General features: G+C 38.8%; 1 protein-coding gene and 3 pseudogenes across 2 annotated transcripts; 1 reads left to right on the plus strand and 3 right to left on the minus strand.

Moving 5' to 3' along the window:
- Positions 1–1,687: 1,687 nt before the first annotated feature.
- LOC739525 (inhibitor of growth protein 2-like) lies at positions 1,688–2,515 on the minus strand (annotated as a pseudogene).
- Positions 2,516–18,029: 15,514 nt separating this feature from the next.
- On the minus strand, positions 18,030–102,960 carry DDX4 (DEAD-box helicase 4). Of its 2 annotated transcripts, XM_009449099.5 has the most exons (22): positions 102,451–102,960; positions 101,518–101,600; positions 94,318–94,375; positions 80,260–80,337; positions 77,276–77,353; positions 76,466–76,516; positions 72,575–72,634; positions 60,449–60,550; positions 59,369–59,449; positions 58,541–58,588; positions 55,214–55,261; positions 55,064–55,111; positions 54,674–54,816; positions 53,874–54,026; positions 52,550–52,704; positions 49,903–50,032; positions 48,022–48,188; positions 42,277–42,422; positions 21,414–21,513; positions 20,003–20,273; positions 19,751–19,861; positions 18,030–18,715 (listed from the first exon to the last, which is right to left on the minus strand). In XM_009449099.5, the coding sequence occupies exons 2-22, from the start codon at positions 101,584–101,586 to the stop codon at positions 18,638–18,640; spliced, it is 2,175 nt and encodes a 724-aa protein (XP_009447374.2). In that variant the 5' UTR covers positions 101,587–101,600; positions 102,451–102,960; the 3' UTR covers positions 18,030–18,637.
- On the minus strand, positions 62,932–63,050 carry LOC112209259 (5S ribosomal RNA; annotated as a pseudogene).
- LOC107974541 (S-phase kinase-associated protein 1-like) lies at positions 82,010–90,437 on the plus strand (annotated as a pseudogene).
- Positions 102,961–127,860: the final 24,900 nt, after the last annotated feature.

The raw sequence follows: 127,860 nt of genomic DNA on the forward strand, positions 1-127,860 counted from the left end.
GTCTAACATGACTCTATAATTTTTATTGGGAATGTAATAGGCTTTTTTGGTTTTGATTTTAAATAAAGAAATCTTTATTTTCGGTGAGTTACATTCAACCTTCTGTCTCTTACTTGTTAATCTTTTATAGACAAGATGCGCAAGCTGCACAATTGGGTCACTCGGAGCCTTACAATGAGAAGGTCCCTGAATTTGGTTTAATGCCTTGCTATTGCTGTCTTGAAATTCTTAAGTTTCTTAGCCCAAGCCCCATATTTTCATTTTGCACTAAGCTCCACAACGTATATACGTATATAGCCAGTCCTGTCCACAGGTCTGGGTTTTTGTTTTGTTTTGTTTTTTTGAGATGGAGTCTCACTGTCGCCCAGGCTGGAGTGCAGAAGCGCGATCTGGGCTCACTGCAAGCTCCGCCTCCTGGGTTCACGCCATTCTCCTGCCTCAGTCTCCCTACAGGCACCTGCCACCACGCCTGGCTAATTTTTTTGTATTTTTAGTAGAGATGGGGTTTCACCGTGTTAGCCAGCATGAGTCTCGATCTCCTGACCTCGTGATCTGCCCGCCTCAGCCTCCCAAAGTGCTGGGATTACAGGCATGAGCCACCGTGCCCGGCCAGGTCTGGTTCTTAATGAGGGGTGCTAATCAGAATCATCTAATTCCTTTCCCAAATACACATGGCAACCATAACTAAAATTCATCATTGCAGTTTGCATTACTTTGTCTCTACTGTCACATACATTTTCTGTGATTCCTAGGCTTTCGTCTCTGGTCACATCCTATCTCTCCCATGGCTTTCTTTCCTGGCACAAAGGATGGAAGCTGAGCCCACAGCAGTGAGTGGAATGTAGCATAAGTACCAAGGGGATCCTGGCACAACCAGCCAGCTACCACTTATTGGGCACCCACATATTAACATGCTAGTGCCACACAGTCCCTTCTCATGAAAGGCTCACAGTCTCAGCAGAATGTGAAACATACTTACCACCAAATCAAAGTGAGCCAGTAGGGAAGCCTTCCTAGAGTGATGGGTCTCAAACAGAACTTCAGAAGAGGAAAAACATGTGGCTCCACAGAGTGAGAGCATTCTGAGTAAAGGACTGACAGGTGCTACATCCCAGAGCACAGTGGAGAAGGAGTGTTTGAGGAGCAGAGGAGTGTTTTTGCCAAGCCAGAGCAGTAAGCTTATTGCGAGCTATGTTGGAAAGACCCTCCCATAGCTCATGTGCTGGATAACTGGGTCTCATAAATTAGATGAAAATTAAGAACCATTGTGAACCTCAAAAAAAGGAACAACAGCATCAAAATGCTATTTGGGAAGGATAATTCACTGGGAATAGCCATTTTCCAAATGGTACCCTAGAAGAAGAACTCACCATTCTCTTTCTCTTTCTTCAAATAGTTCTTGAAATTCATCTTCTTGTGACACTCCCTCACTTAATGAACATGGAATGAATCATGCTTACAATGATACTGATGTGGTGCAGGTAGGCTCCTCAGTGGGCACTGAGCTAAGTATTTGAAAAGGCTTGGTGACTGTGATGAGAGTTCTGCCAGTAGGGCTGCCTCAGTGTAGCGTCAGGCTTTGTCACATGGCTTAGTCCATTCTTTTTTTTTTTTTTCAAATTACAACTTTTAATACATCATTAATACTAATGATTAAAAATTATTGCATAGTCTTATGCATTAAAACATTTTCTGAAAGTAAACAAATTATATAAAAGACAAATAACCCTTTAAAATGTGGATGGCCTTTACTACCTCGATCTTCTATCCTTTTTTGTCTTTTCAGTACTTTTGTCGATGGTTTTCTCATTATCTTCCCTGCACTTTGGGCAATACCATGTCCCCTTTGGTTTATAGGTAAGTGAAACACATGAAAAGTGAAACCATTCGATTGGACACTGTTCATTGTCATCCTATCATCTCCCCATAAGACACTTGGTTGCATAAGCAGTATGTAGGTTCATTAGGATCTATTGCAAACTCAACAGGTGAAGCTTCCCTTTCCTGCTTGGCTTTGGAGCGTTTATTTTTCTTTGCTGACTTGGATTTCTTTTCTTTAGGTGGCTGATCATCACAGTCTTCAATCCCATTTGCCATGTGACATAAATCACGGCTTTCACTGGTCTGCTGTCTGCGGAGTCTTCTTGAAGATCTTTCTGGTTGGCTGGAATCCATCTTTGCTTTATCTGAGGCTCGTTCACTTTCAGCAGGATCTTGGAAACACTGTGAATGTAACTCCATTCGTCTTGCCCGATTTTCCACCATTCGAGCAACAATCTGTATTTTTTCATCTCCCAATTTTTGACTATTAATTAGTGCTCTCTGGAGAAGCTGCTGTAGACGTTTCTTCTGGTTTAAATCATCTTCTTTCATATATTTTTCACAGACATCATCAATTTCCTTTAACGTTTGCGGAGCCAGGATCCGCGACCGTCCAAGCTACTGATCGCCGTCCTGATCCATTGGTTGGGAAAGAGATTGGAAACATCACCACAAAACATGCTGCAAACCCCGACTCGGACTCCGCTGGGGCCGAACCAATGCCCCCGCACAGCCCCGACTCCCTCCCCAGCAGCCGGCTCGCCGCCGCCCCTCTCGCGACCAGCCATTTTCCAGGCCTGTGTTAGTCCATTCTTGCATTACGATAAAGAAATGCCCGAGGCTGGGTAAAGAAAAGAGGTTTGATTGGCTCATAGTTCTGCAGGCTGTACAGGAAGTATAGCAGCATCTGCTTCTGGGTGGGCCTCAGGAGGCTTCCAATCATGGCAGAAGACAAAGGGAAAGCAGGCACATCACATGGCGAAAGAGGAGCAAGAGAGAGGGACAGTGAGGGGGAGGTGCCACACAAGCAACCAGGTCTCATGAGAACTCACTATTAGGAAGACAGCACAAAGCCATGATGGATCCACCCCCATGACCCAAACACCTCCCACCAGGCCCCACCTCTGCCTCCAACACTGGGGATTAAATTTCAAAACGAGATTTGGGCAGGGACAAATATCCAAACTATATCACCACATGAGAATCAAACCATCTGTTTCCCTGAACAACACAGAGCACAGAAGCCACCTACCTACCTTCTCAGGAGAGGATGACAGAATCAAAGCCAAGGTTTATAAAAATCAAAACCCCTACCAGAAAGGGGTTTTGTCCCTGAGACTAACCACTGCCTCTGACACAGATCTGCCCCAAAGCTGGGACAAGGGATACATACATCACTGTGTTAGTCTGTTTTCACATTGCTATAGATACAACCTGAGAGTGGGTAATTTATAAAGAAAATAATTTAATTGACTCACAGTTCCACATGGCTGGGGAGGCCTCAGGAAACTTATAATCATGGTGGAAGGCGAAGGGGAAGCAAAGGCACATGTTACATGGCGGCAGAAGCGAGCGCGCTAGAGGGAGGTGGGGAAGTGCCTCACTTTAAAACCATCAGCTGTCATGAGAACTCACTCACTATCACAAGAACAGCAGAGGAGAAATCTTCCCCCGTGATCCAATCATCTCCCACCAGGCCCCTCCTCCGACATGTGGGGATTACAATTCGAGATGAGATTTGGGTGGGGACACAGAGCCAAACCATATCAATCCCACACTGGTAACTGCAATCTTTTCCTTCATTCCTTGGAAGTCTGCAGGATATGTAAGGTGAAAGGGAAGAGTGAGTTAATCTGTTACAAAGTAAAGCCTGTCATAAGGTGGAATATGAGAGCTGATTTAAAACTTACATGTACTCTGTATTTATCCTAAGGGTCCAAAGAAGCAGATAAAAATAAATCAAGGTCTAGGTCTACGTGGTATGGAACCACCAGATCCAAACACAGCCTGCACTATTATTGGGGTGCTTATTATAATGCATGAATGGAAATCAGTCTTGGCCAAGTAGAGCTAAAGCCAGAGAGCACAGGACTTACATTGCAATTTGTCAAAGAATTTTGAAAAAATCAAAAGACAGTTGACACAGATGGCCATTACATCTTGCTATATGGATAAACTAAAAAACCAAAAGATATGTATGCACACAGAAGGTATCCTGAAGACACTAAGAATATAAACATCCCATTAACCAAGTTGGGATGAAGCTTTCTTTCTTGAAAGATTATGTGTACTCTTCATTTTGTTATCATTGTGTGTGTGTGTGTGTATTGTTGTTGTTGTTGCTGCTGTTGTTTTGTGAGAAACAATTCTGTAAGATTCTACATTAACTACAACAAGGACGTTTTGTGTTCTGCTTTTGTAATATAGCTTTTATGTTGAAGATTACTTATAGTTATATTTGTGGAAAATGTCTTGCTTATTCTAGGTCATAGAATGCTGAGTTCAGACTTTGGCTTAGAATGTAGAAAACTGCAAGAGAATGTATGTCACTTCTACACTAACAACAAAAGCCAGATTACATACACATATAGTTTGGTGGCCTGTGTTCCTCTTAGTAGTCATGCTCCAAAGAGGGTGACTACAGGGTACATTGAGGGTGGCCAGGTCTTGGGAACAGGAGCTCTCAGCCTTGACAAAGACTCCCTGCCCCAGGATGGCACAGCAGCAGCAAGGCTACTGGCCCCGAAAGCACTGCCTATGGAGCTGAGAGCACCACAACTAACTTGGAAGTAAGCAGTGTGGACAGGCAATTGATAACTGAAGAGTTTCCCGAGGGCTTTAGTGGTGCTCATGACCCTGGAACCTCAGCACAAGCATGAGTGTGTGTGACAAGGTGAGGGGTTCCCTGCTAATGACTGAGATAAAACTTCCAGCTATTCCAGTAGGATGGGGACTGTCAGATTCAAGTTGAATTTTTAACGCTGTGACATTATTACATTCAAGACATGTGGAATAAGATTCAAACCCATACCCTTGTTCTAAATGGTATATCATTCATGCAATAATTTGCATTCTGTGGTAGACAGCTTCTAAAATGTCTCCCAATTCGCACTCTTATATAATGTTCTCTTGAGTGTATGTTGAAACTAGTGAGTGAGTCATTTCTAACAGAGTACAGTAAAAGTAACGGAATGTCACTTCTGAGATCAGGTTAGGAGACTGGAACTTCTTTCTTTCTCACCCTCCCTCCAGCCCTCTCACTCACCTGCTCTGATGAAGTCAGCTACCTTGCTGTAAACTGCACTAGGGAGAGGCACTTATCGTAAGGAACTCAGGGCAGCCCTTGGTCAACAGCTCATAAGAAACTGAGACCTTTAGTCCAACAACCCAAAGGAACTGAACCTTGCTAACAACCCCAAGTGAGCTTGGAAGCAGATCATTTCCCAGTTAATCCCTGAGATGGGTGCATCCTAGCCAACACCTTGATTGTATCCTGTGAGAGACCTAGAACCAGAGTACCCAGGTAAGCCATGCCCAGGCTCCTAATGCGCAGAAAGAGTGAGATAATACATGTAGTTTTTCTGCCACTTAGCTTTGGGGTAACTTATTATGCAGCGATGGGTAACTAAAACAAATTTCAAGAAGGCAGAAAATGAACAGAAGGTGTTACTATACATCTACCTAAACATGCTGTCTATATCTAAAGTCTAGCCAGTGGTTCTTGAGCGGGGTGCACATCAGAATAACCCAAGGCTAAGGGGAATGTTAGAAGGGAGAATATATGGAAAAGGTAAAGCAGGGTCACACAAAAGAAGGAAGGCAGAGTCCATTTCAGGGAGTCCAGTGCCTGAGCCTCTTGTTCAGTCATTGGCAGAGAGGGCTGTCAGGACCACTATCCCAAAATTTGGTCTCCAAATCTTTTTTCTATAAAAGGGCTTTTGCTTGCCACATTTTTTATGTGGTCTCTGAGGATCCTTTGGTTTCCTCCTCCTATCTACCATTTGAATTTAGTTCCCAAATTGCATTAAAGACAAATAACAGTGCAGATGTTCACCACTGGAATGTCATCAGAATCTTATCCCCAGTCCTTAATCCTAAACAGGTTTAACAGTTGGATTTGGGGAAAATGGTTCCAATTGGGTGCTGAAGCCCACAGAACATTCCACAGTTTAATTCATTTGTTCTGCCCTGGCAGAGCTTATGATAGTTCACAGCAGTCCCAACAGAGTCAAGTGAGAGGATCCATTGCATGTGTGAAGGGTCTTCCCAACTCCTTCCACTTTAGACCCATCAGCTAGCCAAATGAGTGAAATTTCATTTTTAGTCATGTCACTTATTTCTCAAAATTCTTCAAGCTATTCCCAGAAAGGCTTGGCATGATTTAAGATTCCAAAAATCCCTGGAAAAGGTAAACATCAGTAAGGGAAAAAAAAGGATATATGATCTGATAGGGTTTTTTTTAGACTATGTTGACCTTTACAGAACAAGAGACTTTGGTCAAAGAAAAAACAGAAAAGAAACTGTATTCTTCTCAGCTGGCAGACAAAGAATTTACATAGTCTTGGGAAGCTCACTGGAACATGTTAGGAAGGCCTAAAATGGAGAGGCCAAAGACAAAACCTGCCAAACTCTAGATGTGATGTAGACACTGTTTATGATGTAAAAGAATACTGTATCTCATCAAACCTAAGACTTTTTGATGCCAGTGTTTTCTTGACTTTACACAAGTGTCAAAAGAAGCTTTTCATAGAACTAGATCGTAAACTGTTACCTGACACTACAATTGTAGGACATCAATTGTAAAATGCATCCTGCTTTCAGAGATGTTAAAGTGTGAGAAAATGTGCCTTCTAGAATAGATGAGAGTAGTTTTGGGCCTTGACAATAGAAGTGATTTCCTACTTGAGGAGCCTGGTTCCTGGCAAAAAAAAAAAACCTGAGTGATTTTTCAGGCCTGATCATAGGCAATTACAAACACTTTCTCTGACAGGCCTCATGGGTGAAAGCTGCTCTCTCCACATCAGACTTAGTGGCACTGCCAATGCACTGCAGTCTCTGGAAGTCATTACAGTCCCCTGGCCCACCATGACCTTACACGTAGCTGCATTCCTGGCTCAGCTGCCTCCATTTAGAGGTATCCTTATCGGGAAAACTCGAAGACGATTTGCTCCACCCTGACTCAGTGCTTTTGCACTCCTAGCCCTTCCCTCTGCCTCCTGCTAGGCCCTGGGCCCATAAAACTGCCCAAGCCTTTTGTTTGGAGCTCTCAGACAGTGAGGACAACTCCTCTCTCTGTGCTGGTCTACTTGACTTTCAACTAGTGGGCCATTCCTTGGGGGCTGCGAGAGGAATGGAATGGAGCAGGTGCTTTCTCTGGTTTAGACTCTTGTTTATACTATTGCAATAAGTGATGAAAAGCTTGACTGTCACTTTCATTTTGATTGTCCTTTAATCCAGTATTCCAACAACACCCGGCAGTTCAGCACTCTCTCTCCAGTTGAGCCGAGCTCCTGACACTACTCAAGACAAGAGAATGCAGTAAAGCAATCTGAGCACAAAGCATGGAACAGTCAGAGGTTCTTATGTTTATTACCCAGGATTTCTATGGTGTTCTTGTTTTCTGTGTACTCAAGCAAATGTTAAGCAACTGCCACTTATCAATCACTGAGTTGGATGTGCTAGATGTGATGACACTCAATAATCAAATGGGAAACAATTCACAGCATTGTAGATACATAGTATTTGGTTGACAAAATATTTGGTTGTTACCATGAGTGAGAAAGAAATTCAGGGAAGGGAGGGATCAATGTGAACTACAGTAATCAAGGAAAGCTTTGTGAAAGAAGGTCGACTCGAGTAAAGCATTGAACTAGTAAAATTTGGGTAGTACAAAAGATGTCTGGGCACTAGGGTAGAAGAGTCACATTCTCAAAGAATAGAGTGCTTTTTTCACACAGGATATTTGGCAGGTTAGATTTTCAAAATTAGATGTGCATGCCCCTATAACAATAAAATTGTTTCCTCTGCAGAGTGACATGGAATATGGAATGGGACATAATTATTTTCAGAATTTCAACCCTAATTGTTTTGACTACATTCATGTTTACTTTATAATGCCCAAATGCAAACCAATGGATTACAGAAATGACAGCTTAAAATTTTCCTCCACAATTGGTTAGCTAACCGTTATGTGGCAATTAACATGCAATTTGACCAGAATTGCCAGCCATTGGGCTAGAAAGAGGCATTCTCCAAAAAAAGGTATAGCCATTCTGATCTAAGTATCTGCACTTCGCATGTTTACCAGGAATAAGTTTTTGAAATAAAGGTTTAGCTTTGGAAGTCTGGCTTCCCTCCAGCTATTCAATTAAATTAGCTTATTTATTAAGCACTACTTTCAATTCTATTTTAGACATTTTAAAACTACATTAATATTTTCAATCCACAAACATTTTTTGAGCTTACAGTCTAAACTCAATCTAGACTCTAGAGTTGTAGTGTCAATGTGGTAGCCACTAGCCACATGTGGCTATTGAGCACTTGAAACATGGCTAGTGCAATAAGAAATTGAATTTTAATTTTATTTAATGTTTCTTAATCTAAATTTCAATTTAAAAATTGAGACTTGATTCAGCTGTTGGAAAACTTTCAAGTATGTTTGGACAACTTGGGTGTGTGAATCTATAACTACACATTTCATACACTCTAAATACAGATCAAGTATTTCCAATGATAACTTAGCGTCCAAATTGAGATGTAAGCGTAGGCAAAATACGTACTGGGTTTCAAAGATTTAGCACATAAATGTAAAATACCTCAATAATCATTACATTTGACTACATGTTGAAATGACAGTATTTGGGATATATCGACTACATATATGGCTCACATTATATTTTTACAGGACAGTTCTAGAGTAATGATTTGTCCAAGAAAAGCTTAGACAACACAAGGCCACTTTATTACAAGACATAGGAATTGGAGAAGCTCTACTGCACCTCAACTCATGATCATTTTCTGTTCCCCTTTTACCTTCTTCTTCCTCTCCTTCCTCTAACAATGATGTGTACTGAACTCTTAAGAGCTAGAAAGATTGCTGACCCAAGGTTTAAATGATTTACAGTAATTTCTCTCTCATTGATAGAGGATTTTAAGACAAAAGAACAGTATAATGACTTGGCAACTCAAATATAGGAGTATATTAGTAGCCCAATGGAAAAAAAGGTGTGAAAGAAACAGCTTTGCTTTTCCCCACGGACTGTCTTAGAAGTCATTTTCTAATAAGTCACTAAAACTACTTAATCACTTTTTTAAAGTTTTAAAATCCTGAGTTCTGGATTATTTATGAAAGATGAAATATGATTACTTTATTCCAAATTGCATTTATTTTATAAATATTAGATACTAGATTTTAAAAATCATCATGAATGGAGAAGAGCTTTCAGCCAAGCATTCTGTACCATCACAGAATGGATTTCAGTTATCATTATCTATATTTCCATGGTCACTCTCCTTCATGCTGCAGAAAGCAGAGAATGGGAAGGTGCCTTATTTAAGAACTCTTAGCAGCTTACACAGATTCCTTGATACGTGAAGATCAAGAAGTCTTGTCCTGACTCAATTTACTACAGAAATCCATTGACCATCCTGGAGAACAACCCATTTCATCAGTATCGGCAAAAACTGCTAGCTGATTCCCAGCTTTCTGAGCACACAGATAAGGCCACATTTCCCAGTCTCTCTTACAGTTACATGTGACTAAGTTTGTAACAGTGGAATCTGAGATGTATATGCCTATTTCTTTGCCTGACCCATAAAAATGTTCCACAAGTCCACTTTGTTTCTCTCTCCTCCCCAACTCTTTCCCTTTCTCTGGCTTGATGAAGAGAAGCATAAAGATCTTGGAAGCTGTACCAGACTGCAGAGCCACAGGATGGAAGGAACCTGGATTCTTAAGTAACTACTGGGAAGGACACCTACCTACCAGGAATACCCTTTTTGGACAGTCAGGTGAGCAAAAAACATACTTCTATTTTGTTAAGCCACTGAAGTTTTGGGGTTGTAACAGCAGCAAATGTCACCCTAAAGATATAATGAGCAATCCAAAGGACTGTAATTTAGCCTAAGGATAAACTATTTTCACAACTCTTGGTATCACCACTGAATAGCAAGACAGCACCTCATCCTTTGATCCCAGTGATATAGGAGTTTAAAAAAATTATTTAGGCAGACAGTGAGGGTAAGGAAGTCCTTGATCAGGTTTCCCTTTTAATAAAAAGCAGCCTTCAAATCATTTCTTTTCTAACAAAAAGCAGCCTGTAAAATTGAGCCGCAGACATAGAGAAGCAAGCTAGAAGCTTGCACGGGTGAAAGCTGGCAGCTGTGACAATAGGAAAAGGCTACCTAGGGGCTAGGCATGTTCAACATGGTGGCTCCAACTTCCCTTTTCTTTGTCAGCCATATGTACAGTAGGGAGCAGACAACATGGCACCAGCCAGGTAGAAAATCTGTTTGCATAATAAAAGATTAGATTGGGGTGGCCAGCTTCTTCGACTGTTATATAAACATCACACCTGGTTCAACCAATCTTTGGGCCCTATGTAAATCAGACACTGCCTCCTCAAGCCAGACTATAAAACCCTGTGCACTTCACCATGGGACCAGAAGACCCACTCTGGCATCCCTCTCTCTCTGCAGGAGAGAGAGTTATTCTCTTTTCTCTTTTGCCTATTAAACTTTCTGCTCCTAAATCCACTCCTTGTATGGCCGCATCTTCGATTTCCTTGGCATGAGACAATGAATCTCAGGCATTACCCCAGACAAACAACACCGCTTCACCACCTTTTCTCCACCCCCTTTTATGTGACTGGACAGACACGTAAACAGGTGAAGAAAGAAGGAAACTGCCAATGAGCATATGAAAAGGTGCCCAATATCACTAATCATCAGGGAAATATAAATTAAAACCACAGTAAATGGCTAGAATTAAAAACAACAGTAACACATACTGATGGTGAGGATGTGGAGCAAACAGAACATTCTTATAATGCTGGTGGCTATAGTAAATGGTACAACCATTCTGGAAAACTCTTTGGCTGTTTCTAATAAAAAGTTATACCCTATGTTCCAGCAATTCCACTTCTGAGTATATGCCCAGAAAAATGAGTCCTTGTGTTGACTAAAAGACTTGTAGTAAAATATTTGTAGGAGCTTTGTTCAAAATCTGAAAACAATCCAAATGCCTGTCAATAGGAGACTACAAAAATAATTTGTAGTTATTCATATGATACAATAAAAAGAAACTATTACACAAAACAACATGGATGAATCTCACGGCTATTATGTTGAACAAAAGAAGCCATATACAAAAGAGAGATACTCTATGATTCCATTTATATGACGTTCAAGAACAGGCAAACCCAATTTATAGTGATAAAAATCAGAATAGTGCTCTGGGCCAGGGAGTTGACTGTAAAGGGGCAAGAGGAAACTGTCTAGGGTGATAGAAATGTTTCACATCTTGATTTAGATGATGGTTACAAGGAGCACACATAGGTAAACATTTAAGCTGTAAACTTAAGATTTGTGCATTTTATTGTAGGTAAGTTTTATTTCAAATTAAAAAAATTAACTTCCCCAAGATCACACAATTAGTAATAGGATTCAAACTTTTGTTAATCTGAGTCATTTCACCAGAGTAGGGTTCATTTTCCTAGTGAATTACATACACAGATGAGAAAACTACAGGTTTGTTACTATTTAAATAAGTGATTGGCATTACTCTCAGTACATATTTTATAGTATTCACACTACAATAAACTGAACTTATTTTGGCACGTATACATTCTAAATTCTACTCCAAATGATAGTGTTTTCTTTGTGGCATCATAGCAGCAGTAATTCTGTTTATAAAACTGAAGTAAATTATTGGAACCAAACTTTCCACCTATCCAGATGACTGCTAGCCCAATAAAATACCTCAGCTGAAGAACAAACATGTTAAGATAAAATTGCCAGAACTTGTATTGCAACATTTAACTGGCATGAACACACTGGGAAGTATGCTTAGCTGATTGGCATCAGTGGATTATCATGAATAAATCTCCAGTAATGGAACAATCTAAGATTAATGAAACAATTGCTAGAGGAGGTATATAATAAGATGCCAAGATGGTCAATTAACAGGCATCACTCTTGCTGTATGATATCCCAAGGGCAAACTGTATCACAACAGAGATTCAACCACTAGAGTTGGCAAAGTGATCACTGACTTCTTAAGAATCAACTCTCTAAAATCGACAAAGCAGTTAATGCAATACCAGAATAAGACCTGAGCATTAAAATCCAAGTGCACCAGCATTCAGCTATGATACTGAGCCTTCTTACACAGGGCTGCCTCTTAAAAATACTTTATGTAACTGTATGGACTGTGTGACTTCATCAGATGGAGATGTGGGGGAAAAAATCTAGTTATTATCTTCCTTTTACACATAAGCAAATCAAAGCCTAAAGCAGGTCATTGATAACGCTAGGTACTACACAAGTCGGCAAATACAGCCAATGTTAAGGCTACTCCAACTAGTATCAGGCTTACTTTGTTATACAGAAGCAGCTTCTCCTGCTATCCATAATTTTTAAAACTATTTTAAAGTGCTTTGATTTCTGTTGAGAATTCTTCAATCTCCCACACGGTAAGCCTCATTCCAAAACTAAAACCAAGTTAAAATATCCAAGATGGTGGGATAATAAGTTCCTATGTTCAGAAGGAGAGGGAAAAGATCTTTGATTCTGAAAAAGAATCCCACAGAAATATGAGACTCTAAATCCAGAAAACTCTGATGGAGACAAAAAAAACTTTCAAGAAATCTCCCACAGAAAAGTATCTTCCAGATGACCTACTTTGATGATTTGATAAACATCCTAAAAATTACAGCAAAACAATGAATCACTTAGGTAAAGATCAAAGAACTGGGACAAATCTCATTTGCTCAGTGTCCAGCATCAGTGTCCCCACACGCCAACCCCTGGTCCCCTGTCCCCTCCTGGTATGGAATCACTCATGGCACCATCTGTCTCTAGAGCAGGGGTCAATGTGCAGTTCTTGGCTCCCTTGGGTGGGTCTGTTAATGGATTTCAAGGAGGTTAAAGGTTAAAGCCCCTGCAATTTTATGTAAAACTTGGTTCTATAATTTATGTGATCCAAAGAGATCAGAATTGCTATTCTAAAGTGAGAGCCCGAGGAAAACCCGCGGGTCCAGCCTAGCTGCGCCGCGCCCCACAGTGCCACTCACCTGGGTGTGGCCAGCCCGGGCTCCCGGGGCAGGAACCGCGGTGACTCTCGGCTCAGTCCCCCGATCCTACCGGGCCAACCTCTCGCTCCGCCCCTGGGAAGCCTCCCGCCGCTGGCTGGGAGAGCGTCAGGACCACCGGGTCAGGGCCGCCCGTGGAAGCCCGCCTCCGCGAGCTCGGGACACGCGGGCGGAAGCAGCTTCGCCGCGGCTCCCCGCACAGAGCCACCCACCAGCCCGCCCCGCGAGGCGTTCTCCCGGCCAGGGCCCCGGGACATCGGCGACTCCTTTCTGGACTGTTTCACGCTGGAGGTACTAGGATCGCGCTTCGGTGTGGACCGGGGAATCTAAATCCAACAGTGAGCATAAGCACATACTGGCAAGTCGAAGTTTTTAGAAAATGCTTTAGAAAACAAAATACCACCCTATTTCCAATACGCTAAAAAAAAATCGATGAAGGCCACACCAAACAAAATGAAAAAATGACTGCTCCCAAGTTAGGGCACTAATGAGAGAGAACTACGCAAACCAGCACAAGTGTGAAGCTATGGGGAAGGTGCGAGGGGAAAACTGACCACTGCTGTCGTCCTATATAATAAAAATGTTATCAAGGCCAGGCACCGTGGCATGTACCTGTAATCCAGCACTTTGGGAGGCCAGGAGTTCGAGATCAGCCTGGCCAACACAGCAGGACCCTGTCTCTAGTAAATAAATAGGGGAAAATGTTGTAAGTGCAAACAATGAAATCAGAAAAGACATATCTACTCCACCCCCAAGATCCCAGGGACTGGTGGAACAGGTAGGTTATCCATCCTGTGTGATATCAGGTACCCCCTGATGTTCCTTCCCCACTACATCACCATTATTCCCCAACTCTCACATATGTAGCTGGTGTTTGCGATTCCACATTTTGAGCTTCCTTTTAGCTAAGGCCACAGTCTTTCACTCCTATTAAAATGCAAAGAATTCAAGGAAGAAAAGTTAAGCCTTATCAGTCACATCTCAACCTCTGCCTTGAGAGCAGACCTTGAAATAATTAGAAAAAGGACACTCAATTCTAAGGGCTGAGGGGAAAAGTACAAAAATGGAAGAGCTTGCAGAATCTGATGAAAGCTGATCTTGAGTTGCATTAAATATACCAAACGGACCCTTACAGTGGTTAAACTTACATGACTTTTTGACTTTATGATGGTGTAAAAGCGATATGCATTCAGCAGAAATCGTACTGTGAATTTTGCTCTTTTCCCAGGCTAGCAGTATGTGGTGGATGGAGACTGCGATGATGGGCAGCAGCAGCCAGACACAGCTTTTAGCCAGCCATGAGACCACGAGTGTAAACCACCCAAACGCTACAGCGTTCTGTGTGGATGCCCAAGTGCTTATTCTCGAGCCTCACCAGAAGAGAAATTGATTGCCCTGTCACCGTGGCATCCCTGTCATCCAGCAATTCTAGATGTTTCAAACATTCTTCGGCCCAGTGTGCTTTCAGCTGTGTACGTTAATAGTGAGTGCCCATATACAACCAGTTTTTCACTTTCAGTATTCAATAAATGAGATGAGATATTCAACACATTATGAAATCGGCTTTTTATAGATGAATTTGCCCAACTTTAGGCTAATGTAAGTGTTGTCAGCACGTTTAAGGCAGGTTAGGCTAAGCTATGATGTTTAGCAGGTTTAGGTGTATTTAATGGATTTTTGGCTTACTGCTATCTTCAACTTACAGTGGGTTTATCGGGATGTAATTCCATTGTAAATTGAGAAGCATGTGTACCTACAACTTATAAAATGATCAAGGGTTAAGATATCTGACACCAAGCAGCAGAAAAACAAATGATCAATATAAGACATGATTTCTTAGGTTAAATTCCAGGAATTTAAAAAGCACTAGTAAAGCAGAAAATTCACTATTATTAAGCAACATTTAAACATATATAGAGTGAGCAAGCGAGCTCTGGAGAATTAAAAACAATTGCTAATAAAACGGTTGAAAGTAAAAAATATATACTAGAATATAAAAGATGAAAAAAACAGGAAAGATACAATAGAGAATTCAGTTCTGGAATCTAATAGAAGCTCCAAAAATAGAGAACAGAGAAAACTTGGGGAAAAAATTATCAAATACAAAAAACACTCCTAGGGACCAAGAAAAAAAAAAAACAATTTTCAAAGCACCCTGAGTATCACACAAAAGTCGCATTCATCATAAAAGTGAAGACAACCAATATCTTTTGGGATCTTTTAAGAAAATTAACATCAAACCTAGGAAGGTAATATGAAAAATGCATGATTTGTCTCCTGCAAAACAAAAAAACACTACAAACAGGGTAAACAAATTGCTCAAAAATTGTGTGATCCAAATTCAAAGCAAGCTGGTATGTGGAATGGCTTTGAGCAGTTTTCATTTGACCCTGACACTTCCCATTCTCCCTGCAGACACAAAAGTCATAAAATTAGGAAGATAGTAAAGGTGAGGCAATCAAGACTGTATGAATTGGCCCATCCAGTGAACAATATTTATATAAACACATGCTTTTGATTTTCAATTCTGGAACCTGTGTATATAAGGGAGACTTTATGGTTATAGAAAATGCAAATGTTAACTTGGGAAATGTAAATGTGCAGTTTACAGATGTTATGACATACAAATAGAGGAAAGGAAAAGGTGCCTTTAAAATCATCTCACAGGTATACTTCTAAGGCGAGTCAGAGATGTGAGTTAAATCTTTATATATCAAAGTCAACAGACGTCTGGTTGGTGAGATAAAAAATACAGGTTGAGCATCCCTAATCCAAAAATTCAAAATCCCAAATGCTCCTAAACCTGAAACCTTGAGCACCAATGTGATGCCTCAGATTGTCCACATGGGTGACTGAGATAGTGACACCTTAGTTTTCAGACGGCTCAAGGTACACAAACTTTGCTTCATGCACAAAATTACTTAAAATATCAAAACTTATCTTCAAGTTGTATATGAGGTATAATGAAACAAATGAATTTCATGTTTAGGCTTGGGTCCCATCTCCAAGATCTCTCATTATATATTATGCAAATATTCCAAAATCCAAAAAATAAATCTGATATCTGAAACATTTCTGGTCCCGAGCATTTCAGATAAGGGATACTCAACCTGTATATGATGGCAGTGAACAGAAATTGTTAATAATAGCTGATTGTTGGATGTGGAATGGCAATTTGGAAGGGGAGGGGCAGAAAAATATTGCTTTCTATTATAAATGCTTCTATGGCATTTTCTTTTCTAATTTATGCATGTTACTTTGATAATTTTTAAAGAGATGATTCAAACCTATACCTAGAAATGAGGAGAGTAATTAAACATAGGGACATTTACAGTTCATCTGTAATGGTGGTAGATGTATGATACATTTCCTTTCCTTTTTTATATTTGATTCAGTAATGCTACTATGGTACTCTGACAAATCAAGCAAAAGCTTAAAAGGAATCAGTTCAGAGGGAGCAATCTCTTAAAAAAAAAAAAAGCAATGAAAAAAATGAGACAAGACTGGCCTATACTCTTCCTAAACGAAACTAGAAAATTAAGACATACAGACATTACAAATAACAATCCAAACACCTTCATTCATTTAGCCTTTCCCAGAAGTGAGATAACAGAATAAAAGTGAAATATGTCCCATATTTTTATTAACTGAACTTCCCTTTTTGAGTTTTTTTTCTTGTTGTCAACATTTTTTCTTTTTATTATTATACTCGAAGTTCTAGAGTACATGTGCACAACATGCAGGTTTGTTACATATGTATACATGTGCCATGCTGGTGCCCTTTTTGAGTTTCTATGTTCTTTGTATTCTTCTATTAGTATATCCACATATAAAGAACACTGATAACCACTGTGGTCATAGTAATATTTTTCCTTGTCTACTTTTCACTATTTTTTATGTAGGCAACTAATCCTTCCTTGAGTGATCAAATCTGTTGTTTCCTTTTTGATTTCTGTTCCTTAGCTTCAAGTCAACCCTTCAAAGGGTTAATATTTAACTATTAGCTTTAATATTTTATAATTCACATGAAGTTAATTTTAAATATGGCATGAGGTAGGCATCTACCCAGTTATTCTAACACTATCTGTTGATATGCCTTCCTTTTTCATATGTGATGCCTCATTTATTAACTAAATTCCTATAACAAGATATACATCAGGGACATGTCACTTTGGATTGTTTAGGTGAACAGTAACACTTAATACCAATCATTTTTGTCTCCCCAGTATTTACACCTCACTGGGTCTTAAATATTTGGGTTCGTTCATTTAACAATTAATAACTTCGGGCTGGGCGCGGTGGCTCACGCGTGTAATCCCAGCACTTTGAGAGGTGGAGGCGGGCGGATCACGAGGTCAGGAGTTCGAGACCAGGCTGGCCAACATAGTGAAACCCGTCTCTACTAAAAATTAGCTGGGCATTGTGGCGCGTGTCTGTAATCCCAGCTACTCGGGAAAGGCTGAGGCAGGAGAACTGCTTGAACCCGGGAGGCAGAGGTTGCAGTGAGCCAAGATCACGCCATTACACTCCAGCCTTAGCAACAAGAGCAAGACTCCATCTCAAAAAAAAACAGAACTTCATTATTCTAGGCATAGTAAGTTCAAGATATATAATGGAAAATGAAGAAAGACAGGGTTCTTTTATCAATCTTAAAATATGAATCAAAAACTTATGGAAAGAGTAAGCAGCATTGTTTTTTGTTGATAAACGGGTTTGAGTCCTAAGATTGATTTTCATTGCCACATCTGTGCAGTAATGTATATTATACATTAATATTTAATTTATGTAAGACTTTGTTCACTGCACTGGTTACGCAAGACACAAAAAAACAGTTTCAAAAATATAGGAGTTTGGGCTAGGATACGCAACAAAGAAAAATTTAAAGTGCTGATGGAAAACTTAAGGGAAAAGTGTTTCATCCTTTATTTCAAGGAAAGATTGTACATTATAAAAATAAACATTGTTATGCCATTGAGTACAGAGCTCCCATCACAAATATTTAACCATTTTCATCATACATCTGATGATCTAAAAATAAAAATCACTTTGAAAGGCTTAAGTATTCTACTTTTTCTTAAAGATTATCACATTATAGTGACACACTACTGTTTTAAAGACTCAAGTAAAAATGAGACCCAGTAATTTTTAACCAAAAGTGAATCATATCCTATTTGCTTGTTTTATAAGATCAATAAACACTATAGTAAGACTTGGCATTTAAACATTAAACATGTCTAAGCCCCCTAAAGAATATACCAGAAATAAGAAAGACATTTAGAATGCTTTAATATTCCCAGTTAACACCATTTGTATCAGTAACTGCAATGTTGTAAGTTTTAGCATCTCACGTAACTAGTCAGTAAGGATTTTTTTTTTTAAGTGTAGGAGTGAGAATACAAGGACAGGAGCTATGAGAATGTTAAGTTTTATACTTCTGTTAAAAACTCAAAAATCAAAACTATTTTCTTCTCTGCATCAAAACCACAGACTTGAAGGATGTTTTGGCTTTAATCCCATGACTCATCATCTACTGGATTGGGAGCTTGTGAAGAAGAAAACCCAGCTGTGTTCAAAGTGCTCTTGCCCTGGTAATTATTTAAAAAAAAAAAAAAAGAAAGAAACAAACATTTAATTTTATGACAGCTTTAAAGTTACATCACTCAGACTGAGAGCAAGGACTCAAAGTATCTACCATGTCTTCCCCAAATAATCAAAGAACTTTATTCTCACTAAATCTGATTCACCTGAAAAAAGGCTCCTGTCAAATGAGGAAATCTAAATTGCACAAAATGTTTCAAGAAAAATTTTTTAAGTCAATAGTTTTGACAAGTGGGGAAAACTTAATGCACTACACTCAATGAATCAGCATAAATATTTAATTAACATGCTCATTGTTTCTGTATAAAGGCGGTGTTCAGCCTATAAAAACCTGACATACCAGAAAAGACTTGTAGCCTCGTGGCTGGGCGCAGTGGCTCATGCCTGTAATCTAAGCACTTTGGGAGGTTGAAGCAGGTGGATCACTTGAGGCCAGGAGTGAGACCAGCCTGGCCAACATGGTGAAACCCTGTCTCTATTAAAAATACAAAAAAAAAAAAAACAAAACAAAACAACAGCTGAGATGGTGGCACATGCCTGTAATCCCAGATACACTGGAGGCTGAGGCATGAGAATTGTTTGAACCTGGGAGGCGGAGGTTGCAGTGAGCCAAGATCATGCCGCTGCACTCCAGCCTGGACAACAGAGCCAGACACTATCTCAAAAAAAAAAAGAAAAAGAAAAAGAAAAGACTTGTAACCCCAACAGGTCCTGTATTTTATATTAATTAATGTCAGAATTCAAAAATTAAATAATTCCATCAGAAGTTTAAAAGATTCCAAATTAAAATTTAAAATCTGGGAAAGGAGACTGTTTAGGCATAAATCTCAAAGTTAATTCCTGACCTTTAAAACCAAAAATATGTATATACATAAAATGTTAATGAAATAATAAAGTAGCTACCTTCCAGGCACGAAAACAATGGCTTGATTATTAAATATTATAGTTACTTCACAATATTAAGCACAACATTTACAAAGAGTAACAAGAAGACAAGTTCTCAAGTTTTCCTTTCTACTAACCTTTCTGGTATCAACTGATGCAAACACGTTTCCTCTTGTACTACCACTGAAGCCAGGAATGTATGTACTAAAGGCAATTTCTTCCAACCATGCAGGAACATCCTGTTGAGCCTTTAAAAAAAATTGACTTCATATGCAACATAAAGTATTAAATATTGGAAAAGTTTACTTGTTATATACATATGCATAAAATGTCTACTTTCAACAACAAAGTAAGAAAACTACCCATTCCATCATAAAAGTTTAACTTACATCTGTCAATACTTTTACTAGAGGCTGTGCTAAATGGTTATCCGATTCAAGATCAAAAAAGGAAATTGCTCTGCCAGTATTCCCACAACGACCAGTACGCCCAATTCGATGAACATATTCATCAATGGTAGAAGGAAGATCAAAATTGATAACATGTTGCACATTTTCAATATCCAGCCCTCTGGCAGCTACTGAAGTAGCAACAAGAACTGGGCACTTTCCAAAGCGAAAATCTCCAAGAGCTTGCTCCCGCTCTCTCTGTTCCCGATCACTTGAAAGAAAAGAAAGCATGTTATTAGAACCACTCTTAAAATCATTGAAGTGAATCATTAAAGTTCAACATACAAATTTCTTTTTAATAATAGTAAGAATAGCAGCATTTGGCTGGGCGCAGTGGCTCACACCTGTAACCCCAGCACTTTGGGAGGCTGAAGCAGGTGGATCACAAGGTGAGGAGATCGAGACCAGTCTGGCCAACATGATGAAACACCATCTCTATTAAAGATACAAAAAATTAGCTGGGCGTGGTGGCATGCACCTGTAATTCCAGCTACTAGGGAGGCTGAAGTAGGAGAATCACTTGAACCGGGGAAGCAGAGGTGAGCTGAGATCGTGCCATTGCACTCCAGCCTGGATGACTGGGCAAGACTTCGTCTCAAAAAAAAAAAAAAAAAAAAAAGAATAGCAACATTTAACATTAATGTTCACTTCTTACATACCAGGTACTATACTAATTCCTTCCAAGCTACCATTTTATTTAATCCTCACTATAATACTTTGAGTTGCAAAAATTATCCCCATTTGCAAATAAGGTAAAGTAACAGCTAATATGTAGAGACAGACTACAATCTCAAGTCTGACAAAAATCAAATCCTATTATAATCTCTATGCTTTATAGTCTTGACATAAAATATACAACTACTTGATTAGAATGCTTGCTTAAAAACATATTTTTAAAGTATAATTTCACAACACTATATACTACATGATATTTTAGGATCTACTAATAAAGTGCCCATAAAACTGTATTAATATGACATTTTAAAGCACTCCAATTTTAAAAAGCTCTAAGAAAGATTAGATTTAGCAAAGGAAAATTTGGTAAGGGGCCAGAGATCCTTAAGTGAGATCTCTTGAGAAGTTTCCACTCCTTATTTTGAGAGTAAGGCAGACCTTTATCTTACCCACCACAACCACTTAGTTCTAAAAACTAAGAATGAGGATGAAAAATAATAGTTTAGTACTCCTGGGTATTATCCCTTTCCTCATATAAAGGAGAATAACAGTTTAGATCTGAGAGAATTCTGAATCCCAATCCTAGGATTATATCATATTAGTTATATAAACTGATGTTTCTTAAATACCAAATAGAAGTCATTCCCCTAATAGGTAATTATATTCATCTACTCACCCATGAATACTTGTAGTTGATATTTTTTCTTGACAAAGAAAAGTTGCAATAAAATCTGCTTTTTTCTTAGTTTCAACAAAGACCATAGTTCTTTCATCCCCTACAAGACAATGAAATTATTAATATTCAAACTTCAAAATCAGGAAATGAAAAATAAAGCAGGGATAGGAGGCAGTGCTTGAATATGAAACTTTGTCCACCACTGTATTTACTACCAGCACCACAGCCAAGCCTGGTACACAAGAGGGACTCTAATTCCAGAATGGATGTCAAAGACACAGGACTGTTTTCCTAGTTTAGGGATTTAAAAAATTAGCTTGTCTTTCCTCCTCCCAGGCCAACACAAGAAGTAGAACCTTAGGGAAAGGTAAATCGTATCTGCCTGCCAACTCTTAGTAATATAAAATTGTCTCAGTCCTTTCCTCCCCTCCATTTCCCTCGCTCTATAAATGTTTTTTGCTGTCTACCTCTCAAGATAATCCAATCTTTCATTCTCCCATGATTGCCCGAGGTGTTTACAATAGTGGCATCTGACCTGGGGCTGCTTATAATCAGTGTTCCAAACATTATCTCTAATTCAAATCCCTTCATTCCCAAAATATCTTACATATTAAAAAATTAAATGACAACCTTATCCCAGGGTCTTAACTTGTTAAGGAATATTTACTCCTTAAAATATTTAACTGGTAGAAATTCAAGCATGGGCCGGAGATTTTCCCACACAGGGAATTTCCCTATAAAATGTTGGAAAAGAAAGATAATTTATAGCTTTAAAGCATATAAAAATGTATTACTGTTCATAAGCTCTCTCCCCATTTCTCTGTAAGCTCACTTCATTCATTTATTCAGCAAACATTTAGTGCCTACTAGATGCCTGTCATGTTTCTGTTGGAAATGCGGAAATAAAAGCCCCTGCTTTCACTATGGGGAGGCAAATAAATATTATGCATTTAGTACTAAAAAGGAAAAAATCAGCAAGATAAAGGGTCCAGAGATGATTACTTTAGATACTTTAAGACAGGCTTATTAGACAGGCCTACTTTAGATACCCCAATTAGATGGTATCTTAGTAAAGATACAAAGATAGTGAACTGTGCAGGTATCTAGGAAAAGAGCTTAAGGAAGAGTGAAAGACAAGTCTAAGCCTCTGAGAAATGCATTTTTTTTTTTTTTTGAGACGGAGTCTCGCTCTGTTGCCCAGGCTGGAGTGCAGTGGCACAATCTCGGCTCACTGCAACCTCCGCCTCCCGGGTTCACGCCATTCTCCTGCCTCAGCCTCCCGAGTAGCTGGGACTACAGGCGCCTGCCACCATGCTCAGCTAATTTTTTTTTGTATTTTTAGTAGAGACGGGGTTTCACCGTCTTAGCCAGGATGGTCTCAATCTCCTAACCTTGTGATCCGCCCGCCTCGGCCTCCCAAAGTGCTGGGATTACAGGCGTGAGCCACTGCGCCCGGCCCCTACAGAAGTATTAACACATTAAATTACAAAGTCTCTTAAAGGAATTCTATTCAAATTTGTTTATAAAGATGAATAAAAGAGAAATGTTATCAAGGTAAATATTCCTAAAATCTCAGAAAGAAATTGAACTTGTACTTTTGAAAAATATACTTTAAACTAAACTTTTGAAAAAACATATTACAAGATCAGAATCATTTTAAGAATCCAAGTTTACATAATTAAGTGAAATCTTTGGTAAATGAGACTAATATCTTTAGTTAAAAAAAAAAAAAAAAACATCTTTTCCCTATTATCAGTGTAAAGCTTAACACACTTACTCTACTTGGGTTTGTTTTTCCTAATGTATAGAGGTTTACTAGCCAAATAAGCTAGTATTATTCCTCCATGATGTTTAAGAGTATGAAAACGGAAATCTGTGTTCAACTAAATTTAGTCATTTATTCAACAGTATTTATGTTTTGAAAAATATCATCTTGAAGATAATTTCCAAAATCTTCAGGTAACTGAAAACAGTAGACAATGCTTGTGTATGACATCTCCCAGTTTCCCATCTCCCTGCTCCCAATTTCCTTTATGAAATAGAAGTTACTATGATTAAAAGATATAATTAACATAAGTGGTTGCAACTACACTAGGAATAACAGTGACAGAAATAAAAACTGTAATTGTTTTTGTTTCAAGGAAAAAAAGTAGTTTACTGGCTTTCAAACATTTTGGTCAGTGTTACCTTTAAACTCATAAAACACTGACAATCCTGGAGTTTTTCTTGTGTGTTTTGATATTTACCATATTAAAAATTAACACCAAGATAATCTTTATTTGAACAATATTTGCATATTAAAATAAATAATTCTTAGTATAATTATGAAAACTATTTTTACCTTGCAGACCCCATTAGGGGATCTTAGAGAACCTGGGGGAGACACATTTTGTCCTAAAATGTCAGTTTGTTCCAGAAAACTGAAAAAGCACAATGAAAGATAAAACTTGGAAACTGAATTTTATCTGCTTTGATTTAAAACACTTGGGTCAAAATAAGCTATAAAAGGTGTTAATATTCTAGCAAAGGTCACTCAGTTTGGATGGAATTACTTTCTTAATTTACTGTTTAATGCTTTCACTTATGAGAGTTTTTTTTCCTCAGAGCCATTACACTGGATAAAAAGTTATTCTTTACCTTCCTTGTAATCAGCCTAGACAGCAGAGATTCTGTTGACTTTATTAGGTCTGTTTAAAAAAAAAAAAGACTAAAGAAGGGAAAAAAAGAAGAAAAAAAGACTAAAGAGAAAAGGTTCCCTATTTATGAAAGAGCTGTGGTTATTTACAACCATGTCACTTTCTATGTTTACTTATAAATGTTTTGTCACTTCAATTAAATTGATAACCAAATAGTTTCTCTGATACCCACGAATCCTACACTAATCAAATATTCAACTCTCCTCTGACAACTCCTTTTGTCTTTTTAAGATCAAATTAAAAATTTAGAAGAAATTCACCTAGAAAACTTTTGAGATTTCTCAGAGAGAGCCCCAGGAAAAGCACAAAGGTTTATTATTTCACCTTATAAAGGAAGGGATTCTAGAAATTTTTTTTTAGATGTATTACTATTTAAGAGTTGTATGGTAAGAGTTGTCAAACCAGAAAAGACTACACTTTTCCAAGATTAAAGAGAATAGATAAAATGTTAATACAGCTTGAGCATTCCTAATTTGAAAATCCAAAATCCCAAACTCTTTGAGTACTGACATGATGCTCAAAGGAAATGCTCACTGGAGCATTTCAGAGTTTTGGATTAGGGATGATCAAGTGATAAACGTACTGCAAATATTCCAAAAGTTAATTTAAAAAAATCTGAAACATGGCCGGGCATGGTGGCTCATACCTGTAATTCCAGCACTTTGGGAGGCCAAGGCGGGCGGATCACCTGAGGTCAGGAGTTCTAGACCAGCCTGGCCAATGTGGTGAAACCCCATCTCTACTAAAAATACAAAAATTAGCCAGGCGTGGTGGCAGGCGCCTGAAATCCCAGCTACTGGGGAGGCTGAGGGAGGAGAATCGCTTGAACCCAGGAGATAGAGGCTGCAGTGAGCCAAGATCACGCAGTCACACTCTAGCCTGGGCGACAAGAGCGAAACTCCGTCTCCAAAAAAAGAAAAAAAAATATGAAGCACATCTGGTCTCAAGTATTTTGGATAAGTGATACTCGGCCTCTATTTTTTTTGTGTGTGTGTATGCTTTACGGGAGTCCCTCATGATTTGTAAGTTCTCTCACCATCCAAAGTATATTTTTACCCTCAGGAGAAACACTGCTCAAAATTCTATAAAGTAATTCTATAGAGTTTCCCTATATTTATCAAAGTCCTGAAGGTATGCTGCCTGATCCAACAGTACAGTGTTGCCAATCATAATTTCACTTTTTAAAACGTCTCTAAACTTACCTCTTTCCTAACTTGAATCTAACATCTTCTTCAGTGGTTCTTCACTAGGGATGTACATCAGACTTACACATGGCATTCTGTAAAAATATAAATGTCTGGACCCTATTCTACATCTACAGGTGAACTCAGTTCCCATTTTGTCTTTCATTGTGCTTTTTCAATGTTCTGAAACAAACTGACACTTTATGACAAAGTAAGTCTTTCCCAGAGTCTCCAAGATCCTCTAAAGAGGTCTGAGAGGTAAAAACAATGATGTCATAATTATACTGCTAAATCTATTTACTTTATATTCTTGATATGAAAAATTATATCTGCCCATTTTCATAAATCAGGTTTCTTCTTTGAAAATAAGCTTAATGAGGGGTGGAGCCAAGATGGCCAAATAGGAACAGCTCCAGTCTACAGCTCCCAGCATAAGTGACGCAGAAGACGGGTGATTTCTGCATTTCCAACTGAGGTGCCGGGTTCATCTCACTGGGGAGTGTCAGAAACTGGGTGCAGGACAGTTGGTGCAGCACACTGAGCGTGAGCTGAAGCACGGCCAGGCATCGCCTCACCTGGGAAGCGCAAGGGGTCAGGGAATTCCCTTTCCTAGTCAAAGAAAGGGGTGACAGACAGCACCTGGAAAATCGGGTCACTCTCAACCTAATACTGCACTTTTCCAACGGTCTTAGCAAAGGGCACACCAGGAGATTATATCCCACGCATGCCTCAGAGGGTCCTACGCATGCCTCAGAGGGTCCTACGCATGCCTCAGAGGGTCCTACGCCCATGGAGCCTCGCTCATTGCTAGCACAGCAGTCTGAGATCAAACTGCAAGGCAGCAGCAAGGCTAGGGGAGGGGCACCTGCCATTGCCTAGGCTTGAGTAGGTAAACAAAGCGGCCAGGAAGCTTGAACTGGGTGGAGCCCACCGCATCTCAGGGAGGCCTGCCTACCTCTGTAGACTCCACCTCTGGGGGCAGGGCACAGACAAACAAAAGGCAGCAGAATCCTCTGCAGACTTAAATGTCCCTGTCTGACGGCCTTGAAGAGAGTAGTGGTTCTCCCAGCACGCAGCCGGACATCTGAGAACAGACAGACTGCCTCCTCAAGTGGGTCCCTGACCCCTGAGGAGCCTAACTGGGAGGCACCCCCAGTAGGGGCAGACTGACACCTCACACGGCCAGGTACTCCTCTGAGACAAAACTTCCAGAGGAACGATCAGGTAGCAATATCTGCTGTTCACCAATATCCGCTGTTCTGCAGCCTCCGCTGCTGATACCCAGGAAAACAAGGTCTGGAGTGGACCTCCAGCAAACTCCAACAGACGTGCAGCTGAGGGTCCTGACTGTTAGAAGGAAAACTAACAAACATAAAGGACATCCACACCAAAACCCCATCTGTATGTCACCATCATCAAAGACCAAAGGTAGATAAAACCACAAAGATGGGGAAAAAACAGAGCAGAAATACTGGAAACTCTAAAAATTAGAGTGCCACTCCTCGTCCAAAGGAACGCAGCTCCTTACCAGCAATGGAACAAAGCTGAACGGAGAATAACTTTGATGAGCTGAGAGAAGAAGGCATCAGATGATCAAACTACTCTGAGCTAAAGGAGGAAGTTCAAAGCCATGGCAAAAAAGTTAAAAACCTTGAAAAAAAATTAGACGAATGGCTAACTAGAATAACCAATGCAGAGAAGTCCTTAAAGGACCTGATGGAGCTGAAAACCAAGGCTCAAGAACTACGGGATGAATGCACAAGCCTCAGTAGCCGATTCAATCAACTGGAAGAAAGGGTATCAGTGATGGAAGATGAAATGAATGAAATGAAGTGTGAAGAGAAATTTAGAGAAAAAAGAATAAAAAGAAACGAACAAAGCCTCCAAGAAATATGGGACTATGTGAAAAGACCATATCTACATCTGACTGGTGTACCTGAAAGTGACAGGGAGACTGGAAGAAAGTTGGAAAACACTCTGCAGTATATTATCCAGGAGAACTTCAATCTAGCAAGGCAGGCCAACATTCAGATTCGGAAAATAGAGAACGCCACAAAGATACTCCTTGAGAAGAGCAACTCCAAGACACATAATTGTCAGATTCACCAAGTTGAAATGAAGGAAAAAATGTTAAGGGCAGCCAGAGAGAAAGGTTGGGTTACCCACAAAGGGAAGCCCATCAGACTAACAGCTGATCTCTCGGCAGAAACTCTACAAGCCAGAAGAGAGTGGGGGCCAATATTCAACATTCTTAAAGAAAAGAATCTGCAACCCAGAATTTCATATCCAGCCAAACTAAGCTTCACAAGTGAAGGAGAAATAAAATACTTTACAGACAAGCAAATGCTGAGACACTTTGTCACCACCAGGCCTGCCCTAAAAGAGCTCCTGAAGGAAGCAATAAACATGGAAAGGAATAATTGGTACCAGCCACTGCAAAAACATGCCAAATAGTAAAGACCATCAAGGCTAGGAAGAAACTGCATCAACTAATGAGCAAAATAACCAGCCAACATCATAACGACAGGATCAAATTCACACATAACAATATTAACCTTAAATGTAAATGGGCTAAATGCTCCAATTAAAAGACAAAGACTGGCAAACTGGATAAAGAGTCAAGACCCATCAGTGTGCTGTATTCAGGAGACCCAGCTCATGTGCAGAGACACACATAGGCTCAAAATAAAGGGATGGAGGAAGATCTACCAAGCAAATGGAAAACAAAAAAAGGCAGGGGTTGCAATCCTAGTCTCTGATAAAACAGACTTTAAACCAAAAAAGAACAAAAGAGACAAAGAAGGCCATTACATAATGGTAAAGGGATCAATACAACAAGAAGAGCTAACTATCCTAAATATATATGCACCCAATACAGGAGCACCCAGATTCATAAAGCAAGTCCTTAGAGACCTACAAAGAGACTTAGACTCTCACACAATAATAATGGGACACTTTAACATCCCACTGTCAACATTAGACAGATGGAGACAGAAAGTTAACAAGGATATCCAGGAATTGAACTCAGCCCTGCACCAAGTGGACCTAATAGACATCTATAGAACTCTCCGACCCAAATCAACAGAATATACAGTCTTCTCAGCACCACACCACACTTATTTCAAAATTGATCACATAGTTGAAAGTAAAGCACTCCTCAGCAAATGTAAAAGAACAGAAATTATAACAAACTGTCTCTCAGACCACAGTGCAATCAAACTAGAACTCAGGATTAAGAAACTCACTCAAAACCACTCAACTACATGGAAACTGAACAACCTGCTCCTGAATGACTACTGGGTACATAACAAAATGAAGGCAGAAATAAAGATGTTCTTTGAAACCAATGAGAACAAAGACACAACATACCAGAATTTCTGGGACACATTCAGAGCAGTGTGTAGAGGGAAATTTATAGCACTAAATGACCACAAGAGAAAGCAAGAAAGATCTAAAACTGACACCCTAACATCACAATTAAAAGAACTAGAGAAGCAAGAGCAAACACATTCAAAAGCTAGCAGACGGCAAGAAATAACTAAGATCAGAGCAGAACTGAAGGAAATAAGAGACAAAAAAAACCCTTCAAAAAATCAATGAATGCAAGAGCTGGTTTTTTGAAAAGATCAACAAAATTGATAGACTGCTAGCAAGACTAATAAAGAAGAAAAGAGAGAAGAATCAAATAGATGCATAAAAAATGATAAAGGGGATATCATCACCGATCCCACAGAAATACAAACTACCATCAGAGAATACTACAAACACCTCTATGCAAATAAACTAGAAAATCTAGAAGAAATGGATAAATTCCTGGACACATACACCCTCCCAAAACTAAATCAGGAAGAAGTTGAATCTCTGAATAGACCAATAACAGGCTCTGAAATTGAGGTAATAATTAATAGCTTACCAACCAAAAAAAGTCCAGGACAAGATGGATTCACAGCCGAATTCTACCAGAGGTACAAGCAGGAACTGGTACCATTCCTTCTGAAACTATTCCAATCAATAGAAAAAGAGGGAATCCTCCCTAACTCATTTTATGAGGCCAGCATCATCCTGATACCAAAGCCTGGCAGAGACACAACAAAAAAAGAGAATTTTAGACCAATATCCCTGATGAACATTGATGCAAAAATCCTCAATAAAATGCTGGCAAACCGAATCCAGCAGCACAAAAAGCTTATCCACCATGATCAAGTGGGCTTCATCCCTGGGATGCAAGGCTGGTTCAATGTATGCAAATCAATAAATGTAATCCAGCATATAAACAGAACCAAAGACAAAAACCACATGATTATCTCAACAGATGCAGAAAAGGCCTCTGACAAAATTCAACAACCCTTCATGCTAAAAACTCGATAAATTAGGTATTGATGGGACGTATCTCAAAATAATAAGAGCTATCTATGACAAACCCACAGCCAATATCATACTGAATGGGCAAAAACTGGAAGCATTCCCTTTGAAAACTGGCACAAGACAGGGATGCCCTCTCTCACCACTCCTATTCAACATAGTGTTGGAAGTTCTGGCCAGGGCAATTAGGCAGGAGAAGGAAATAAAGGGTATTCAATTAGGAAAAGAAGAAGTCAAATTGTCCCTGTTTGCAGATGACATGATTGTATATCTAGAAAACCCCATTGTCTCTGCCCAAAATCTCAAGCTGATAGGCAACTTCAGCAAAGTCTCAGGATACAAAATCAATGTACAAAAATCACAAGCATTCTTACACACCAATAACAGACAAACAGAGAGCCAAATCATGAGTGAATGTCCATTCACAATTGCTTCAAAGAGAATAAAATACCTAGGAATCCAACTTACAAGGGATGTGAAGGACCTCTTCAAGGAGAACTACAAACCACTGCTCAACGAAATAAAAGAGGATACAAACAAATGGAAGAACATTCCATGCTCATGGGGAGAAAGAATCAATATCATGAAAATGGCCATACTGCCCAAGGTAATTTATAGATTCAGTGCCATCCCCATCAAGCTACCAATGCCTTTCTTCACAGAATTGGAAAAAACTACTTTAAAGTTCATATGGAACCAAAAAACAGCCCGCATGGCCAAGTCAATCCTAAGCCTTCAAAAGAACAAAGCTGGAGGCATCACACTACCTGACTTCAAACTATACTACAAAGCTACAGTAACCAAAATAGCATGGTGATGCTACCAAAACAGAGATATAGACCAACGGAACAGAACACAGCCCTCAGAAGTAATGCCACATATCTACAACCATCTGATCTTTGACAAACCTGACAAAAACAAGAAATGCGGAAAGGATTCCCTATTTAATAAATGGTGCTGGGAAAACTGGCTAGCCATATGTAGAAAGCTGAAACTGGATCCCTTCCTTCCACCTTATACAAAAATTAATTCAAGATGGATTAAAGACTTAAATGTCAGACCTAAAACCATAAAAACCCTAGAAGAAAACCTAGGCAATACCATTCAGGACATAGGCATGGGCAAGGACTTCATGTCTAAAACACCAAAAGCAATGGCAACAAAAGCCAAAACTGAAAAATGGGATCTAATTAAACTAAAAAGCTTCTGCATGGCAAAAGAAACTACCATCAGAGTGAACAGGCAACCTAAAGAATGGGAGAAAATGTTTGCCATCTACTCATCTGACAAAGGGCAAATAATATCCAGAATCTACAATGAACTCCAACAAATTTACAAGAAAAAAACAAACAACCCCATCAACAAGTGGGCGAAGGATGTGAACAGACACTTCTCAGAAGAAGACATTTATGCAGCCAACAGACACATGAAAAAATGCTCATCATCACTGGCCATCAGAGAAATGCAAATCAAAACCACAATGAGATACCATTTCACACCAGTTAGAATGGCGATCATTAAAAAGTCAGGAAACAACAGGTGCTGGAGAGGATGTGGAGAAATAGGAACACGTTTACACTGTTGGTGGGAATGTAAACTAGTTCAACCATTGTGGAAGACAGTGTGGAGATTCCTCAAGGATCTATGACTAGAAATACCATTTGACCCAGCCATCCCATTACTGGGTATATGCCCAAAGGATTATAAATCATGCTGCTATAAAGACACATGCACACGTACGTTTATTGTGGCACTATTCACAATAGCAAAGACTTGGAACCAACCCAAATGTCCATCAATGATAGACTGGATTAAGAAAATGTAGCACGGGGAGAGGAGCCAAGATGGCCGAATAGTAACAGCTCCGATCTACAGCTCCCAGCATGAGCGACGCAGAAGATGGGTGATTTCTGCATTTCCATCTGAGGTACCGGGTTCATCTCACTAGGGAGTGCCAGACAGTGGGCGCAGGTCAGTGGGTGCGCGCACCGTGCATGAGCCGAAGCAGGGCGAGGCATCGCCTCACTCGGGAAGCGCAAGGGGTCAGGCAGTTCCCTTTCCTAGTCAAAGAAAGTGGTGACAGACAGCACATGGAAAATCGGGTCCCTCCCACCCGAATACTGCACTTTTCCGACAGGCTTAAAAAATGGTGCAACAGGAGATTATATCCTGCACCTGGCTTGGAGGGTCCTACGCCCACGGAGTCTCCCTGATTGCTAGCACAGCAGTCTGAGATCAAACTGCAAGGCGGCAGCGAGGCTGGGGGAGGGGTGCCCGCCATTGCCCAGGCTTGCTTAGGTAAACAAAGCAGCCGGGAAGCTAGAACTGGGTGGAGCCCACCACAGCTCAAGGAGGCCTGCCTGCCTCTGTAGGCTCCACCTCTGGGGGCAGGGCACAGACAAACAAAAAGACAGCAGTAACCTCTGCAGACTTAAATGTCCCTGTCTGACAGCTTTGAAGACAGCAGTGGTTCTCCCAGCACGCAGCTGGAGATCTGAGAACGGGCAGACTGCCTCCTCAAGTGGGTCCCTGACCCCTGACCCTTGAGCAGCCTAACTGGGAGGCACCCCTCAGCAGGGGCAGACTGACACCTCACACAGCCAGGTACTCCAACAGACCTGCAGCTGAGGGTCCTGTCTGTTAGAAGGAAAACTAACAAACAGAAAGGACATCCACACCAAAAACCCATCTGTACATCACCATCATCAAAGACCAAAAGTAGATAAAACCACAAAGATGGGGAAAAAACAGAACAGAAAAACTGGAAACTCTAAAAAGCAGAGCGCCTCTCCTCCTCCAAAGGAACGCAGTTCCTCACCAGCAACGGAACAAAGCTGGATGGAAAATGACTTTGACAAGCTGAGAGAAGAAGGCTTCAGACGATCAAATTACTCCGAGCTACGGGACGACATTCAAACCAAAGGCAGGGAAGTTGAAAACTTTGAAAAAAATTTAGAAGAATGTATAACTAGAATAACCAATACAGAGAAGTGCTTAAAGGAGCTGAAAACCAAGGCTCAAGAACTACGTGAAGAATGCAGAAGCCTCAGGAGCCGATGCGATCAACTGGAAGAAAGGGTATCAGTGATGGAAGATGAAATGAATGAAATGAAGCGAGAAGGGAAGTTTAGAGAAAAAAGAATAAAAAGAAATGAGCAAAGCCTCCAAGAAATATGGGACTATGTGAAAAGACCAAATCTATGTCTGACTGGTGTACCTGAAAGTGACGGGGAGAATGGAACCAAGTTGGAAAACACTCTGCAGGGTATTATCCAGGAAAACATCCCCAATCTAGCAAGGCAGGCCAACATTCAGATTCAGGAAATACAGAGAACGCCACAAAGATACTCCTTGAGAAGAGCAACACCAAGACACATAATTGTCAGATTCACCAAGTTGAAATGAAGGAAAAAATGTTAAGGGCAGCCAGAGAGAAAGGTTGGGTTACCCACAAAGGGAAGCCCATCAGACTAACAGCAGATCTCTCGGCAGAAACTCTACAAGCCAGAAGAGAGTGGGGGCCAATATACAACATTCTTAAAGAAAAGAATTTTCAACCCAGAATTTCATATCCAGCCAAACTAAGCTTCACAAATGAAGGAGAAATAAAATACTTTACAGACAAGCAAATGCTGAGACATTTTGTCACCACCAGGCCTGCCCTAAAAGAGCTCCTGAAGGAAGCAATAAACATGGAAAGGAACAACCAGTACCAGCCGCTGCAAAATAATGCCAAAATGTAAAGACCATCGAGACTAGGAAGAAACTGCATCAACTAACGAGCAAAATCACCAGCCAACATCATAATGACAGGATCAAATTCACACATAACAATATTAACTTTAAATGTAAATGGACTAAATGCTCCAATTAAAAGACACAGACTGGCAAATTGGATAAAGAGTCAAGACCCATCAGTGTGCTGTATTCAGGAAACCCATCTCACGTGCAGAGACACACATAGGCTCAAAATAAAAGGATGGAGGAAGACCTACCAAGCAAATGGAAAACAAAAAAAGGCAGGGGTTGCAATCCTAGTCTCTGATAAAACAGACTTTAAACCAAAAAAGAACAAAAGAGACAAAGAAGGCCATTACATAATGGTAAAGGGATCAATACAACAAGAAGAGCTAACTATCCTAAATATATGTGCACCCAACACAGGAGCACCCAGATTCATAAAGCAAGTCCTAAGTGACCTACAAAGAGACTTAGACTCCCACACATTAATAATGGGAGACTTTAACACCCCACTGTCAACATTAGACAGATCAACGAGACAGAAAGTCAACAAGGATACCCAGGAATTGAACTCAGCTCTGCACCAAGCAGACCTAATAGACATCTACAGAACTCTCCACCCCAAATCAACAGAATATACATTTTTTTTCAGCACCACACCACACCTATTCCAAAATTGACCACATACTTGGAAGTAAAGCTCTCCTCAGCAAATGTAAAAGAACAGAAATTATAACAAACTATCTCTCAGACCACAGTGCAATCAAACTAGAACTCAGGATTAAGAAACTCACTCAAAACCGCTCAACTACATGGAAACTGAACAACCTGCTCCTGAATGACTACTGGGTACATAACGAAATGAAGGCAGAAATAAAGATGTTCTTTGAAACCAACGAGAACAAAGACACAACATACCAGAATCTCTGGGACACATTCAAAGCAGTGTGTAGAGGGAAATTTATAGCACTAAATGCCCACAAGAGAAAGCAGGAAAGATCCAAAATTGACACCCTAACATCACAATTAAAAGAACTAGAAAAGCAAGAGCAAACACATTCAAAAGCTATCAGAAGGCAAGAAATAACTAAAATAAGAGCAGAACTGAAGGAAATAGAGACATAAAAAACCCTTCAAAAAATTAACAAATCCAGGAGCTGGTTTTTTGAAAGGATCAACAAAATTGATAGACTGCTAGCAAGACTAATAAAGAAAAAAAGAGAGAAGAATCAAATAGATGCAATAAAAAATGATAAGGGGGATATCACTATCGATTCCACAGAAATACAAACTACCATCAGAGAATACTACAAACACCTCTACACAAATAAACTAGAAAATCTACAAGAAACGGATAAATTCCTCGACACATACACTCTCCCAAGACTAAACCAGGAAGAAGTTGAATCTCTGAATAGACCAATAACAGGACCTGAAATTGTGGCAATAATCAACAGCTTACCAACGAAAAAGAGTCCAGGACCAGATGGATTCACAGCCGAATTCTACCAGAGGTACAAGCAGGAACTGGTACCATTCCTTCTGAAACTATTCCAATCAATAGAAAAAGAGGGAATCCTCCCTAACTCATTTTATGAGGCCAGCATCATCCTGATACCAAAGCCTGGCAGAGACACAACAAAAAAAGAGAATTTTAGACCAATATCCTTGATAAACATTGATGCAAAAATCCTCAATAAAATACTGGCAAACCGAATCCAGCAGCACATCAAAAAGCTTATCCACCATGATCAAGTGGGCTTCATCCCTGGAATGCAAGACTGGTTCAATGTATGCAAATCAATAAATGTAATCCAGCATATAAACAGAACCAAAGACAAAAACCACATGATCATCTCAACAGATGCAGAAAAGGCCTTTGACAAAATTCAACAACTCTTCATGCTAAAAACTCTCAATAAATTAGGTATTGATGGGACGTACCTCAAAATAATAAGAGCTATCTATGACAAACCCACAGCCAATATCATACTGAATGGGCAAAAACTGGAAGCATTCCCTTTGAAAACTGGCACAAGACAGGGATGCCCTCTCTCACCACTCCTATTCAACATAGTGTTGGAAGTTCTGGCCAGGGCAATTAGGCAGGAGAAGGAAATAAAGGATATTCAATTAGGAAAAGAGGAAGTCAAATTGTCCCTGTTTGCAGATGACATGATTGTATATCTAGAAAACCCCATCGTCTCAGCCCAAAATCTCCTTAAGGTGATAGGCAACCTCAGCAAAGTCTCAGGATACAAAATCAATGTACAAAAATCGCAAGCATTCTTATACACCAATAACAGACAAACAGAGAGCCAAATCATGAGTGAATGTCCATTCACAATTGCTTCAAAGAGAATAAAATACCTAGGAATCCAACTTACAAGGGATGTGAAGGACCTCTTCAAGGAGAACTACAAACCACTGCTCAACGAAATAAAAGAGGATACAAACAAATGGAAGAACATTCCATGCTCATGGGGAGAAAGAATCAATATCGTGAAAATGGTCATACTGCCCAAGGTAATTTACAGATTCAATGCCATCCCCATCAAGCTACCAATGACTTTCTTCACAGAATTGGAAAAAACTACTTTAAAGTTCATATGGAACCAAAAAAGAGCCCGCATTGCCAAGTCAATCCTGAGCCAAAAGAACAAAGCTGGAGGCATCACACTACCTGACTTCAAACTATACTACAAGGCTACAGTAACCAAAACAGCATGGTACTGGTACCAAAACAGAGATATAGATCAATGGAACAGAACAGAGCCCTCAGAAATAATGCAGCATATCTACAACTATCTGATCTTTGACAAACCTGAGAAAAACAAGCAATGGGGAAAGGATTCCCTATTTAATAAATGGTGCTGGGAAAACTGGCTAGCCATATGTAGAAAGCTGAAACTGGATCCCTTCTTTACACCTTACACAAAAATCAATTCAAGATGGATTAAAGACTTAAACGTTAGACCAAAAACCATAAAAACCCTAGAAGGAAACCTAGGCATTACCATTCAGGACATAGGCATGGGCAAGGACTTCATGTCTAAAACACCAAAAGCAATGGCAACAAAAGACAAAATTGACAAATGGGATCTAATTAAACTAAAGAGCTTCTGTACAGCAAAAGAAACTACCATCAGAGTGAACAGGCAACCTACAAAACGGGAGAAAATTTTCGCAACCTACTCATCTGACAAAGGGCTAATATCCAGAATCTACAATGAACTCAAACAAATTTACAAGAAAAAAACGAACAACCCCATCAAAAAGTGGGCGAAGGACATGAACAGACACTTCTCAAAAGAAGACATTTATGCAGCCAAAAACCACATGAAAAAATGCTCACCATCACTGGCCATCAGAGAAATGCAAATCAAAACCACAATGAGATACCATTTCACACCAGTTAGTATGGCAATCATTAAAAAGGCAGGAAACAACAGGTGCTGGAGAGGATGTGGAGAAATAGGAACACTTTTACACTGTTGGTGGGACTGTAAACTAGTTCAACCATTGTGAAAGTCAGTGTAGCGATTCCTCAGGGATCAAGAACTAGAAATACCATTTGACCCAGCCATCCCATTACTGGGTACATACCCAAAGGACTATAAATCATGCTGCTATAAAGACACATGCACACGTATGTTTATTGCGGCAATATTCACAATAGCAAAGACTTGGAACCAACCCAAATGTCCAACAATGACAGACTGGATTAAGAAAATGTGGCACATATACACCATGGAATACTGTGCAGCCATAAAAAATGATGAGTTCATGTCCTTTGTAGGGACATGGATGAAATTGGAAATCATCATTCTCAGTAAACTATCGCAAGAACAAAAAACCAAACACCACATATTCTCACTCATAGGTAGGAATTGAAGAATGAGAACACATGGACACAGGAAGGGGAACATCACACTCTGGGGACTGTTGTGGGGTGGGGGAAGGGGGGAGGGATAGCATTGGGAGATAAACCTAATGCTAGATGACGAGTTAGTGGGTGCAGCGCACCAGCATGGCACATGTATACATATGTAACTAACCTGCACATTGTGCACATGTACCCCAAAACTTAAAGTATAATAATAATAAAAAGAAAATGTGGCACATATACACCATGGAATACTATGCAGCCTTAAAAAATGATGAGTTCATGTCCTTTGTAGGGACATGGATGAAGCTGGAAACCATCATTCTCAGCAAACTATTGCAAGGACAAAAAAACAAACACCACATGTTCTCACTCATCGGTGGGAATTGAACAATGAGAACACTTGGACACAGGAAGGGGAACATCACACACTGGGGCCTGTCGTGGGGTGGGGGAGGCGGGAGGGATGGCATTAGGAGATATACCTAATGTAAATGACTAGTTAATGGGTGCAGCACACCAACATGGCACATGTATACATACGTAACAAACCTGCATGTTGTGCACATGTACCCTAAAAAAGTATATAATAAAAAAAGGGTTTACTGTAAAAAAAAAAAAAAAGAAAGAAAGAAAATAAGCTTAAACAGATTTTTTGCCTAGTATTTTTTGAATGGCTTTATTACCTTTATTTTGCATGTCATAGAAAAAAATTTATCAGTAGCATTATTCTTATCATGAACCTTCCTCAGACCCTCAATATTTAACAATTACCAGTAACAAATTTATCATCATCATTAAATCTGTCATCTTCAGACAGCTTTTGTTTTCTTTAGATGCTTGCCCAAAGGCTGTGCTGTAAGCTATAGATCAGAGTCTATGTCCTAAAGGACAGACTCCAAGCCTTGTGAAGAACTATTAATACTTCAAAGAATAGAGTCTTGGGTAGAAGGTTCTAAAGTTGACTGCTTTGACAACTTTTAGACCCTATCACTGGACTGAGTGAGATTTCCAGGACTAGTCCTAGAAACAGACAGAATCATGCAAGCTGATCCCTAACATATACAATGAAATAAGAATTACATAAGGACTGAATGAGCTTTTGGAGAAAATCTCTCTGTGGCCATTTGTTTGCAATACTGTTAATATTATTTTAATATTCTATTTTCTGGATATATGAAGAAGGCTTTTTTCCTCTTAAGCTAGCTGTCATTTACACATTTTAGTAGACTCTGCTTTTGTAAACTAAAATCAAACATTCTAAAATCATATCTGATCTCGCATCTCACTGACACCCCATCCCAACCCAAATTCAGATTTCTTAACTAAGTCTCCTTAGTTTTCATGGTGGTTACCTGCAACAGTTAAATAAGAATCTGTCTGCCTCCTTTAACCAAGATATAAGTGGACAAGTTACCTGTGCAACTAACATCTCACCTGGATTTCATATTTGAAAATGGAATGGTAGGTAGGACCAGATACTTTTTTTTAAGGAACAAAGGTTGGCTTTCCTTATGGAACCAATGCCTACAAAGACCTCCCATATAAGCTGACCTGGTGCTTGGCTTACATGGCCCAGCCTTGGAGATTTTAAGGAAGGTCATACACTTCCTGACAGGACAGGAACCACAGGAAATATGGGGGACTTTTCGTAGAGTGAGATTCATTCCAATTTATAGGTACTGCAGGTGAAGCCTAGTAGAGAGAGTTTCTGAGACTTAGTTTCCTATCCCTTAGATAGCAAATAATAAAGGATTTTTAAAGTTCAATCTGACATTCCTTATGAAAACTTCCAGACAAAAGTTAATTTTGTGACTTTAGTAAGTCAATACTGTTCAGCAAATTTAAGGAGGCCTATTTATTGTTAATGAACAATCTTGCTGCACCCATGCCAATAAGCAAGCCAAACATAAGACCAAACTTCTTGTCATCAAGACTATCTCTGAGATTATTATGGTCATGAGGTAGACACAGGCTGTCAGAAAAAATTATGGAAGAATCTGAAGTAAGCAAAAAAGATTACTGTCTAGCGCACTCTTTGTGCCTTCTATATTCTTTTTCATAACTGTTGCAATGGATAGCAATGCCAATGATTCTCAGTAAAAATGCAAATAAAGTTTTCCCCTGAAATGTGATTACTGCATTTGAATAATGACCAGTTTTACATCTACCTCTAAATTAATTTTAGCATTCCTAATTGCCTAAACCAGTGGTGTCCAATCTTTTGGCTTCCTTGGGCCACATTAGGAGAACTGTCTTGGGCCACACATAAAATACGGTAACACTACTGACAGCTGATGAGCTTTAAAAAAATGTTTTTTTAATCGCAAAAAAAAAAAAAAAAACAACACCTCATCATGTTTTAAGAAAGGTTATGAATTTGCGTTGAGCCACATTCAAAGCTATCCTGGGATGCATGTGGCCTGTGAGCTGTGGGTTGGACAAGCTTGGCCTAAATATACATGTATTTTTTTAATTCTCCTTTTGACTAGCTGTAACATCTTACTGGTTCCTTTGGTAACTAAAGAGCTCAATAAACTCTTTGATCTCTGTTGACTTAAAATTAAAATTATGAAAAAGGCAGTTGGGCTATACCACTCCGAAATAAACCTATATATTTAAAGGCAAAAGGAAAAAAATAGCATAATTAAGTGAAAGAGTAGAAAAGGAGATAAATCATATGAACAAAATTTATATAATTTGAGGATATACTGGATGGATATTACATGCAAAGTTAAAAAGGTATCAACTATGAACACTAAACCAAAAAAAATATTTCACAGCTTAAATAATACAGAAGTATATCAATAGTGCTCATATATAATACATTGACCTTTTCTCAAGGGCAAACCAGCTCTTCTGAAAAACTCTCTCCTTTTGGATTACTTGCAAAATAAACTTTATCCCACAAGCTCATATATAAAAAAAATCTTGGCCGGGCACAGTGGCTCATGCCTGTAATCCCAGCACTTTGGGAGGCCGAGGCGGGCAGATCACAAGGTCAGGAGATCAAGACCATCCTGGCTAACATGGTGAAACCCTGTCTTTACTAAAAATACAAAAAAATTAGCCGGGTATGGTGGCATGTGCCTCTAGTCCCAGCTACTCGGGAGGCTGAGGCAGGAGAATGGCGTGAACCCGGGAGGCAGAGGTTGCAGTGAGCCGAGATTGTGCCACTGTACTCCAGCCTGGGTGACAGAGCAAGACTCCATCTCAAAAAAAAAAAAAAAAAAAAATCTTAAGGTGACTACTATATTAGAAATATGTTCTAACTTCAGCAAAACCACATAGTGCTCATCTCTTCAGCATTAGCAGCATCAATTTAAGGTGGACAAGTTATTTGACCTCTCTATATTTGTTTCTTCATCCCTAAAATGGGGATAATGACAAAATCTATTTCATAAGGTTGTTTTGGGAATTAAATGAACTAACACATGTCCAATAATTAGAACAGTATGTGGCCCATAGCTATTATTATTTTTATATGCTATTAGTATATATTATGAAACATTTGATGAAGCCAACCAATAAAATTTCTCAAACTCAAGATGAGTATTTGGTTTTTAAAAGTTTTTATAAAACTCAGCACAAATTAAAGACCAGAAGCCCGTAAGTGCTTTTTAAGTCACCTTTCCATTTTTTCTTTTTGCTCATTATTGGAAATTAGCTGATGAACCACCTTCGCATTTCTCTCTCAACACTGACATTCAAGCTGAAACGCAAGTACTAAAATGGAGGGTGTGGATGGAGAAAGTGTAACATATAAGTAGAACTAGCCTATGAGGTAATGAGAAGGTATTAAAATGAACATATTTAAAATTTTTGCTTCCAGTCTCAAAATAAGGCTAAATAACCGAACTAAAAAAAATGACTTCAAAAATAAAAATTGGGCCAGGAATGGTGGCTTACACCTGTAATCCCAGCAGTTTGGGAGGCCAATGTGAATGGATCACTTGAGCCCAGGAGTTCAAGACCAGCTTGGGCAACATGGTAAAAACCCCATCTCTACAAAAACTAAAAAACTGGTTGGGCATGGTGGTGCACGCCTGTAGTCCCGGCTACTCAGGAGACTGACGTGGAAGAACTGCTTGAGCCTGGGAGCTTGAGGCTGCAGTGAGCCATGGTCATGCTACTGCACTCCAGCCTTGGCAATAAAGCAAGGCCCCGTCTCAAAAAATTAAAAATAATAAAAAGTAAAATTGGGGTGAGTACAGTGGCTCATGGCTGTAACCTCAGCATTTTGGAAGGACAAGGTGGGAGGATCGAGGCCAACAGTTCAAAGCCAGCCTGGTCAATAGTGAGACCCCTATCTCTACAAAAAATAATAGAATTAGCTAGGCATGGTAGCGCATGCCTATAGTCCTAGCTACTTGGGAAGCTGAGGTGGGAGGATTGCTTGAGGCCAGGAGTTTGAGGCTGCCGTAAGCTATGACTACACAATTATTTCAGGCCGAGCAACAAAGTGAGACCTTATCTCTAAAAAGATAATAAAAATAAAAATTGATTGGGGGAGTAGAGGAGAAAAAAAATTTCCCACAGATATTGTGAAGGAAGAGAACTAGATCTTAAGCCCCTTTTAGCTAAAAAAATTATTCAAATCTATGAATTCGGGAAGCCTTAGGAAGCAAGAGCTAGGAACCAGAAACAGAAAAACAATCTGCTTTTGATGGAGTAATAGTGTGATGTAAATATGTGTCACTACTAAGCCTTTCTAGTTTCCTAAAACAAAAAATAGATATACTTCTGGTGGAATAGTTAAAATGAAGTCTCAAATCCTTCCTATTTTCAAACTTAATGGTGGAGAAAGGACCATATTTTTATATAATTTACCCAGAAAACTGAATCATAAAATTTTTTATAAAAGAGCTTTAGAGGGAGAGAGACTTAAAACAAACTTATTAAAAGTCAGACCAAACAATTCTTTAGTGATTTTTTAAATTATTCATTTAAAAAAATCAAAATCATGACAAAAAAAATGTATCAACGTAAGATACCTATGTTTCGTAGAATTTCAACAAGCTTTTCTCTTTTTGAGAACTGGCCAACTTGGAGAACGGTCTGCTGAACATCTCTACATGCTCCACCCACTTGTCCAACAGCAACAAACAGATAATTTGACTTTAAAAACTCTGCAGCCAACCTTGAAAAACAAAAGATTATTCTTTAACTTATCCTCCTCTCCATCAGTATCCATAATATCCACTGAATTCCTGTAGGTGTTATCTCAATATTAATCAGACAGCAGATTATAACAGCTATAAGATGGTTGGTTACTTATATCACCCAAGTACTATTTTGAAAGATCAGTATAAAATATTAGGATTTTGCAAAATACATAACTACTAGAGAAAAAGTTTGTCAAAGTATGGATATAGTAATTACAAGTGGATTTGCTATCCACGCAAAACTATATAAAATATGTGTATAACACTTAAAAAAAAGCATGAACTAAAAGAAATAAACTGCAATAAGCAGGAATTATTTTTTAGTAAAACCTGAAATGTAAGCCTGAGACACAAATTCTGTTCTCCACTCATTGCTTTTATGTATGCTATTATTAGTTGTTTTCTGAAAATATTACCTATTAAATTACTCTACTTCAAATGAATGATTTCAAGCAAACCAGATCTTAGGTCAGTGCTCTCTCTGTCACAACACACATAGAAAGTAGTATTTGCATAGCACAATTGGGCAAAACAAGTGAGACGAGATGAAAGGCCCAGGGACATAGCGGAATCAGGATAGGTGTGCCTGCCCCAGAGGTTAAGGGTATCAGTATCTTGACACACAGTTAACTCACTATCAGCATGCAACTGAGAAGTCTTGCTTTAGATCACATAGAAATATGGGGGAGTGGACAAAGTTGCTAATGAGAAAGGTGAGTTTTTAGGGATAAATGGGGAGGCCCAAATCTCTCTTCAATGCCTCTCCCTCGTATGTAGCAGTCCCTTATTTACCAGCTGAGTCCTTCATGAAAACAGCTCAAATTCAGCATATCCAGACTCTTAATAAATCACTGCTTCTTCTTTCTCCTTACTTGATCTCTTATCATAAAAGAAAAGCTTTTTTATGCCTTCTTTTAGAGTCACTCTCTCACCCAGGCACAAATCTTGAAATCATCTGAAATTCTTCAGATGATTATCCATCACCCTTTTCATTCACTAAAACTACTGAGTGTTTTGTGTCATGTGTACAAGGTACTGGGAGTACAAAGATGAACATGATGGTGTTAGCCTATGAGATCCTTACTTCAAGTAGGAAAGATATATTAAGAAAAATTACAATTTAGTGTTAGTTAATGTTTACTGAACACTATGTTCCAAGAAATGTGCAAAGTGACTTAAACAGTTTCTTTCACAAGATACACTGGCAGGAAATGAATGAAATGATGTCTATTTAGAAAAATCCTCAAGTTTGAGGCGGGGCACAGTGGCTCATGCCTATAATCCTAGCACTTTGGAAGGCCAAGGCGTGTGGATCACTTGAGCCCAGGAGTTTGAGACCATTCTGGCCAACATGGTGAAACCCCATCTCTACAAAAAATAAAAAATTAGCCAAGTGCGTATGCGCATGCCTGTAGTTCCAGCTACCCAGGAGGCTGAGGTGGGCCTAGGATCGCTTGAGCCAGGGAGGTCAAGGTGGCAGTGAACCATGATTGTGCCTCTGAACTTCAGCCTGGGCGAGAAGAGTGAGACCTTGTCTCCAAAAAAAAAAAGAAAGAAAGAAAGAAAAAAAGAAAAGTCTTCAAGTTTGAAGCTTGATCTAGGGAAGCAGCAGGCAAGAAAGTGGAACACTAATGATTGTGGAAAGGCATTCTAAGCAGAAGGAAAGAAGAAAAAAGCACAAATAATGAGGAAAGTAAAATTCAGCTTTCTCAGCCAAGAGGAAATAGCTCTAGTAGACTAGAAACACAGGACTCCAGGTAAGAAAGTAGCAGGTGAGCCTGAGACTGTCATGTGTTAAAGAGTTTAAAAATCAGTCTATGAAGATGGAAAGATATGGGAAGGTTTATTTTAAACAAATGTTTAAAAGAATCAGACTTTATTTTGGCATTGCCACTAATGCAGAAGTGACACTAGAAGCAGGGAGACAGGTTAAAAAGCCACTTCCAGTGAGCAGGGCAAAACTGATAAGGACCTAAATTAAGGTGGGAAATAGAGAAGCTAACAGATATGAAATATTTTAGAGATTACTACTGTAATGGTTAATATTTGGTGTCAACTTGATTATATTGAGGGATGCCTAGATGGCCAGTGAAACATTGTTTCTGGATGTGTCTCTGAGGGTGCTACCAGAGGAGACTGACATTTCAGTTGGTAGACTGGGAGAAGAAGGCCCACCCTCAATGTGGGTGGACACCATCCAGTTGGCTACCAGCGCAGCTACAACAACGCAGGCAGAAGAAGGTGGGATAACTTTGCCTGCTGAGTCTTCTGGCTCTCTTTCTTCTTCCCACGCTGGATGCTTGCTTCTGCTCCTACTGCCCTTGGACATCATACTCCAGGTTCTTTGGACTTTGGACTCTGGGACTTGCACCAGCAGCTTCTTGGGGGAATCTATCAGCTTCCTTGGTTTTGAGGCTTTCAGACTTGGACTGAGCCACTACTGGCTTCTCTCTTCTCCAGCTTGCAGACAGCCTATCATGGGACTTCACCTTATGATTGTGTGAGCCAATTTTCCCTAATAAACTTCCTTTTATATCTACATATATATTATTGGTTCTGTCCTTCTGGAGAACCCTAATATCACTGCCACGTTGTACTGAGGCAGGGTCTTACTCTGTTGCCCAGGCCAGAGTACAGGGGCACAATCATGGCTCACTGCAGCCTCAACTTCCTGGGCTCAAGAGATCCTCCCACTTTAGCCTCCTGAGTAGCTGGACCTACAGGTGCGTGTCACCACACCCAGCTAATTTTTTAAATGTTTTTTATAGAGACAGGGTCTCACTATGTTGCCCAGGCTGGGCCTGAACTTCTAGGCTCAAATGCTCCTCCCTCTTTAGCCTCCCAAAGTGTTGGGATTATAGGCATGAGCTACCGCGCCTGGCCCAAGTTCAGTATTTTTAAAAGCGGAGTTAAAAGACTGTGAGAGAAGAATCACCACGATTCAAACAATTCTGGCTTTAAAAGATCATGATGCCAATAACCAGAATAAAGAAAACTGGAAAAAGGGAGCTGAAGAAAAATTACGTTCTATTTTGGACATGAACGTGAGTTACTAGTCATTCATCTGGGAGAACAAACACCCCAAGAAGTTAAATTTAAAAGTCTGGGCCGGGTGCGGTGGCTCATGCTTATAATCCCAGCACTCTGGGAGGCTGAGGCGGACGGATCACCTGAGGTCAGGAGTTCAAGACCAGCCTGACCAGCATGGAGAAACCCCATCTCTACTAAAAATACAAAATTAGCCGGACGTGGTGGTACATGCCTGTAATCCCAGCCACTCAGGAGGCTGAGGGAGGAGAGTCTCTTGAACCCTGGAGGCGGAGGTTGCGGTGAGCCGAGATCGTGCCATTGTACTCTAGCCTGGGCAACAAGAGCGAAACTCTGTCTCAAAAAAAAAAAAAAAAGAAAGAAAGAAAAGGTCTGGGGCTACAGAGAGAGATTAGGAACACAGGGAAGAAATTTGGGAGAGTTACAGGTATAAGTAGAAGCCAAGGGAACGGATATATCATAACTCAGGGAATACGCACATTGAGAAAAGGACTTCGCACAGAATGATGGGCAACTGGTAACATTTAAGAACAGACAATGAAGCAACTGAGGAAGAGTCAGGAAGCAAAGAATATAAACAACTCAAGGTCAGATAGGAGCTTATTTTGTTTAACATATATCCCCAGAGCTTATAATCAAATATGATTCACAAAAGATCCTCGACAAATATTACTGACTGACAACAGTACGTTTGCCATTTTGGGTGGCCAACATACAAACACTTTCCCATTTCAGGGTGAATCTAAAAAGAGTCAGGCTGCTAATTAGATAGTTACCAAAGCAAATGGTGGGAATGCAAATACCCCATCTCCAACTGAAAATACTATATAGGGCCGGGTGTGGTAGCTCATGCCTGTAATCCCAGCACTCTGGGAGGCTGAGGTGGGCAGATCACCTGAGGTCAGGAGTTCAAGACCAGCCTGGCCAACATGGTGAAACCCCGTCTCTACTAAAAGTACAAAAAAAAAAAAAAAAAAAAAAATTAACCAGGCGTGGTGGCAGGCGCCTGTAATCCCAGCTACTTGGGAGGCTGAAGCAGGAGAATCGCTTGAACCCGGGAGATGGAGGTTGCAGTGAGCCGAGATCGCACCATTGCACTCCAGCCTGGGGGACAAGAGCAAGAGCAAGACTTCATCACAAAAAAAAAAAAAAAAAAAGAAAGAAAGAAAATACTATTCAATTGTTAAGAAATGATTGTTTTATGTACCACTAAGAAAGAAAAATATCCTGCCAATTGACCTAATGCTGTCTTATGAGTTCTATTTTCCCCCAATAAAGAACTCTTCCTAACTTTACACAAAGATTTACCATATAAAAAATAAATCAATAGCCAGCACCACTATTCAAGGGCTTGGGAATGTTTGATATACTAGCACAGGATCCCATGTAACATTCTATCAAACCAGGGGACCAACTTTAAAGCAAAAGAGGTGTTGGGACAGGCCCATAACCATAGGATTCACAGGTAATATATATACTGCACCACTCAGAAGCTGCCAACCTGAGAGAACATTGGAACATTGGAACTGTCTGCAGAAAAAACAGTTCAAGAGTGAGTTTGGAGGCAACTCTTTATGAAGACAGGGCATTATCCAACAAGACACGGTAATTCCTCAAATCAAATATCCATATATGGTGCATGAGTCTGGGAATCCAGGAGAGCAAGCACTACTGGCCCACCTACCATCACTCTCAATGACCCACTAGGGAAATCTATGCTTCCCATCCCTTCTTGTCCTCCAACTTTATGTTCTACAGGTTTTGACGTCTTGGTTCCCAAAGAGAACGCAGTTCCACTAGAGAAAATAGCAAGAGTCCTGCTGAATTACAGATGGTTCCCAACTTACAACAGGGTTAACATCCCGATAAACCTATTGTAAGTCCAAAATATCTTAAGTCAAAAATGCAATTAATACCTATGATAAACAATTATAAAGTAAAAAAATCATAAAATCTTATGTTGAACCATAGGACCATCTGTATAAGCTTCTGCTGTTGCCTGGGCACTTCTGGCTCCTTGAGACAAGGGGCTGGCAGGAAAAAGAGTCACCATTCCAGTAGGGATGTGTCACCCTAATCTCTGAATTCATTAGACCACATGGTATATAACATGATCCTCAAATATCTGCCAATAATTGGTATATGAATTTTCTACCAAAGCCTCAGTTCTCCCAAATCCTATAGATTTAGGTTTGAAAAGAAGGCATAATAATAAAAATAACTTAATTTAGTAAGCACTTATTAAACCCCAGCTGGATTCTATGCAACAACAACAACAACACACACAAACACACACACACACACACTTTTTAAATAAAATGTGATGTTAACACAAAGCCAGGAATAAAGGTAAGAAACAATGGAAAATGTGGCAAACGTTTTAGAAATACATCTACTTTTTAAACTACCTATATTAAAATCTTAAAGACAAATCTCTAAAAATAGGATATTCACAGTGCTTCCACTTTGATAAAAGTATGTGTGTATATATATATAATTAAATTATTTTTAAGAAAAAAACTTAACCTTTGAATTTCCTCTGGAAAAGTTGCACTGAACATAAGGGTTTGGCGCTGTTCCTTTGATGGCATTCCTGGGCAAGAAATTAACTTCTTCATTTCTGGACCAAAACCCATATCCAACATGCGATCAGCTTCATCCAAAACTAAGTATTTGATCTGTTTGAGACCAATCTTTAAGGATATTTTCAAAGGTAAAACAGAAAATGTATATTAGTTTATATTAAACTATTCTCTACAATTCCAACTGTTAAAATACTGTTAAGAAAAAAGACTAGAAATCAGTGTATAAAATGAGAATTGTTATGCTTAGATAATATTACTGTATATTTCAGTTCAATTTTCTGTTATAAAGCATTTTTAAAATTAAGTCTAAAAGAAACCAAATGTCTAGATCAACACTGTGCAATAAAACTTTCTGCAATTACTTAAAAATTCTATTAACTGCGCTTTTTTTTTTTTTTTTTTTGAGAAGGAGTCTTGCTCTGTTGCCCAGGCTGGAGTGCAGTGGCACAAGCTCAGCTCACTGCAACCTCTGCCTCCTGGGTTCAAGTGATTCTCCTGCCTCAGCCTCCCAAGTAGCTGGGGCTACAGGCACATGCCCCCATGCCTGGCTAATTTTGTGTGTGTGTGTGTGTGTTTTTAGTAGAGACGGGGTTTCACCATGTTAACCAGGATGGTCTCTATCTCCTGACCTCGTGATATGCCTGCCTAAGCTTCCCAAAGTGCTGGGATTATAGGCGTGAGCCACTGCACCCAGCCTATCTGCATTGTTTAACGTGTTAGTCATTAGCCAAAGGTAGCTAGGTATTAGGCGCTTGAAATGTGGCTACTGTGACTTGGAACTGAATTTTTATCATTCTTAAATTTAAATTGTTACATGTGGCTAGTGGTTACTGTATTGGACAATACAGATCTAGATTACAGTATTTGATAAAGTTAGACTCTAATGTAAGAAAGAAAATATCCTAACAACATGACATATTCAAATATCTTCTAACTGATAAAATTTTTTCTAACCTCTTTAAATCCTTAGTAAATTCTCCATTCTCTAATCACTCGGGAACAATCAGGAACCTCTTACCTTTGCATGAACATCTTTTACTATAAACAGAAGAACACACTTGCAAAGTGATTTTGGTACCACTATGAAGATGTTTAGCAAGAAAGTAAGGTAGATATCTCTGGGTCCTTTTAATAAGTATACTAAGAGAAAGGTGTGTTTATGCAGAAATAACATTTTTTTGAGTAACCCAGAGGGATGAAAATGACTCTTAACTCAGAAGCACCCTTTAAAGAGTTTTTAAAAAGCAAATCTGGTTCATTAAGGTGAACCGAAAGTACTGATTGAGAGATATAAAAATATAGTATATGAATTCCTAAATAAGTACATGGCCCTAAAATCTTTTTAAAGATTTAGAAAATTAACAATCCTGGTTAATATCATTCCCATGCTTACATAGGAGACAGAATTATTGATGCCACAAAGGGTTTCTTACAGGAGAAAAACTATTTCCCCAAGACATGTATGAAACCAGATAAAAAGTTATTAACTACATTTTTCCCCCAGCGTAGTGGGACGTAGAATATGGATTCTGGAATCAGACCCAGATTCTAACATTAGCTCTATACTTACTAGAGCTAACTCAGGGATTTTTAAAATAAATTACACAATCTCATTGAGTTTGTTTTCCCAAGTATAAATTAGAAAACACTATTCCCTGCGATTATCTTGAGAATTATATAAGAATGCATTCAAAGAATGTGATGGAGGCTAACACATAAATAGTGCTCTAGTAAATACATCTGTTTTTACCTCATTCTTTCCTTTTCCCATACCAAACAAAAAGTATCAATCTCACAACTTCATTATTCCTATAAGGCGTACCTTTTCTTTGCCTATGATATCCATCAGTCTTCCAGGAGTAGCACATAATATATTACAGCCTTGTACTATTTGTCGAATTGAATGTCCCAGCTGGGTTCCCCCATATATAACAACAGCTCTTACACAAGTCCTATTAACAAGAAAACTAAATGTTATTTTCTAGTTACTTAAAAATTAGGCATCTGTTTCTATCAAGATATAAAACAAAATCCAAAAAGAAAAAAAACAAACATTCAACTATCTAAAAAAAATATTAAATTCTGGCTGGGTGCAGTGGCTCACGCCTGTAATCCCAGCACTTTGGGAGGCCAGGGCGGGCAAATCACCTGAGGTCAGGAGTTTGAGACCAGCCTGGCCAACATGGTAAAATCCAGTCTCTACTAAAAATGCAAAAAATTGGCCAGGCATGGTAGCATGCTCCTATAATCCCAGCTACTCGGGTGGCTGAGGCAGGAGAATCGCTTGAACCCAGGAGGCAGAGGTTGCAGTGAGCCGAGATCCCACCACTCTACTCCAGCCTGGGCAACACAGCGAGTCTCCATCCAAAAAAAAAAAAAAAAAAAAAAGTGATATTTTACTTGATTTTTTTTTTAAATTACAATACTTTTGGGGGAACAGGTGGTATTTCATTACATGGATAAGTTATTTAGTGGTGATTTCTGAGACCTTTTACTTGATTTAAAAGCCTGAAAGCAACATGTTACATGAGGATTAGCAAGATATAAACACTGAAATAAGCAATCCACATGTTTTTCCAAAAGATCTATCAGGTTTGATATTAAAGTGATTTCAAGCATGGAAAAGAATAAAATCACCTGTGGTGGTTTTAACATACATATACAAATTCTTCAATATATTCCTTCCTTCAAATATGGATTCTACCTTCCCCCTTCAGTGTGGGCAAGGCTGGCCTCATGAGTGTGCAACCTGTCCAGTCACACAGAGTCCCAAGTTCAGAAGAATCCTGTGTTTCATTTAATGCTCTGTTGTCGCTGCCTTGAAATCTGTAATAATTTTACAACAAAGGACCCTGCACTTTCAATTCTGCACTAGTTCCAATAAATTATAATATAGCCACTCCTGAGTGGGGTCAAACTTAGTGACTTGCTTCTTACAAAGAGAATGTGGCAGAAGGACAATGTGTGACTTCTGGGACTATTTCATAAAAGCTATTACAGCCTCCTCTTTGTTCTTACTGATCACTTAATCTAGGGGAAGCCAGTGCCATTTAATCATGCATCCCTATGGAGACATCCAGTGAAGCCCTCAGATGACTGGCTTGACATCTTGTCTGGTTGACAATAAAACCAGGATTGGTTGACATCTCGTTTACAATCTCATAAGAAACTCTTAACTCAGAAGGACCCAACTAAGCCAAGCTGTTCCCCAATTCCTAAGCCCCCAAAATGGTGAGACAGTAAATGTTTATTGTTGAAAGCAACTACGTTTTAAGGGAGTTTGTTAGGCAGCGATAACTAAATGTTGGCAAAGGGTATACTGAAATTGGACTTCTGATAGACTGCAGGCACAAATATACATTAATTGCAAGCTTTAAAATAAGTTCCTGCTCTTTAACATTAAAATTGATAAAACTCTATTCTAAGAAAATACTTAAAACAGAAAACCGTTGTTTTTTTTTTTTTTAAAGTCAAGGTCTCACTGTCATCTAGGCTGGAATGCAGTGGCACAATCACAGCTCACTGCAGCCGCAACCTCCCAGGCTCAGGTAATCTCTCAGGCTCCCGAGTAGCTGGGACTACAGGGGTGCACCACTACACCTAGCTAGTTTTTGTTCTTTTTTGTAGAGATGGGTTTTCACCGTTTTCCAGGCTGGTCTTGAACTCCTGGGCTCAAGCTATCTGCCCATCTTGGCCTCCCAAAGTGCTAGGATTACATTGCAATTTTGTTTACGATAGCCCCACGTTAGAAAGAACCTAAATACCTCAGAACAGAGAAATAAAATGTATACACATGGGCAATTTAAAAGTCATTAAAAATCAGTTCTTATTATGCAATAAGAATTTTCTGTGTTATAAAGTTTTATGTAAAAGAATAGGAAATTATTAGAATACCCTGAGTTCATTTTTAAATATACATTAAAAACTACCAAGAAATAATACCGGTATGTTCACTATTTTCTACTTCTAGTATTATCTGTTTTTTAAATTAAAATTTTACTTTTTTAGAGACAGGGTCTCGCTCTGAGTGTGGTGGTACAATCACAGTTCACTGCAGCCTCAAACTCCTGGACTCAAACAATCCTTCTGCCTCAACCTCCTAAACTCCTAGGACAACAGGTGTGCATCACCACATGCTGGCTAGTTATTTTATTTTTTGTAGAGATGGGGTCTTGCCATGTTACCCTGGCTGGTCTCGAACTCCTGGCCTCAAGCAGTCTGCCTGCCTGGGCCTCACAAAGCACTGGGATTATAGTCATAAGCCACCAAGTCCAACCTATTAACCTAATTTTTAATCAGCATATTTCTTTTCAAAAATGAAAAGGATTCCATAAACAAGATAATAAAAAAATACTTTAAGTAATGCTAAAAATTACATGAGTGCATTATTACTGAGTTCTTCCAAAAGTGAGGGGAAAAAAATCTCTAAAGAAAAAACTATTTTGTGAGTAGCATTCTGATGTACTTACCCAAAAGAAAATTTTCTGGCTTCCAAATAAATCTGGTTGACCAATTCTCGAGTTGGTGCTACAATAATACACTCTGGTTCCTGCAACTCTTTAAAACGACTGGCAGTTATTCCATCATGCATCATATGAGCCAAAATTGGTAGGAGAAAAGCCGCCTAGAAGTTAAGTTGCTTAGTTTACAAACTTACAGCACAACACTTTTATCCCTATGGAAAGCTAATCCTCATGTCCTTATAGCCTTTAGACTCTACTTCCATCTTACTGGTAAATTTAAGATGAGAAATGAAAACAACTTTCATTTCAAGGTGTTCTTAACATTTAGGTCTTTATGCTCTTATTATACAATATAAAATTTGGTAAAATTCATCTACCCTATCAAATTTTTTCAGTGTATTTTCAAAAGCATACCCACGAATTCTAAACAGATCAACAACATTAGCATATTTATAGAGGAATATAATAGATGTAATTGCTGCAAATCATTACAGTGAACAATTACTCTAAGTTAGTCCTTTTGAGGTCATAAAATTATCATTCAGAATGGATGACAAAAGTGGCCCACAGAGTAAAAACTTAGAAATCATCACCTGTATTACTGAACACATTACCCTTATTGAAGTTACATCTGGCAACGAAAATTTTGTGCTACAGTTTTCTCATTTAAGCAAATAAGACACTTGCTAAAATCCACCTCCAAAACCATGTTTAACACTCTCATCAGCTGCTATACAATACCTATTTTTCCCTACAATTCTACTATGAAGGCTGATTAAGACTAAAATGGTACGACCTCATGGACTCTATGATCATAGAAATAAGAGTCTCATCTTATGGAGTCGTAATTAACACACAAATCTCCCAGATTAGTCCTAAAACCAACTGGACAGACTTCTTTTATAATTAGCATAACCTGAGGTCACTGAATACTAAGGAATCATGCACAATGCATGTAACTGTTTCTCATTCTTTAATCTTTTGACTTCAAGAGTGTACCAGCTATAATACAGAAATTACTTTCTCCCTCTCTGTTTTATAATCTCTGCTTTGACTTTCAGTCACTTTAAGATACTACCATGTTTCAGAAAGAGCTGCACACAGAAAAGATTAAACATCTATGGACAGCAACGCCACCCCAGGAATAGTTCAGAATTCTTTCTTCCGAAGTACACAAATCCTAATAAAAATCAGAAGCAAAACCATCAATACTTATGACAGGTAACTGAAACCATCTACAAACCTTCTACTCAAAAGAAGAAACCAAGTTACTAAGGAAGAACCAAAGCTCAAAAAACCTAACAGTTTGGACATGTTGGGAAAGACTTACAGTCTTCCCAGACCCTGTTTGAGCACAAGCCATCAAATCTCGTCCTGCAAGTATGATAGGAATACTGTATTTTTGCACAGGAGTAAGCTTAGTATAACCAGCTTTAGCAATGTTGTTATTCAGTGTCTGACAGAGATTAGCTTCTTCAAAAGTCTGAAAATTAAAAAAAAAAGCAGTGATTACATTCTATATATCATATGCAGATCATTTATAAGCATATTTCATTCGAGCTACTTTCCAAGTTCTGTTAATTCTACTTTATATACTAAAGTGACTTTAGTAACATGCCTCCACTCAGAAGTAAATATTCAAAGCCTGTATATTATAATATGATTTGACAGAATCATGAAGTATTCTCCACAAATGGTGGCTTTAAAAACATTTTTCCTGCCCCCTTAAAACCTATGAGATATGAAGAATTCTGCTCAGTAATGGCTTGTTCTAAGTATAATTATCAATAGGAGACAGAGGGCTCCCCCTCTCAGAAAAATCACTGCCCTAAGACACACTTTCTCACAATCTTGGGGAAACATCTTGAATCACTAGGAAAAGCATTTTTTAAGTAAGTTTAAATAAAATTCTCATCCTGGTATGGGGAGTGGGGATGAAATCTATTACTCTCTTTTGACATAGCAATTAATTCTATTGTAGATGGTAAGACATCATTCTAAATTTCCAACCTAAGACCTTATATACGAAAGGTGAAATCTATGTGTTGATATCAGCTTTACAAACTACATAATGTATTTTAAAAGCAAAGTTTGCTACATAGCTAATACAGAAACAATTAATACACTGACCAGAATTGCTGGTGGTGCATCATGTCCAGACACTTCCACAAGAATAGTGTCGTATTTGTCGAAGTTTATGCCTGTCTGATAATGTGCAAAGATGGAGTCCTCATCCTCAGGTGGAGGAGGGGGTATGTAGGTCACTTTTGGTCCTTGGAATTTAAATTAAAAACATAATGTACGTTACAGAGACTAAAAGAAAATATAAGAGAAAATAGACAAAAATTGACAAGATCAAATTTTAAATACTATGGAACTTCCCACTGTTTAAAGGTGCTTCCCACCTTTAAAGTTTTCACTGTTCAAATTTTTAAAAGATAACTTTGTTTTTAAGTAAAATACTTAAGCATTATTAAAACACAACATACTTCTATGTGAGTCACACAAATGTTAATATACCTTGAGTATCACTACTTTCTCCTCCTTCTGCTTCTGACTTCCAAGAATCTTGAAGAGAATCAAATAAAAAAGAGATACATGTTTTTTAAAATTGAAAGGTAAAAGAACTCTCACTATAAAAATCAAACACCTTGTTTAAGGAAAACTTACTCTTTCCAGAGCCTGTTATTACTTCTTCATTTAAACCTTTGTAACCACCTATTAAAGAAATTCATAAGTGACAATCGGTCAAGATGTAAGGCTGTGCACATCTTTATTTTCGTTGCTTGTCTTCAAAGAGAACAAGTTCCAAAAAACTTTAAACTCCCTTCTTACAAATACTTGAAACAATTAAATAGAACCTTGTACATTTTTAGTTTCTGTAGTATTCAAGATGATTTTACGTAGATGAGACTATTATATATTACTACATTTTGTTTAAACTGTTATACTTCTTTCCTAATCAGCAAAGGAATGTATTTTCTAAAAGAACCTGTGTGGGGGGGTGTCCCCAAGACCATTCCCAGTTCAGTAGTTGCTAGGAAGACTCACCAGACTCAGAATATAGTCATACTCATGGTTATGATTTATTAGTGAAAAAATAGGGAGTACTATCAGCAGAAGAAAAGGCACATAGGCAAAACCCAGAGAAAACCAGGCACAAGTTTCCAAGTGTCTTCTACTGCAGTCACACAGGATGTGCTTAGTTCTCCCAGCAATGAGCTGTGACAACACATGTAAACTCTACCAGAGAAGAGTATTAGAGACTCAGAAGCTCATTAGAGACTCAGTACCCAGGGTTTTTATTAGGGGCCAATAATGTACTCACCTTCTGCCTGGCACATACCAAATTCCAGACTCCCAGAAGGAAAGCAAATATTCAGCAAAAACCACAATGCACAAATGGTTTACGCACAATGAGTTGCTCTTACCAATCAGGATGGTGGGAACCCCTCCCAAATCCAAGTTTTCAGATGCTAGCTGTGATGGTTAATTTGCGGTGTCAATTTGACCAGATTAAGGGATACCCAGGTAGCTGATAAACCATTATTTCTGGGTATGTCTGTGAAGGTGTTTTAGAATAGACTGGCATTTGTATCAGTGGACAGAGTAAGAAGATCGACCCTCATCCAATCTGGGCAGGCACCATCCAATAGGCTAGGGGCCAGATAGAACAAAAAGGCAGAGGAAAGGCAAATTTTCTCTCTCTTCTGGAGCTGGGACACCCTTCTTCTCTTGTCCTTGGACAGCAGAACTCCAGGTTCTCTGGCCTTTGGACTCTAGGACTTGTACCAGCAATCCCCCGCCCCCTGACTCCACCCCACCAAGAGGTTCTCATGTCTTTGGCCTTGAACTGAGAGTTACACCATCAACTTCCCTGGTTCTCATCATTCTCAGCAAACTATCACAAGGACAGAAAACCACTCATATGTTTGTTCTCACTCATAAGTGGGAGTTGAACAACGAGAACACATGGACACGAGGAGGGGAGTATCACATACCAGGGCCTGTTGGAAGGTGGGGGACAGGGGAAGGGATACCATTAGAAGAAATACCTAATGTAAATGATGAGTTGATGGGTGCAGCACACCAACATGGTACATGTATACCTATGTAACAAACTTGCACATTGTGCACATGTTCCCTAGAACTTAAAGTATTAAAAAAAAAAACTTTACTGGTTCCTTTGGACTTGAATTGAACAATACTACTGGTTTCCCTGGTTCTTAGCTTGCAGACAGCCTATCATAGGACTTTCTCAGGCTCCATAATCTCACGAGCCAATTCCCCTAATTAGTTCCTTCTCATCCATCCATCCATCCATCCATCCATCCATCCATCCATCTCCTCCCTCCTTCCTTTTGGTCTGTCTTTGTGGAGAACCCTAACTAATATACACTAGCCAAGGAACAGCCTTTTAAGTAAGATTTTCAATTTCGTTTACTGATGAATTTTTGATGAACAATCAGGCCTGTTAACTCCTTTCTATATATTACCTTCCTGGTTTTTAGATAACGAGTAATCTGTTGTTCCACTTTTAGGTACTATGACTGCATTAGATTCAAAAGCTAATGAGATGTAACATTTTTTATATGTGAACTCTAATTTTCTTATCTTGTATGTCCACAGGTCTTGAAATCCTCCTTCATATAGGCTGTGAATATTTGTAGGAGATTTGGTTTAGCTAGTCTTTAATAAACTCTTTCTATATTGAAGAATCCAAGAATCAGCAGGGTGGGGGAAATGTCACTCTGAATTCTCTCAGACTAATAATAATTACTGAGAATCTTCCAAATACATCGAGCAAGCTTCATTGATTTACTAGTCTGGAGAGCATTTTAACTTTTATGACACTGAAGTATTTATACTTTGAAAAAACTTTAAGGTCAGGCGCAGTGGCTCATCCCTGTAATTCTAGCACTTTGGGAGGCTGAGGTGGGCAGATCACCTGAGGTCAGGAGTTTGAGACCAGCCTGGCAAAGGTGAAACCCCATCTCTACTAAAAATACAAAAATTAGCCAGGTGTGGTGGCAGGTGCCTGTAATCCAGCTACTAGGGAGGCTGAGGCAGGAGAATGGCTTGAACTCTGGAGGCAATAGTTGCAGTGAGCCGAGATCACACCACTGCACTCCAACCTGGGTGACAGAGTGAGACTCTGTCTCAAAAAAGAAAAAAAAAAAGAAAAGAAAAAACTTTAAGAGTAAAAAATTATATATTGAGCTAACTTTATCCTTCAGACCAAACCAACTATTCCATAAGAAAAAGCATATTGTTTTAATAAGGATTTGAACATATTATATCTGTCTTTAACTTCCACACAGCATCTCATTTCATGATTATTATTTTATTAAACAGGTTTTTTTGGTTTAACAAACAAAAAACTGGTGACAGTCTCGCTCTGTCACCAGGCTGGAGTGCAGTGGTGTGATCTCGGCTTACTGCAACCTCCGCCTCCCGGATTCAAGCGATTCTCCTGCCTTAGCCTCCTGAGTAGCTGGGACTACAGGCACGCACCACCATGCCCAGCTAAGTTTTGTTTTAGTAGAGACGGGGGTTTCACTATGTTGGCCAGGATGGTCTCATCTTGACCTTCTGATCTGCCTGCCTAGGCCTCCGAAAGTGCTAGAATTACAGGCGTGAGCCACCGCACCCAGACTTAAACAGTTTTTTATTTATGAATTTTAGGTGATTTTCAGTTTTTACTTATTATAAATGACATCTCAGTGAACATCCTTGTACATGTATTTGCAAATACATCTATAGTATATAATTCCTATAATGGAATTGCTGGATCAGACAGGCAATAACCTGGAGAGTATTAAGGAACTATCTAAAACAGGCTGTGTAAATTTATGGTCCTCACAGTGTATAAAAGCAATAACAGTTACCTTTAACTTCAAAAATTAAATTTGTTTCCAACCAGTGAAGTACAGAAAAAAATTAAATTTGGAATACAATGATTTTAACTTCTTTCGGGTAAACAAAATAAGAACTTACCTCGTTCACTTCCACTGCCACTTCTGCTTTGAGAAGTATCACCATTACCTGTAAGGCATTGTTTCGCAACATATTTAGATAAAACACAGCTGCTGCTCAAGCACACAAACCATGTTGTTATTTCTATTCAACAAAGTTATTACTTAGGAATCCTGGTCCTTTAACCCATCCATCTCTTAATTTTAGATTTAACTTTTTTTTTTTTTTCAAGTCTCACTCTATCACCAAGGCTGGAGTGCAGTGGCGTGATCTTGGCTCACTGCAACCTCCATCTCCTGGGTTCAACCAATTCGCGTGCCTCAGGCATCTGAGTAGCTGGGACTACAGGCACATACCACCACGCCCAGCTAATTTCTGTATTTTCAGTAGAGATAGGGTTTTGCCATGTTGGCCATGCTGGTCTTGAACTCCTGGCCTCAAGTGATCCACCTGCCTCAGCCTCCCAAACTGCTGGGATTACAGGCATGAGCCACCACGCCCGGCCTCTAGGTTTAACTTTAACCTTAACCTCATTTGAACATTTTCCATCAATTGTGTTTTCATTTTCACTTCAACTCACACAAATCCTTTCCCCCTAACTCAGAATCCTTTATTCCTCTAGTTAATAATTCACACCTCAAACTGGTAGATAACACAGAATAAATAATTCACATTGCACAAATTTTATAAGGGAGACAAAATTGTCCACATATTTTTACCTACAGATCTAAAAGCAGAGAAAATCATAAGCCAAACTAGTATACTTTAACATATATATTAGGTTTACTAATCCTAGTGCTAAAAACATACATCAGTAACTAATATTCAGTAATAAGTTATATTTCTCACCTGTGCCACTTAATACTGGTCTTCTAGAACCAAAAAGGCCACCAGTGCGCTGCATACATTCGTCTGGGTCTAAGTCATTATCTTGATTTGCAGAAAGTAAAATTAGATTACATTACTTTTAAGAAGTTTTTTAATCATTCAGTAAACAGAAAAAAATCAAGTTATGGTATCAGAAGTTAAAAGATGCAGTGTAAAATAGAAAAATACTGTCCTATTAAACTAAGTTAAACTATTCTATTAAACTAAGTTAAACTATTCTATTAAACCAAGTTAAACTAAGTATTGTGCAAAGGAATTATCTACAAATAATGTCCTTCAATGATAAATTACTTCCTCAAAATGTATTTAAAATATTTCATAAAATAAATTAGGGCCAGTGCTATGCCAAAATATGATACAAGCAAGTTAAATCTCTAGAAATTGCCTGAGAAACTTCACATTGCATCATTTCACTACTTATTCTTCAAAATAGCACCCCTTGCTCCCACTGTTGCCAAATCAAACCTTACCAGTCCTGCACGGTAACCCTTCAAAATCCCTAAACTTCTGTGAAAGTGACAATTCACTAGTCTGCTACGCATCTATTAAATCATTATTACAAATTTATGTTTTTAGCTTCCAAAACCATAAATCTGTTCTCCTCTGTTAAGAGGCACATACATTCCAACAGTGACCTCTGAAGTCAGTACCTTATGTCTAAAAAATGATGGCTGGAAAAATTTAAGGTAGAAAGCCACACTGGTGAAAGAAGGTATGTGGGGAGGTAAAGCCACATAGAAGGTCACCTGTTTATAAGGTCAGCCATATTATCAAAGCTCTAAAACAATGAATAGTATGTAATATTAAAGTACTGAGTCACTCAAACTTATTTTTTAAATTCATATATTTCAACTTAACCAATATGCAATTAAATCTCTCTAAAAAATAATGTTATATACAATGTGGTGATTAATGTGTATTAGTCACTGAGCTAAGCTATTCTCATATAATCCTCATAACAACCTTCTTTGATACATTTTTTTTTAATCATTTTCTTTTTAACAGTTCATGAAGCACATCGTTTGCAAATCCAGTACTAACTTGGACTTCCTAGACCAAATCCTCCACGGCAACCTCGGAAACTACCTCTTCCACCTCTTCTGTATGGCCCTGAAGCTTCTGAATTATTTCCATCTCTATAGCCTATAATGTTAAAACACACACAAGAACAACACAAAACAACAACAAAGAAATCTTGGGGACATGGTCAAATTTAATTTAAGCCTTGAATAATGCAGTAACTTTAAACAAGTGTTTTAAGGCATTGTTGTCAAAAAGAAATGACATTTTGACCTATTAAGTGTTCAATTTTACTAATATAAATAGATATGGCTACAATTTTTTAAAACCTCACTGCTTGCTTTGAGAATTGAGTCTAAAAATCACCTAAAGGAAAAAGTAGCACTTGAATTAAAACACTAAAAGTCACCAAAACTGCATCATTAACTGGATTTCCACAATGCACAAAAGAATTAAATAAATCCTAGGTTTGTATCTGCTCCATATAGAATATAGTAAACATCTTACTCAAAGCACAGACATGCAGGCACATATAAAGTCTGATTTCCAGGTAAGAACAATTTTTAATTGAATTGAATACCAAAAGATTAGTAGAAACAGTTCAAGTAAAATTTAATTGCACATAGAGCAGACTCATAGGGCAGACTCATAGGGCAGAACCAGATTAATGCAAAACCAAAGTGCCAACTGGGCAGGAAATAGAGACTGTTCCGTTTGTAAACTTGCAACTATTTACGCTTAAAGAGAATGATGAATAAAGATAAATTCTATATATGCTATTTCTGAATATTAGAGTATATGTATTTTAAAACCTATTTAAAAATGAAACAAAACTCTTCAAAAAAATTGTATCTTCTGGAACCTTTTCTGTAAAGGTATATTTTCATGAAAGTAAAAGAACACACATGTAAGTTAAAAATATAATAAAATGAAAGCTTATCTCCACTGCCCAGCTTAAGACTAAAATGTTTCCAACATATTTGCAGCCCATGTTTTTCTTTTGCCCTATGCTTCTCTTCTCCCTGAGCACTCCTTCCAACTAACATCCAACAAGGCAATATCCTGAATAGTTTTTCATTTCCTTGCTCTTAATTTTATCAACTATGTACTTAGCCTTAAGCAACATATTATTAGTGTTATGTTAGAGTTTTACGAACTAAATGGAACTAACATATCGTCTTCCACATCTTTTTTTTTTTTTTTTTTGAGGCGAAGTCTCACTCTGTCACCCAGGTTGGAGTGCAGTGGCATCATCTCGGCTCACTGCAACCTCTGCTTCCAGAGTTCAAGCGATTCTCCTGTCTCAGCCTCCCAAGTAGCTGGGATTACAGGCATGAACCAACATGCCCGGCTAATTTTTGTATTTTCAGTAGAGACGGGGTTTCACCATGTTGGCCAGGCTGGTCTGGAACTCCTGACCTCAGGTGATCTGCCCACCTCGGCCTCCCAAAGTACTGGGATTACAGGCGTGAGCCACAGCGCCTGGCCCCACGTCTTTTTCCTTTTATTCAACTTTGTTGACATATGAAACTACTTCATTTACTTTTACTGCTGAACACTCTATTGTATCTGTTTCTATTTCATTTATGTCTACTACCTTTTTTATTTGAGTTTTCTCCCTTCTAACTACTTGGCTTGAACACTTAACTCATTATTTTTTCTGAGAAAAGAAATACTTAAACTATTTTAAATCTAGTCTTCTTCCTACAAAGTTCTGTCCTACTAGATTTCCTCTATTAGCAAGTTTTACATTTTATCCTTTCTCTGATGCATTTAAGGCTATAAAATTTCCTCTAAGAGGCAGCTGCTTTAGCTATATCCTCAAAGTTTTCATGTGCTCTGTTCTTACTGTTATTAAATTCTAAATATTTCAGGATTTCCATATGAACTGTTATTCATAAACTGAGAAATTCAGTTTCTAAATCATGAAGGTTAGACTTATTGATTTCTTATTTTAATAAGAGAACATGACCTATGATATATTTATCATAGGTCATCCTTAAAAGATGATCAAATTGTACATATTTTCCATACATGCTGGAAAAATATATGATTTATAATTTTAGAGTATATGATTCCAAACAAATATTAAATCAAGCTGAGTAAGTGGCACTCAGATCTTCTATATTCTTATTAATCTCTGTTCTGCTGTCTCAACTTACTAGGATTTGCGAATTTTTCCTTATGTCTATTTACCTTTGTGCATCTTAGTATATTGTTAGATTAGAACCATGTTCAGAACTATAATGTCTTCCTGATGAATTTATCCTTAATAATTCTACCTTACAGTATACTTTGTCTCTATTTCTATTCAGCTTTGAGTTACTGAACGCTTTTTTCTCTTTAAGTTTCAGGGTACGTGTGCAGGATGTGCAGGTTTGTTACATAGGTAAACATGTGCTATGGTAGTTTGCTGCACCTGTCAACCCATCACCTAGGTATTAAGCCCAGCATGCATTAGCTCTTTTCCCTAATGCTCTCTTCCCCCGCCTGCCCTCCCCCGACACCTACAACACCTAGTATTCCTAGGCAGTCTCCCATCCAAGTACTAACCAGGTCCAACCCTGCTTAGCTTCCAAGATCAGACGAGATTGGACACGTTCAGGGTGGTATGGCCATAGCCTATTTTCTAATTTAAAAAAAAATTTTTTTTTTTGTAGAGACAAGATTTAGTTGCTCAGGCTGGCCTTGAATTCCTGGCCTCAAGAGATCCCTCCCATGTTGGCCTGCCAAAATGCTAGGATTACAGGCATGAGCCACCATGCCTGACCTCTTTACTTTCAACTCCATATTGAAATGTGCTTACCTATATTATGATTACTGATACATAGGTCTTTTATTTCTACAATCTTTGTGTTTTCTCTTTACAGAGTTTTTTCGATGCTTTTTGTTCTCCTTTCTGTCCTGTTTTCCCCAAATGGTAAAGCTATGTATTTTATTTTTTACCAATTTTCACCACGAATATTTAGGAAATAAACTATTTTCAATCTACCTTCCTTCCTACAAAGCTCTGTCCTTCTATTGGATTTCCTCCATTAGCAAGTTACACATTTTATCTTATCCCTTCTCTGATTACCCTTCATTTTACTTATTAAGAAATATTTTTCCTTTCAACTGAGCTGGCAAGAATTTCAGTCTTTTCATTTGCTAGTATTTTAATTCACTTTTGTTTCTGGAACCCCTAAATTAATAGTCATTATTGCTAGTTTATATAGTCAATACTTATTTAAGTTTACCAATATGTTTACCTGTTTTACATATCTTTTTTTTCGCTCATCATTGCTTCTTGTTTCCTATGCCTTTCTTCCTGCAATCAGTTGTCTTACTACCGTATACAATTTAGTAGTTCTTACTCAACAGTATGAGAGTATTAAACACCATTTTTATCTGAATGGCATTATTTCTCCCTGGCACCTAATTATCTGAATATAGTTATTTGGGTTCAGAGCTATTCTCCTTCAGCATTCTGAATATACTATGCTATTACATTCTGAAATCTACCTTTACTGAAGAAAATTCTGTTGTGAATATAATGTTCTTCTAAAGGTGAATCTACCTTTTTTCTCTAGTAGTTTTATAGGTTTTAAAAAATCTTTGTAATACTATAATTTCAATACATGCATAAGGGTATGAAGTTTTAAATTTTATTTGCTGAGGACTCTTGTGCCTCTCTAACTCTGGAAAAGTCTCATCTATTCTCTTTGAATATTCTTCTTTCCTGTCCTTCTCCCATTTTCTGGCCACTCCTCAGGAGACAGTCATATGTTGAACCACAGGTCTTAGTCTATCTTCCATACCTTATTTATTAACCACTCTCGTGTTTTCCATTTCCAAGTTTAGAGAATTTCCACAGATTTATCTTTGAATTAATTCATTCTCTTCATCTGTGTTTAATCTTTACCTTTAATCACTCTGTTCTTTTCTGTAAGTTTCTAAAAATTCAAATTGAGTCCTTTTCTTGTTTTTTGTTTTTTGAGACAGAGTCTCGTTCGGTCACCCAGGCTGGAGTGCAGTGGTGCCATCTCAGCTCACTGCAACCTCCACCTCCTGGGTTCAAGTGATTCTCCTGCCTCAGACTCCAAGTAGCTGGCACTACAGGGCTGCACCACCACGCCCAGTTAATTTTTGTATTTTTAGTAGAGACGGGGTTTTAACATGTTGGCCAGGTTGGTCTCAAACTCCTGACCTTAGGTTATCCACCCACTTCGGCCTCCCAAAGTGCTGGGATTACAGGTGTGAGCCACTGCGCCCGGCCAACATTAACATATTTCTTAAAGTAACCTGAGTCCTCCCAGAAGGTATAGTCTGCATTTCATAAGGGACAGCTGACAATCTAACTCTTAAAGATGTTTGGTGACAATATCTTCAGAAAGAAATTAGCTTATAAATCATCTAACCTTTGTATAAAAGAAAATGGAACATCTTTTATTACTTTTTAAAAAAATACTTACCAGATAGTTATTATATTTCTACATACTAATGAATAAAATGAAAACACTAAAATGATATGTATCACTGACATCAGCAAAAATGGCCAAGTAAGGAACTCTAAATTCCACTACTCCAAAAAGGCAAGGAAAAAAATGGGCAAGAACTGTCAGAATTAACTTTCTCCAAACTCTAGAAATCAATAAAAGGCTTGAAGCAACCCAGGGAATTTTTTTTTTTTAAACAGCAAATTTCGCAGCATTTTAACTTACCTAGTTCCATCTCCCAGCAACTCAACTTGTAAGTATATAACCAAAAGATTTGAAAACAGGGACTCAAACAGATAACTGTAGGTGAATGTTCATAGCGGACTTACAATAGTCGGAAAGAAGAAACAATCCAAGTGTCCGTCACATGGATAAACAAAATGTGGTAAATACATTATATTATTCAACCATTAAAAGAAATGTAGTTTTGATGCATGCTACAACATGGATGAACACTGAAAACAAGATGCTAAGTAAAATAAGCCAAATACGACAGGACAAATATTGTACGATTCCACTTGTATGAAATACCTAAAATAGACAAATTTCATAGAGAACATGGAATAGAGGTTACCAAAGACCAGGGTCAAGGGAGTATACAGGGAATTGTTGTCTAACGGAATACAAAGTTTCTATTTGGGTGATGATAGTGATGACAGAATACTGTGCACTTAATGCCAAAAATTATACACTTAAGAATAGTTAATATGGGAAATTTTATGTTATAGAGATCTTACCACAAAAAAGCTCAAAATATCCCAAGTTTCATGAAAACTATTAATCTATAAATCCAAGAAGCTCAACTCCAAGGAGGGTAAACCCAAAAAGATCCACATCTAGACACATCAATATAAAACATCAACAAATGGTGCTAGAACAACTGGGTATCCATATGCAAAAGAATTTGGACCCCCACCCTACACCATCTATAAAAATGAATTCAAAATGCATCAAAGACTTAAGTGTAAGAACTAAAACTATAAAATTCTTAGAAGGAAACAAAGGAAAAAGTCTGCAGGACTCTGGATTAGGCAACCGTTTTCTAGTTATAACACCAAAAGAACATAAAAAGATAAACTGGGTTTGATAAAAATGTTAAATTTTAGTGTTTCAAAGGGTACTATCAAGAAAGGGAAAAGACAACCCACAGGAGGTTATTAAACATTTGCAGGCCAGACGCAGTGGCTCACACCTGTAATCCGAGCACTTTGGAAGGCCGAGAAGGGAGAACTGCTTGAGCCCAGCAGTTTGAGACAAGCCTGGACAACATAGTGAGACCCCATCCCTACAAGAAATAAAGAAATTAGCTGGGCATGGTGGCACATGCCTATAGTCCCAGCTACTCAGGAGGCTGAGGTGGGAGGACTGCTTGAGACCAGGAAGTTGAGGCTGTTGTGAACCATGACTGTGCCACTGCACCCCAGAGTCTGGGTGACAGAGCGAGACTCTGTCTCAAAAACAAAAAAAAAATTAGATAAATTAAAAAAAAATAAACATTTGCAAATCAGGTAGCTGATGATACTCATATTGAGAATATATAAATAAATCTTAGAACATAAAAAGACAACCCAATTGTTAAAATGAGCGAAGGATCTGAAAGACATTTCTCCAAAGATATACAAATGGTCAATAAACATATGAAAAGCTGCTCAACATCACAGTCATCAAAAAATGCAATCAAAACAACAACAAGGGCTGGGCACTGTGGCACACATGCCTGTAATCCCAGCACTTTGGGAGGCTGAGGCAGGCAGATTGCTTGAACTCAGGAGTTCAAGATCAGCCTGGGCAATGTAGTGGAACCCCATCTCTAAAAAAATACAAAAATTAGCAGGGCATGGTAGTACACGCCTGTAGTCCCAGCTACACAGAGGGCTGAGGTGGAAAGATTATTTGAGCCTGGGAGGTTGAGGCTGCAGTGAGCCGAAATTGTGACAGAGCCCTCCAGCCTGGGTGAGAGTAAGACCCTGTCTCAAAAAAATAAAAAAACAAAAAACCCACAATGAGATACCACTTCATACTCAGTAGAATAGCTATAATTAAAAAAACACCAGTAATAACTAGTATCGGTGGATGTGGAGAAATCAGAACCCTCATAACACTGAGGGTGGGAATATAAAATGGTACAGCTACTATAGAAAATAATTTGGCAGTTCCTCAAAAAGTTAAACATTAAGAGTTAGCACGACACAGCAATTCCACTCCTAAGTATATACTCCAGAAAAATGAAAACATAGGTTCACACAAAAACTTGTACACAAATGAATATGGCAGCATTAGCCATGAGAGCCCAAAAGTGGAAACAACTCAAACATTCATCAGCTGAAGAATAAACAAATGTGATGTAACCACACAACAGTAGAGCCCTCATGAATGGAATTAGTGTTCTTATAAAAGAAGCCCCAGAGAGCTGCCTGGCCTTATCCACCATGTGAGGACACAGAGAGAAGACACCATCTATGAACCAGGAAATGGGCCCTCACCAGACACTGAATCTGCTGGTGCCTTGATCTCAGACTTCTGACTCTCCAGAACTGTGAGAAATAAATTTCTGTTGTTTACAAAGCTACCCAGTTTATAGCATTTTGTTATAGCAATGCAAATTAAGATAGCTTTTTCTTCTGGAAATTGATTAAGCTGATTCTAAAAATCACACAGGAATGCAAAGGACTAAAAATAACAGGCAATCTTGAGGTTTTTCATTTGTTTTGTGTTGTTATAAAGGAATACCTGAGACTGGATAATTAATGAAAAAAAAGGTTTATTTGGCTCAAGATTTGATATCTGAAAATGTTCAAGACTGGGCATCTGGGAAGAGCCTCAGGCTGCTTCCACCCATGGCTGAAGGTGAAAGGTAGCTGGTGTGTTCAGAGATCATATGATGCAGAGGAAGTAGAGGGTACCAGGCCCTTTTAACAACTAGCTGTCAAGGGAACTAATAGGCAACTCACTCAACAGCCCCACAAGGAAACAGGTCTATTCATGAGGGATCTGCACCCCCATGACCCAAATACCTCCCCTTAGACCCTACCTCCAACTCTGGGAATCAAATTTCAACATGAGAAGGACAAACATCCAAACCACAGCACTTGAAAAACAAGCACTTGAAAGACTTACAATGCCAGATATCAGGACCTATTATGAAACCACAGTAATTAGATTATGGGGCAATGGTACAAAAATAGAAAAACTGACCAATGGAATAAAACCTAGAGAAACAGATACACATATATAAGCCACCTAATTTAGGACAAACGCAGCCCTGTAGTGCAGAGTGGAAGGGACAGTCTTTTCAGTAAGTGATACTAGGTCAACTGAACATCTATATGGAAAAAAAATGTATATTGATTCCCACATTATATACAAAAATAAACTGCAAATTAATGACAATTACTTTTTTTTGTTTTAGACGGAGTCTCTCTCTGTCGCCCAGGCTGGAGTGCAGTGGCGCAATCTCAGCTCACTGCAACCTCTGCCTCCCCGGTTCAAGCGATTCTTCTGCCTCAGCCTGCCGAGTAGCTGGGACTACAGGCATGCGCCCAGCTAATTTTTGTATTTTTAGTACAGACGGGGTTTCACCATATTGGTCAGGCTGGTCTCGAACTCCTGACCTTAAGTGATCTGCCCGCCTCCCAAAGTGCTGGCATTACAGGCATAAGCCACCGCGTCTGGCCTATCTGTATGTACTATTCTTGCAACTTTTAAGTTTTAAATCATTTACAAATAAAAAGGTAAAAGTAAAGATACTCAACAGAAAAATGGGCAAATGACTTGACAAAAGATATCCAGATGTCCAAATGGCCAATAAACATAAGAAGTGCTCCACATTCCATTAGTCCAAAAAAATAGAAATTTAATACAAAATGAGTACACCACCACACAACCAGCAGAATGGTTAAAAGGAGAGAAAAAGAAAATACCAAGCATTGGTTAGAATGTGAGTGTATCTTAGTTTAAACGCTGAAAACATTTGACAATACTATTAAAGCCAAAAATATATATAGCCTATGACCTAGCAATTCTTCTTCTGAGTATGTACTAATGACAACCAAAAGAATACTAGAATGTTTACAGAAGCACTTTCACAATGGCCCCAAACTGGAGGTAATCCAAATACCTATCACTAACAGAAAAACAGTAAAACAAAAGAATACTAAACAGTAATAATGATCTACAATTGCAACAAACACACTAAGAAGGTAAACATAAAACACTACATACCATATGATTCCATTTATACCAAGTATAAAAATAGACGAAATTATCGTATGCTGTTAGAAGTCATAACAGAAGTTTTGGGGGTAATGAGTCATTAGTGAGTAAAAAATGAACATGAAAAGGGGCTTTTGAGGTGCCAGTAATTTGTATTTCATGACCTGAATGCTGGTGAACACACTGAACTCAAGTGAGTTCAGTTTGTGAAACATAATTGAACTATACACTTACGGTATGTGTACCTGTCTACATATTTTAATATAGACATATATACACATGTGTATTTTCTGAGTGACCCCTGTATGCAAACTTCCTATCCTCAAATGTATACATCTACAGAGAATGGAAATCAGGGATACCCTGAAAAATGGCTGTGCCCCTGCTAATTATCCTACACTAATCTGTAAGTCAGGACCAAGCACATAGAGCTGCAAATGGTTTCGACTGCCTCATTTAAATATGAATTAAATTGATTTAAAGTAAATGTTAATAGTACAAAAGATATTCACTGGTCTGAAGAAAAAAATTTCAAATATGAGCTACGTTTTAGGAACATTAAGTGCCAAAAATTGCTTGTTAAAAAAAATATGGTAAAAGATGAGTCTTGTTTTTTCTTAGCTTAACTTTCTCCCCACCACCACCCCTCTCCACAATTATCGTAAGAAGTAATTAAGGAGACAGTCTTCCCTCATTCTGAAATCCACAAGTCCTACCTTCACTAGGGAGGGCCTAAATCAGCCAGCTACCTACCTAACGGGCAAAGGAAAAGAATGTCTCCAAGGTGCGGCAAAAACACTGATGTATCTGATTACTATGTAGTTCCAAACAATAAAACCTCTTATCATAGATTTGCACATCCTTAGCAATTTTATAGTAAGTTCACTATATTCTTCATACGTTTTGTTGTCATTGCTATTTTAACATGACTGCCCATATATAATCAAGAATTAAGCATGGTAATTTTTGATACAATCTCATCTCAAATTCAATAGAAGCTGAATTACCAGAGTATGGTGAAATACAGCTAGACTTGAACAAAAAATAATCTACAATTTCTCCCCCCCTCAAATTTCCAATGACTCTATTCAGAGACAAAGACATCCCCAGTTCATCTAAATTGCAACTGACCAAGATTCACATTGTCCCTCTTCTGTAATTTATAGCACATTCTGGAGATCATAGGGGGGAAAAAAAACCACAACCAACAGATCCAGTGACATTAGAAAGTAAAACAAGGACAGGCACAGTGGCTCATGCCGGTAATCCCAGCACTTTGGGAGGCTGAGGTGGCAGCTCCTGAGGGTCAGGAGTTCCAGACCAGCCTGGCCAACATAGTGAAACTCCATCTCTACTAAAAATACAAAACTTAGCCAGGCATGCTGGCACATGCCTGTAGTCCCAGCTACTAGAGAGGGTAAAGGCACAAGAATCACTTGAACCTGGGAGGTGGAGGTTGCAGTGAGCCAAGATCACACCACTGCACTCCAGCCTGGGTGACAGAGTGAGACTCCATCTCAAAAAAAAAAAAAAAAAGTAAAAGAAGGCATTATTTTTGTGCTCTCTATTCTGTTCCACTGGTCTAGGTATCTGGTTTTGGACCAGCACCACGCTGTTTTGGTTATTATAGCCTTGTAGTATAGTTTGAACTCAGGTAATGTGATGCTTTCCAGCTTTGTTCTTTGTGCTTGGGATTGTCTTGCCTATTCATGCTCTTTTTTGGTTCCATATGAATTTTAAAATTGTTTTTTTCTAATTCTGTGAAGAATGTTATTGGTAGATTGGATCTGTAAATAGCTTTGGGCAGTATGGCCATTTTAACAATATAGTGGATAGGAATGCTACTGATTTTTGTACATTGATTTTGTATCCTGAAATTCTGCTGAAGTAATTTATCAGATCAAGGAACTTTGGGGCAGAGACTATAGGGTTTTCTAGGTATAAAATCATATCATCTGCAAATAGGAATTCCACACACCTACAACCATCTGATTTTTGCCAGGGTTGACAACAACAAGCAATAAGGAAAGGATTCCTTATTCAATAAATGGCGCTAGGATAACTGGCTAGCCATATGCAGAAGATTGAAACTGGACCCCTTTCTTAGACTGCATACAAAAATCAACTCCAGATGGATTAAAGAATAACATGTAAAACCTAAAACTATAAAAACCCTGGAGATAACCTACAAAATACCATTCTAGACACAGGCCCTGGAAGATTCTGTGATGAAGATGCCAAAAGCCACCGCAACAGAAACAAAAATTGACAAATGGGACCTAATTAAATGAACAAGCTTCTGCACAACGAAAGAAACTATCAGCAGAGTAAACAGACAACCTACAGAATGGGAGAAAATATTTGCAAACTATGCATCCGACGAAGGCCTAATATCCAGAATCTATAAGGAAATTAACTGTACAAGCAGAAAAACAAACAACTCCGTTAAAAAGTGGACAATGGACATGGGCACGTTTCAAAAGACAATATACAGCCAACAGGCAGATGAAAAAATGCTCAGCATCACTAATCGTTAGAGAAATGCAAATCAAAACCACAATGAGATACCATCTCACACCAGTCAGAATGGTTATTATTAAAAAATCAAAAAATAACAGATGCTGGCAAGCTTGCAGAGAAAAGGGAATGCCTATACACTGCTGGTGGGAGTGTAAATTAGTTCAGCCATTGTGGAAAACAGTGTGGTGATTTCTCAAAGAACGTAAAACAGAACTACCATTCGATCCAGCAATCCCATAATTAGGTATATACCCAAAGGAATATAAATAATTCTACCATAAAGTCACATGTACACGTATGTTCACCACAGCACTATGCACAATAGCAAAAACACAGAAATCAACCTAAATGCCCACCAACAGTAGACTGGACAAAGGTAATGTGGTATATATGCACCATGGAATACTAGGCAGCCATAAAAAAGAATGACATAAAGTCCTTTGCAGGAACATGAATGGAGCTCCATTATTCTAAGCAAACTAATGCAGGAACAGAAAGCCAAATAGTGAATGTTCTCACTTATAAGTGGGAGCTAAACACTGAGAACACATGGACACAAAGAAGGGAACAACAGACACTGGGGCCTACTTTAGGGTAGAAAGTGGGAGGAGGTACAGGATCAAAAAACTACCTATCAGGTACTATGCTTATTATCTGGGTGATGAAATAATCTGTACACCAAAACCCCATGACATGCAATTTACCTAGATAACAAACCTACACATGAACCCCTGAACCAAAAACTTAATAAAATAAAAGAGTGAAAGGAGGGGCACCCACTGAATACTCACTCAAATATTAAAAGCAGAAAACATATACCAAAGTATTTTTCTTCAAAGGTTTTCACCATCAGTGTTTTTCATCCAGCTCCTTCAAAATCAGTTTTACCAGTTTAGTGTCTCTGTGTTAAGTACAAATTGTTCCAAAATGTGGTCCTTACCGCCTCTCTTGGAAAACCCTCTGTTCCGTGTTGGATTATCTTCACAGTCATTACTAGACTCTTCAATAAAAATTTAACATGTAAATAGCATTTAATTAACTTAAATGATGCAATATATAAAGAATAGCACTGTCACAAGATAAATTAGTAAGAAGACAAAATATTTTCATAAGTTAAAATATAAACATATTTCTTCAAATAATTTTAACAGATATATAAAGACATTACTCAGAGTCGATTCCCTATACAAATCATCTCATGTATCTAAATATTAAATGTTTATTATATGAAATTGAGAACCTATTATTTGCCAAGCATTATACTACACAAAACAAAACAAAACAAAAAATAAGAATTTCATAAATTTCAGTTTGACCAAAAATGATTTCAGGAACATCTAAGCTATTAAGTAATCAAGTGGTTCTCACATAAGGTCCATAGACCACTAGACTCTTCTATTTATCATGTCATATCTTTTCTGTAATTTACTTTTTTTTTTTTGGAGATGGAGTCAAGCTGTATTGCCCAGGCTGGAGTGCACTGGCACAACCTCTGCTCACTGCAACCACCGCCTCCCGGGTTCAAGCGATTATCCCCACCTCAGCCTACCGAGTAGCTGGGATTACAGGCATGCACCACCATGCCTGGCTAATTTTTGTATTTTTAGGAGAGATGCAGTTTTGCCATGTTGGCCAGGCTGGTCTTGAATTCCTGAACCTCAGGTGATTCGCCCACCTTGGCCTCCCAAAGTGCTGGGATTACAGGCGTGAGCCACTGCACCCGGCCAATTTACCATTCTTAATAAACTCAAGACATTTGTGCTTTCTTAAATATATGCAAACTTTCCCCCATTCATCCTAATGAAATAATTTGGGGATATCCTAGCTTCTCCATTTTTGATATTAATAAGTAACATTCCCAGAGTTTTAAAATAGTAGTATGAGAGATTACTATACTGAAGGCTGCCTGAAAACTACCTGGAGAGTTGGTTAAAAATAAATTCCTAGGCCCCATTCCCAGAAATGTTTATTCTGAAAGGAATGATTTTTCGAAATGTAAAAGTTCTATGTTATTACTATGACATCAAGCTTTCCAGAAGATTCCAAAAAAAGTCACATTTGGGAATACAAAGATGGTTTCAAGGGATCTTTGTACATGTCATTAATATTTAATATCTGGGAACATTAAGTCAAAATAATGACAGCAAGTGACTAAACAGCTTGCAGGTTATTAGCTAAGTTCCTGTGTAAAAGTCCCAATCCATTTAACAACTAATAATGTTCTACAATAAACAGTGACCCAAAGCTCTTGTTGCAGTCTCCTATTTCAGCTGCTGCTGACAACTGACAAACAATCCTGAAGAGCCATTAACAAGACAACTTTCTGGAAAGTAGGACTTAATACAATGTAGAAGGGCAGGAAAGAAATAAGTTTTGAAAAGTTGGCCCTGGAATAACAATGATGATAACTAATATTTACTGCTTTTGAGAAAAAAAAAACAAAAAACAAAACTACTTATCTGGGACCTGGCAAGGGAAAGAGTCTCACAATATCTTTGGCCAATTATTTCCCTAAAATAAACCTACAGTTATTTTGATCACAGTGGGAATAAAAATAGAAAACATTAAGAGAAGTTGGGTGATGGGTACATGAAAAACCTCTGTACGATTTTTGCAACTTCTTATGAATAAAACTATTTCAAAATAAAAAATTACTTTAAAAAATAAGTGATCTCTATACAGTTAGGAAATAAAGCTAAGCACAAACAAAAATGAGATAATGATACCAAGATTAGTTACAACCTATTAATTATATAAAAATAACATGGCCTGGCGCAGTGGCTCATGCCTGTAATCCTAGCACTGTGGGAGGCCGAGGCGGGCAGATCACGAGGTCAGAAGTTTGAGACCAGCCTGGCCAACGTGATGAAACCCCGTCTCTACTAAAAATACACACACACAAAAAAATTAGCCGGGCGTGATGGCGGGCCCCTGTAATCCCAGCTACTCAGGAGGCTGAGGCAGGAGAATCACTTGAACCCTGGAGGCAGAGGTTGCAGTGAGCCAAGATTGTACCACTGCACTCCAGGACAGGTGACAGTGCGAGACTCCGTCTCGAAAAATAATAATAACAACACATAAAGTATGTACCTGGCCGTGTTCTAAATGTATCATATGTATTAACTTTAGTCTAAAGTTTCACAAAAACCTTGTGAAGTAGATATAATCATCATTATACAAATAGAGAAAATGAAAAGCAGAAAGTTACAGGTTTTTTCAAGATAATACAATTGCCAGGAGGAGGATCTGAGTCTCACACCTAGGTGTTCAAATCCAGTATCTGAGTTCCTTATCACTACAATATACCAGCTTAAGCAAAGTAGAGGACAGGGGAAAAAAATTTAAAAACATACTATCCATTTGTGTCCAGAGTAAAAAGCTTCTACCGTGAGCTCAGAACTTGGGCTTGCTAACAACTGAGACAATGAATGAATTCAATCCATATATATATATATATATATATACATATATATATATATATATATATTTTTTTTTTAGGGGAACTAAAAACGAAAAAAGAAGAAAGTAGATCAAAACAAAGCAAGCAGGCCACTTCGGAGAGAAGTTCTCTCAAGTGCCATGAGAAACTGGAATTTGTATTCAAAAGCTCCCTGGCCCACCATCTCTACAAAGGGGTCAAGTAGGTAGAAAGGTCTGTGTGTAAGTAGAAATGATCTTGAATATTAAATGAGTTAGAAGTTAAGAGATCAGAACAGAAACACATAGAAGTGGAAAAGAATAAAAATGATGGTATTTTTCTTCTCTCACAAATACTAGTTCTACATCATATATGTTTTCATTTGAACGGGATAGGAGAAAAAAAGAGAAGTAGGGAGAAAGAGACTGGCAATAGTTTGGAGAAACAGTCTCATTTGATAATTAAAATCCGGCCTTACACCAAAAGTGTTTTAAGGTGATCAGGTCTAGGCTTGGTTTTGACTTTGGGAATCAAAGTGTTTAATAAGATCAAGCTTCAAATATTTAATGAAGAAAGATAGATGACATCTGAGTGTTTGTCATGAATGTGCCTGGTATTCAGCTGTGTGCTTTTACACGCATTCTCACTTAGTCTGCCTAACCACCTATAAAATGAATACCTTCCATTCTATGGAAGAGAAAACTGGCTTAGAAAAATTAAGCAACTTGTTCTACTTCAACTAGCAGGTAGCAAGGCAGAGACATGAAGCCAAGTTTGGCACCCTAAAGTGTTCTATGTTATAAAGATTTCATACATCAGTGGTTACCAAACACAGGAGGTATCAGGATCACCATGCATGCTTTTAAATACAGGTTCTAAGGCCTCACCCAAATCGACTCAATCAGATTTGGGAATGCACTGGTTTATTGTAGTCCATTTTCTGGTATCATTATTTTCATCATTCTCATCATTCTCTGTATTCCTGTAGAGTGTCAGTACCTTCAATGGAATTGTCCTTAATTTCAGCACTGATTTACATTCTCATGAAACTTTTTCTTAGATTTATTTGAATCTAAATGTGACCCTATACATCACAAACTATATTTATATAGAGTGAAGTTTCACTTCTTGACTACTTCTTTTTACTATCTATCCCCATTTTCTTAAGTTTCAGAGCATTCAAAAGTTGTACCTCATGGATTAAGGCAGATGGCAACAGGCCAAATTAGGACGCCTGAATTCTTTATGTACAAAGCAGTAATATCCTTGATTAAGGCTTTGGATATAGCTACTTCATAAAATCTGGTTTAAATAAGTTAGAATTGGCCCGGACTAAGAGACTTAATCTTAATTTCTCTTTTTTAGCATGTACTCTTGACATTAAATTTTAAAACACAAAAATATCAACCTTACCTCTCCAGAAACCAGAGCTATCACCATCTTCAAACCTGCTGTTTGAAAAACCTATACAAAATATAAAATGAAACAATTTCCTGTACCTCTGTGGTAAAAATAATAACCACACAGGAACTACTGGTTATGATGCCTTCTAAGATAAGCGATACACAATTGTATACATAGCTATCACATGCAAATTCACTCACGCTGTACAACAATTTCTGCTTTGTGTCAGTTTATCAACTCCATTCTCTTAAGGTTAAAAACAACTTTCTTTTCAGCCAATTCTGTATTACCTCAATTGTCATATACTCCTCTGTATGCACATGGGCAAAACAGAGTAATATGTCAGTGTAACCACTATATGTTTTCTATTTAAAACCATCAAAATTCTCAAAATTTTACAAACTCAATCTCTTCATCTGCTAAGGACAATACAACTAAATTATAACCCAATAACTCAATGATTTTCTCCTCAATAACATGAAAATCTTGTTAGCTTCTTTTTGTTTACTTTTTTAAAAAGTCGTCAAGTTTTGCTTTCAAACTTATTTCCTAAAAACCTATGTCTAAGAGTTATGCATCTCTGAAGCATACAGACATGTCTCTAGAATTAATTTTAAAAGCATTCATCAGTAATCTTTCATAAAATTAAAAAATGTTTTTAATAAGTTTTAATAAGATAATCTTTAGTTCAAAGGCACTCACAGAATATATACCTTGAAATTAAATGTCAATATGGAATGTCTGTCAATCAGTATTTAAACTCAATTATTAAAAAGTCACTCAAGTTTTGATTGTAAGATATCATAACCAAGTAATTACCTCTGTTTCCAAAACTCTTTCCAACTCCAAAACCACCCATTGTGGATGTATTATCTCGTTTATTACACTCACCAGCATCTGAAAAAGGTTAGACAGTTAAACTCTTTAACATATAAAATTAAGTGTGTCATCATCAAAAACTAAGAATTAAATGAATTTCTGGCGTAAACGGACTTCCAAGGATGGGAAAAGAGTAGCACAGAAACCTAAAATTAATTAATATACCTGCAACTTAAAAGAAAAACTCTTAAATTATGATACCAAGGTAAAAACAAATCTACTACTGGTGAAACACAGCTTTCTACTAGTTGGTATTATATTGGAGACCTTCAAGCAGGAAAATTCTGCTCCATAGTTTTCTATATGTTGAATTCTCATTCTGATAGAGCCAGCTATTACGCTCTGCCCTGTGTGAAAGTCATTGCTATTGAAAATCTTACACTCGTGTCCTGTTTAACTGTTCTATTTTTTATTTTTCTATTTCTTATATTTATCATATCCTTTCCATTTTTAAAATTAAAACAAGGGGCTACATAAGGGAAAAACCTAAGACTACCACTCCCCTCCTGGCCTCCCCATCTCGCCATACTATTTCCCCATACTAACCTTCTTAGCTTTGTTTCTCACTATGTAATTCTAAACACCCAACATTTTAATTCACACCAAACAACTCCAATACTCCACATTGTCAACTTCTAATATTTTGTATCTTTGTACATGCTATTCCTTTGGCATGGCATTCCCTACTTTCTTATTTGTCTTATCAAAATTCACTTCATTCTTCAAAAAACCAATTATGTGAAGTCTTCCTTTAGAACCTCCAGTCGTAATTTATCCTTCTTCCACATTCCCACAGCATACTATCTGTACCTTTTTAAAGTAGTATTTCTTTCCATGTGTTTCTCTACCACTAAATTAAAAATCTCGAGAGCAGAGATGTGATAGCAAGAACGATTATTTAAAATAAAACATTAAAAAAAGAACAGGAGAGACATCCAAAACAGCATAAAATGATGCTTTAAACTATCACTGAGAAAAAAATTAAAGCATTCCCTGTGATCCCTATATACTGTCTTACTTACCTCTGTAATACCCTTGTAGAGGGGAGTTAAAAGGGATCTGTGTAACTCCTGAAACCACCTGTAAAATTGTGTATGCCCAACTATAAAAGTCTTTTAATCAGATTTCAAAGATGTGTGATTCAAGAAGTCCAAGCTACTCAGACATACTTCACAGGACATAACAAGCTAGTCGATATTTTAAGCAATGAAGAGTCAACTTCAAAAACCACATTATTAGTTATGCAAGTTCTACTGAGAAGAAAATCAAGATTGAAACTATACAGTCCAGGCGTGGTGGCTCACGTCTATAATCCCAGCACACTGGGAGGCCGAGGCAGGTGGATCACCTGAGGTCAGGAGTTCGAGACTAGCCTGGCCAACACGGTGAAACCCTGTCTCTACTACTAATAAAAAAAAATTAGCTGGGCGTGGTGGCGCACACCTGTAATCTCAGCTACTCGGAAGGCTGAGGCAGGAGAATCACTTGAACCTGGGAGGTGGAGGTTGCAGTAAGCCGAGATTGCGCCATTGTACTCCAGCCTAGGCAACAAGAGCAAAACTGTCTCAAAAAAGAAAAAGAAAAAAAAAAAAGGAAACTATATAAAATGTTAGAAGAGTCATATGGAAAATAAGTTATACTCATGGGTCTACAAATGTCCCAGGTAATATAAAGCTAATTGTTTAAAGTATTAACAACTGAGAGTTCTGATCGGAAATTTTATGTGTATTTCAACCTAAAACATGAAAATAATTTGTGGTAAAATCTGCCTCAGTGATGATTTTCTCACTGAAAAAGGTTTTATTCAATAATATTTAGAAGCCTGTATCAAAATATCACATAACCTCTACTAAAATATAATTTTAAAAGATATGTAAATAATAAATATGCTCCTAAATGTAATATTAAAATATTTCTAATGTTAGTAGTAGCTAACAAAATCTCATCTGAATTCTTAGCACAATTACATTGTCCAAATAAACAATGCATCTTAATATGCAGGCTTAAAAACCAATATATATGTGTATATTTGAATAAATCATTTCCATTAGTGGCAGAAACATGTCAAAATATAAAACTTAAATTTGTGTTCATTGTATCTAAAGAAATTAAATTTTCCAAATGTCAAATAAAACATCATGCATCTTTTAGTTTCCACAGCAAAAATATCTGCAAGTCTCAATAGAGTTTTTCAAAAAATAACATCTCATAAATTCAAGAATAAGTGTCAAGTATGTTTAACAAATAGCCCTCGCTATGGCTATGGCATCCCCTAAAAGATAAAAAAATGACCATATGGATTTTCAAATAAATTTAACTTGAAGTTCTAATATGTTATTGCACTATAATAAAATATAGCACATATTTCTAGCATGTTAATATTAAGTCTAAAAATGGACTGTAGAAAGGTGTTTTGCTGTGTCATTATCTGTCATATCAGGTGGTTGTTCTAAAAGTAAAATTTAAAAATCCAATAATGGCAAAATAAACTCTTAAAAAATTAATACTAATGAGCTAACAAATGTTTCCTATACTGCCTTTTCTTGAAAAATATAAAATTCAAGAAAGAGTCCCTCTCACCTCTAATCCCTGAAGCTTTTACAAACATTCTTCCCACATCAATTGTTGGAAATCAATATCACAAACACATTAAGAAGCAGCTCTGTGAATCATCCATCCATCCAACCCATCCATCCCTCCAACCAATCTGTCTAATCAACTTAACACTACTCCCTACTATCCCAAAGAAGGAGAACAGAAAAAAGAAAATGAACTTGGAAAAATGATGAACTCATTATCTCAACACCAAGTCTACTACACACTGACTTACAACAGACTTAGCTTTGTACCAAACGGCCATGAAAGCCTCTATATATCCAATTATTCAACAGTTCAGGAGATTAAGGAAAGACAAAGATGCTTACCTCTGTTTCCAAAATTCCGCCCAGAGGCAAATCCACTTTTCATGAAATGATCTCTTCGAGAAGGTCCATCATCCATTTCTAAAGCAAACAACATTTTGAAGTAAGTCAAATAAAAACAAGTATCTAGTACTTGCAAACCTTAAGCCTTCTCAATGTGCCACATGTGGCAAAGGAGAAATTTTATATAGCAGTAAAAAAGGTGACAAACAGCCCAGTTAAAAAAAAAAAAAATGGCTATATGAATAGACAGTTCTCCTAAAGAAAAATAAATTGTGACTAAATCTCATTCATAAAGAACTAGAAATCAAAAGACAGCAATTTTTAACCTCATAATTGAATGGGAAAGTCCTTTCTATTCCCTGAAAGAAAATAACAAAATAAATAAATTTTTAAAAAATGGAAAACAGTCTTAAATTTGCTAATAGCCAGAACAAGGACACAGGGAAACAAGCACAAAACATACACTGTATTTAGATTATAAACTAGATCAATCTTGATCCTAATTTAAAAGGCATATACTCTGAAAGTACAGTAACAGGAATTTCTCCTCTGGATATAATCACATGGTTATCCAGACAGACATAAAAAAATTTTTATAAGCACTGTCTGTAATACCAAATAAATGATCAAAGTGGAATAAAGAAATTATGGTCATCCATACAATAGTATGCACAAGGATTCCAAAGAAATATACAACATTCAACATTAAAGAGCTCACATTCCTCAACAATGGAGAGTGTTTATAAACTGGCCATGTAGAAGGGCCATAATGCAAATTCAACAAAAGAGTTCAAAAATCAATTCATATACACGAGATTCTCTTATCACAATGCAATCAAATCAAAAGCTATTAAATATGAAAAAAATTGTTTAAAATCCCATTTGGTGACGTATTTTTAAAAACATTTCTATATAACCCACAGCTCAAAAAAAAAAACTCACAATGGAAGTTTAAAAATACTTCAAATTATATGATAAAAATGTGACTTTATCAGTATTTAAATATTTATACTAGAAAATAAGAACTCAATAAGCTTAATAGCCATCTCAACAAGAATATTAGAAAAACAAAGTAAATCACACAAAAGTAAAGGAAATAAAGAACGAAAATTAATAAAATAGGAAACAGCTTTGGGAGACCAAAGTGGGAAGAGATGCTTGAGGTCAGAAATTTGAGACCAGCCTGGGCAACATAGCAAGACACTATCTCTACCAAAAAAAAAAATTTAACTAGCTGGGTGTGGTGGTGCACACCTGTAGACCCAGCTATTTAGGAGGTTAAGGCAGGAGGATCACTTGAGCCCAGGAATTCAAGGCTGCAGTGAGTTATTATTAAATCACTGCACTCCAGCCTGGGAAACAGAAAGAGACCTGTCTGTCTGTCTGCCTCTTTTTTTTTTTTTTTTAAGGAAACAAACGTAATACAGCAGCTCAAAAAGGCCAAAACTTGGTTCTTCGAAAAGACCTATAAAATTTGCCAGGGTAACCAACTACTAGAGGACTAATAAGGGGGGTGAAGGGAGAACAGATACAAAGACACAAGTGAACAGTATTAGAAATGTGTTTAAAAAGAATCTCAAAGAACAGAAAGACAACTAGAGAACTTCTCTGAACAACTTTATGCTAGTAAATTAAAAGAAATGAAAAAGTTCCTAGAAAATTGACTCACCAGAAGTGACTCAAGAATCAATAAAAAACCCAACTCTCCTACAGAAGTTAAATCAGTACTTAATTTTCTGCATCGGGAAAGATGCAGAGAGATCGGGTTTTACAGGTGAGTTCTACCAAACTCTCAAAGGACAAATAATTCAACTGTCATACAACTCTTCCAGGAAACAGAGAAATTACTCACCAACTCATTCTACAGACCAACATAACCTTGATATGAAAGTTCAGAAGAAAATTATAAACCTCTTACTCATAGATACAAAATCTCAAAAACAAATATTAGCAAACCAAACCCAACAGTAAATTGAATGGATAAAATATATTATGACTAATTGGGTTTATCCCAGTATGCAAGGGTATTTAACACTACCATATCTAAAAAAAGGTAACACACAACATTAATAAAAAATAACTAATCTCTCCAGATAAAGTATATTACATAATTTAACACCTTTCATGACTTAACATATACTTAGCAAACTAAGGAATGATGAGAGTTTGTTCATAACAGCAAAAAAGGAAACAACCCAAATGTGCATGAGAATTTTTTTGTTTTGTCTTGTTTGAGATGGAGTCTTGCTCTGTCACCCAGGTTGGAGTGCAGTGGCACAATTTCCGCTCACTGCGACCTCTGCCCCCTGGGTTCAAGCAATTCTCCTGCCTCAGCCTCCTGAGTAGCTGGGACTAGAGGCGTGTACCACAATATCCAGCTAATTTTTGTATTTTTTTGTACAGACAGGCTTTCACCACATTGGCCAAGCTGGTCTCGAACTCCTGGCCTTAAGTAATCCACCCACCTCAGCCTCCCACAGTGCTGGGACTACAGGCGTGAGCCACCGCGCCCAGTGGGTAATGTTCTTAAAATTAGTGGTGGTTCAAAACATTAAGCTTTATGGTTTACATAAGACTTCAATACAGTAGATTTTTTTCATGAAAAGGTCTTCAATAAAGATTCTACAATAAAGTCACAGGGTAACAATTATTCTTGGGAATCCTACCTCTCACTAGTTGGAAAAGAAGTCATTATATGAAAAGATACTTGCAAACGCATGTTTATAGCAGCACAATTTGCAATTTCAAAAATATGGAACCAGCCCAAATGCCCATCAATCAATGAGTGGTGTATATATACACCATGGAATACTATTCAGCCAGAAAAAGAAATGAAATAATGGCATCTGCAGCAACCTGGATGGAATTGGAGACCATTATTCTTAGTGAATTAACTCAGGAATGGAAAACCAAATAGCAGATATTCTCACTCATAAGCAGGAGCTAAGCTATGAGGATGCAAAGGCATAAGAATGATACAATGGACTTTGGGGACTTGGGGAAAGGAGTGTGATGAGGGGTGAGGGATAAAAGACTACAAATTGGGTACAGTGCATACTGCTCAGGTAATGGGTTCACAAAATCTCACAAATCACCACTAAAGAACTTACTCATGTAAGCAAACACCACCTGTTCCCCAAAAACCTATGTAAATAAAAAATACATAAAAATGATGGTACAAGAGTAGAAGGTTCTAAGAAAGAATTAACCCAGTTTACCTTGTTATTAGCACACAATCCTAAGGAAAATATACAATTATTTCCTTTCCATTTTTTAGTAGTTTTAAATCTCACAGTAGTTTCACATGTAAATGTGAAAGTTTACATTCACTTTCATGAATGTAATGATATGCTGTCATTGATATATATCACGGCAATCCCCACAATACATATTATACATAGCAATAAAAATAAATAAGCCTCTAATACCAATAAATGATGGAGTATAGATGCTCTTCTTGAATGCTATGAAATCCACCAAAATAAACCAAAAGAAATAAAAATGAAGTCCATTTAAAATGAATTTAGTGTTAGTGTACACAATCCCCAACTGACCACAAAGAATATCTCTCAATATAGTTACACTTGGACCAAATCCAAAGAGGCTCAAATATTGAACAAGAACTTAAAAAAAATTCCACATACTAAAACCACCAAGCAAAAGAACCCAATTACCTATGAGACTTCAGTATGTGCTCTAAGACTCTATAATCTTCCAACCTTTCTCCAGTGATTTGCCTAATCAGAGTGAGGAAAATTAAAGGAAGATGAGAAAAGACTTGGTGGCAAAGAGTTTTGAAACTATTTAGTGGTGCTTAGGGCTGCCAGCTCTCCTAACTTCTAATCCCTTTCATTACCCCAAGTAGCTGAAACACTAACACTTAGAATTCAGTGTCAAGTCTTCCAAATAGAGACTTCAGAGTGTAACAGTAATGTGCATACAAATTACCTGGTGATCTCATTAAAACATACATTCTGATGCAGTAGTTCTGGCTGCGGTATGAGATTCTTCATTTCTAACAAGTTCCCAGGTGATGCCAATGCTACTGTTCGGCCAATCACATTCAGAGAAGATTTTTATATCCACCGAAAGACATGAATTGGAAAACATTCTTAAGAGAACCATTCATAACAGGCAAATACTGGAAACTACAAAAATGACCATCAATATTTTAATTTACGGTATATTTACATAGGGAATATCATACATCCACAAATAACCTATAACTACTTCTAACAACCTAGAGAAAACCTCAACAAAAAAAGAACACGATGTATGACACCATTTTATATGACTGCCATTTATAGGGAAAACTGATCTATGCTGTTAGAAATCAGGATAATAGTCACCTCTGGACAGAGGGACGGTGCCTGGAAGAAAAAGGAAGGCTTCAAGGGTGTTGTAAATAATGCTGTTTTTCTTGATCTGAGTGCTGGCTTTCAGGGAGTGTTCAGCTTCTGATAATTTAGTGAGCTGTACACTTATGCTGTGTATCTTACTGAAATACATATTGAATCTATGTGTACATTATGCTTCAATAAAGTTTTTAAAAAAAGAGAATCTGCCCTGGCCTAGACAGTTTTATGGACAAATTCTATACAACTTGTAAAAAAACAGGTAATTTTCATGTTCCGGAGCTTACTGGAAAACATGAAAAGCTTGAAACCAAAACCAAGTGAGGACAACATGACAGAAGAAAACTATACGCCAATCTTACATTAATTCAGAAGTGCTAAATAAAATATCTAATTTCATCCAATACTACAATAAAAGAGTCACGTAAGGTTTAGCCCAGGAACATAAAGTTCATTTAAAAATTCATTTACTACATTAATAGATACAAGGGAGAAATAATAGAAATCAGTAATTCTAAAAAGCCATTTGATAACATTCAACTGCCATCCTGAACAAAACAAATATTCAAGTAGAAATGAAAAGAAACTCTCTTGGCATGATTTAAAAAAATAACTATTAGTAGCCTAATGCAAACATCATAATTATAAAAATTTGGGAGCATTCCCATCGAAGTGAGGAAAAGCCTAGATGTTTGTTACTTCTACTACTCATCAATGAACTGTAGATTTTATCCAATGCTTTAAGACAACAAAGAACAAAATCGTTTAAGAGATGAAATTTGCATCACACATCAACAAGGAAAAGACAGAATGCTTAGATAGTGCTGGAAAAAAACTAGGTTGTTATAGGGACAGAAATAAAATTGGATCCCTATTTCTCACCATATTGAAAAAAAGGGATTCAACGGTACATTTAAAAATGGTTACTACCATCAGAGAATACTACAAACACCTCTATGCAAATAAACTAGAAAATCTAGAAGAAATGGATAAATTCCTCGACACATACTCTCTCCCAAGACTAAACCAGGAAGAAGTTGAATCTCTGAATAGACCAATAACAGGACCTGAAATTGTGGCAATAATCAATAGCTTACCAACTAAAAAGAGTCCAGGACCAGATGGATTCACAGCCGAATTCTACCAGAGGTACAAGCAGGAACTGGTACCATTCCTTCTGAAACTATTCCAATCAATAGAAAAAGAGGGAATCCTCCCTAACTCATTTTATGAGGCCAGCATCATTCTGATACCAAAGCCAGGCAGAGACACAACAAAAAAAGATAATTTTAGACCAATATCCCTGATGAACATTGATGCAAAAATCCTCAATAAAATACTGGCAAACCGAATCCAGCAGCACATCAAAAAGCTTATCCACCATGATCAAGTGGGCTTCATCCCTGGGATGCAAGGCTGGTTCAATATATGCAAATCAATAAATGTAATCCAGCATATAAACAGAACCAAAGACAAAAACCACATGATTATCTCAATAGATGCAGAAAAAGCCTTTGACAAAATTCAACAACCCTTCATGCTAAAAACTCTCAATACATTAGGTATTGATGGGACGTATTTCAAAATAATAAGAGCTATCTATGACAAACCCACAGCCAATATCATACTGCATGGGCAAAAACTGGAAGCATTCCCTTTGAAAACTGGCACAAGACAGGGATGCCCTCTCTCACCACTCCTATTCAACATAGTGTTGGAAGTTCTGGCCAGGGCAATTAGGCAGGAGAAGGAAATAAAGGATATTCAATTAGGAAAAGAGGAAGTCAAATTGTCCCTGTTTGCAGATGACATGATTGTATATCTAGAACACCCCATTGTCTCAGCCCAAAATCTCCTTAAGCTGATAAGCAACTTCAGCAAAGTCTCAGGATACAAAATCAATGTACAAAAATCACAAGCATTCTTATACACCAACAACAGACGAACAGAGAGCCAAATCATGAGTGAACTCTCATTCACAATTGCTTCAAAGAGAATAAAACACTTAGGAATCCAACTTACAAGGGATGTGAAGGACCTCTTCAAGGAGAACTACAAACCACTGCTCAACGAAATAAAAGAGGATACAAACAAATGGAAGAACATTCCATGCTCATGGGGAGAAAGAATCAATATCGTGAAAATGGTCATACTGCCCAAGGTAATTTACAGATTCAATGCCATCCCCATCAAGCTACCAATGACTTTCTTCACAGAATTGGAAAAAACTACTTTAAAGTTCATATGGAACCAAAAAAGAGCCCACATCGCCAAGTCAATCCTAAGCCAAAAGAACAAAGCTGGAGGCATCACACTACCTGACTTCAAACTATACTACAAGGCTACAGTAACCAAAACAGCATGGTACTGGTACCAAAACAGAGATATAGATCAATGGAACAGAACAGAGCCCTCAGAAATAATGCAGCATATCTACAACTATCTGATCTTTGACAAACCTGAGAAAAACAAGCAATGGGGAAAGGATTCCCTATTTAATAAATGGTGCTGGGAAAACTGGCTAGCCATATGTAGAAAGCTGAAACTGGATCCCTTCCTTACACCTTACACAAAAATCAATTCAAGATGGATTAAAGACTTAAACATTAGACCTAACACTATAAAAACCCTAGAAGAAAACCTAGGCATTACCATTCAGGACATAGGCATGGGCAAGGACTTCATGTCTAAAACACCAAAAGCAATGGCAACAAAAGACAAAATTGACAAATGGGATCTAATTAAACTAAAGAGCTTCTGCACAACAAAAGAAACTACCATCAGAGTGAACAGGCAACCTACAACATGGGAGAAAATTTTCGCAACCTACTCATCTGACAAAGGGCTAATATCCAGAATCTACAATGAACTCAAACAAATTTACAAGAAAAAAACAAACAACCCCATCAAAAAGTGGGCGAAGGACATGAACAGACACTTCTCAAAAGAAGACATTTATGCAGCCAAAAAACACATGAAAAAATGCTCACCATCACTGGCCATCAGAGAAATGCAAATCAAAACCACAATGAGATACCATCTCACACCAGTTAGAATGGCAATCATGAAAAAGTCAGGAAACAACAGGTGCTGGAGAGGATGTGGAGAAATAGGAACACTTTTACACTGCTGGTGGGACTGTAAACTAGTTCAACCATTGTGGAAGTCAGTGTGGCGATTCCTCAGGGATCTAGAACTGGAAATACCATTTGACCCAGCCATCCCATTACTGGGTATATACCCAAAGGACTATAAATCATGCTGCTATAAAGACACATGCACACGTATGTTTATTGCGGCATTATTCACAATAGCAAAGACTTGGAACCAACCCAAATGTCCAACAATGATAGACTGGATTAAGAAAATGTGGCACATATACACCATGGAATACTGTGCAGCCATAAAAAATGATGAGTTCATGTCCTTTGTAGGGACATGGACGAAATTGGAAATCATCATTCTCAGTAAACTATCGCAAGAACAAAAAACCAAACACCGCATATTCTCACTCATAGGTGGGAACTGAACAATGAGATCACATGGACAGAGGAAGGGGAATATCACACTCTGGGGACTGTTGTGGGGTGGGGGTGGGGGGAGGGATAGCATTGGGAGATATACCTAATGCTAGATGACGAGTTAGTGGGTGCAGCACACCAGCATGGCACATGTATACATATGTAACTAACCTGCACAATGTGCACATGTACCCTAAAACTTAAAGCATAATAATAAAAAATAGAAAAGAAAAAATAAATAAAATAAATAAATAAAAATGGTTAAGACGGTAAATTTTCTATTATGTCTAGTTTACCACAGTTCACAAACAAAATTCCTCAATAACTAGAGACCCATGGTCAGGGCTGACCAGAAAAACTTTAGCGTCAAAGATTCCTTTTTTGTGAGTCATTTAGGTATATTCATACTGCATACACTATGTCTTGATTTGACACTCAAATAAATATGGCCACCATGATTCAAAAAGGATGAGTTCAGACAATTAAAAGCTCAATGTGAAAGGCAAAAGTCTAAGGAAGATAATGTAGGAGGCTACTTTTTGACAGAGATGGGGAAGAATTTCTTAAACTACAAAATCAAATCAAGAAGCAAAAAAATTATTTAATAACTCCAGAATTAAATTTTTGATTAATAAGTCATATCATGAACAAAGCTGACAGACAACAGAATGGAAGAAGATATTCAGTGTCTAAATCAGGAAAGAGCCTAAAATCTAGAATATTAACAATGCCTGCCAATCAACAATAGTAAGAGCTAGCTCAATAGAAAAATAGACTAAAAATATAAACAGGCAACTTACAAAAGTAGAAACTTACAGAATAACAACATGTATATAAAGAGACAGTCAGATACATGCATAGTAAAGCAATGATGCTGGGCATGGTGGCTCACGCCTATAATCCCAGCACTTTGGGAGGCCAAGGCAGGAGGATCACTTGAGCTCAGGAGTTCAAGACCAGCCTGGGCAACATAGCAATACCTCATCTCTGCTAAAAATTTTAAAAATCAGCCAGACATGGTGGTGCAAGTCTGTAGTCCCAGCTACCCAGGAGGCTGAGGCAGGAGGATTGCTTGAGCCTGGGAGATTGAAGCTGCAGTGAGCTATGATTGCAGCACTGCACTCCAGCCTGGACAACAGAGCAAGGCCCTGTCTCAAAAAACAACAACAAAAAAAAGATTTTACTTTATACCCAAATAGATTGGCTAAAATTAATTAAAATTAAAAATGTCAAATGTTGGTGGGAATATAGGGACTATGAGAACCCTCACATCCTAATGATGGGAGTATAAACTGGTATAGCTATTCTGGAGAGCAATTTTTGAAATATTTAGACAAATTAAGTACATTACTCCTTTCCATAACCCTGTAATTCTACTCGATTCCACTATTCAAAGTAATTCTCACTCTGGCCCATAAATGAACATATACAAGAATGCCCATCCTATGGTAACAGAGGGGAACAGGAGGTAATCTCAGTGCCTATCATGGAGGAAGAATGGGAGTAGATAAAACTTGGTGATAAAAGTATATGAAATACCACACAGTCATTAGAAATAAGGAAATCAATTATCAATTAGGAATATATCTTAAACAGTGACGAGGGGGAAAAGTAAAAAAAAAATTCTAAGTTAAAAATACACATCAAAATACGCTCAGAAAACACACGTTTAAAAACATACACAGAGCAGCCATGTCCTCCACCCTTCCCTTCTGTGCTGATGCTGCCCGGCTCATGTCAGCCTCTAGCCTGCCTTCAATTAGTTGTGGAGTTCCAATGAAGAAATATTTGAGGTTAATGTAGAAATTGCCAAACAATCTATACTATCAAGATCACGTTGGAAGATTTGGGAATGAATGATTGAAGGATATGATGACCCCCAGTCCTCTACCAAATAATGAAGCAGTATTTTAAAAGGTCATTCAGTGGTGCACCCCCCCATAAAGATGACCCTCCTCCTCCTCCTAAGAATAATGAGAAGAAAAATGAAGAGATAAAAATCCTGTTTGGGACCAAGAATTCCTGAAAATTCACCAAGGAACTCTCTTTGACCTTATTCTAGCTGCAAGCTATTATCAAAGGTTTGTTACATGCAAGACTGCTGCCAATAAGATCAAGGAGAAAACACCTGTGGACATTCCCAAGACCTTCAATATCAAAACGACTTTACTGAAGGGGAGGAAGCCCACGTACACAGAACCAATGGTGTGAAGAAAAGCGAAATGTGCCTGACACTGTAAAGATTGTTCCAAATACTAGTTGCACTGCTTTAGAGTTTATAATTATTAATATAAAAAAGTAGACAAATACAACAGCAAATCGACTGCATTAGCAGAATACTGTCATTGCATGTGTAGTTTGAGTACAGATTCCAAATCTATTGCTGAGTTTTTTCTAGTGTGATTAAAAGTTTTTTTTTTTTTGCTCTGAATAAAACTGAACTGTGGATTCTCTACAGAAACTGACATTTTGGTATTTCCCTCCTTTTGTAAAGCAATTTCTGCCTAGTTTGTAATCCAGTTAACTTTAGTGGCCTTTCAAAGGGCATTGCAAATAAAACAACTTGCAAAAAGTTTTCTGAAAAAAAAAAAAGACACACACATACAAAAGAATTGCTCCTTTGGGGAAGGGGAGGGCAAGAAATCCCTAAAACTTCCTCCCACAAACAGCTTGTTTCAAATCAAACATGAGTAATAAAGAAATCAGCAAAAGCAACATAGAAGCTGTACAATATAGTGAGGACAGAGAGGGAGGAAGGAAAGGCTGGAACTAGCATATACAGTTACAAAAACTTAAATCTCAGAGACTAGAGGATCCTGCTCTCCCAAACAAAACAGCCTGGCCCTGGCCCAATCACTTGACGGTAGAGCCCATCAGTGCGTCCCTGCACAGAGTTGACTTTCTAAGGTAAGCAGGCAATCAGCATTTTAATGATCCACCCTCAAATACAAGGCAGGCAAGGTTCAGCAGAATTTTTTTTTTTAAGAGACAGGGTTTCACTCCATCAGCCCTGCTGGAGTGCAGTAGTGTGATCAATGCTCACTGTAACCTCAAAATTCTAGGCTCAAGCAATCCTCTTACCTCAGCCTCTTGAGTAGCTGGGATTACAGGTGCACATCACCACACCCAGCTAATTTTTAAAAATTTTTTGCACAGACAGTGTCTCACTTTGTTTCCCAGGCTGGTTCTGAACTCCCGGCTTCAGGCAATTCTCCCACCTCAGCCTCCCAAAGCAAAGGGATTACAGGCATAAGCCACTACACCTGCCTCCTATTGACATTTTAAAGCCAAGTAATGTGAAATTGTTTTCGCTTAATTTTGGAAATAATCATATAATACCAGTTGTTTAGAAGGGTTTCCATGACTATTAAATAAAAGCAAGATGTGATATAACACGATTCCATTTCTATAAAATACAGAATGAAAAGACGCATGTCTAAATACAATTTTAAGAGCATGAAAAGGGTATGGAAGGTAAGCATGGGTAAGCAAAGGAAAAACAAGACAAGTATTTATAAAAAAGGAACATATGTATTAATATATTATGCCAGTGGCATACGATCATGTATGTGGGAATATACACAGGAATCTAAAAAATCAGAGTCAATAGACATCAATGGTAGCTAAATTTAGGGGCTAAGATTTCAGATTTTATTTCTCCCTTTTTCCTTTTTTTTAAAACAATAAGCATATTTAGGTATTAGCTTGGCTTACATTCACTGGCCTGGTTTATATTTCTCTAATAAGAAAATTTTCATAAAAAATTATGAAGAACTACAAAAAGTACTTGTTATCTAGAAGAAGGTAAGCAGGCAATCAATATTTTTCATTAGTGATTTTCATTAATGATTTCATTTCATTAGCCTAAACATTCATAGGTCTAATGCTAAAAAAAAAAAACCTAGCTTTTAGTTGGTGGTTATTTCAGTCTAGTTTCTTGAAAATTCCAATACAAAACAGTGTTATGCGTTAATATACTATAGACCTAAACTTTCATTCCTTTACAAATATTGGCTTCTGTTCATACCTCAAAAAACCAGGTTTCTCCTGATTACACAGCAATCAATGCAAATAGACATGTTAAAAGGTATCTATTACATTTATCCATTTGTCTTTCCGGAATACTCTAAGTACACAGAGTTTATATGGTAGAAGCAAAATCAGCCCTTTGCTGGTGTTTCAGCAGGTAGGATTCCAAGAACTTCTGAGAATCTGAATATTTCTGTATTAAACCACTGTGTTTAAATGCTTATAAAAGATAAACATATTTTGAAAATAGCAAAGTCATCTCTTTTAAACTTAACTTTTGTCAAGATATTTACCCTGAATTTAAGATCCTCATGAGAATTAGATTTGCTTTAACCTGATAAACTGACTCTCAAACTATCCTCACATTTTGGAAACTACCTCACCATGGGTGTTTTCCACCATAGGCCAGGTTTCAGTGGGCATGCAGCTCCCTTGACCATAAAATGTTTTACCTCATCTACTAATTTTTTATAAGAAAAATGATAAAACTACTACCTGATGCCACCAGGCCCTCTTCCTTAGGCTAGTCAGCCTTAAAAATAGTAGTAACTCGATTTAGAGACTCATAGTAAAGTCATAGTAACTCAAATTCACTGGAAGTAGATGGTGGTTGCCAGGATCAGGGGAGAGGAGGAAATGGGGAGTTATTTTTCAATGAGTACAGAGTTCCAGTTTGGGAAGACAAGAAAGTTCTGGGGGTAGATGGTGGATGATGGTTACAGACTAATGAGACTGTACTGAATGCTGCTGAACTGTACACATTAAAATGGTAAATCTTATGTATACTTCATCATAGTTTTTAAATGTTTTTGTTTTGTTTTTAGAGACAGGGTTTTGCTCCATTGCCCAGGCAAGAGTGCAGTGGCATCATCATAGTTCACTGTAGCCTTGAACTCCTGGGCTCAAGCAATCCTCAACCTGCCAAGTAGTTAGGACTACAGGCACAGGCCACCATGACCAGCTAATTTTTAATTTTTTTTGTTTTTGTTTTTTGAGACGGAGTCTCACTCCATCTCCAGGCTGGAGTACAGTGGCGTAATCTCGACTTACTGCAACCTCCACCTCCCGGGTTCAAGCGATTCTCCTGCCTCAGCCTTCCGAGTGGCTGGGACTGCAGGCATGCAGCACCGCACCCAGCTAATTTTTGTATTTTTAGTAGAGACGGGGTTTCACCATGTTGGCCAGGATGGTCTCAATCTCTTGACCTTGTGATTCACCTGCCTCAGCCTCCCAGAGTGCTGGGATTACAGGCATGAGCCACCATACCCAGCCTAAATTTTCTGTAGACAAAGACTCCAACTATGTTGCCCAAGCTGGTCTCGAATGACCTCAAATGATCATTTGATCTCCTGGCCCCAAATGGTCTTCCTACTTCGGCTTCCCAAAGTGCTGGGATTACAGGCATGAGCCACTGAGTCCGGTCAAAATTATTTTAATATAGTAACAATTGCATTTCATCCTGCTTTGGACTTCAACAATGTGAAAAACTACTGCCATGAGTGAAATTTCCCAGCCTAGTCCTACCACTTCCAGCCATCTTCCCATCTACATCCACTCTGTAAAATAGAGTTGGACAACCCCAGGGGAAAAATGACGGTGGGAGGGGCAACCAAAGTGAAAACAAGTTCAGAGTGGGGTTGGCAGGAGGGCGCAACAGGAAGGATATGGGTTCCTTTACCTTGACACGTTTCTACTGTTCTCCTAAGACCTTTCCCAAATCAGTTTTCTGATCCCAAAGAAACTCAAGATATCCCGATGGTATGACAGATTTGGCTTAAACAGTTATTATCCTGACAGGTCATCACCATTGTAACCTGCTTCGACAACCTTATAGTCCTATATTCTACTCCCTTATGTCAGGAACCCTGATGATGATGATGCCCTAGCAGCCTGGAAGCTGAATGTGCAACTTCCAAGTTAGGCAAATGTTTTATAGTAATCCATTAAATCAAATAATACAGTCTATTCTTTTCCCTCTCTCAATTCCTCTAACTAGAAGTACCCCCATTCCACAATATCCAAATCAGAAGGAACTTTCACTAAGAAATTTTTTAAAACACCCTCTACAAGATGTCTACTAGTCTGTGGCTCTTCATTCACTAGATGAAATCCTTAAACTAAAAAGGGTTTTACCTTTTTCCCATAACACATACCTGATGATGAAGCTGGAGTCCTGTTAAAATTGTCTCCATTTTCTCCAGAATACCTATCCTGTGAGAAAGAAGAAAGAAAAGACTAGTTTCCTACTTTGAATATGAATGTGTCATTTATTTCACAAATACTAGAAAACTGTAACAATTGAGCTTTGTTCAGAACAAAATAATGATAGACTGTAAGGTTTTCTAAATCACTGGATGTTCCTTTACTAATTATTCCAAGACATCTTCACTTTAACATTGTATATATAGTACTAATATATATCACTAGAACAGTGGTCAGAAAACTACAGCCACCAGCCAAATCTGGTGGGCCACCTGATTCTGTAAAGAGTTTGACTGAAGTACTACAACAGCAAAGTTGTGACAGACAGGTAAGGCCTATAAAGTCTAAATTATTTATTATCTGGCCCTTTATAGAAAGGGTTTGCTGACACCTGACTTAAAATAAAAGTTTAGTCATTTAAGTCACCCATATTCCTGAAAAGTACAATCAGGCTGGGTGTGGTGGCTCTCGTACGTAATCCCAGCACCATGGGAGGCTGAGGCAGGAGGATCACTTGAGCCCAGGAGTTCAAGACCAGCCGGGGCAACATGGTGAAACCCGAGCTTTACTAAAAATACAAAAAGTTAGCCAGGTGTGGTGGCATGAGCCTGTAGTCCCAGCTACTCGGGAGGCTGAGATAGGAGGTTCACTTCGCCTGGGAGGCAGAAGTTGAAGTGAGCTGAGATCACACCACTCACTCCAGCCTGGGTAACAGAATAAGACCCTGTCTCAAAAAATAAAAATAGAAAAGAAAATATAATAAAATATCATTATAAAATCTGACAAGTAATACATGAATAAATCAACACTGGTCAATACACACTATTGTATGCCAAGTTCCATATATTACAGTATATTCATCAATATTACAGAGTATTAGTGATTTAACACTAATCTTTGCTCTAGAAAAGTACTACAGAAATTTTTAAAATCTCTACTGCGTTTATAGTGAAACCAATTAATGGTACTCTCATGTTTTAAAAAGGAATTCACTGGCCGGGCTCAGTGACTCACACCTGTAATCCCAGCACTTTGGGAGGCCAAGGTGGGCAGATCACCTGAGGTCAGCAGTTCAAGTCCAGCCTGACCAACATGGAGAAACTCCATCTCTACTAAAAATACAAAATTAGCCCGGCATGGTGATGGGCGCCTGTAATCCCAGCTACTCAGGAGCCTAAGGCAGAAGAATCACTTGAACCCAGGAGGCAGAGGTTGTGGTGAGCCAAGATCGTGCCACTGCACTCCAGCCTGGGCAACAAGAGCAAAACACTGTCTCACACCATCTCAAAAAAAAAAAAAAAAAAAAGGATTCACTGTAAAGTAAATTCACTTATGGACTGGAAACAATTTATATATGCAACCTGCCACTGCACTACAACTACAATGAAAAGGTATATCCTCAGCTGTAGCATCAGAATATTCATGGTTAATTTTAATCACATTTGTCACAGCAGTAGCTGAAGACTGTCTTTGCTCCCAAATACTAACTGTTCACTTTCCCTACTTTAGGCTAAAGAAAATCATTTACTATTAACACACATGCATTACATGAGCAGCGGTAGAATGACAGCCAGATTTAGAAAATTCAACTTATTATAAAATCAATAACTGAATGCAGGTTAATTTTGGAACCTTCCAACATTTCTCCGGATAGTTCTAGATTAACGACAATTTGAGTAATTTTTTTCTCAGTAACTCTTAGGGTGTCCTTATCATCATTAATCCACATCTTTATTTCTTCTCACATAAACTTCCTTTAATTATGGCAAAAGTTCAGAATACAGCTCTGAAATTCTTGCACATGACAATCAGAATTTAATAATTTAAGAATGAAAGGAAATCTACAGATGATCTCTTAATCAACTAACTTACAACAGTTACAATGTTCCTTCAAGTAAGTTCATTTAACTAAGTCCCAAACCTAGAGAGAATGCACCAAGGTAGGCATCTTTAGGTAACATCTATTTGCTAAAATTTCTTTCTCAAAGACATTGACTTTTAAAACTACTTTTAAAAAGCTCAAGAGTCGTCCAAACATTTTTCCGAGTCGTCATTAAGGGCACAAAAATAACAACATACTTGAAATGACTTGGGGTTTTGGTAATTGCTACAGTAAAAAAAAGTTCCAGTTTATTACTACCACAGACATTAAAACAAGAACAATTATCCAATATTTTCTATTTAAAATCTGAAGACTTTTTTCTTGTTTGTAAGGCTCAAAGTACTATAGAGTGAATAGAGGCAAAAAAAAAAAAAAAAAAAAAAAAGGCTGGTTTTACAAGTGTTATAAAACACTCTTACACTAAAGAACTGAAAAACTTATTATTAAGCTTCAAGCTATGGAACTTAATATCCCACATACATCCAACTTACAAATTCCAAGATGAATTTTGAAAAAATACATCAAAAATAATTTCCAACAGAATTTTATCATTAAAAAAGCTTAACTGGTTGGGCGCGGTGGCTCATGCCTGTAATTCCAGAACTTTGGGAAGCCGAGGCAGCCAGATCACCTGAGGTCAGGAGTTCAAGACCAGCCTGTCCAACATGGTGTAACCCCATCTCTACTAAAAATACAAAAATTAGCCAGGCATGGTGGCGGGCGCCTGTAATCCCAGCTACTCAGGAGACTGAGGCAGGAGAATCGCCTGAACCCAGGAAGTGGAGCTTGAAGGGAGCCGAGATTGCGCCACTGCACTCCAGCCTAGGTGACAGAACAAGTCTCTGTCTCAAAAAAGAAAAGAAAGAGAGAGAAAAGGGGTCACAGCAGATGAAATTAAGTTAAAGATTTTGAGATGAGATTACCCTGGATTATCGGCATGAGTCCTAATTGCCATCACAAGTGTCCTTATAATAGAGAGGCATAGGGAAATAACACAAAGACCCACAAAGGAGGTGCAATGTGAAGACAGAGCCAAGAGATATGCAGCCACAAGCCGAGGAATGCCCTTAGCCACTAGAAGCTAGAAGAAGCAAAGATTCTGTCCCAGAACCTCCAGAGGGAGGGCAGCGCTGCTGACACCTTGATTTTTAACTTCAGGCTTCCAGAACTATGAGAATAAATTTATGTTGCTTTAAGTTACCCAGTTTGTGTTAATTTGTTATAGCAGCCACAGAAAACTAACACATTGGCCTTCTTGTTGCCCTAATACCCCAAGTTTGTTCCCTCCTCCTTCTCAAAGGTTCCTTGAGAACATTTGCACCTGATGTCCTGCTGGGACTCCTTTAAGTCTCAGGCTCATGAGTCACTGTCTGAGAGAAGCCTTCCCTCTCCAACTAAATCCACCCCGCACCAGTCTCACACACACATTTCTCTAATTTTTTATAGTACTTTTCACTATAATTATTTGGTTCTCAAACGCGCTTATTCTGTCTTCTCCAGTAAAATACAATGTAACAGCAAGCACCTTATGTTCACCACTCTCTCTCCAGCACCTACTAGAACTCAAAAATATGTTGAATGAATCATAGGTCTCGTCTTTAGCTTACCTCTTAAAATACTTAGCTGTAAACCATTATTATCTCTCAAACCACCCAAATGCACCAATTCAGAAATTTCCAATGTTTAACACATAAGTGTTCTCACATGCAGCTACAAATAATCCTTTTGCATTTTGATGAACACATTTTTTTCACCTGTATTCTTACTTTCAATTTTGTAATATCATATATATGTTTACTTTCTTATCTCAACAATTATTGCTAACATTGCTACTGCTGCTTAATAAAATTATAATTGTGGATGGTCTAATTACTCAATTACTGTTTCCACTTTAACCACAAGAGATTTCGCCTTCTGAAATGTGCCACAAAAATGGCAAATAGATCAGACAGAAGTGATCACTATACAGGCTTACATTCACGGTCAGTTAACAAGAGGCCTCACAGCTAGTAGGTAAGCAACGGAATTATCTAATACACTCACCATACCCATCCATTCTAACACTCACCCCAATAAGCCTGCAGGCAACGTGCAAATGCCTAATGGTTGAGATTTCTGGACTATATAATTGCCACATTATAAAATCTTTCTTAACTTCACATCTTTCGCTGTTCTATTCCCAGGTGGTACACTCACTTTAAAATTTAGAATTGAGAAGTTCTACCCAAAATTCTATCTGTTATACTAGAACAATGACAAATTATTTCAAAATTATATAAGCGTATGTCAACATTAAGTCTCCAAATAAAGCTCCTGAGAAGCACTCAGAAAAGGATGATCACAGATAAAGCTGCTATAAAAGAGAAGGCCAGCTTTTTCTTGAAAACCAAATTCAGTTAGAACAAATCAAAATGGTGTCTTTAAAAGAAACGGAATGAAAGACTTTAGATTTGTTCTACATAAAAATGTAATGTATTCATCTCTAGTTTCTGCACTTTTTTTTTTTTTCAGACAGAGTCTTGCTCCATTGCCCAGGCTGGAGTGCAGCTGCCCGGACTCGGCTCACTGCAATCTCCACCTCCCAATTTCAAGAGATTCTCCTGCCTCAGCCTCCCGAGTAGCTGAGGCTACTGGCGTGTGCCACAACTCCCAGCTAATTTTTTGTATTTTTAGTAGAGAAGGGGTTTTGCTATGTTGGCCAGGCTGGTCTCGAACTCCTGGCCTCAAGTGATCTGGCTGTCTCAGCCTCCCAAAGTGCTGGGATTACAGGCATGAGCCACCGCACCTGGCCATCTCTGCACTTTTTATTCAACCTAGGAAGGCAAATAAAGATCCTGATTGCACCATGTTCCTTCGAGTCAACTAAGCAAAGAACTAATGGCACAACCAGCACAACACCAGGTGTTAAGTTTGCAGACAAATGCAAAAGATACACTACAAATTCACCCAACACAAATGTATTAAGCATCATAAGGTAGACTGGTCAACATATTCAATTTAGTATTCCCAATGTGAAGAAACTATGTTACTGAATAGCATAAAGATCCCAAAAAGGGAAATTTGAAAGATTTGACAGTCATCCTTAATTTCAGAAACCCAATGCAATAAATATGCACAACACGCTACAGTGCAGTGTGCTGCTTAAACACTTCATGAAGACAAAAATCTCAAACTAAGAAAAAAGAAATTGGACAGATGGCTATTAAGACCAGGGGGAATAAAGTACCTATCTGTGAATTAAACTTTGTGTTATAACAAATCTATTGAGAACAAGGAGGAAAAAGAATGATAAAAAATGTCCTCTGAACAAGTAATTCCATTTTTGAAAAAAATTACCAAATTAAAACAAGTAAGATGTAAACATTAATGACAATACCACAGTGAGAAGCTAACACCACTGAAATTCCCACAAAAGTTGTAATATGGAATAGTTAGTGCTGAAGTGTGAAGAAAGATGGATTCAAAAGTTACTGTTATATGGCTGGGTGTGGTGGCCCATGCCTGTAATCCCAGCACTTTGGGAGGCCAAAGTGGGAGGATCACCTGAGGTCAGGAGTTTGAGACCAGCCTGGCCAACATAGTGAAACCCTGTGTCTACTAAAAATACAAAAAAAAAAAAAAAAAAAAAAATTAGCGGGGCGTGGTGGCACACATGTGTAGTCCCAGCTACTTGGGAGGCTGAGGCAGGAAAATCGCTTGAACCTAGGAGGCAGAGGTTGCAGTGAGCTGAGACTGCACCACTGCACTCCAGCCTGGGCAATAGAGTGAGACTCCATCTCAAAAAAAAAAAAAATTACTGTTACATACTATCATCAAAACTATATAAAACATGTTTGGGCTGGGCACGGTGGCTCATGACTGTAATCCAGCATTTTGGAAGGCCCAGGTGAGTGAATCACCTGAGATCAGGAGTTCAAGACCAGCCTGGCCAACATGGGGAAACCCCATCTCTACTAAAAATACAAAAATTAGCTGGGCGTGGTGGCATGCGCCTGTAGTCTCGCTGAGGGAGGCTGAGGCAGGAGAATTGCTTGAACCCAAAAGGCAGAGGCTGCAGTGAGCCCACACTGCATGACTGCACTCCAGCCTGGGTGACAGAGCAAGACACTGTATCAAAAACAAACAAAAAATGTTTGGAAAAAACAGAAGAAAATTGACTAAAAATTTTAACAGGAGTGCTTGTCTATTGGGCAAGATTTGTAGGTGACTTTCTCCACTTTTCCCAAAAAAGCTATATTTTTATGATGAGAAGAGAACTATAAAAAGATAACACAGTCCAGGTGCAATGGCTTGCGCCTGTAATCCCAACACTTTGAGAATGTCGCCTGAACTCAGGAGTCGGAAACCAGTCTGGGCAATATAGTGAGACTTCATCTCTACAAAAATTTTAAAAAATAAAAAAAAAGGTAACATGTTATTTCTTTTAAAAAGTTCCAAGAAAAGAAACATGATAAATTTATATTAGTATTTTGGGTATTTTAATATAAACTTCACATATAGATCAAATTCAACTAAGACAAAAGATTGCATATTTTATATTTTTGTCTAAAATAAGAACTTCCACTAAGGCAAAACTTGAAATCAGAAAGTGTCAGAACTGACATACACTCAAACTGGAAATTCTGAAGGGGAACAAAAAAATCAACTTGTAGAGACACCATAAAGTAAGTAACACATGCAAAAATAATCTATTATCTTTTAAAGTACCTTCTACTCATCTTTTTAAAGCCAATTTCCAAGTCAGAACTGAAGCCCAAAAAACTTACCCCACTGTCCCCTAAATTACAATGTAACTCCCCAAATGCCATTAAGAAAAAAGATCTGAAGATTCATACAAACTGATGTTACCAACTCAATCAGCCTAGTATCATTTATCCTGAGAACCCTCCTTGCACAAAATCAATTTTCAGAATTTAAAATATCTCCCAAAACGTAATTATTGTTTTCTATTTTCCATACAAGCGTCTTTCACTGATATCAACCACATTTGCCCAAATTTGCTTTCACCTGAAGAAGTCCTAAATCACTGAGATTTAAATTAGGTCATTAATATTTTTACATCTATTTTAGCTTTTAATTATCAAATTGCCTCAAGCTAGCGTATCCTATAGGAGGCTTAGGTTGTCTCTTATTCCCCATATAATAGTTAATAACAATCACATGGAGATAAACACTGACACAGACTGTATAATTTAGAACTCTCACCACAGTGATTTTCAACTTTGATAAAATCCGTAGCATTTAATAATTAAACTTTAAATGTTATTACCTTCTCAAATATGGGAACATAGGAAGACATATGAGGGTTGATTTCTGCTTCCCAATCTTCATCTCCCATGGTGGCTTCAAGTTCTATTCAGAAAAAAAAAAAATGCACATTTGGACTCAATTAGATCAGAATCATAACTTTAAAAGTATAAACTCATTGTTTCACATACACGTCTTGAAACTACCCAACTAGGTGATGATACCCCAAAAGTTTTTTCCAAAGAAGGAATTAGGTCTCTTCTTATCTAAAGGTGGCATTTATCTCCATCCTTTCTTATCTTTAGAAACTAGTTGAACCTCTTACCTAGTCATTCTAGCAATCGCCATGTCCCCAGCAAGACTTAGGCTTTTCCCAAAAATCTGTTCATAGACTTTAATCTCCTCCCTCAAAGGGTCCCCAAACGACTTACTGAATATTAAGGGAGAGGCAACTTTTTTCAGAAACTACTTAAGATTTCTCCCTTCCCATGATTAACGTCCAAGGTGGAAAGGATGTTTGCTTTGGGGTGTTTGTGGCGTGCGTGGGGGCGGGGACAGGGGTACGGGAGTCGACTGGGTAGGGGGGCGGCGACTGGGTGAAGAGGGAGGCCTTGGATTTTAGTGGGGAAGGGAAGAAGGGTATGGTTGCCCAAATCCTGCCGACGAAGGACAACCAGCTTCATCAAGAAGGGTTTGTACACAAATGGTACTAGGACCATGTCTGTTCAGAGAAAACGCAGTGAAGAGGCCAGGAATAAGGCCCCTTCGCCTCCTCTGCAGGTCTCAAGCCCAGACTTTGGGCACCCGTGGGACTCTGAGACCCCGAGGCAGAAAGGCTTCGAAGGACGGCTTCAAAACTCCTCCTACTCCATCCACACTTTGGCCAAAGGTCGGTTACTGGGGAGCCTGTACGGCCGAATTCAGGCCAGTTCCCATAGAAAAGCGGCCCACTCACCTCTCCGCGGCTTGCTCTCCCAAGTCCTCGCAGGCGCCCACGCGACTTAAACGGCTGCACGTGCAAGACGCCCACTGCGTCAGGTGCGTGGCTCCAACAACAAATGGCGTCTGTTGACGATTGGCTGGTGACTAGCGCCACCAGCCAATCAGCGCTCAGACGACCAGTGGCGTCCCGCCTCCACTTCTAGCCTGCGGATTCCCTAAACGCTAGCGTTCGGGCCTCTATGGCGACGCTCTGGCCTCATAGCCAAGTGGCCTGTTGGGCCTGTGGGTACAAGGCTGGCTGAGGGCCCACTTGTGTCCACATTCTCTCGTGGGACCCTTATTCTGGAGACGCTCTGGATTTTCCTTGCACAAGCTTTGCAAGCTAAATATGTCCACCTGCCTTTTTCTAACAAAAAATAATAAAAGGGGAAAGGGATAATGTCCTCCCTACTTGGCCTCTTTAGTGCTCTCTCCCCTTTTACCCATCACAGTCCATGGGTTGGCCCCTCGGGTTCTGCATTTCAGAGACTCGCTCCACATCCGGGGATTCCAGGTGCCTCAAAGTGCAGCTGAGGCTCATGGAGGAGGTGCATTCCCTTTTCCTCCCAGTAAGGGGGGCAGGGATGAGACTCCGTCCAGCTGGGACCCCAGGAAATTGTAAAGAAAGTTAGACTCAGCTGGGCATGGTGACTCACGCCTGTAATCCCAGCACTTTGGGAGGCCGAGGCGGGCCGATCACATGAGGCTAGGAGTTCGAGACCAGCCTAGCCAACATGGGGAAACCCCGTCTCTACTAAAATTACAAAAATTAGCCGGGTATGGTGGCGGGCGCCTGTAGTCCCAGCTACTCAGGAGGCTGAGGCAAGAGAACCGCTTGAACGCGGGAGGCAGAGGTTGCAATGAACCGAGATCATGCCATTGATCTCTACCTGGGCAACAGAGTGAGACAGAGGAAAAAAAAGAAAAAAGAAAAAAAAAAAGCCTGTAAGATTTCGGGGGTCCACCATTTTGGAAGGAAACAGGCTCTGATCCAGAAGGAGGGAGGAAATTGGTGCTGGCATAGGTCATTCATCAAGGCTTGGATTTGTGGCCCACCTGTTTATATTTCTACGGGCACTAGCCAAAGTGGCCAAGGGTTATTTTGATACTTCATGCTGTCTTCAATCAGATTTTCTTGTTCTGCCCCCACCCCCCACCCCAAAGCAGGTAAAATCCCTCAGTATTTTCCCAGCCCTTCAAAAAGCGTGACCATGGGCTGTTTTAAAAGTGTAGTTCTCAGAGGCCGGGCGCGGTGGCTCACGTCTGTCTGTAATCCCAGCACTTGGGGAGGCCGAGGCGGGTGGATCACGAGGTCAGGATATGCAACCATCCTGGCTAACACGGCGAAACCCCGTCTCTACTAAAAATACAAAAAATTAGCCGGGCGTGGTGGCGGGCGCCTGTAGTCCCAGCTACTCCAGAGGTTGAGGCAGGAGACTGGCGTAAACCCGGGAGGCGGAGCTTGCAGTGAGCCGAGATCGCGCGACTGCACTCCAGCCTGGGCCTCAGACCGAGACTCCGTCTCAAAAAAAAAAAAAAAAAAAGTGTAGTTCTCATTTTTGTTGTCGTTTCTGTCATTTTCCCTTCTCTGAATCTGAAGAAACTCCTATCTCATTCAGGAACATAAATAGCAACACAGTTTGATACTGGTACATAAAGGATAAAGCACTTAATAGGCTCAGGCTTGCTTCATACTTTTTATCTCTAGAACCATCACCACCAAGAATGTCAGGATTCATCTAGTTAGCAATAAACTTTGTCAGACGATTCTCAAGGTGATCAAAATGAATATATTTTTTATTTATTTATTTATTTATTTATTTTTGAGACAAGGTCTCACTCTGTCACCCAGAGGGGATTGCACTAATGATCATAGCTTACTGCAGCCTCAACCTCCTGTGCTCAAGTGATCCTGCCACGTCAGCCTCCCGAATAGCTGGGACTACAGGCACAAGCCACCATGCCCAGCTAATTTTCAAAAAAAATTTTGTAGAGAAAGAGTCTCCCTGTGTTGCCCAGGCTGGTCTCCAATTCCAGGCCTCAAGTGAGCCGTCTGCCTCAGCCTCCCAAGAGTCCCCCTGTGTTGCCCAGGCTGGTCTCCAATTTCTGGCCTCAAGTGAGCCTCCTGCCTCAGCCTCCCAAAGTGCTGGGATTACAGCCATAAGCTGCCACACCCAACCTTAAAAGATTATATTTAGGCTGGGCACAGAGGCTCACGCCTGTAATCCCAGCACTTTGGGAGGCTGAGGCAGGTGGATCACGAGGTCAAGAGATCAAGACCATTCTGGCTAACACGGTGAAACCCCATCTCTACTAAAAATACAAAAAATTAGCCGCGTGTGGTGGCACGCACCCATAGTCCCAACTACTTCGGAGGCTGAGGCAGGAGAATCGCTTGTTCAAACCCAGGAGGCAGAGGTTGCAGTGAGCTGAGATCGCGAGACTCGGCTCAAAAAAAAAAAAAAAAGATTAACAAAGGCCAAACCAAAATACAGTTTGATATAATTCATTTTAAATAATTTCCATTTTTAAACCAAATTTTCACATCACATACCCTCAAGGCATGGTGGAGGACAGCAACCAATCTTCAAGGTTCTGAATTTGTATTCCTCTGAGGTATTTTAATTCAATTCAATTGAATTATTTTAATTCAATTCAAATTAGAGATTGTTCCTGCGAAATTTTTAATTCTATGGGAAAACATTTACTAAGCAGAAAAAGCAAGATATAAAATCATGTAGAGAGAATGACAACTAGGTTTTTTTTCAAGTATGGAAAACTTGGGCAAATTTTCTAAAATGAAGACATTTTTTAAAATCACTTAGCAAACATTCTCTGCTATTCACTCACTTGGAGAGTACAGATTCTTGTTGCTTTCAGGTATTGCAATAAAATGACTTAATGAAAAAGTCTGCATGTATAATGTGTGAGAGGAATCCTTGGTTAAGAAAAAGCGAATTCTGATGAGAACTGAAGTTCAATATTGAGGAAAGGATAAATAAGCAGTGCATAAAAATAATATAATTCAAATATTGACCATGAGTAGTGAAAAAAGACAGTTTTGTAAAGATTTGCTCCTTCATGTGTGTTCCAAGAAAGTGAAACTAATATTCTATTTTCTGATTCCCTCTTATAGATCTTAACTTGGTGTTAGTGATATTCTGTAACATAAAGAAAAGGTAGGAATTCGCTTAGTTGTAAAATAAGCCTTAAATGAGCACCTACTATACACCAGGTACCAGGCTAGGTGCTAAGTAAAATTGGCCCATATCTCAAGCAACATTCTAGTGGAAAGAATGGCAGTGGCAACTGGAATTTAAAATCTTAAGACTGCTGTGTCAAATGATTAACTAGAAAGCTTAGGTGAAAAAAAAAACTTCATTGTATACAGTTTCCTCCAAATTCTCTAAATCCCATATTTAGAAGGACTGATTAAAGCAAAACAATTTCCTCAAAGAAGTCTCAGTTTTAAATCAAAGTTTGTAGTTAAGACCCTTCACACTTTTGAAACACTGAATTCTCAAAGTTAATACAAATAAAGAGAACTGATATTTTAGTCTTTTTATCTTTTCAGCATTATCTTCATCTTATTCAAATAATGATTTTTTATTGATGTGGATTGTGTCTAGCGCCATGTCGACACTGTTAAAAATTCTTTTAATCCACCAGTAGGCCAAAATTAATCACCTCAAATGGTAGAGTATATGTTCATTCTTAGGTACTATAAATATTTGAGAATAGTTAGAAAATATTCAAGAATATTAGGTACACAAATATTTGAGAATCTCTTACTATGCACAAAATCACAAATACTAAAGATAAAATTTCATATTTTATCTTTCAAATACTGTAGGTTGAAGGCCGGGCATGGGGGCTTACGCCTATAACCCCAGCACTTTGGGAGGCTGAGGTGGGTGGATCACTTGAGGTCAGGAGTTCAAGACCAGCCTGGCCAACATGATGAAACCCTGCCTCTAGTAAAAATACAAAAATTAGCTGGGCATACTGGCAGACATCTGTAATCCCAGCTACTCGGGAGGCTGAGGCACGAGAGTCACTTGAACCCGGGAGGTATAGGTTGCAGTGAGCCAAGATTGCACCACTGCACTCCAGCCTGGGTAACACAGCAAGACCCCATCTCAAAAAAATAAAATAGAATAAAATACTGTAGGTTGGAGCCCTGTAAAATCAACACAAAATAGAGGGGGTGGGTACAATGATGGTATAAGATACCATGACGCTAGTACACACCTGAGGAAGAAATTCAACAGACAGAGGTGTTCAACATACCAACCAGGATTCAGAGAAACTTATGTATTTTATTTTTCCAGTAATGGCTAGGGCAATGTTTACTAAGGTGTGGTATATACACCACTGAGTTTAAGCAGTTCATGGACATTTTCATTTTGGTAGTTATTTTAATGTTTATATTTATTTCAATATGTGTTAGAAAACTAGCACACCAAATATGATTTCAGAAATATAATTGCTTAGAAAGAAGCTAAAGTAAATGTTTTGTTTTAAAAACTTATTCAATTAAGAAAACTAAGGGCCGGGCGGGGTGGCTCACGCCTGTAATCCCAGCACTGTGGGAGGCCGAGGCGGGCGGATCACGAGGTCAGGATATCGAGACCGTCCTGGCTAACACGGTGAAACCCTGTCTCAACTTAAAATCCAAAAAATTAGCCGGGCGTGGTGGCGGGCGCCTGCAGTCCCAGCTACTCGAGGCAGGAGAATGGCGTGAACCCGGGAGGCGGAGCTTGCAGTGAGCAGAGATCGCGCCACTGCACTCCAGCCCGGGCGAGAGAGCGAGACTCCAAGGAAAGAAGAGAAGAGAAAAGAGAAGAGAAGGAAAGAGGGAAAGGGAGAGAGAGAGAGAAGGAAGGAAGGAAGGAGGGAGGAAAGAGAAGGAAGGAAGGAAGAAGAGAAAAGAGAAGAGAAGGAAAGAGGGAAAGGGAGAGAGAGAGAGAAGGAAGGAAGGAAGGAGGGAGGAAAGAGAAGGAAGGAAGGAAGAAAAGAAAAGAAGGAAGGAAAAGGAAAGAAAGGAGGAAGAAAGGGAGGGAAGGGAGGGAAGAGAAGGAAGGGAAGGAAAGGAAGGAAAGGAAGAAAACTAAGTATGTGTGTATTGAAATGCAGGAATGGTAAAATCATAAAGGTGGTATTCAAATGACTGAAGCTTGGGAAACACTGGTGAAAATTTAAAAGACTCTAAATCTGGGGGCTGGCCACTAGAGAAGTGTTCTCTATTATGAGTAAAGATATTTCATCAGCACCTGTTCTGATTCCATGCTTACTTAGCAACTTCTTGACTAATCACTCAATTTCCCAAGTGATTGGATACTGGGAAAGGAGGGGCATAAATAAGACATACAAGCCTTACTTGCTCCTTATTATGAATTCATACATTGAAATTCTGGTTTACAAATCAGTCTTGTTTGAGCTTAACTAGTGTTCCTGAGAGGTCCTGTTTGCAATCAACCAGCCTTCCTAGATGACATTAACACATTCAGTGGCACCTAAACTCTGTTATAAGTGTGTTTAATGAGAGCTTAAAGTAAGTGAAGGATAAAAGTCAAACACTGTGTCAGGTTACCTTGGACAATACTTCCTTAGACCAAGGGGTCTTATTGGCCCTTTGTCACAGAACAGTGTTTGACCAGTGAACTATGGAATTTAGTGAAGAGTCACTAGGAAAGCATAGTACCCTAGGAGGAGAAGCAGTGACCAGACCCTGTCCATGAACCTTGGCCAGGAATGAATCTCTTTTTGTCTACCTCTCCCAAGACTGAAGGATTATAGCTTTCAAATAGGAGGAAAGTCACCAGGAATTGGCTGTGAATTCAACATTGGTAATCTCTGATTATTCATTTATTAGCCATATGACCTTGGGCAAGTTATTTAATCTTTCTCTGTAAAACGGGGATAACCAGGGCCATCAGATACAGATATGGAGGTTGTATCCTGCACAAAGGCACCAAACCAAAAGGCAAGAAATAGCTGAACCCTCTCTGCCTGCTCTCTAACGAACAAGCCAGGCACCTGCACACCTGCATCGACTCATATGAGGCACCATTCCAATTCTCACAAAGGTTAAATTCCCTCTATTTTAAATACTTAGAATGGTTTCTATTTGCCTGATTGGTCCCTGACTGATACAGGGGTTTTGTTGGAAAACTTCTTTGCCTGAAATCTGTCTTTTGGAATTCTGAAACTTATATGTAGTGCCTAATAAAAAGACTATCAATTTAGGACCTCACAAAGAGTTATCTACACTTGTTCCTTCTACTTCCTCACCTTTCAATCCTCAATCCACTGCAATCTGACTTCCGCCTCATTGCTTTATTGAAATTGCTACTGGCAAGGTCACATTGACCTCCTTGTTACTAACCCTATTGGCAGTTTTCAGTTCTTAACCTAGGGGACCTCTTAGCAGTCAGTGACACTGTTGACCACTTCTTTATGAAAATACTCTATATGTAACTAGATAGCCATATGGAAAAAGACAAAATCTGACCTGTTTCTCACATTATACAGAATAACAAATTCAAATATGAAAACAATAATACTATGCAAAAACTAGAAGAAAACACTGATGAATTCTTCTGTACTTGCAAAAACTTTTCTACCTATGATTTAAAATCCTGAAGGAATAATTTTATGTAATGTGACTAAGTAAAGGTTAAAAATAAAACTTCATAGCAAAAAATAACTATAAGAAAGCCAAAAGACAAATGAAAAGCTGGAGAAATATATTTTCAACATACACCCAGTAAAAAGATTAAGATCTGTAATATGGAGAGAGCTTCTAAAAGTAAAAAAGAAAAAGATTAACAAATCTCAAGAAAAATGGGCAAGAGATATAAACAAAGAATTTCACAGAAAAAGAAAAGCAAATAGTCCTTAAATAAATGAAGAGAATCTCAACTTCATTTTAAGAGCAATGCAAATGAAAACTACACTGAGAAACAATTTTTCACCTATTAGAATGGCAAATGTTTGATAATGTACTCTGTTAGAAAGCTGTAAAGTAATAGGCACTCATATATTGCTCTTGGGAATGTACCATGGCATAACCCTGAGGGAAGGGAATTTGACAAGATCTAGCAAAATTACACATGCATGTACCCTTTGATCCAGCAACCTTCCTTCTGGAAGTTATCTCAGAGATACACTGGCAAAAAATACAAAAGGATTTTACACAAAGTTATTCACTGCACAACCAAAAGCTAAAGACTGAAAACAACTGAAAACTTGCTCAATAGCAGGCCAAAACATCTACCAATGGAATACTCTGCAGCCATTAAAAGAAAAGAGGATTATCTCTATACACTGCTATGGAGTGATTGCCAGGATGTATTATTGGAAAAAAGCCAGAGTAGTGTGTCCAGTATGCTAGTTTATATCTAAAAAGACATATTTGCTCATTTTTAATGGAAGGATAAACCAAAATTAATAAAATGGAAAGAAAAGAAGGAACCAGCAAAGGATAAGAACGTGTGCTAGGCCGGGCACAAAGAGATTTCCCAGCCAGCAAATCTCTTTCTTACAGCAGAATGCTAGCTAACAAACGTAGAAGAACTAATAGAGGAGTTTTTTGGTTACCATTTTGCAACTATCATACTAATATTTGATTCTGGCTTACTAAAACTAGCAGCTGAAAGTCTGATGAAAAAAGGACATTAATAAGGTCTTATAGTGTCTCCCCATGAATTAGTTATCAATTATAAGGAAAAAATAACTGTACAATGGAGAAACCTGGAAGACACTATCTTAACCAAGTGACCAAAGTTTACAGTACTGTTCTGGTGATCTATTGCTGAATAACAAACTACTCCAAAACTTGGTGGCTTAAAACAATTTATTATTATCTTTCATGGTTCTGTTGATTGAGGGGGCTCAGTTGGGATCTCTCATGCAGTTACCTTCAGATGTTGGCTGGGACTTGATTCATCTTAACGTTTGATATCAATTTGTTTAACATTCAAGATGGCTTCTTTCTTCAGCTATCTGGTGACTGGGATACCTGGAACAGCTGGGTGCTGGCCAGGTGTCTCTCTCTCTCTCCAAGTGGCTAGCTTGGGCTTCCTCACAGTTGGTGGTCTCAGTCAGACTTCTTATGTTGGTTGCTTACCCCCAGAGTGAGCATTCCAACCAAGCAAACATTGCAAGGACAAAATTCCAAGAGACAAGGCCACTTGTCTGCAAGGCTTCTTCAGATCTAGTAGAAGAAGAAACAATCACATCTGCCACATTCTATTAGTTAAAAGAAAGTCACTGGGCCAGTCCAGATTCGAGGAGAGGGAACAACATAAGGCCATGAAAACTGGGGACATAGTTCACTGAAGAACTTGGAGACTAGCTATCAGTGACGATCAATATGCATCATGTGCCTCCAGATGTAATGCAGTAAGAAAGACACTACAATACTCATGTGCTATTTCTGCCAGAAATGTTTAACTTGAACCTCATCATGAGGAAACTTGGGATAGATTTGAATTAAGGGACATTCTACTAAATAGCCTATACTCTTCAAAAATGTCAATGTCATGAAAGACAAAGAAAGGCTAAGGAATTAATTCAGATTAAAGGAACCTAAAGAGACATGAAGACTAAATGCATGATTAATCCTAGGTTGGATGCTGGATGAGAAAAAAAGAATGCTATAAAGGACACTATTGGAACAATTGGTGAAATTTGAGTAAGGTTTATAGATTAAATAAGAGCACTGTGTCAATAAAAAATGATCTAATTGTAATAACTGTACTGTGAACATCCTTGTTTTTAGGAAATATACACTGAAGAATTTAAGGGCAGAGGCATATTGTCTGCAACTTAATCTCAAGTGGTTTAGGAAAAACTATATGAGAGAGAGAGAGAGAGAGAGAGAAAGCCAGGAGCGGGGAAGAAGGGAGAGAATAAAAAAACAAATATGGCAAAATGTTAACAATTGGTAACTCTGGGTGAAAGTATACGGGAATTCTTTGTGCTATCTTTGCAATATTTTACAAGTTTGAAGTTTTTTCAAATTAAAGAAAATATCTTCAAATGACTGAAACATATCAAATATATTTTTAAATTTTATGACTTCGTCATTAACAATGCAAAAAAAGTCAAAACCCAAAAACTTTATTGGCCCCCTTTGCTGGATGCTAGGGAATCAACCAATTTTGAAAACTAGTAAAAAGAAAGAAGCAACCAGGTGCAGTCGCTCACGCCTGTAATCCCAGCACTTTGGGAGGCCTAGGTGGGTGGATCACGAGGTCAGGAGTTCGAGACCAGCCTGGCCAATACGGTGAAACCCCGTCTCTACTAAAAATACAAAAATTAGCTGGGCGTGGTGGCATGCGCCTGTAGTCCCAGCTACTCAGGAAGCTAAGGCAGAAGAATCGCTTGAACCCAGGAGGTGGTGGTTGCAGTGAGCTAAGATCGTGCCACTTCACTCCAGCCTGGCCAACAGAGTGAGACTCCGTCCCCGACCCCCCAAAAAAGAAAGAAGCAAATGTTTATACTACATTTCTTAAGCACACTTTATCTTGGGGTAACCAAACTGTTGAGGGAAAATTCTTCTCCTTAGAAGAATTCCAGCTAATAAATGAAAAATTCCTCTCTATTTTGTAGGCCAGGGGTCAGGAAACCAACATCCTCAGGACAAACCTAGCCCAACACCTGTGTCTGTAAATAAACTGGAATACAGTTGTGTTGGCCCGTTTGTGCTTGTTATAACAAAAATACCTGCGACCGGGTAATTTATAAAGAACATAAACTTATTTCTCACAGTTCTAGAGGCTTGGAGTCCAAGATCAAGGCACCAGCAGGATCAGTGTCTGGTGAGGGCTCAGTTTCCAGTTCCAAGATGGCACCTTGTTGCTGCATTCTCTGGAGGGGAAGAACACTGTGTCCTCACATGGCAGAAGAGTAAAGAGAGCAAACGTACTCTCTCAAGCCCTTTTATAAATGCCCTACATTCACGAGCGCATGGCTCTCATAAGCATCACTTCCTAAAAAGGCCCCACTTATTGCAATGATGGTGATTAAGTTTCACCATGAATTTTGGAGGTAACACACATTCAAAGCACGGCAACAGTCACTCCATTTGTTTACATATTGTCTATACTGGTTGCATTCACACCATAAAGGCAGAATTGAGTAGTTATGACAGAGACCGCATGGCTACTAGGCCTAAATATTTACTACTGGGCTGTTTACAGAAAAAGTTTGCCAATCCTTGCTCTAGTCCGGGAGAATAATGGCCAATGACCTCCAGTGCCCAAACCGTGAGGGCACTATAACAAACTCACAGGGACATCACAGTGGGTATTTTAAATTTTGGGGGAAACAACGATGACATCTGTCAGAAGCCATGTGAACTACCAACTTGAGGTAATTCAAAGTTTCAACATTAGAGCAAATTACATTCTTTTGACTAACCTATCTTTGCAGTCAGGTTTTCAGTGGTTGCTATGGTCTCAAGAAAGTGTTGTGCAGAATCCAGTTAAGAACAGGAAATGAGGGTAGTGGTGTCCCACCTGATTTCAAGGTTTCAGAAATTATGAGGTGCCCAAGAGGTATAGACATCCCATTAGTAAGCGAATGTGGTTATTTAAGAATGAAATTAAAGTATTACTCTTTCAAATTATGTGTATATTTTAAAGTCGCTACTAAGTTATTAGGACATAAATACATATGTTAAAAGTAGTAGCAAAAACCATAATTACTTTTGCACCAACCTAATATTAATTTGTTTGACCCTAACTACTTAATAAACAGAAATGTTAGGTACTTCTATTGACCTATGGGAACTGAGAAAAAATTATTCAGACACTAAAGGTGTCACGAACTTCTGATCAAGTAGATGATCATCAACGGCTGCTGAAACGATTAGGTGAAAAGCAGATGAGGAACTTTGTCGTAGACAATATTTGAGCCCACTGAACAGCCTTAATCTCACAAAAGAAAGACCTCCAGAAATCATGTGCTTCCCAAAGTGTTACAATAGAAGTACAAAACACTATCTATAAAGGCTTGATTTTAAAAAATCAAGTGTGAATATGATCAATTGTTCAACTCTCCAGACTTAACTACCAGCCTACAGCAATTAGAGGGAATAGAGAATGTTAAATAACATTGCAGGGATATAATCAGCAAAAAATCTAGACTACAAGAAATTTTACTGGAAAAAAATACTTCAGTTTCTTTAAAAAAGGAAAAAAGAGGTGGTTAACTTAGAGACTAAAGGGGATGTAAGAAACATAACTAATTGCAATGTGTGGATCTTGTTTGGATCCTAACTCAAACCAACTGAATTAAATTACAATACAATTCAAGAATTTGTAAACTCATGATACTAAATGATACTAAGTAAATATTAATGTTTTAGATATGATAATTATATTGTGGTTATAATTTTTTAGATGAGTCTTTTGATGTTGTTTTGAGACAGGGTCTCACTCTGTCACCCAGGCTGGAATGCAGTAGTGCAATCTCACTGCAGCCTCAAACTCCCTGGGCTCAGGTGATCCTCCCATCTCATCCTCTCAAGTAGCTGGGACTACAGGTGTACACCATCATGCCCAGCTAGTTTTTGTATTTTTTTGTAGAAACAGGGTTTCCCCATGTTGCCCTGACTCTTCTTGAACTCCTGGACTCAAGGGATCTATCTGCCTCAGCCTCCCAAAGTGCTGGGATTATAGGCATGAGCCACTGCACCCGGCCTTAAAAGAGTCTTTATCTTTTAGAAATACATACTGAGTTGCCAGGCACAGTGGTACACACCTCTAGTCTCAGCTACTTAGGAGGCTAAGGCAGGAGGATCCTCGAGCTCAGGAGTTTGAGGCCAGCCTGGGCAACACAGATGAGTGATATCTGTGATAACACAGATAAGGCAACATCTATAAGTGATAGATACAGGGAGTCTCTACCTAGTCCTTAAATGTTGGGGTTGCTTGGAATTTGTTCTCAATTCCTGGCCCCATACTTTCTTTGTCTTGAGTGATTTTATCTTCTCTCACAGTGCACGAGTGTATTAATCAAAAATGTTTTAGGGCCTCTGGCTACAATGGCACGTGCCAGTAATCCCAGCACTTTTGTAGGCTGAGATGAGAGGGTCACTTGAGGCTAGGAGTTGGAGACCAGCCTAAGCAACATAGGGAGACCTCGTCTCCACAAAAAATTTAAAAATCAGGCAGCTGTGGTGGTGCACGTCTGTAGTCCCAGCTACTCAGGAAGCTGAGTAGGGAGGATCTCTTGAGCCTGGGAGGTAGAGGCTGCAGTGAGCTGTGATCGTGCCACTGCACTCCAGCCTGGGCGATAGAGTGAGACCCTGTCTCAAACAAACAAAAACAAAGTTTTAGTGGCTATGATGTTATGATATATACTGGTTTTTTGTCCATGGTTCCTGACCCCTATCTCCCATAGTCCTTGTTACAATGTTGGGGCACTTAAGGCCTTAGGAAATAGACTCTCTTTCCTTCTTTCTCCTGTCCTCCTTTTACCTGCCTAAGCCAAGACTGTAATCTGATTGTGGGTCAAAACACCCTTATTCCAGAAAGCACCCTGCCCCACACCTTAGAGGAAGGAATACAATGCAGAGAGGCTAAGAAAAATCTGAAAAGACAAGCCTTGCCGGGTTTAAATCAAATTTTTTTTGTCCAATCACATTTCTACACAGTTGTCAATCATGCCTATGCAATGAAGCCTCCATAAAAACCCAAAATGACAGGGATCAGAGAGCTCCTGGATACCTGCACATGTGGAGGTTCCTGGAGGGTGGTGCACCCAGGGGGTGCATGAAGCTTCATGCCCCTTCCCCCATACCTCGCCCTATACATGTCTTCATTCATATCCTTCGTAATATCCTTCATGACAAAATATTACATATAATTAAGTGTTTCTTTGAGTTCTGTGAGCCACTCCAGCAAATTAACTGAACCCAGAGAGGGGGTCATGGGAACCCCAACTTGAAGCTTGTCCACCAGAAGTTCCAGAGGCCTGGACTTGCAACTGGTGTTGTGAGGTTGGTGGCAATCTTGGGCACTGAGTCCTCAACCTGTGGAATCTGTTGCTATCTCCAGTATCAGAATTGATTGGAGGACTCCCAGTTGGTGTCCGCTGCAAAATTCATTGCTTGCTTGGTGGTGGGGAGAAACCCAAGAAACACGCTTGGTCACAGAAGACTTTTTCTGTGTTGATGACTGTTGTCATGGTAGTATGAGAGCAGAGGAAAAACATGCATTGAGAGTTTCTCCCAAACAGTAACAAACCTTATTCAACTCACTTTAAAAATAACAAAACCAAACAAACAAACAAAACAGTGAAGGAGATTTATCTGAGAAGAATACAGAATGAAGATCAGAGTTGTAGGAACCCAGACATCGGTCCTAGACTTAGTGCCACTAGTCTAGGCACTCTAACTCCATGCATCAAGTAGAGATGTCTTTGTTCTAAAGACAGGCTCTCTTTATGCTGCAGGGAAAATGATGACTACCGTCAGCCCCAGAATCAAATTCATCTAGTTTAGCCATCTGGTGAACAAATAAGCAACTCCAGGAAGAGAGTTTCTTTCTCTTCCTGTCTAGAGACCAATTCTAGGGAAAGACTCTGATTTGCCTTTTGAGTCATGTTCCCCATATGGGAGGATGACGTAGAATGACGAGGCCTGGGTAAGACCAAGGGAGCAGGGTCTACTGTCAGAAGAAAGGGAAATTTTTACTGGGCAAATAAGAGTAGCTATCTCCGTTCCCTAAAGAAAGCTACAATGACCCCTTGCATGTTGATAACTCTCAAATGTAGAGTTTCACATCTGGCCACCCAGCAGCCCACTAGATACCTACAGTCAGATGTTTTACAGCTACTCTTCACTCAGCATTTCCAGTGCTGAATTCATCCTCTCAACCTCTCTTCCCAATCTGTTTTCCCTCTTTATTCTCAATCTCAATGAAGGACACTACCATTCACAGACTTGTGCAACTCCCAAACCTGGGAATCCTATTCTTTACTCCTCAATATCCACCACTCCCCACATTCAGGTAGTAAAATCTGTCAATTCTACCTTGGATATCTTGAATATCCTCATATCTTATACGTTGAATGCTCATTTATCTGTTCTCCACTGTCACTAATGTAGTTTGGTGGTTATCATCTCTCATCTAAACTACTCCAGTATCCTTTTCTGACTTTTTGATTTAAAGTAGTACCCTCAAAGCATTATACTGTACAATGGCACCCAGTTTATTTATGTAACAGAACTTACCATAACATCTATTTATTAAATAAAATGTTTACTTTTAATTGTTATTGTTTTTCTCCTTGACTTGAATATAAGTTCCTTCTTGGAAGAGACCATGTCATTCCTATTCACTTCTAGTAGATTAGGGTGTCTAAATCAACTCAAACTGGTGTGGTGAGGTGGGGGGCAGACTTGGGGACTGAGTTTTGTCCAACTAAGCAGGCACGGAGTTTTTTACAACACACAGAGTTTTTTATAACTTATATTTATTGCTAAATAAATATGAATTTTTCTCTTAACAAGCAGGCATAAAGTTTTTTACAACTTATATTTTATACCTTTGTATTTTTACAACCTATATTGCTAAATAAACAAATATTGTAAAAAAAAAACTCTATGCCTGCTTAGCTAGACAAAAAGTACCATTAAACAGGTAGATTTTGTTAGAGGAAGGAAATGAGTGGAGAAAAAGTGTGGCACTCAAATTTTTCCCTTTGTTAATCTTTTTTTATTTTATTTTATTTTTTGAGGAAGAGTCTTGCTCTGTCGCTCAGGCTGGAATGCAGTGGTGCAATCTTGGCTCACTGCAACCTCTGCCTCCCGGGTTCAAGCAATTCTCCTGCCTCAGCCTCCCAAGTAGCTGGGACTACAGGTGTGCACCACCAGGCCTGGTTAATTTTTGTATTTTTAGTAGAGATGGGGTTTCACCATGTTGGCCAGGCTGGTCTCGAGCCTCTGGCCTCAAGTAATCCACCCACCTCGGCCTCCCAAAGTGCTGGGATTACAGGTGTGAACCACAGGGCCCCACTGTCCCCCCAGTTAAACTTACTGTGTTTCATTAATCTTCTTGAATCTGAAGTTTTATTTTTCACAACATTAGGGGAATTTTCCAGATTTTATTTTTATTTATTTATTTTTTTGAGACAGAGTCTCACTCTGTCACCCAGGATGTAGTGCAGTAGTGCAATCTTGGCTCACTGCAACCACTGCCTCCTGGGTTCAGGTGATTCTCCTGTCTCAGCCTCCTGAGTAGCTGGGATTACAGACATGTGCCATCATGCCCAGCTAATTTTTTGTATTAGGTTGTATAGGGTTTCACCATGTTGGCCAGGCTGGTTTCGAACTCCTGACCTCAGCTGATCCACCCACCTCAGCCTCCCAAAGTGCTGGGATTACATGCATGAGCCACAGGCCCCAGCTGTCCCCCAAATTAATCTTATTGTGTTTCATTAACCTTCTTGAATCTGATGTTTTATTTTTCACAACATTAGGGGAATTTCCCACCTTTTATTTCTTCAAATATTCTCTCTCTTCTCATTTTCTAGGAAAATAATTTCATTTATGTTAGAACTTTTGATATTGTCCCATATCAAAAGGGTCCCTGAGGCTATTTTTTTCAAACATTTACTTCTCTGTTGTTCAGATTATACAATTTCTGTTGATTTATCTGCAAGTTTACTGACTCTTTTCTGGCACTTCCATTCTGCTGTTAAGCCTATGCACTAAAAAGGTGAATTTTTAATTTCAGATATTAAAATTTTCAGGGATGTTTTGTATCTGTATATATGTCTGGTTTTTAGTTCTCTGCTAATATTTCCTACTTTTTCATCATTGTTATCTTATTTCCCTTCACATCCTTGACTTAGTTTAATAGCTACTTTAAAATCTCTGTCTACTAATTCAAACATCTGGGCATCTTAGAACTGGTCTCTCTGTTAGTTGTCTTTCCTCTTGAAAATGGGGTGTGTTTGGCTGGGCGTGGTGGCTCACACCTGTAATCCCAGCACTTCGGGAGGCGGAGGCAGGCAGATCATCTAAGGTCAGGAGTTCGAGACCAGCCTGGCCAACATGGTGAAACCCCGTCTGTACTAAAACTACAAAAATTAGCTGGGCATGGTGGCAGGCGACTGTAATCACAGCTCCTCGGGAGGCTGAGACAGCAGAATCGCTTGAACGCGGGAGGTGGAGGTTGCAGTGAGTGAGATGGCGCCACTGCACTCTAGCCTGGGCAACAAAGAGTGAAAATGTGTCTCAAACAAAAAAAAAAAGAAAAGAAAATGGGGTGTGTTTTCCTGTTTTTTTCTCATACGTTGAGTCACTTTGTATTGTATCCTAGACATTATGATTTTAAAAAAATCTTCAAGTAAATTTTTATTGCTACTAAAAATGACACAGAAAAATGAAAGCAGAGGATTCAAATGAATTAATATTCATATTAAATATTATGATTAACTGCCACATGATGCATATGATGCATGTGTACTATATAGTCAACTGTCTCTAGCCATGCATAAAATAAAACATAATACAATCCCAGCATTTCCTCTTTTATTAAGAGCTTAGAATATGACTGATCCTTTAATGTCATTTTTTAAGTATGGTATTTTGTAGAAACTGTGGATTATTTTATGTTCCCTCAAAAAAACATTGATTTTCTTTGTTTTAGGAGTCACTTCACTTATTTGGACTCAAACTGCAAACTCTGTCTCATGGGTGGCAACCCAAAAAGCAGTTTGGGTCTTTAATTTTTAACTGGACTACTTAGAATTTATTCTACATGCATGATTTAGTGGTCAGTGAAAGATTGGGTAGAGTTTATGCATAAAATTTGGGGTTCTACCCTCTTTTTTACTTATGGTATTCCCCCTTACTTTCCAGCAGCTGATCGTCTCAAATTCTGTCCTCTAGTTTTTTAGACCAGAAAAGCGGTGATCTACCAGATTTCCAGCCACTTCTCGTGATGCAGACTGGAGCCTACTCTCATGCTGGAATCTGCAAAAACAGGGGAAACTCACCCAGTGCTGTTCCCTTGTTTCAAATGTTATCTACCCTCCTGCTTTTGCTTACTCTTTAGTGCCACAGATGGCATTTATTGTATTTTGTGCAGAGGTCAAGAATTTAGTTACAGGAGAAGGTTCGTGTGTTTGGAGCTTATGCAGCTCTTACAAGAAAAAACTCCACTCAAACATTTGGTATGAGGTTTAAATTTTTGTAGAACAATTGAATGAGAATTGAGGGTTGTAGTGTGCAAGAGCTATAGATTCCAGATTAGAGAATTTAGAAGAATTTGGATCAATCCTAGTTGTTTCTGACACTGTAAGTCTTTGCCAATCTATTTTTGATTCAATTACATGCTTTTGGTAGTTTATCCGGACTCTTCCCAATCAACTCTCATTTTTTCATCACATACCAGTCAATTTTCTAAGAATCTGTCCATTTCTTCTAGCTCATTGAATTTGTTAACATATAATTGTTCATAATATTCTCTCATAATCCTTTTTATTTCTGTAAGTTTGGTAGTAATAACCACACTTTCACTTCTCTTTTAGTAATTTTCTTCTTTTTTTCTTACCAGTCTAGCTAAAGGTTTGTTGATGTTGTTGATCTTTTGGAAGAACCAACTATTGGTTTTGTAGATTCTCTCTATTGTTTTCTATTCTCTATTCCTTTTTTTTTTTTTTTTTAAGAGAGACAGGGTCTTGCTCTGTCACCCAGGTTAGAATGCAGTGACACAATCATACAGCTCGCTGCATCCTTGAACTCCTACGTTCAAGCAATCCTCCCATCTCAGCCGCCCAAGGGACGGACTTCAGGTGCATGCCACCACACCCAGCTATTTCTCTATTTTTTTGTAGAGACAGGATCTCACCATGTTGGACAGGCTTATTTAAAAAAAAAAAAAATCAATTATCTCGTCTAAAATCCTAATTATTTCCTTTCTCCTGCTAGCTTTGGGTTTACTTTGCCCTTATTTTTCAAGTTCCTTAAGGTGGAAAGTTTGATTATTGATTTGAGATCTTTCCTTTTCTTTTCTTTTTTTTTTGAGACAGAGTCCCACTCTGTCATCCAGGCTGGAGTGCAGTGGTGCAAGCTTGGCTCACTGCAACCTCCGTCTCCCAGGCTCAAGAGATCCTCCTGCCTCAGCCTCCTAAGTAGCAAGGATTACAGGCAGGCGCCACCATGCCCAGCTAATTTTTGTATTTTTAGTAGAGACAGGGTTTCACCACATTACCCAGGCTGATCTCGAACTCCTGGGCTCAAACAGTCCTCCCACCTCAGCCTCCTAAAGTGTTGGGATTACAGGCATGAGCCACTGCACCCTGTTCAATAAGTTTTAAAAGACTAAAATCCTACAAAATATTTTTGGATTTTTCATCTCTAAAAAAATACAAAAACTAGGTGGGCATGGTGGTGTACACCTGTGGTCCCAGTTACTGGGGAAGCTGAAGTGGGGGGGCGTATCACTTGAGCCTGAGAGTTTGAGGCTGCAGTAGGCCATAAGCATGCCATTGCACTCCAGCCTGAGTGACACAGTGAGACCCTGTCTCAAGAAAAACAAGAAAAAAAACAAAGAAACGAAAAACAACTTATTGAGACTTGTTTTGTAGCCTAACGTATAGTCTATCCTAGTAAATGTTCCATATGCACTTGAGAAAAACATACACTGTATTAGTCCTTTTTCATGCTGCTGATAAAGATATACCCATGACTGGGCAATATACAAAAGAAAGAGGTTTAATTGGACTTACAGTTCCACATGGCTGCAGAGGCCTCACAATCCCAGCAGAAGGCAAGGAGGAGCAAGTCACATCTTACATGGATGGCAGCAGGCAAAGAAAGAATGAGACAGAAGCAAAAGTGGAAACCCTTTATAAAACCATCAGATCTTGGGGTCAGGCACAATGGCTCATGCCTATAATCCCAGCACTCTGGGAGGCTGAGGTGGGAGGATCACCTGAGGTCAGGAGTTTGAGACCAGCCTGACCAACATGGAGAAACCCTGTCTCTACTAAAAATACAAAATTAGCCGGGCATGGTGGCGCATGCCTGTAATCCCAGCTATTCAGGAAGCTGAGGCAAGAGAATCACTTGAACCTGGGAGGCAGAGGTTGCAGTGAGCCGAGATTGTACCATTGCACTCCAGCCTGGGCAACAAGAGCGAAACTGTCTCAAAAAAAAAAAAAAATCAAAACAAAAAAACCATCAGATCTCATGAGACTTACTCACTGCCACAAGAACAGTATGGGGAAGACCACCCCCATGATTCAATTATCTCACACCACGTCCCTCCCACAACGTGTGAGAATTATGGGAGTACAACTCAAGATGAGATTTAGGTAGGGACATAGCCAAACCATATCATTATGTCCCTGGCCCCTGCCAAATCTCATGTCCTCATATTTCAAAACCAGTAATGCCTTCCCAACAGTCTCCCAAAGTCTTAACTCACTTTAGCATTAACTCAAAAGTCCACAGTCCAAAGTCTCATCTGAGGCTGGGTGCAGTGGCTCACACCTGTAATCCCAGAACTTTGGAAGGCCAAGGTGGGGGCATCACCTGAGGTCCAGAATTCAAGACCAGCCTGAACAACATGGTGAAACCCCATCTCTACTAAAAATACAAAAATTAGCCAGGTGTGGTGGTGGGTGCCTATATTCCTAGCTACTCAGGAAGCTGAGGTAGGAGAATCACTTGAGACCAGGAGGTGGCGGTTGCAGCAGTGAGCTGAGATCATGCCACTGCACTCCAGCCTGGGTGACAGAGTGAGACACTGTCTTAAAAAAAATAAAAGTCTCATCTGTGACAAGCAAGTCCCTTCCACCTATGAGCCTGTAAAATCAAAAGCAAGTTAGTTACTTCCTACATACAATGGGAGTACAAGCATTGGGTAAATACAGCCGTTCCAAATGGAAGAAATTGGCCAAAACTAAGGGGCCACAGGCCCCATGCAAGTCCAAAATCCAGCGGGGAAGTCAAATTTTAAAGGTCCAAAATTATCTCCTTTGACTCCATGTCTCACGTCTAGGTCACGCTGATGCAAGAGGTAGGTTCCCATAGTCTTGGGCAGCTCTACCCCTGTGGCTTTTCAGGGTACAGCCTTCCTCCTGGCTGCTTTCATGGGCTGGCATTGAGTGTCTGTGGCTTTTTCAGGCACATGGTGCAAGCTGTCAGTGGATCTACTATTCTGGGGTCTGGAAGACGGTAGCTCTCTTCTCACAGCTCCACTAGGCAGTGCCCCAGTAGGGAGTGTGTGTGGGGGCTCCCACCCTACATTTCCCTTCCACACTGCCTTGGCAGAGGTTCTCCATGAGCACCCCCACCCCTGCAGAAAACTTTTGCCTGGGCATCCAAGCGTTTCCATACATCCTCTGAAATCTAGGCAGAGGTTCCCAAACCTCAATGCTTGACATCTGTGTACCCGCAGGCTGAATACCATGTGGAAGCTGCCAAGGCTTGGGGCTTCCACCCTCTGAAGCCACAGCCTGAGCTGTACCTTGACCCCTTTTAGCCATGGCTCTGGAAGGAGTGGCTGGGATGCAGGGCACCAAGTCCCTATACTGCACACAGCACGGGGACCCTGGGCCCAGCCCATAAAACCATTTTCTCCAAGGCCTTGGGCCTGTGATGGGAAGGGCTGCCATGAAGGCCTCTGACATGCCCTGGATACATTTTCCCCATTGTCTTGGGGATTAACATTCTGCTCCTTGTTACTTATGCAAATTTCTGCAGCCAGTTTGAATTTCTCCTCAGAAAACGGGATTTTATTTTCCATTGCATTGTCAGGCTACAAATTTTCCAAACTTTTATGCTCTGCTTCCCTTATAAAACTGAATGCTTTTAACAGCACCCAAGTCACCTCTTGAATGCTTTGCTGCTTAGAAATTTCTCCTGCCAGATACCCTAAATCATCTCTCTCAAGTTCAAAGTTCCACAAATCTCTAGGGCAGGGTCAAAATGCCACCAGTCTCTTTGTTAAAACATAACAAGAGTCACCTTTACTCCAGTTCCCAACAAGTTCCTCATCTCCATCTGAGACCACCTCAGCCTGGACCTTATGTCCACATCACTATCAGGCGTTTGGCCAAAGCCATTCAACAAGTCTCTAGGAAGTTCCAAACTTTCCCACATTTTCATGTCTTCTTCTGAGCCCTCCAAACTATTCCAACCTCTGCCTGTTACCCAGTTCCAAAGTCGCTTCCACATTTTCAGGTATCTTTTCAGCAGCATCCCACTGTACTGGTGCCAATTTACTGTATTAGTCCATTTTCCCGCTGCTGATAAAGACATATCTGTGACTGGGGAATTTACAAAAGAAAGAGGTTTAATTGGACTTACAGTTCCACACGGCTGGAGAGGCCTCATAATCATGGCAGAAGGCAAGGAGGAGCAAGTCTCATCTCACGTGGATGGCGGCAGGCAAAGAGATAACGAGAGAGAAGCGAAAGCAGAAACCCCTTATAAAACCATCAGATCTCATGAGACTTACTACCACAAGAACAGTATGGGGAAAACTGCCCCCATGATTCAGTTATCTCCCACCAGGTCCCTCCCAAAACATGTGGGAACTATAAGGAGTACAATTCAAGATGAGGTATGGGTGGGGACACACAGCCAAACCATATCATACACTTTGCTGTTCTTGGGAGGGAGTGATGTCCTATAAATGTCTGTTAGATCTAGTTGGTTTATGTGTTGTTCAAGTCTTCAACTTTTTTGTTGATCTTCTATCTGGGCCTTTATGGAATGCAAGGTGTTGAATTCTCCAACTATTAGGGTAGCACTGTCTAAAATTACATCTTTACATATTATGTGCTCATTAACATAGATTTATAATTATTCTTTTATGCATTTATTTTTTAAATCCTTTTTCCTTAAAAAAGAGGAGTTACAAATCCAAAAATAGAAAACTACTTACTTTTAATTTCACCTATGTAGTTACCTTTACTGATATTCTTTAGTTCTTCATATGGCTTTGAGCTACTCTCTCCTGGCCTATTTTCAGGCTGAAGGACTTCCTTTAGTATTCCTTGTAGTTATGAACTCCTTCCGTTTTGTTGTTCTAGGAACATATTTATTTCTCCTTCATTTTTTAAGGATACTTTTGCCAGATTCAGGATTCTTTTTTGGCTTTTCCTCGCAGCACTTACGTCATTCCACTGCTTTCTGAGCTCCATGGTTTCTGATGATAAGCCTACTGTTAATCTTAATGAAGATTCCTTATACATGACCAGTCATTTCTCTCTTGCTGTTGTCAAAATTCTCTGTTTTTGTCTTTTAACAATTTAATCACAATTTGTCTTGGTGTCGATCCCTTTCAATTTATCCGCCCTGAAGTTCATTGAGCTTCTTAGATATGTAGACGCCTGTCTTTCATTAAATTTGGTAATTTTTCAGCTATTATTTCTTCAAATATTCTTTACACTCCTTTCTTTTCTCCTCTTCTTTTGGAATTCCCACTGTGCAAATGTTTGTTTGATAGTGTCCCACAATCCTTACAGGTCTTGTTCATTTTTCTTATTTTTTCTTTCTGTTCCTCAAACTGTATACTCTTGATGTATCTTCAAATTCCCCAATCTTTCTTCTGCCTGCTCAAATCTGCTATTGAACCCCTCCAGTGAACATTATATTTCAATTATTGTGCTTTTCAACTCCAGCAACTCTATTTGGTTTCTTTTTATAATTTCTACCTCTTTAATAGTATCCTCTATTTATTGAACAATTCACTTTTCCTGGTTTCCTTTAGTTATTGTCTATTATTTTCTTTGTTCTTTGAGCATATTGAAGACAGTTGACAATGTCTGGGCTTCCCAAAGGAATGTTCTTTAAAAATTTTTTCCTTATAAATAAGCCATACTTTTTTTCTTTGCACGCCTCATAATTTTTTCTTGTTGAAAACTGGACATTTTGTATATAATATGGTAATTATGGATATCTGCTTCTCCCACTCCCCACCAGAGTTTGTTGTTGTTGTTTATTTCTTTTATTAAATGTCTCAAACCAAAAAATAAAAAGATAAAAGCCCAAAATGTGAGAAAACACTCCCAGTCTTTGCCAGTTAGCTATGTGTTGTGGCACCCCTTCAATGCTTAACGAGGTAGTTTACAACGCCACCTTAGCCTTCACTTCCTGCTTGCATGAAAGCTGACGGTCAGTCAGAGGTGAGAGTTTACGGTGTTCTTAGGTTTTTCTCTGAGTATGCATCCAGACCAGGGCATGCCGATGGCCTTCTAGATTCCCCAGAATAAAATGAAGCTTTCCAAAGCCTTTATTCCCCCAACTATCTCCTTCTCCAGCCTCTTCCTTCCCAGGATTTTTGGTCTGTTTATTGCTTGTCCTGGCTTTCATACCTTGCTTTCTGTGACACTGGCTGTTTGCCTTTAATGTTTTTGACAAACACTGCCTGGGAAGCTGCCTGAGCCCTGAGGAAGCTCTGAGGCAGGTGAAACAAAGGCAAGCCGTTGAGTTGAACCTTCAGGAAACCATCAGAGAGGTCAAAACACACCTACAATTCCTTGAGGATAAGGTCCATAGTGCTCCCTCTGGTGCCAGCAACCCACACCAGGAATGTGGCTGCCATCTTCAAGGCCACTGACAACTTGGAGAGTAGAAGATGACCACAGAACTCTCTTACCAAAATTCAGCAGTTTTTTCTTCATTACATGTTCCCCTGGATTTTGTGAGTTTTTTTTTTATCAGTTTCAGAGTTTCCAAAAAAGGTGCTCCTGACAGTTTTGCCAGCTTATTCATTTTCGAGTTCCCTACTTTTTTCCCATTTTTTGCTGACATCATTTCATACTATTTACTTTTGTGTTTCCCAGCCTTGCTTGAAATTATTTTCTCAGCCTGGAATGCAGAAAAAAAAGAAAGGTTGCTATCACTGAAACTATCAAAAGAATGTATTACTGACTTGTGTTACTTGACCAGCCCTGACTTGAAGGCAGGGCCAATGAGCAGTTAAAAAAGTTTTTGAACAAGAATACCATCAGCAAAACAACTTTTATCTCCCTTAAAGACAACATTCATTAAATCGTTTGCCTTGCATTTGTCAAGCCCTCCATAATAGACGCAATGTTTGAGAGCACGCAGGCTTTGGGATAAGATCTTAGTATGAATTCCAGATCTTCCGCCACTTAGTAGTTGTTTAGCCTTGTACAAGGCACTTAAATTCTCTGGGACTATTTCCTTTTCTGTAAGACAGGAAAAATACACATTTCTAGAGCTGTGATAAAGACTTAAAGAGATATTATCATTTCCAGAACTGTGGTAAAGACTTAAAAAGATATACATATAAAATTCTTGGCATTCAATGTTAGCTATTTGTTAAATTTGAATTTTTATTTTATTTCATTTTAGAGATGGAGTCTCGCTCTGTCGCCCATGCCAGAGTGCAGTGGCACAATCTTAGCTCATTGCAACCTCCGCCTACCGGATTCAAGCGATTCTCCTGCCTCAGCCTCCAGAGTAGCTGGGATTACAGGTGCACACCACCACGCCTGGCTAATTTTTGTATTTTTAGCAGAGATGGGTTTCACCATGTTGGTCAGGCTGGTCTCAAACTCCTGACCTTGTGATCTGCCCTCCTCAGCCTCCCAAAGTGCTGCAATTACAGGTGTGAGCCACCGCACCCAGCCTAAATTTGAATTTTCAAGTTTAGGTTTTTTGTTTTGTTTCGTTTTGTTTTTGAGACAGGGTCTTGCTCTGTCACCCAGGCTGCAGTGCAGTGGCACCATCATACCTCACTGCAGCCTTAACTCTTGGCCTCAAATGATCCTCCTGCCTCAGCATCCCAAGTAAGCTTGACTACAGGCAGGTGCCACCCTGCCCAGTTAATTTTTTAAATTCTTTTGTAGAAATGGGGTCTCCCTATGTTGCCCAGACTGGTCTCCAACTCCTGGCCTCAAGTGATTCTCCCACCTCAGCCTCTCAAAATGCTGAGATTACAGGCATAAGCCACGGAGCCGGCCTAAATTTTTAGTTTTCTGGCATTACAGACACTGTTTCTTCTGGTTTAAAAAGAAAAAAGAAAAAGAAACAAAAAGAGCCACTGGCTTCCTTTGTAAGAAGAGCTTAGGGTGGCCATATGCTTTTCAGGGACTGACCTTGAACTGATTTTCATAACAAGCACATTAATTTTACTTAGACTGTATGTTTACTTGGGGAGGTTTTGGGGAAAATTGCTGGGTATGTGGGGTGGGCCTCTAAAATCCTTCTAAAGCCCCTTTTAGCCTAGAGACTAATTTGCAAACACATTTTAAAAAAACAAACCCAAATATCTAGACGACGGAGGGAGCATGCCAACTCAACAGTTTTTTCAAACCAGCTTCCCTTTGTGTCTGTAGGGTCCAAGGTCGTAACCAGATCATACAACACGCGCCAGGA

This window comes from Pan troglodytes, chromosome 4 (genome assembly GCF_028858775.2).
Source record: "Pan troglodytes isolate AG18354 chromosome 4, NHGRI_mPanTro3-v2.0_pri, whole genome shotgun sequence".
NCBI classification, from domain to species: Eukaryota; Metazoa; Chordata; class Mammalia; order Primates; family Hominidae; genus Pan; species Pan troglodytes.

Bases quoted from the DNA above. Each gene is read 5' to 3' on its own strand.
- DDX4 (XM_009449099.5), bottom strand. From the start codon at position 101,586: ATGGGAGATGAAGATTGGGAAGCAGAAATCAACCCTCATATGTCTTCC. The intron at 59,450-60,448 runs GTTAGTACTGGA...CTGCAAATCAAG, and splicing joins ATTTGGTCTAGGAAGTCCAA to ATAATGACTTAGACCCAGAC. The intron at 54,027-54,673 runs GTCAGTGTATTA...TTTAATTTTCAG, and splicing joins ATGCACCACCAGCAATTCTG to ACTTTTGAAGAAGCTAATCT.